The sequence below is a fragment of the Gymnoscopelus microlampas genome (genome assembly GCF_963454915.1).
Source record: "Gymnoscopelus microlampas genome assembly, chromosome: 10".
Classification (NCBI taxonomy): domain Eukaryota; kingdom Metazoa; phylum Chordata; class Actinopteri; order Myctophiformes; family Myctophidae; genus Gymnoscopelus; species Gymnoscopelus microlampas.
Window position 1 is genome coordinate 38,643,344 of NC_139947.1, and position 138,966 is coordinate 38,782,309.

Genomic DNA, 138,966 nt, shown 5'->3' on the forward strand with positions numbered 1-138,966 from the left:
TTCTTGCTACTGCTAGCATTGCCGTCTTGACTTATGCAAGCTATGAGTTGACTTGAGCAGAAGGTAGGGTTTCAGTAACTTTCAACATTGCTTAGGGCTAGCATTGTTGTCTCTTTCAACTACGTGTAGAGGGTTTACAAACAGCATCAATGTCTTTAGTGTATTAGTGAGCTAATGTCTTCTTTTCCATTTCTTTGCAAGCTTATAAATATTGTGGTAGAAGTACTATCAGCGTCGACTAAATGTATTGCTTGGGCTTACAACTAACATCAGTGCAAAGACCTACAGTATGTACCAAAGGGTACATACCAAAGGCAGTAATGTGAAATTACATTGGTAGGCTTACAGCAATGATGGGCTTAAGCCTGATTTATACTTAGTTCCATGCCGGTGTCGCACACTGTGACGCGCTTTGAGCTTGTAGATCTGCGATTTTCAGTGTGCGACACCGGTGCACAACTAGCCATTGCTTACATTATTAGCATTGATGGGCTTACATCTACAATACAGCATCAATGTCTTAACTACTGTACTGTATGTTATTCATATGTTGGTGGGTTTACGACCAATGTAATCACCTACTGTGTGTGTGTGTGTGTGTGTGTGTGTGTGTGTGTGTGTGTGTGTGTGTGTGTGTGTGTGTGTGTGTGTGTGTGTGTGTGTGTGTGTTTGTATTGGTAGTCTAGGAAAGCAAGTGTCACTTTACAACCTTACTTACAGCTACTGTATATCATCAGCATTACAAACGGAAGAAGAAGAATTCTTTCAACTCTTTTTTTGGCTCCCGTTTTTGTCTTAGAAATTCCCTCTTATCTGACCATGTCATAACTGTTTTACTGTCAGCGCATGTTGCACAGAATGGATTTGACCCTAACCCTCATTATATCAGGCCACTGCATAAGAATATCAGAAAAGTCCTGATAATATCTATACCAAGCAGAAGACAGAAACGCTTCTTGGCTCTCCAGCAGTCAGACAGCTCCTCTTCAGGGAACAACAAACAGGCTTTGAAGATAAACCTTGGCATGTAAAAGCAGTAGCACATGTCAGATTTATTGTGCAGTACAGCTTGACACTCCCTGGCACCCAGTGAACTTAATGAAGGCCTGCAAATTCAACATGTTAATGCTTTTGGGGGAGCCAATTTTAGTCTTTTCGTTTTTTGCCAGGACTTTTTATTTGCTTATTTTGTTGGCAGAATGTTGTGACTTTTTAAGACTTTACTTATTCAGGGAAGAATTGCTGCTCTTCCACAGTAAAACCCTGAAGCAGTATTACAACCAGTCTCCTACTGGTAGCTACTGGGCAGCTCTATGGGAAACTTTCTGGGTCGAATGGTTTGCTTAAGGGCAATTTGTGGTGATTTTGACGTTTGTAATTTACCATCAGGCATATTCGGGACTTGTTTTATTGGGATGTGCATACACTACATTTTGGAGTACCAATAGCTGATTCCAGAGTACAAAGCTGTATTTTCTTCTTAGAAGAGCTCACTCTGAAGACTGGCTTACACTGCCGTGATCCAGGAACAGTTAGTTGACCTTGTTTTTTCTTGCAGCGTTGCAAGTTTATATTGAATTTTGTTTGACCTCTGTCTTACGTGCCAAGACTTGACCACAAAGCCTGTTTGATGTGTGTAAATTTGTATGTAAGCTCAGACGGCTGTCATGAGACAAATGAATCCCGCATTTACTGTAATCTCTGCTCACCCTAAATATGTCAATTATCCTGAGAATCAATGCCCTGGAACTAATGCCCATACATTACATACATCACCAGAGAGAGAGAGAGAGAGAGAGAGAGAGAGAGAGGGAGAGAGAGAGAGAACAGACAGAGACCAGGCAGAGAAAGAGAAAGAGGGAGAGGATGAAGACAGAGAGGGGATGAAGTGAGAGAGAAGGGGGATGGGGTGGGGAGAGAGACAGACAGAAAAAAAGAGATTTAGAGGATGGAGAGGGAAAGAGAGTTAGAGAGAGCGACAAAGGAGAGTAGAGGAACAGATGCAACAGGAAGAGGAGAGGAAAAGAGAGAAGAGGAAGAGACCAGAAACAGGAAAAGAGAGAGAAGCCATAAGGGAGAGGATGAGAAAGATGGAGAGAAAAGGTAAAACACAGTGATATAGGATTGAATGAGAGAATGAAAGCACCAGAGAAGAGAGGGAGCAGAATATTCCCAGACACTCTCTGTCATGAGCAGATAATACCGTTCATTGAAAAGCATGAATACACTCTCAACTGTAATACCCGGAGTCACATGAGAGCACACACACACACACACACACACACACACACACACACACACACACACACACACACACACACACACACACACACACACACACACACACACACACACACACACACACACACACACACACACACACTCTAGAGACAAGAGGATATGCCACAACAGTGTGTGTAACAAACAGACAGACAGACAGACAGACAGACAGACAAAGAGAAGAGTGAGCATCCAAGAGGATGTTAACATGGATAGAAAGAGCAAAACAGAGTGAATGGATAAAGAGATAAAGAGAATTAGATGGAGGCACAAAGGAGGGGAGACGGAGAGGAAGAGATAGAGAGAGTATCTAAGGAAACTGAGTCAAGGAGAATGGATGGAGGAGAGAAGGAAATAAAAAAGAGGAGATGAGAAGACATTGAAAAACAACAAAAACGGAATGCAGAAAGAGGACAGGAATTGAGGGAGAGGGGGGAGAAGAAACATATTCTATAGAGCATAAAATAAGCAAATAATAATGTGTGAATGGGTGGATGGAGTGAAGGAGCATGAAACAGTATAAAATGCAAAAGAGGAGGAATAGAATGAGAGATGGATGGGAGCAGAGGAAAAGAATGGAGAGAAATGACAGAAATTGTGTGCAGGGATGGAGAAAGGGATGAAACGGGAAAGAGATTGAGGGATTGCAGGGAAAGACACGACAGGTGGATGGACTCAGACAAAATCATAGTCTGTAGTGGAGGAGGAGGGAAAGAAGGGAGGGAGATGGATGGAGGAATAGGGAGGAGAGGAAAAAGACAGATGAATAAAGGGAGGATAGAGTATAGCGGTTGGGTGGATGAGGAGGCAATCACAGATAAGAACTGGGGATGAATGTGACAGTTGATGCCCGCCCCTCTGTTGTTTCATTATGATCTCATAACCATCATGTCCTGGAGCAATAGAGGGAGAGACACAAAGACAAAGAGAGAGAGGGGGCGTGTACCTGGGAGAGCAGCATAATGGTAGACAGGTGGAAAGAGAGATGGAAAGAGGATGAGGGGAGTCGGAGTATGAGAGTGGTAGACAGACACGGATAGAGAGACTGGGGGTAGAAAGGAAGAGCAGAAGAAATGAAACCTGAGAAGAGACATACAGTGGGGAGAGAGACGGGAGAAAATAAGAATGCGAGGTACGGCAAAACCGAGGCCTTTGGTTATGGAAGTGACGGAGCAAGGAAGACAGAGATAAGGAGAGAGAGAGAGAGAGAGAGAGAGAGAGAGAGAGAGAGAGAGAGAGAGAGAGAGAGAGAGAGAGAGAGAGAGAGAGAGAGAGAGAGAGAGAGAGAGAGAGAGAGAGAGAGAGAGAGAGAGAGAGAGAGAGACACACACACAGAGAGACAGAGAGAGAGAGAGAGAGAGAGCGGCTGTTGAGTTAGAAGAGTTAGAAGGTGAGTTAGAAGAAAACATATCACACTGTCACACACACACCAAATCCCACAGAAATGAATATGCATAAAGCCATATATTATAATGTAGAATCATATAATTGACATAAAAGCAGCAGAAATAGGGCAACTGTACACGCACACGCACACACACACACACACACACACACACACACACACACACACACACACACACACACACACACAAGCTTGCTTTTTTCAATAAAAGCCCTTCTGACAGAGTACAAACCCAGTGTTAATGCACAGTGCTGCTAGCGCATCATAAGCACCATGACAAGGCCTTCAAAGCAACAATGCTCCCCTGACAACTCCCCCAACTACAATTCTATGGCTTTGATCGGTAAGTAACAGCCCACAGGACAGCTCAAGCTTTTTTTGTTGTTGTTTCACAGTATTTGTCTTGATCCACACAAAACTGAAAACCCCAGCAGAGAGTCACAAATAGTCATCAAATACAGGCTTGGGTTCCACTCCCAAAAGTCATTTGAGGTTTGTCCCACTGTGTAGCTCGGAAATTCCTAGAAGATTCCTTCTTCAGAAATGTTTAATATTTGGTCTGCAAGGTTCTTCAAAGAGCTAATGTCTTAAACAGCTTTTCTGCAATGAATTTCCCTTTCATGTCAGCCTAGAAATGCATAAGGTTAAGTGTCATTTTTTTCTTTTCTTTCAAAAGCAGATTTCAGAACTCATTCTGAGAACAAAATCTGTGCATATGTACTCTCTACACGTCTTCTCTCCCTCCAGCACTCTCTCTCCCACTTCCACCTGTTGTTCCACCTTACAAGTATACACACAGACTTCCTTCTCTGGTTCTCTCTCTCTCTACACCCTCAACTAACTCTATCTCTTTCACAGATTTAAACCTCTCACGCATTGTCCTGTACTCGTTTATTTCTCTGTCCTCCCTCCCTCCAACATTATCCCTCTCATCCATCATCTCTTACCTGTCACGGTGATCTGCATGGGGGCCACCAGGGCTCTGTTGTTATCCAGCTTGCGACTCAGCCTGATCTCACCACTGGTGTGGTTCAAGAGCAGCAGGTGAAGCTCATTGCCCCGATCAATGGTGTAGTACAGCCGGTCCGAAACGTCCGGGTCATGGGCGGGGACCCTACCGATGACGCTGCTGGGGAAGCTATTGGACCGATTGGAGACAAAGTTGTTGAAGATAATCTGGAAGTCCTGCAGGGTCGGCCGGTTGTCGTTCTGGTCAACCAGGCGGATGTGGATGGTGGCCCGACTGACCAGGGGAGCGGAGGTGGCCTGGACGACAATGATGTACTCATTGCGCGTCTCGTAGTCAAGGTCAATGAGCGATGTGAGCTCTCCAGAGAAGATGTCCATCTGAAAGATCTCTGGAATGTTCCCCTCCACGATCTGGTTTGGAGGAGAGGAGAGGAGAGGAAAGGAGAGGAGAGGAGAGGATAATAACTACTGTCAATAACTATCATATCATGTCTTTGTAACTTTAAACATGTTTGTTCTAGATAGAAACCTGTTGTAAATACTGTTGACAGAAACATCAGTTCCACAATAATCATTAGAAAATAAATTGAATAAAGTAGCAACAGACCTGGTACATTATCTGGGCATTGGCTCCCTCGTCAGGATCAGTGGCAGTAATCTGTGCAACTACAGTCCCCACTGCACTGTTCTCCTTTACCAGGACCTCAAACTCTTCATCTGGGAACACTGGGGCATTGTCGTTCACATCCAGGACTGTCACCTGATCAAAATAACATTCAGTAGAATTCAAAATACAATATTCTACAATGTACAGTATGTGTTCCAAGCATGACTGAAGTGGTTGATAGTTTCATAGCAATATGAAAAACGTGATTGAAACAGTTTGACAAGTGGCAGAATGGAAAACATGACAAGCAACTGTCGCACACAAAAGACAATGTGTGCCTACATTGTTGCATACGCATGGTATATTTCAATATGCAATGGCCGATTTAATATCACCAATCAAAGTTGAGTATTACCTGTATATGGACAGGGGTACGTTGAGGTGGAACCCCGCGGTCTACAGCGTAGGCTGTGAGCTCATAGAATGGCACACTCTCTCGGTCGAGGCGACGAAAGGTGCGGACGATACCAGACATGGGCTCAATGGTGAAATCCCCATCCCCATCCTCTCCATTCTGGAAAGTGTATTGGACACGTCCATTGGTGTGCGCATCGCGATCGGTGGCTGAGATCTGGAGGACACTGGTGTATGAGGGTGCATCCTCGCTCACTGTACCCTGGTACCTTGGGCTGAGGAACTGGGGGGCATTATCATTCACATCATTCACGTTCACCTCCACATAAGTGGTGTCAGCTTTCTGTGGGATACCGTTGTCTTTCGCTGTGATTGCTAGTGTGTATGTCATTTGGTCTTCATAGTCTAGCTCAGCCTGGAGGGTTATAGCCCCCGACACGGGGTCGATGCGGAACTGTGGGATGTTGTCCTCCAGGAAGTAGGTGATGCGGGCATTTTCTCCAACATCATCATCTGTGGCACTGATGACTACCACAGTGCTGCCAGGAGGCCGGTCCTCATTCACACTCACTGAGTAGTGGGCGCTCTGAAACACGGGTCGGTGTGTGTTGGCGTCTGTGATGTTCACATGCACTTGACAGGTGTCGTGGAGAGTACGGTCCGATGCAGTGACCGTTAGGACATAGCGGCGTTCTTGTTTGTAGTCCAACGGTAGCGCTAGGGTCAGTAACCCTGCCCCACTGGCTGTGCTGATGGCAAAGCGGTTCCTGGTGTTACCACCAGTGATCTGGTAGGTCACGGCGCTGTTGACGTCTCGGTCAACGGCAGTGACACTCACCACACTGGTGCCCACCGCCGCGTCCTCATTCAGACGGACATAGTACTCCTTCTGGAGGAACTCTGGCCGGTTGTCATTGACATCCATCACCGTTATGGTGACGCTCGCTGTTGCAGAGAGAGGCGGCATGCCATAATCTCTGGCCTCCACACCAAAGAAGTAGTGCTCCACTGACTCCCGGTCGAGTGCTGAGCTTACGGTCACCCAACCTGTGGCAGCGTTGATGAGAAAGGGCGTGTCAGGGCTGGTTCCCGTTAGCCTGTATTCTAGACGGGCATTGTCAGCAGAGTCTGTGTCTATGGCCTGGATGTGGAGGATTGAACTCCCGACAGGCGCACTCTCCAGCACAGACACCTGGAAAGGCGTGGAGACAAAAATGGGTGGGTTGTCATTGACATCCGTTATTTGGACGCTGACAATTCCGGTGTTGTTGGACAGCGGTGGACGTCCGTTGTCCTGCGCCCGCACACGCAGTGTGTACTCACGCTCCGCTTCATAGTCCAACGGCGCCACCACCTGGATCTCCCCAGTGACGCTGTCGATAGAGAACTGCCCACGGCTGTTCCCGCTAATGATGTTGTAGTGCACAGCAGCATTGCTGTCCTTGTCATGATCCGTGGCACTCACACGCAGTATCTCAGAGTGTGGACGCACATCCTCCCTCACTGCCACCACGTAACGCTTCTCACTGAACTGAGGGACATTGTCGTTCTCGTCCAGGACTGTGATGAAGACCTTGACATTAGCTGAGCGTGGCCCAGGCTCCTTTCCCTGGTCACTGGCTTCTACCTGGAGCGTGTAGTGCTCATTGGTCTCACGGTCGACTGCACCGCGCGTCGTGATGAGACCAGAACGGGGATCGATCTCAAATGCAGCTCGTGCCATGCCAGCTGTGTCACCCACAAACCTGTAGCGGATGTTGGCGTTGGACGGTGAGTCGAGATCTGTGGCTCTGAGCTGCAAGATGGGGTACCCCTCCTCCACGTTCTCCCTGATGGTCTCCCTGTACTCTGTCTGCTCAAATATGGGGGAGTGATCATTACGGTCTGAAACCGTAATCGCAACCATCGTAGTACCAGAGAGTCGGGGGCTGCCATAATCAGTCGCTGTGACACGGAAGTAATGCAAGTCCATGTGTTCTCTGTCTAGTATCTGAGTGGTGGAGATGAGGCCTGAGTCTGCGTTGATATGGAAGTAATCTGTTGACCGACTGTTCATTAGGGGGGCCATGGAGTAGCTAACCCTGCCAGCATCTCCTGTGTCCGCGTCAGAAGCAGACATGGCCATGACAGAGGAACCTGGGGGCTGGTTCTCGGGTATCTGGACCTGGAAGTTATACTGGGAAAAGTGGGGGTGCCTGTTAGCGGCCCGTCGAGAGCGAGGCCACGGCATCAACACCTCCCTCTCCCTCTCTTCCAGCCACGTTTCATCATCTGCAACTATTATCAGCCGCTCCAGGCTCCTCTCTCCCCTTGAACTATGCTTCTCCCCCCCCTCCTCCCCTGCTCCCTCTTCCATCTCACCCCCCTCTCGGCTTTCATCAGCCTGCTGCTCTTTCTTCTCTCCTCCTTTCTGGGCCGGTGTGAAGCGCATGATGCTACTACCCCTCACCTGACCCTTCTTTCTCTCCCTCTCTCTTCTCTTCTGCATTTCTCCCTCTCTCAGCCCATCTACACTCACATCTGTTTGGCTGCTCTCTCTCTTTGTTGTCCCATCGTTTCTCTCCCTTTTCACCTCCATCTCCTCCTCTCCCCCTAGTTCTTTCTCTCTCTGCCGCGCCTCTCGGATCTCCCCCTCCCCCATCTGCAATGTTCCTCCCCCAACAGCAGCGGCAGACCCCTCCTCACCCTCTCCCTCCCTCTCCACCTCTCCCCCGGCCCCCATCTGCCGCCTCTCCAACTGACTGACACCTTCAGGCTCTAATGGCACCCGCTTACCGGATTTTAATTGCAAACGCGTGGCCCCCTGGTCGCTGGCTAAGCTGTCGGTAGAGGGGCTGTCAGTGCACGCAGTGTGAACAAACTCTCCCGGTGCACTGGCACCCCGCTGTTGCTGTGTGTGTGAACATGGCATTCCGTCCATATCTTCCAACGACACCTGTCCAATTTCTGAATTGCTATTATGTCCTTCGGTTTGACGAGTCTTTCCCTGTTTCTTGTCGCCAAGGCCATAATTGTTGTTGTTGTTGTTGTTGTTGTTGTTGTTGTTGTTGTTGTTGTTTCGGTTATAATAACTTCCAAAGTTGTTATCATTGTTGGCGTTAAGTTTACTCCACAAAACCACAATCAACGGCTGCTGATGTGGAACAGAGGTGAGGTGGAGGTGACGTGCAGGGTGGTTATAAGTACAGTTCGAGGACTCGCAGGAAGAGTTTGTAAAAAGTTTGGCAGGCGCTGTCCGCGGTGCTGAAAGCACATCGGAATGAGAGTTAACAGGTGAGAGTGAGTCATCGGGCCTCGTGGCCGGCTTGACTTCCGAGAAAAACGACTGGTGATTTGCAGTAATTCGATCAGGATGAGTAAGAAGACGAGACATAACTGCCCTGGCAGAGTGCTTCTTGGCTGATATAAGACCATGAGACTTATCGGGAAACGTAACAGGCATGACAAAAGCTGAGTCACTCGCAGACTCGGGGGCAGTAGTTTGCTCTTTAGTTGTGGATAAATTAAAAGCAATTGGTAATTGCTCACTTTGACGATATTCTGTCCGTATTCCAGTGGTTAAAGACAGCAGATGGTGTGGATGTTTTGATGCGTTTTCATAAGATTTAGCAGTTATGTTTTTGATTGACAGAAAACATTGCGCAAGCATCTCTGTGATACTGGTAGGGAGAAATTGGATGTCGACATTATTCACTGCTATGTGTCCCCCGGGACACATAAACTCGGCCAAATGTCCTTCCCCGTTCTCTATTCTCTCCAAATCTCCAAAACAACCCTGAGGTAACACCCTGCTCTCTCCCCGGGTTTGGGTGCTCTGACCTTGGCTTGCCGGTGTTGACTCCCCCCGCCGAACATCATTATCAGGCCAGTGCAGGAGCGTCGCAGTCGGAAACGCCAAATCATTATCCAGATAATTAGTTAAATTAACCTGTTTGTTACCTTGCTTCACCCCTCCTCCTCCTCCTCTTTCATTTTTTCCTCTTCCTCGCTCCTCCCCTCTCTTTCCCCTCCTCACTATCATGGTGTTGGCATGGTGATGTTTAGATCTGGTGCTGCTCGCCCCTCCTTTATCTCCACAACAACCTGGGCATGGCGACATGGAACCGGGGATTATCCCGGACGGAGCGGAACATCTGGCCGCTCTGCACGCTGGTACCTCCGTGGCGAGATACGAGCAAGAGCAGGGAGGGGACGGTTGGCAGGGGGGCTGGCGCTCCTCTTCTCCGCTCCATATGCTCCCAGTCAAACAGCCATCATCTCCCCCCTCTCCGTCTCTGCTGCTAGGATCGATAACATTGTGCCTGTCCAAATGAGAACAATTACGAGCCCGGCCGTGCTGGCCGACCGCATCTAAAGCGTCGTCCCTGCAGCCTGAATTGGTTTCAAAGTAATCGATCAGACCGGCTTTGTATAGTTTCTTAAAATTGCAGTTTAAAGGGGAGTTAATATATTGTGGGCAGCCCGAATGTGACACCTGTAAGTATGGGGAATTGAAGTTTGAGGGCTTTTTAATATCACAGGAGTCGTTGTAACTGTGTGCCTGAACGCTGTTTGAATCGTAGCCAGAGTATATGTGAATGCAGCAAGTGCAGCCAAATGGCATGGAGCCAGGTGAGAGGTCCTTGGTCGTGGAGCGGTCCCGTTTGATGGGGTGTGATCCTGGGAAAGGCCGCGGACGCGGCGAGCAGCGTACACAAGGCCCTCTAACCCGGCGTGTCTCAAAGTGGGGTACAGGGACCCTCGTGGTTCCTTGAAGGGGTTCCAAATGGCCCCTTGCGGGTGTGTAACTCAGAGAGTGTACAAATGGAACCAAATGGACCCGTAAGGGTCCATTTGGTTCCATTTGTACAGTCTCAGAGTTATGGGGGTCCTTAAAATCAAAATGTCTGAGAACCACTGCTTTAACCCCCAGGGCTCTCTCCCACACACCCCCACCGGGTCCCCGGTGTAGGCCGGCAGCGCGCACAAAGGCTGTGGCAGCTCCTCGTTGGGCGAGGTGTGGTCTCAAGACCGGCGACCGTAGCGCGCACGCTCTACTTCTTTGTACAGAGCGTTTTTTGCCGCTTAGAACCGGCGTAGAGGAGAAAACAGGTGAAAAAACGCCCTTCCTCCTCCTCCTTTTCCCCTGCCCTACCTCTCCTCCTCCTCCTCCGATAGGGCTCACCCCGTTCCTAATACCTGGGCAGGGAGGAGGAGGAGGAGGAGGAGGATGGCCGTCTGCGCTCCAAAACGGCCGTGCTCCCTTCAGTCTCCTTCCTGCACACTCTCTCTCTCCATCTCGGTAATAATATCCACTCTGCGTCCCGTACCTCCAGCTACAAACTCCTCCAATCACCGGCGGACATCCCCCACTCCGTATCCCCCCTGTAGTCCACCTGCTTGGGCGTAGATCCCCGGTGCTTCTCGCCGCCGACCCCCCCGCCGGTGGTTCCGCGTGGTTCAGTTGACCGGCGTCTCGGTGGTAGCAGCGGCCCGGGGTCCAAGACCACCGGTACGTCGCCCCTCCTGGCGCTACCGTCCCCGGGATAATAACGACAAACAAAGAGCTGAGGAGAAGCAGGTGGAGACGCAGAGGCGAGAGCAGGAACGGGGTGACACCCGGTAGCGTTGCAGCCATTTAGTCTGCTCCTTTCTCTCTGTCTGTCTCTCCCCTCCTTTCTCCCTCTGACTTCCACCCTTCCTCCTCTCTCTCTTATCTCTCTTCCTCTGGTGTGCGTCTTTCCTTTTAATCCTTCTGCCTTCTTTCTTTCTTTCGCCGGCTGCTAGGTAGCCGGTTCCAGCAGGACCGCCGGCACCGCCCGACACCTTTCCCCGAGCTCCCCCGTCTCTCCCTCGGCCTGAGGAGTTGGCATCTACCCGCTGTGGTCTCTAGGGCTGGAGGGTTGGAGCGTTAGGAGGAGCGGAGCGGCAGCAGCATCTCTCCCGTTCATTCACAACCAACATGGCTCTCACACACACTCACGCACTGACTGACTGGCTCACACACTATTCTTTTAGTCCTTCTCTCTCCCCCTCTCTCTCTCTTGTTGAGCGGTGCAGCTCGATGGTGCTATCTATCCATCCACAAACACACACAAGCCACGCTCCTATCTTGGCTTTCACTCTCTCTCCGCCCCTCCCCCTGGCTTGCTTGCACCCTCGTCTCTCTCTCTCTCTCTCTCTCTCTCTCTCTCTCTCTCTCTCTCTCTCTCTCTCTCTCGAAATGGTTTGCTCCGGTGCGCAGGGCTGTTACACACCACCCGAGGCAGCCATATCCACAACTGGAGAGCGTGGATAGCCCCTGTCTTACACAACCACATTGTCAACAATTTGTCTTCCGCTTATTATCTGAAGAAATATGAGCATAACAAATAACCCCTTTTTCTATTTAGCTTATTTGCTCAAAGCATATTTGCTTTGACAATTAATAGAAATAGCCTATTCTCTGCAAGGAGAAACACTCAATCATTGATATTTAAGGTAGCCAAATCCTGAAAGTGTGAAAATACGTAACATGTGTTATGTGTAGCCTTGGATCAAGACTATATACGGTATGTATTTTATCGAGTTTGACTTTTACTTTCATATAACCCCAGTGCGTCCTGCACTTTCACCAGTAAAGCCCGTACTTCTCCAAAAAAATATATAAGGAGCTTACCGGGTTGCCCCAAATGTTAACTCGCTCTTCGGAGTCTTTGTGCAATGTATTAGTCCATATGTTTCAATAAATATGTATTTTAATCCCGTCTGTGACCGAACGCCATTTGTTTTCCCTCGTGTACTTCCAGTTTACATTGAGTGTAATCCCAGATTTCACCGGATCCGCCCCGTCACTACCACCCATTGAGGAATAGAGGGAATTTCCCACTGAATCCGACACAGACGGGATTTAAAACACTAAAATATGGACTAATACATTAAACAAAGACTCCGAAGGATGAGTTAACATTTTGGGCAACCGGGTAAGCACCTTATATATATTATTTGTACATGTACGGAGAAGTACGGGCTTTACTGGTGAAAGTGCAGGACCCACTGGGGGGTGCTAGCCAAGACTTTTGTAGATGCAAAAGTAAAAGTCAGACTCAATAAAATACATATATGATAGTCTTGATCCAAGGCTAGAACATATGGTGACTTAATAAGACTAACAAATAGCCTAACAATCGTATTGATAGGTTATACGCTCGGTAAAATTCTCTACTGTTGTGAGGGTGACGTCATCCTCATCCCCTGTCTAAACACGGATGAGTAATTTCCTCTTTTCAGGCACTGTGGCTAGCGCGCACACGCACACACCAACACAGTCTAGTAGCCACGCACGGACATTAGGCTACAGAGTCAGACACAGAGTGTGTGTGTGTGTGTGTGTGTGTGTGTGTGTGTGTGTGTGTGTGTGTGTGTGTGTGTGTGTGTGTGTGTGTGTGTGTGTGTGTGTGTGTGTGTGTGTGTGTGCGCGCGTGCGTGCGTGTGACAGACAGACAGACAGACAGACAGACAGACAGACAGACAGAGAGAGAGAGAGAGAGAGAGAGAGACACGCGCACATAATCACAAATATGCAATCTTCCAAATTTAACACCAATTTTGCACACATGACTAAATGGGCAGATCCATTTCCTGATACTTGTTGAATAAATCGTATTATGCAAATATACTTTACCCCCCCCCTCCCCCCCGTCCGATTTATAGCTGCTGGCTGCCGTGGCTGGTGGTTGGTTGGAGTTCAGTTTCTAATGACACGGCTCAAATTGAATATGATTTGTTTCTGTACAGCAGAGAGGGGAAATGTGGTTGACGTTGACGGTCGGCATGTCAGCCAGGGACGAGGAGTGGCTCAGGAGCTGAGGGGAGAAAAGCAATCTGTGTTCTTCTTTGTAGCTACGTGATGGCTGGTGAGGTGTATGCGTGAGTGAGTGCATGAGAGAGACAGAGATTCTGTTCTGGATGCCCGACTTCCACAGCAGATTTGGAGGGGTGGAACAGAAATCTCTCTCTCTCTCTCTCTCTCTCTCTCTCTCTCTCTCTCTCTCTCTCTCTCATATATGAGAAAACACACGCACACGCGCACACGCACACGCACACATACACACACACACACACACACACACACACACACACACACACACACACACACACACACACACACACACACACACACACACACACACACACACACACACACACACACACACACACGTCACCATCATCTTCCCTCATAGAATATGCAACGTCAAGACAGAGAGCAGGTGCATGCCAGGTCAGAGGCATCCACCCAGCTCTCACGCTTCCCATTTCCCATTTTGGTGGAAAGTAACTAAGTACATTTACTCAAGTACTGTAGGCTACTTAAGTACTATTTTAAGGATTTTTTTTGTCGAATTGTCAGTATACAGTACTTTTACTTCTACTCAGGGGAGTAGAAGGGGGAGGCAAATATTTTGATTATTATTAAAAAAACATGCATTAACCACTTCAGCCCTATATACATTTAGGCAATTTGAAAATAGCCGATCTAAGCTCACAATGCATTGCCATGCAATGCAAAGCATTGTGAGCTTGTAGAGCTGCTATTTTCAAAAGATTTGTATACATTTGAAAACGTGTGAAATGGGGACATTCTGCATAATGAGTAGGCTACTTTCTACTTTTGGTACTTAAAGTACATTTTGATTCCAATACTTTTGTACTTTTACTCAAGTACATTTAGAATTACGGACTTCTACTTGTAACCGAGTATTTCTACATTGCAGTATTGATACTTTCACTTAAGAAAAAATGTGAATACTTTTTACACCACTGTGGATGAGATTCCAACCCCCCCGCGCGCATTTTGGCGTGATTGACACGGAATGTGGGTTTATGGTGGCGCGACGCTGGCACCGTTAACACGATTATAGCAGGATGGATGCACGCAGAGTCTAGACGAGCATGACTAGACAGCACTCCAACACGCATTACACAAAAAAAAAAATGATTTGAACAAATCTGCCAAGCATAATTGGCAACAGAACACATTCACATTATTAAACATATTCTCAACCCACGTTAAGGAACACGAGCTTGAATACCACATTTCAATTTTCAGAGCTAAAAATGGTCATATAGCCTATTAAGGTGAGTGCATATTTGACGGTGTCAAATTCATGCCAGATGCCCATAGTGAAATGAAGCAACTTGGATTTCTATTCTGATAGACTGGTAGTTAACTGGGTTAATAGAGGACGTGAAAAGAATTGTGATGAATTCCCGCAAGGCCTGTATATGCTGAAACTTGTTGGGATAGGCAATAAATAGCTAGCACTGACTGTCAACGCAAATATTTCAAATTACCACATATCCTGACATAAATAGGCCTACACAACACATTGTTGGACATAAGCTGTCATCAGTCTTAAATAAAATGACTGTGATTCATGATTTTATATATATACATACATACACACACACACACACACACACACACACACACACACACACACACACACACACACACACACACACACACACACACACACACACACACACACACACACACACACACACACACACACACACACACACACACACACAGCCTATAGGCTATAACGCATTGGTATATTCTGAATCAAATTCTGACCAGATTAATTACCCTGAATGGGGAGTGTAATGGGTTGGCTGTTGAGTGATGGGGAAGAGGGAATGCTGTGCCACTTGAAGCTATTTACAATGGATCAAAGAGGCCGCTGAAGGGACCTTAACACTAAATGAAAGCGACTGACGCACAGTCACAACCGCGCCTTTCTGGGACTCTGTCACCCAGGGAGAGGGATGGAGTGATGAGGACCTGCAGACAGAGAAGGAGGGAAGAGTGGAGGAAGACAGAAAGAGGAGGGAACTTAGGGAACGAGAAAAATGGAAGAGAAAAGGGGGGACAAAGGTTGAGTGAAAGGCAGGAAGATATGAAGGGGGGCAGAGAGAGAGAAAGAGAGAGAGATAGAGAGAGAGAGAGATAGAGAGAGAGAGAGAGAGAGAGAGATAGAGAGAGAGAAAGATAATACACAGTGAAAGGAGAGGGGAAGGCGGAGGATACATGGTGCATGTGAGAGAAGGGAGAGGGTATGTATGTCAATTTATCTGAAACCAATGCTATTAAACACAGATGTGGAATTTGTCATACTGCAGTTCACAGTCAATTCTGCAACAACATACCGTAGGCTAATCAAGGCATCAACAAGCATCACAAACAAGGAGAGCAATTTGCTGCTTTCTAATTAAATCTAATCTCAATAAATCCAATTATCGCTGTTAAATTTTCATTTATGTTTTGCGAAACTTGACAGGAATATAGCCACGCCACGCACACATAAACCACAATCGTTACGTAAGCAAGGGAGGATTTTGTAGGTTTATTTCAGTGCACTACTGGCCTATAAAGTGATAAAGTGGGTCAGTAGCTTGCAACACAAACTGCACTGTTTTAGATAGATATCATATCTTGATCTGTCCCACAGGAGCACCAGGTTAACATAAAATGAACTGCCATAAAAGCAACAATTTACAGATATTTTTCAATGTGAATAAGTGATATAAGTCAGTTGTTAACAGGATTAGCTGGTAGCCTTGCATGTTCAGAACCATGGACAGCTACTCAATGCTGCTTCTATAGGCTCCGACAGGCCAGCGGCTCTGCTAACTTTCAGTTCATGATTTATACACACTGAAGAAATGTGATTTTTTAAAACTTTTTTGTCTATTTATACATGAAAAAGTAAAATTCCTTGCAGGTTTTCCAGACAGCATTTGCAGATCAGATCAGTGCACAAACAGCTAAAGGTCAGGCTAGACTCCATTGTTTTAGATATCAATAACTCATAAAACAATGAATCATTGATCATGCTGGATCAGTCTAACATTTTATTTTAGCAGGTACCATCTAAATAGCTATACTGAAAAAACAAACTCATGTAATCAACATCACAGCTTTTATCAATTCAGAGAATCTCATTTTAAACAGACCATGATCAACAAATGCCATATAGATGGAAGTTAGAACACCGCTGTTATAGGCACATATTCGGTTGAGTGGGTCCAAATATCTGGGTTTCCTTCTCTGCTTGGCTCACCTCCACAATCTGCAGGATCAATAACCAACGGACTCCTCGCGGGAAACCTCCTCCTCGGTGCCTCGAGCCGCCAGGCAGGCAGGCATGGGCCCCACGTGCTTTTCACCGCTGTGAGTTTCCATGGGAACAGCGAGAAGTGGGGGTACTCGGCTGTAGTCTATAATACTCCCCTCCCCGCTGAAATTGTGTGTTTGTGTACGTGTATGTGTGTTTGTTAGTGTGTGAGTGTGTGTGTGTGTGTGTGTGTGTGTGTGTTCGCGCGCGCGTGCGTGTGTGTGCGCATGCGACTGTACGCGCAATTAGAAAGAGAATGAATAAAATAAACCAGAGACTAACAAAAATGAAAACTCAAGAAAGAGAAGCCAACAAAACAAAACAAAAACAAAAAACAAAGAGAAATAGACAGAAATAGACAGAAATAATGTAATGAAAGATCTTTCCACAGTGTGGTCTCTATTCTCAAGCCTCCTCCTCAATTTCCCCCTTTTAATTGCCTGCTGCCCTCGGCCCCCTTTTGCCTTTCAGTTTCTCCATACATTGGAGTATACCCCCCGGGGGGGCTGGCCCACAAGCTATCCCTAACACAGCGTCCCCTTCCCCCCACCCGCAGAGAGACTGAGCGGTGGGCCGGCAGGTGGCTGCTGGCCTGGTGCTCATCTGTCCAGTTTGGAAATGAAGCGACAGTAATGCATATTCAACAAGGCTGATGGAGGGGAGAATGTGTGTGTGTGTGTGTGTGTGTGTGTGTGTGTGTGTGTGTGTGTGTGTGTGTGTGTGTGTGTGTGTGTGTGTGTGTGTGTGTGTGTGTGTGTGTGTGTGTGTGTGTGTGTGTGTTGCCAACCAGATCGCCTGTTGTTGTCATAGGCATCTACGATTTATGAGGAGGGGAGGGGGATAAATAGAGAGAGAGGGGGGGGGGGGGGGGCAACACCCTTGTGCCACTCAGACAGACAGTCAATGGGGGAAGATCCACTTGCCGGAAAGCCCCTGGCTGTGCGTGGTGCGTGTACATACAGACCCCCCCCCGCGCCACACACACACACACACACACACACACACACACACACACACACACACACAGATGATGGCATATGGTGGCTGCTGCCGGGCGCGTGTCGTGACTCGTGGTTGTATGTGTGTGTGTGTGTGTGTGTGTGTGTGTGTGTGTGTGTGTGTGTGTGTGTGTGTGTGTGTGTGTGTGTGTGTGTGTGTGTGTGTGTGTGTGTGTGTAGTGTGCACGCGTGTGCGTGCATGCATGCGTGTTTGTGCACACATGTGCGCATAACAGAATCAGTGTGGTGTGCACATGAATAATGAACCTCGCCTCTCTGTGGGGACACGCCTATTCGTAAAAGATGAAAGAAAAGAAAGAAAGGATGATAAAAAAGAAGAAGCAAACCTCCTGTAGCTCTGTTGCTTCCTCTGTGATCTCTAACTGTTGACTTAACAGCAAGCTGCTCGGTTTATCATTGTACTCCAATTCCAGCTCTCCCTCTCATTCTCACTCTGTCATTGTATGTTTTTCAGTTTATTTCACATCAAAGAATTAACAATCCTGCCATGGCATTTTACTCCCCCAATCTCTCAAACTTTCTTTATTGTCTCTCTGTTTATCTTCCTTCTCTGTCTTTGCTTCCTATATGCAAAGTACAAATCCTCAGTATTAATTTATCCATTTGTACAAATAACGAAACGATGGAGCTTGCACTAAAACAAATTTCGCCCATTGATTTACACAATAAAACTGATTCTGATGTTACGAAATGGATCCTTAGGGGTCCATTTGGTTACATTTGTCCACTCCCAGAGTTAGATTAACACTCCGGATTTGACAGTGTTACCCAATATCTCTCTCTCAATATCCTTCTGTCAATCACTGTCCATGTCCCCTGAGTTCTTTCTATCAATTTCTTTCTCTTTCCGCTGTCTAGTTCCTCTGTGTTTTCTCTTCATAACCTCTTCTCGCTGCCTAGGCTAACTCAATTTGTTTGCCTTTCTGATTCTCTCTTTCTCATCTTTCTTCTTGTTCTCCTTCTTTCTGACACTCTCTGTGCCCTGTCTCCCTGTCTGCTCTCTCTCTCTCTCTCTCTCTCTCTCTCTCTCTCTCTCTCTCTCTCTCTCTCTCTCTCTCTCTCTCTCTCTCTCTCTCTCTCTCTCTCTCTCTCTCTCTCTCTCCCCCTTTGTCTCTCTCTGCCTCCCTTCCTCTGGCCTCCCATTGGCCAGGGCGGAGGTAAAGTAAAAAAAAGGATGTCATTAATTATTTGGGGAGAGATTATGTGATTAGGCCTGTGTGCGTGTGTGTGTGTGTGTGTGTGTGTGTGTGTGTGTGTGTGTGTGTGTGTGTGTGTGTGTGTGTGTGTGTGTGTGTGTGTACAAGTCTTTATGTGGGTTTCTGATACTGTATGGTCTGTCTGTCTGTCTGTCTGTCAGACGGCGTCCGTCCGTCCGTGCGTGCGTGCGTGCGTATTGTAGCAATCTTCCTGAAGACCCTGGGTCCCTCACACAGGAAGACAACGCGGATAGACCATTAAAATACCAAACCGCCTAACAAAAGGCTGTTGGGAGTTTCCCACCATCTCTCTCTCTAATCCTGCTAAGATAACGAAGATGACATCAAAGATGAGAGGAGGCCTTAGAGAAAGCAGGCCTCAAAGATCGCTCAAGCGAACAGGATGCCATTCCGGCTGTCCCTGCACCCCAGCCCTGGCACCCCTGCCAGTCCACCCCGGGTGGTGCAAAAGTTCAGACCAACCCCAGTGTGACCTCACTGAGCCTATACACACACACACACACACACCCACACGCACGCACACAGACACACAGAGACATTCCCCCCCCTCTCTCTCTCTCTCTCTTTCTCAATTTCTCTTTATTCTTTTTACGCATTAGGAACTGCTTGTGCCACAACAGACATTGTGCACGTAGTTCCATGAAGAAGACATATGGACTATGAACAATAATATACAAATGTATTAACTATGTTGTATTACCAAATGTGTACCTGGTGTTTAGATTGGTCAGGCACCATAAAATATGGGCTTTCCTATGTCCTGAGTTTGACACCAGCACCACCAGATAAGGAATTAGCATAGTAATGACTTCTGACCACATGAAAGTGACCTGCATGAGAGGGCCCAGGCTGACCTAGGCCAGAAGTGCAACTGAGGGCTTTCCCCCCCCCCCCCGCTATGCCAGAGTAAGCAAGCCTGGCCCATCAAGATAAGAAACTAACTTTAAAATGACTTCAAAGAGATTTTGGGCTATAACTATCCCATTCAGCCACCACTCTTTGCTCATCCTATACTGAACCACCGACAAGGAAGGTCCAGACGGGACCTCCGGTTGGCCCTGCCGCCAACAAGGGAAGACCATTCCCCTCTTCAAGGCTCTGGTACCCAACCAACCAACCCACCTGAAGTAGAGGATTCCACCTCCTTCAGGACTCTACCTCGGCAGACGCGGACACGCTGCCCCGCAGCACCAGGAGGCCTTCTGCGGCCTCTCTCTCTCCAGCCGCCGTCTTCCCCCCGGATCGCGCAGTGACCAACCAGAGGGTCATTGCGTCCTGTTTGATCGAGGACAGCCGCCGCGATCACTACCTCAGTCTGCCCTTACACTGAGCTACAGTCCTCTTTCGAACATTTTGTCGAATATTAGTATAAAGAGCCACGCCTGGCTCAAAGAACTTTCCACGGACCTTTTTCCTGAAACCGAGCCTCATCGCGTTCTCAAGGTGTGTGGTTCATCATGTGATTTGTGCATAACTTTTAAGGCGACATTACTATGTGTAACAGTGAATATATACATGCCATAGTTGGAGCATAACTCCTAAAAGTATTGTAATGATATATTCTAAATGCGTAGCTTTCTTTTCCTCTCTCATGATCTTTTCTTTTCCCTGTTTTCTTCCTTCCCTCACATTCAAAATGCATACATAACATAAATTTCTCCTTCACAAAACTCTACTTGACGCTCCGTCCTAGTCGTAGTTGATGTGATGTCAATCTTTATGTCGTGTTTAGGAAATAGAGTTGTGACTGCTTTAAGAGAAAAGTTGCTGAGACCTCTTCACAAATGGTGAGGAGTCTTACAGTAACCGATCTCTCCCGTTAGGGTAGTTAAATTGACATGTGTGATTCACGGCCGTGGGTCATACTGCCAATTTAATAAAAGCAACTAAACGGTAACTCAGCGCCCCTTCTAATGAGGGGGTGTTCGACTTAACTGTCTCTATTCATAGGAATCATACCTTGATAAATCCTTGTAATTGTGAAGCCTGAATAAACCCTTTTATTATAACCTAAAACCCCTGATATTTGATGTCTCTTTGTCTAACCAGTTATAGAGTGTATTTCTTTGTTGAATGACATTTAATTTTACGCAGCCAAGAACTCACGTTACACAACCGTGACGTAGTTCAATATAACAGTGCAGATATACCCATATGTGGACTGTTATATTTGTAATTGTTTCATAAGTTGTATTTATATGATTTATGAAATAATTACGTTCTCGGTGATGAATACGCTGTGATATTATCACCGTATCTGTTACAGTATCTATCTATGTTTCTCTCTCTGTTTCTTCTTGCATGCCTGCATACACACCTCTGTATGTCTGCATGCATGTGCTTCTGTGTAATCATGCACCCATGTGCAACACACGTGTGTGTGCTGTGTGTGTGTTATCTGGCAGTCAGCTCATTAGATTGAGATTCATATGAGAGCGGAGAGCTTGCATGCATGGCCAATTTGAGAGTTAAATTGCTGATCTGCTTGGCACTTCTCTAACAAACACAAACCACCCAAAAAATCTCCATGTTGGAAAAAACAAAGCTAGCAGGTAGATGATAAAAATATAAATAAATACAAAAAAGTAATGAGTTGATATGCACACACACACACACACACACACACACACACACACACACACACACACACACACACACACACACACACACACACACACACACACACACACACATCCCATAGTTACATTCAGGTCAGAGAGTTTTGTTTATGCAAAGAGTGATGAGAGAGACAGCATGGGAAGATAAAGGGAGAGGCAGAGATTAAAAGAGAAGGATATGGAAGGAGAAAGAGAAGGATAGAGCAGAGGGAGTAGAAGAGAGCAGGAGACAAAGCAATAAAAAGGATAGAGAAAATAGTTATGATGAGAGATAAATTAAGAGTAAGTGAGATTGAGAGAGAAGATGAAAAGAAACATGAGGGAAAGAGAAATAGAAAGAATGAACAAGGTAGAGAGATAGAAAGTACAAGAGGAAGAGGAAGAAAGAGACACTGAGAGACACAGGAAGTAAGCGAGAGTGAGAGAGAGAGAGAGGGAACGTCCAGTGAAATGTGACAGAGCAGAATAAACAAACATATTTCAGGACGCTGTTGCTTCATGGCAGGACCAGATTGTGAGTTAGTGTGTGTGTGTGTGTGTGTGTGTGTGTGTGTGTGTGTGTGTGTGTGTGTGTGTGTGTGTGTGTGTGTGTGTGTGTGTGTGTGTGTGTGTGTGTGTGTGTGTGTGTGTGTGTGTGTGTGCGCGCGCGCAGGCCTATGTGTGTGGGCATTTTAGCATTAGGGCTTAGGTTTAGGGTGTACCTACAGTACCAGTATATACCTGATGAAGCCTCCCTAAACCAGGAGGTTCACCAAGGTTAGGAGTAAGAGAATGAAAATAGATCAGCTGAATATACAGTATATAAATACAAATGGTGTGTGTGGGGGGGGGGATGTTTACAGGCCAGCTGTGTGTAGTCCTTTAGTCAGGCAGTGACCCAAATCACTGAATAGAGAGAGAGAGAGAGAGAGAGAGAGAGAGAGAGAAGAGAGAGAGAGAGAGAGAGAGAGAGAGAGAGAGAGAGAGAGAGAGAGTGAGAGAGAGTGAGAGGGGGGGGGGGGGGGGGGGGGGGGGTGGGGGGGGGGGGGGGGGGGGGGGGGGGGGGGGGGGGGGATAGAGAGAGTAAAAGTGAAAGAGAGGAAGAATAGTGATATGGAGAGACATGGGTTGGGGGGAGGAGAAGACATGGATGAGAGGGGGCAGGAGAAAAGAAAATATAGAAAGACTAGCGTATAGAGAACAGTAGAGGCAGAAGAGTAGAGAGGGGGAGAGAGAAAGAGACAGAAAGTAGAGGGGGGTGAATGAAGAAGGAAAAGGAGAACAAATAAGGGTAAGGAATAATGACATTACAATGAGAGCAGAATCACAGATGGGAGGAAGGAAGGAGTAGAACAGAGAGATAAGGAAAGAAAGATAAAAAAAGTGAAGGAGAGTAATGCCTAATTTATGCTTCATGATACGATGGCGTCATGTGCCGAAAATAGCCAATCTACAATGCATCGGCGACGAAACGCCTGTAGATCTGCTGTCGTACAACATAGTAGGGTTTTAGAGTCACAGAGACAGAGAAGTCATATTTCCGAAGCTGAATTTATGCAGCGCTATCTATGCTTTTTTCTGTCCCCCGCTAACATTTCCAGAAGAAAAAAACACTCTTAACCATAATTCTCTGATATTACTCACAGTATGCACACACACACACGCACACACACCACACACACACCACACACACACACACACACACACACACACACACACACACACACACACACACACACACACACACACACACACACACACACACACACACACACACACACACAACACACACACACACACACACACACACACACACACACACACACACACACATTAAGACGCATACTATCCCCCCCAAAGCATGATCCTGCTTTAAAACTATTCATTAAGAGTAGCAGTTGGAACCACAGACTGCAGAGTCACACCACAACATATACATATAGGCCTAATTAAAAATAAATGAGCCAAGTCATATAAACTTCACGCACATACTGTATGTAGACCAACAATTAATTGTATTTAACACCATGAGTGCCACTGACACAAAATTCTAATCATGTATGACTATGCAATGAATAAAGAGGAAAACTAATTCCTTAATAATAATAATAATAATCCAAAAGCTGAAATGCGAAAAACAGAGAGATAAAATGAATATTATCATGCAGAAATAATTACATTTGTATCAGTGTACACTGTACAGCACACTAAGGATCATTGGCAAACCATTATTATTGTCTTTAGCAGGGCGTTTGATGGTCAGCAGGAGTTCTGTGGGTCAATTTAAGATAAATAAATAAATAATAAATATGACTTTTAACTTGTTCCAGTACAATTTTGAGAGTTATAACGAAGCCTGGAAATTGCCACCAAATTAGTTTGTTTGAATCCCCTGGGTTCAGAACGTTTGATGTTAATCATCTATTGGGCAAGAATGGTTACGTTTATTTGACCTTTATTTGTCCAGACAAACGTGACTATTTGTTTAAAGCAACATATTGCTTCAAACTCAGGCAATTACAGCACCTTCACACCAGGGAGCCTGTCCATTATAATCACACTTCTACTGCTGGTTACTAACCAGCTCCACCACAGCAGTTAGGGGTTAAGTGGCTTGTTGAAGGTCACCTCTACAGGCACTTTTCAACTCTACATCAGGGCAGAGAATATCCTTCACACGTTTCATAATCCAGATTTAACCAGACTGTTGAGGGATTATAATCAGCAACCTTCTGGTAAAGGTCCACAACCTACAGGTTACCAACCTTAAAATGGAAGGTTGGAAGTCTGAAACGTCTAACACACACACAAAACTAATGCTGCACCCTCTAGCTTCCCAGCAACTACTGTATACCCGAGGTGCCTTTGTGCAAGGCTGTATGTTCCATCACCGGCCTTTATTCTTTATTCTTTATTCGGATCCCCATTAGCTTCCACTGCTGCGGTCACTATAGTCTTCCTGGGGTCCACATAAAACATCACAACATAAAACAACATACAATATTCACACAAACAAGTCAGTCTGAACCTAAGATACACTATTAAATGCCAATGACAATTAGATAATATAGGAACATAGGTTAAACATCGTACAAAAACATATTGATCATTCCAATTGTGTGGTCTCTCTCATTAATATTTGTTTGAGAGATTTTTGTATTTGCTTCTGATTTGTTTAATATGTTCAGATAATGAAAATATTAAACTGCTTTATGTGAAAGTCAAAGTGCCTTTGAGTCTTATTTTTGAAGGCCTCAGGATATTCAGCAGCTTGGGGTGAAATGGTTCATATGAACAATCAAATATCAGAGACATAATAGTCTCATGCCCCATATATATGTTCATAGCTTACGGGCAACAGCCATAATTATATAACCTTGCGTGGCTGACTTCTGCTGCTGTTGGCCAAATTTCCAGTTGAGGAGCTAGGCTGGGAGGGGTATTAGTGATTCTGGGGTCCCAAACTGTAGAGTGTAGAGGCTCAGAATTCAGGACTCTTCCTTTTGACCTGTATTTCCAGACCACAGTCCTCTATCGGGACCATTGGCACTACTTGTTTTCCATCCTACCAGGTCAAAACTGATTTGACAGCTAGAATTATAGGGATACCAGGTGAATGTCCTGGCAGGGCGTTCCCTTAGACACTTATTTCTATGATAGAAAGTAAATAGCATTTGTTTATTATTATTAATGTAAGTGTTAATTTTGGTGACACTACAGACTACAATACACTTGCAGGTAGTTTAACAGAACAGCACCAAGACACCAGTTACGTTCTACGTCAAATAACCTTTTATCAAGGCCATCAACCCACAAAGGACGTAATAAGGGTACAGCATTTTCACACAGCATGGCAAGATATCCATACTGTAGCACATTGCACATGTAAATGGAACCGGAGAGTGTGTGTGTGTGTGTGTGTGTGTGTGTTGTGTGTGTGTGTGTGTGTGTGTGTGTGTGTGTGTGTGTGTGTTCTCCCTCTTTCTCTGTCTTGCTCCCTCTCCCTCTTCATCACATTTTTAATCAGTACTGCATCCAAATTGAATGTGGATTCAGTTCACATTGAAGCTATTAACTCACACTGAAAGTCTCATGTAGATACTAATGAACGGCAGAGGAATTGAATATTTTTAACCAGAGCTAATTTAAATATTGTAAAATATTCTTAGCATCAATTGAGATCCCATTTGTTTGAATCGAGCGTGGACTGATGAACTGGAGCTCAGATGGAAATCACACTATACTGGCCCAGCATTGAATGTAGTTGGAGTTGTCTCATGACAGAAAGTACGGCTGGGCAATTGATGTAAAATATATCAAAACCGATATTTACATCCAATACCGACTTAATCTTGCTCATGTAGGGTAATTGATTAATCAGGTTTTTAATTTTTTTAATATAATGTATCAACAAATCAACATGAAAAATGTCTTATAGATTTTTTATAATTGAATAAATCGATAGATTATACTTCATTGTACAATAATTATGAAAATAGCCAGTCGGCTATTTTCAGTATTTTCTTTTTTTATAATCGTTCATTAATCGCAATCGGGGCAAAAGTTTTATGATATTGATTTGAAGTCTTATCGCCCAGCCCAAACAAAAAGCACCTGGACTCAGAGCTACATATTCACATATTTATTTAAATGTGTAATTCTGAATACATTTAAATCGAATACACATTGCAAAATACCCTCATTGTCGAGTGTGATCCTATTCTGTGAGTGGTCACACCACCTGGCCGAATCCAGCGTGGATTCATTTAAATCTGGATCCGTTTCAATCTGAATCCGAGTCAAGATCAGGGCCAGGGGCCTAGCTGATGTCTTGCTCATGTTCTGTGTTCTACAGAGCTACTCCCGGCTTCCTGGAGCTCAGATAGTCACTCTGGAGCCAGCTGGGAAACACACCAAATTGAATTGGAGCGCCATTGAACAATGCTGGCTGTGCCGGCTCAAACAGGGAGGTGTGGGTTGGGTATAGATTATAGATTATAAAATGCAGGAATTTCATCATTGCTAGTTTGGGAGGGATTTTTTTTATTTATTTCACTGGGTTCCGGAATGGATGGCTGTGTCTTACTACAGAATGGAGAATTTTATGGAGAAGAGAAGGAGAAGGCAACAAGCAAAATTGGCTTCAAAACACCAACACATGATACACACAAACACCCACACAACACCCACAACACCCACACATACACAAAACACCCACACAACGTTGTGACTGGGTCTCTATGTGCAGTGTCATCATGGTCATACGGAAATCTGCACTACTTCAAATCCTTGGTATGACTTATATTTTGTTACTTAATGTCAAGTATATTGACTGTCATTTTTGTTTTTACAAATAAAGGTTGACAGAGAGAGAGAGGATGGAACTAGATAATCAAACCCGAACAGCAGCACCAAACAGCACAGCTATATAAACAAAACTCCCATAGCTCAAACAATGCATAATGTAGCATGCTGTATAGGGTTGTACCAGCCCTATAGAGATGTTCTATAATGGGAGAAGAATTACCCTTTTTCAAGTTGATCACTGAATCAGCAGTACATCTTAAGGGTTGGAAGAGCAGAACAGAGAATTATTCAGTAGAACAGAGGAGGGGGCTGATTAGGTATTCCTTAGGTACGATCCAGACTCCAGGGTACCGTTTTACATTTTCATGGCAACATTTACATTTTTAGCCCCATTTAGGCACACACCCCAGGCACTTATCATAAGTGCATTCAACTGAAGCAGGTGAGGTTATGTTCGATTATGATAAAGTATTTCGAGTAGTTCGATTATTGTAAAGTATTTCTAGTGAGATGATGGGGGTCAGAGGGTGCAGAGATGAGTCTTCCTTAAGACAGGTACAGAGTGGGGTGGGTTCTAACGCACTACCATTTGCTGTATAGGACATAATCTGTGCAGCAATCACTGTCACCATTATGTGAGGAAGGCACTTTCTGGAAGGCTGTATCTGTCATCAATATGTCAATCAATTCAACTAAGTGTTTTTCTTTCTTTCTTTTTTTCATTCTGTGCAGTTAAATGACCTCTACAGCGCTGCTTTTCTTAAAAGACTACCCTGTGCGCAAGGACAAAAACAGACATTTATGAAATCACTCACATGCGCACAGCACATGCGTGTGCCACAGCTTACTGCTTACTGCTTGCAGGTCTTAACGGCTAATGAAGCTATTTTAGGAGCACTCTCCACCCCATGTATCTGTTAAAAAATATAATTTTGACATTGAGAAAAGCTTGACCTGTAAAAGGCATGCATCCTATTTGCTGTTCTGGTGTAAATGCAGTTCTAAATTAATGTATGTGAACTGCCAGGCGTGTAATCACGTCTCCACCAGCTCCCAATCTAGGTGAGGAAATTAACTTCTATTAAAAAATTCAGCTGGATGAGATGGCCGGTAATAGAGGCTAATAGAGCAAGGCGTTATTAAGCAATGAAGGATGTATAGTATGTTTGTGTGTGTGTGTGTGTGTGTGTGTGTGTGTGTGTGTGTGTGTGTGTGTGTGTGTGTGTGTGTGTGTGTGTGTGTGTGTGTGTGTGTGTGTGTGTGTGTGTGTGTGTGTGTGTGTGTGTGTGTGTGTGTGTGTGTGTGTGTGTGTGTGTGTGCGTGTATGTGTGTGTATGAGCGTTGTATCTCTTTGAGGTGTGTATATGCCAGTGTTTTAGCCCTGAAGCCAAATCTATCCAGACCTCCTCAAAAACCCAGAGGGCTTTAGACCTGGTGGGGGGGATCAGAGCTCCCCCATCCCTGCTGCTGGGGCCTTATCACTAATGCTGTATGAGCAATTTTGTTTGTGTGTGTGCACGCGCGTGTTTGTGTGTGTGTGTAGTGTTTGTGTGTAAGAGAGAGAATACAGAGAGTGAGACAGACAAAGAGTGAGACAGAGGGTGGGAGGTGCAGAATGAAACCAAGAGAGATACATTAGCATATTTGTATGCCAGCGTTGTTGCATCTGTATGTGTGCGTACATGTGTCCGTGTGTGTACGCTCACAAAGTAACTGTGTATGCGTGTTAGCTTGTGGGTATGCTGTGCAGGGTGTGTGTATGTGTATGTGTGCGTGTTCCTGCGCCTGCAGGCATGTGTGTGTGTGTGCGTGCCTGCAGGCGCGCACCGGCGCGTGCGTGCGTGCGTGCGTCCGTGTGCGTGCGTGCGTGTGTGTGTGTGTGTGCGTGCGCGCCTGTAGGCATGTGTGTATTTGTGCACACATTGGCAGTGGGCCAACTTGGGAATTCTGACAGATGTAAAAGCAGAGAGGACATAAACTGATGTTCAGTGGATGCTCACAGAATCTGCCCACCGAACCCCATCTACTGATAAGGGTAGATGCACTTTCCTTAGCCAGATGTAATGCAATTGCAGAGTAAATGTACTTTCAAAGTGAATTTGTAGTGTGGGTTTTAAATTTCATTCCACATCACTGCCAAAGCTATGACATGGAAAAGGCTGCTGGATGAGCTGAACTGTATTTATTTAAAAAGGGTCGAAAAAATAAGAGGCTTTAATAGAAATTAGATCCTTTCCTCACTTGCATTCGTACAGCCACTTAAACCCTGTAGACTTAGTAAACTGGACCTGAGTTGGCTCTGTACTTGGGAATGCCATTTCCCTCTACACCAAATCTCTTCACCAAAAGTATAGCTGATCTAGTTCAAGCTCACAACGCATGGTATTGTGAGCTTGTAGATCTACCCCCCCCCCCCCCCCAATGAATGAACGAATGAAAAGACTGATACACTATAGCAGCATTATCAGTGTTGTAAAATGAATTAAGCTTGACCCACATCCCGGCCAGCATCTTAATCTAATCTCATAACTATAATGAATAACTCTTAAGCATTGTAAGCATATCGACATGTGTAAGCATGTCGATATCAGCTATGACTCACATACTATGTGTTTCTCACGTCATGTTCTCTCCTTTATCAAAATACTGCAGTTCCCAAGTATACTGGATGTCATTGTTGAAGTACAACTGTCATCTGATTGCTAGAACATTATGTTTTCAATCTATTCCTATTCAAATATGGCTCTATATATATATCTCGGTGTGTTTAATGAACTTCAGAACATGTGTGCTATCTTGTTCTCCAAGCTTGTGCTCGGCTAATTCAATCAAATGAAAAGTCACCACCTCTGACTAGAGGAGAGCAATCAGGATCGCACCAGCGTTTTAAATCACAGCAATCAGCATCCTGTGTTGGTGGGCCGGGTGTTCTAAAAATCCACTTGGGACCCAAAAGAGAAAGAACAGGCTCATTAAAATATACTTCTATCCTCGTCATGCAAGAGGCCTACCACAAGTAGACCTCAGGGCCTAGTTGCAAAACCAGCTCATAATTTAAGAACTGCTGATTATGGAAGATATAGCTTCCATCACAGTAAAATCCAGAGTGTTAATCTAACTCAGAGTGTAAAAATGTACCTGGCTGTAAGGATCACAATTTACTGCATAGGCTTAGCTTTCCTACATGTAGTGGTTGAGTTAGGGCTCTCTACTCTACTCCAGTTTCATACAATGGCTGGAGGAAGTCAGAAACCCGACACCTGCATTAAGCCTCAAGTCCGACTAATACGCCATCATTTATTTTAGGTCATGACAGTCAATATGTAGCACAAGGTGAACATTTGGGGTTCAGGTATGATATAGGCAATGATAAACAATACAGAAAATACTTTATACACACTTGTGTATTATGTATGCTGTCATTTCTAAATTAGCTTTATTTTAACATAGAAATAAATGCACAGAGCAGACCTTTCCATTCATAACAACACTGTGCTAAGATTCCATGTCAAACTCGGAAGAGGACATAATGAATCCCTGGGGGTCTCTGTTTGTTCGATAGGAACATGCATTGGTATCCATAGCAATAAAGAATCATCAGATCCGAGGTCACGGTGGCGCAATCATACCGCTGTCGCCTCACAGCTAGAAGGTACTTGGTTCGATTCCCGCAGTGGGCGCTGGGGGGGGCGTGTCTTCTCCTCCGCGTCATCAGCACCTATACCCTAGGTGGGGTTGGCGAAAGGGCCTGCTCTGTGTGGAGTTTGCATGAGAGACAGGGGGAGACCCCTGTCTCTCAGGGTAGTTAATACCCTCACAAAAACATGTAGTAATCCTGGTCGCTATACCGCCTCCCCCATGACAGCCGGGGCGCCTGATGGAGGGGAAGGGAACTGGTTGGAATAACGTGTTCCTTCCACGCGCTACGTCCAACCAGGGAAACTCGCCCCTGTCAGGTGACAAGAAGGTCAGTTGGCTCTCATGCATTGAAGGAGGCGTGAGCTCGGCCCTGGCCTCCGTAGGCTGGTGAGGGGATTGTAGCGGCCAGGATCACTTAGAAAATTGGCACCGGGTGAAAAATAAGGGTTACAAAATCGCGGGATAAAAAAAAGAAAAGAAAAAAAGCATCATCAGGTCCAACAGCAAAGCAGGACCTGAAGGATCTGAGAACACAGAAGTAGGGCATTAATGACTTATCTATACATTTATAGCTATGATTTCTATATTGTAAATGTGTGAGCCCACAAACTAAGACAGGTACTGATAATTGTGACTGTTGGTAATAAAAGGTTTGCAAGAGTGAAAACTGAGGCTTGCTGAGCACATCAGTGGACTTCCCTCCATTCAAGACATATACGATGAACGCTGTGTCAGCAAAGCTCGTAGAATCGTCACAGATTGTAAGTCACCCCAACCACGGACTGTTTCACATGGAAAGTGGCTCTGCAGCTGTAAAGCCACTGGCTGTAGATTGCTAAAGAGCTTCTTCCCCCAGGCCATGTGGCACATGAACGAGCCGGCCCGGCCAAAGTAAAGAAATATAAGCTTGGGAGACGCTATTCCCCCTCACCCCCAATAACTGCTGTCCTCACAGCGCGCGCGTGTGCGTGTAAGAGAGACAGACAGACAGAGAGAGCATATGAATGGCAGGGTACACGTATCTTTTTATAATCAGTACACACACACACACACACACACACACACACACACACACACACACACACACACACACACACACACACACACACACACACACACACACACACACACACACACACACACACACACACACACACACACACACACACACACACACACACACACACATGCTAATATGTGAGGATCAGCTAGAGAGAAGAGAGAGAAAGCAATTACATAGTGATACAGACAAAGGAAGAGAGAGAGAGAGGATAGATAGATGAGGAAAGAGATGAGCAGGGAAGAAAAGATACAGCAAGTGAAAGAAAGGGCAGAGAAATATGGACAGATGGATGAGAGCGATGAGCCACTGGCCAAGACACACACTCTCTCTCTCTCTCTCTCTCTCTCTCTCTCTCTCTCTCTCTCTCTCTCTCTCTCTCTCTCTCTCTCTCTCTCTCTCTCTCTCTCTCTCTCTCTCTCTCTCTCTCTCTCTCTCTCTCTCTCTCTCTCTCTCTCTCTCTCTCTCTCTCTCTCTCTCTCTCTCTCTCTCTCTCTCTCTCTCTCTCTCTCTCTCTCTCTCTGTGTAAATCTGAATCAACCGGACAAGGTTCTATGCATATCCCTGTACATTCAGATCCAACCTGTTGTTGGAGAGAGAGAGGGAGGGAGAGAGAGAAAGAGGGAGGGAGGGAGGGAGGGAGGGAGGGAGGGAGGGAGATAAAGGTGATATTATCAGACGCAGACAGACAGATAGATATCAGAGAAAGGGCACAGTGATGTCAGAGAGACAGACACAGACAGGCTCACGTGGACAAACATACCACCACAGACAGACAGACAGACAGACAGACAGACAGACAGACAGACAGACAGAGCGAGACAGACAGATTAACTGACAGATACAGACATACAGAGATATACAGACAGACACACAGGCAGAGAGCAGGCAGGTCGATGCGTTCGGAGACGCCCAGGGTCTGGGCGACAGCTGTTGCATTGGGACTTTATCAGATTAAAATCTGTCCATCTCCGCTCTGGGAGGGAGGGACTCAGTTAACTGCTGACCTCAGACCAACAAAAGCCCTGCTAGTACACGGCTTACATTTTATGCCTTGTATGTTTTTTGTGATATTTATTCCATCACCTACCTCTCTTTCAAATGACAATTATTCTGCAGTCTATAAGCTCATTCTGGTTTATAGATGCCCACCAGCCCTCCAGTCACCTGCTACAGTACTGCCGCTCCTCTGACCCTGATCGACCCCCTATTAGCTGCCTACAAGCTACTGTTGCAGCAAATCCCATATGGAGGGGAGTTAGGCAGGTTGAAATCTGGCCATCCGCCAGACCTAGTTACAGATGTCACCAATACACAAGTCCTACTTTTCACTACATGGCTAACGGCAGTGTTTCTCAGATAGGGGTACTTTGTTCTAAAAGAAAAACAATTTATTCCACGTTCATAAAATCAATTACATCTTGAAACTGTCAAACATATTTAAAACAATCTTAATATGCCATATATTTTCAATGCAACCAATCACCAATATCAGTCAGAGCCAGAGGTACACTGGCTAGGAGTTTGAAAACCACTACCTTACAGGAAGTAAATGTACCCGGCTACACTGTGCTGCTGTGCTGCCTTCTTACGGCATGGCCCTGTAGGAGGCTCTGTAGGATTCTCCTCCTATTGGCCACTTCTTCCATAGTGTCCAGGGTGGTACCGAAGACAGAACCAGCATTCCTGAGAAGCTTGTTCAGCCTCTTGCTGTCACCTTCCTTGACGCTGCTCCCCCAATGCACAGTAGTACCACCGCATAGCAACTGACTGAAAAACAATATCTGAATTGCAATTGTATTTTACTGTTGTGCGAATGTGCAATGAATGCTATTTCTGTTTTGTGTTGTAACATAACCTATTCCATTTCTATTTAACATCATTCGGGAGCAGGCTGTAGGGGCCACTGTAGAATTTATACAGGACAGATGGAGGATTGAACCATGATGAATACAATGGCTACATCTAGAACTATGGCCCTGCCTCCCTCCCCAACACCAGAGCCTCCAACAGCCCTGCAACAACCATACACAACTCATTACCAATATTAGCTCATGCCTGGAGCCATACCTTATCCCATTTCATTTCATCTAATTTTCAATTGGTTAATTTATTTTTTTGTTTAAGTCTACTCATGCCTTTCCTCCAGTACCCAACCCCCAACACTTTCCTATTACGGTCCCTAACTCAACACTGTTTCTTCTGTTAAAGATTATAATTCAAATCATTATTTATTTATTTTTATTTATTTAGATATTCAAGTGCTACTAATAAAGTAAAGTTGCAAGGGACTCAATTCTGATCCTTCTCCATTAGACATGATATACCACACAGACTGATCAAACAGACTTGTTACATTTATAATTGTTTAAAAACATATTTAAGGACTACTATTAAAATCAAACCAAAAGCAGTAAGAGAGGGAGCAATTTACATTTTCTTAAACAAATCTATCATTCATCTAGATTTGTACTGCTACAATACAAATCATGTATTAACGTAAATTATGTATGCCAAAGGCTTCCTCCTTCACTCTCACTCATGACTGAAAAGAGAACAGACAATTTGTAACCCAATTCTTCTTGAGGGCAGAACAGCAGCCCTTCACCACTTCACTGTGTGAATAAAAAAAAGGGGGCCGCAGCTCCGCCCAACCCCCATCTCAACCTCTCTGCCACTGCCGGAGGCAAACCAACACACTTTACAACCATTAGCATATTCCCTGACTTACAAATTACACTATTTCATTTCATTTAACTCAATTCACAATGGGAATGACTCAGGCCCTGTAACATACATGGCCCAACGCCCAGCCACCCCATATCGTAAGGCAAATCCAGTCCTTACTACATCCTATGCTAGTGTTTTGATTGATTGATTGATTGATTGATTGATGTACGTTATTTAGTAAGACATGAGAACAACAGTACATGGAAGTACAAATTCACAATACAAGGTCTACTAAACTGGAAGACTCATAAAGCACCGAGCTTGTTTAAAATGAGATCCCCATGCACACAAATCATCATGACATATAAGAGACAGACAGATATACACACTACTATACAGAATGTCATACAATCAGTTTACAGGTTACTGTTGTGAAGAGTGAAAAATATGTACAAGAGAAGAAAAAAAAACGGTGAGGGGGGGGGGTGGGGGAGGTTAAGACTTAGACAGGGGCCATTTTCGAATTGCAGCCTCCTGAAGGTGTATCTTCAGGTCAGTTTTGAAAGTAAGTAGGGTTTTACACTCCTTTACTCCTTTTGGTAGGGCATTCCACATTTTTGTTGAATAGCATGAGAAGGAGTTCATCCCCTTTGTTGAGCCAAATCTGGGTTGAACATGATTCGTGGAGCTGCCTCTGGTGTTATGATCGTGGACTTCATTAACGTTTTGGAAGTATTTTGACAATATGTGTCAAAATAAAAAGTGTAGCACCACTCTAGCTTACCTAGTCACTATACCTTTGTTAGTTCACAATGATATAAATAGAAACACTACTACTAACTACTAAAAACACAAAGGAGCTCATAAAAAGGTCTCACCTCAAAGCAGAGGAAAATAATGAATTGCAGGGACATGCCATTGCTTAAGAGACATTGGGGAATTGAGTTATATATTTCATAATATAGTACTTACATCAAAACTAAACAGGGTGCTATGCATTTGCTAAGGAGATGTTGCTATTATTAATATTCTATATTCTATAGCTGCAGCCATTGATATGACAGTAACCTTGACACGAAAGACAAGACACCACACCACAAAGTTTGCTGGTTTAAATCAATCACTGGGAAAATCTGTATGGGAAAAGTGAATAAGAAATGCTCTCCCCTGGCTCAGTGACCTCTAACAAGGTATGTTGAGCAAGGCAAACTCCCAAAAGCCTCTCAGTGACTTACAGTAGGAGTGTGTAGTTGTACTGGTACGTGCATATATGAGTACTACTTGTGTGAATGTGACACAGAGCAGCATCTCTGTCAACATTTCCTGAATAAATAACGGTTTTAAAAATGTACCATCTGCAGAGCCAGTCTTCCACCAGGGCTGTAGTGCATCACAAAAAAATCCGGTGGGGGCACAAGTTCTAAAAAAAAACATGCACACAATACAAATCAATAGACACCACAGCTAGCAGAACTAAATAAAGGATAAGGGTTGCTAGCTTAGAGATAGCAGTGTAAAACAGGGTAAGCACAGAGTGGGTGATCTCAGGTGTATTGGTAATGGGTAGGTGGAGGGTGGGGAAGATGTAATCGGTCTCCATTTCTTTAAAAATGACTTGACTGGGTGGGGTGGAGTTATAAGCCCATTACTTGCTCCATACTGTAGATTGAATTATTTGTATTTAACACTACTTATTCACTAGTTCAGGATCAACTTTGACTGCAGTTAACTACTGATCCATGACATCAGTGCATCAACACCTGCTCATTAAGCCTCCATGCACTCAGACACAAAACAGACACAGATGAGGATGAAAAAGAATAATGCATTTGAATCAACTCTGCTCTCTCTGCACTCCCACATTGACTCTCAATGAATCAAGAAGATTAAGAATACCCATGATGGATTTATTCAGTGATTCACAATTCAAACTAGAATTAAACGAACATAATAAAATAAAGGCTGTGCCTCTCACGTGCTCTTCCTCACACAAATGCATTTCTCCCGCTTCCACTCCTTCTGTTTGGGGGGAACGGACGGACGGACGGACGGACGCACGCACGCACGCACGCACGCACGCACGCACGCACGCACGCACGGTCGCACGCACGCACGGTCGCACGCACGCACGCACTCATTCTATAGATAAAGCCTGTATGCTGGTTAAATGTGATTAAATCATACTTAATTCATCTAATCACTGCCTAATCTCCTGTTTCACCTGTCTCCAATGAAAATATAGCCTACAGGTGCATTTAACTGGTGCTGTTTACTAAAAAAAGACCAAGACAACGTCATAAAATAAACTAAATAAAGTTTGTTTTGGTGTCTCAAGCAGTTATAGGCAAACAATATAAATACAGACCTAGTCACATAATCATGGGCTGAATGCAGCTGTGCACCTGCATTTCATTCATGTATGTTCTTTTCTACCCCTTCTTACCGGCCTCACTCCATATCGCAACTATCTAAAGAAAGCAGCAATACCCCAAAAAGTGAGCTAAGTAGGGCATCCAAACTAGAATACATTCACTCCCATAGACTCAACACATATCTTAAATAAGTAGGCCAGCCAAATGGGAGTTCATTAAACTTATACCTCGGAGTTTGCTGTGTAAAACCCTCTTCCATCGTTCCCCACCGGAAAGATGTTTTTCTGCCATCCTGCTGAGTCAATAAAGAATATTCTCGTTTGAGGGGGATAAAACAAAGAAACGGAAAACACCCCGACTCAAAGCAGTGACTTGGCTCGTCGGGAGTCGAGCTACAGGATGAGTCATAGTCGTATTTTCATTAAATCGGCTGGTATAGTATGTATGTTTCAGAAGCCTAGATGAAACAGAAGCCGCAAAAACAAGTGATAGGGGAGTCTGCTAGCAGAGAGAGGGGAGATATATACACTTCCTGTCGCCTTGTGAATTAAAGCTGTGGGTATAAATGTTTTAAAGCACTGACACACACTTATTATAATTTATTATATTTTTCTATCGTTTTTAGCTGCTCTCGTTCGCTCTCATTTTCTCCGTCCCTCGCCACTCTCACATTCTGGTCTGCTCATGCTCGCACTTTCACATGGCAAGGCAAACACGTACTGTACATTTGGTGTCTCTCTCTTTCTCTCAGTCACACACAGTGTAATGCACTTCTTCTCAAAGTTGGGGGCCCAGGGGTCCTTGAGGTGGTTCAAGGGGGTTCCCAGAAAAATGAGTTTAAGCATTTAAGCTCCATTTAGTTTTCGTCTATTCGAAATATCGACATTCTACATTATATCTGCTATTTCGAAAAAAAATGGTCCTGGCACAAAAGATCTTTTTAAATGGGAGTCTGCAGCCAAATACATAACAATTTGGGGGTCCTTGACATGATTTGTTTTTAAGAACCACTGGTGTAACAACATACACAAACCCCATCATACATACATACACACATAAAAAAAAAAACGCTTTTTCTACACATACTGTACAATAGGCCTACATCAAATATAAATGCATCAACTACATGATCTCCCTCCTACACTCACATACAGTGTATTTAGTCAGCGTATATGCAACATATATACTGTAATTGCAGTTAATGTATGCACATTTGCATTACGCTTGCTTACACACACACACACGCAAAAACGTAGACGGGCACAGACATCTCTCACTCACATACACACATGTGCGCAACAGTGTGCATTCATGTACACTGAATTAGTCAGAGGCAGGAAATAAAATGAGCTGGAATCCTATCAGAGCATCTGAGGTACACTTGTCATCATTTGGCTGTGTTCCCTCCTTGGCAGCCAGCTAGAGAGGGGGGGGGCAGAGAAAAAGGAGTGAGAGAGAGGGGAGGGTGTGTGTGTGTGTGTGTGTGTGTGTGTGTGTGTGTGTGTGAGAGACACGCACACACACATGCATGTGAGTGTAAGTTTTTCTAGCTTGGATAAGCTCAGCCTCAGCTGGACAAGGTACTTTAATTAACATGAATATCTATAACTCTCTCTCTCACTCACTCACTCACTCACACACACACTCACACTCACACACACACACACACACACACACACACACACACACACACACACACACACACACACACACACACACACACACACACACACACACACACACACACACACACACACACACACACCCTCCCCTCTCTCTCCCCCTCACATTTCTCTACTCATCCACTGTTCTTTCTCCTCCCCCCTTCTCTCTTCACATAATTTTACTCTCCTGATCTACTGTTTCACTTTCCATTCCTCCGCATCCATCCATCCATCCATCCATCCATCCATCCATCCATCCCACCTTCTGTCTTTCTTTCAATCCATCTCCTCATTCTTTTGTTCCTCTTTTTCCCATCTATCCTGTTTCCTCTCACTTTCTATCTCCAATGTCTTCACTTCCTTCTGATCTATCTATCTCTCTCTCTCTCTCTCTCTCTCTCTCTCTCTTGTCTACCTCATGCACATGCTTGGTTTCCTCTTGTCTAGTCATCTCTCTCTCTCTCTCTCTCTCTCATGCTCTGTCGCCCATACATGCACACGTTCTTCGATTCCACTCTTCCCTGTATTTTTCTACCTCTCTCTATCTTTTTCATTCTGTGCCTGCTTCTCTTGCTAGTCCTTTTACTCCCGTTTCTGTCAATCCGCCTTCCTTCAGCCCTCACTCACTCACTCATTCACTCAATCTCTGTCTGTCAGTCTGTCCATCTCTCTCTCACATTTCTTCACCTTCCTCTCTGGCACCTTCCATCCCACACATCTACTGTATAGCCCATCCTCTCCCTCCTTTACTCCCTCTCTCTCACCCTCTCTCCCTCCTTCCTCCCCCCCTTACACTCTCTCCTTTCGTTATCCTCTCTCTCTCTGTCTATTCTCGGGGGATTCCCTGACCCCATTCATTCATCCCTGTTCATGACAGTGAATTTGTTCTCAGCGATTACTCTGCACTCCTCTCGCTCACTCTTCTAATGTCCCATCCCTTCATCTCTCCACCACTTTCATATCAACATCCAGCACTACACTCTCCCCCTCACCTCTGTTGCCTCACCTGTCAGGCCGAGTGGTGCCCTGGAGGGGAGTGATTGACAAGTGAGCCTGGGGTCTTACAGGGGAATTTTGATTGGTGGGTGAGATAAAAGAGGAAAGTGGTGCAGGGGCTTGACAGTGATGCAAAAAAGGACTTTCATAATAGAGTCACACCTAGAGGGCATGCCAATATGGGCATAACAGTCAGATCGGCAGTTCTGGACAACCATACCTCCATATGCCTATATACGATATGGCCGTATTGGTCTGATTGCCGGTTCTGGACATCCGCCTATCCGACCCGACTCGACGGCGGGCACGACACTCCTTCGGGTCGTCGGCGTCGCATGCGCCGAGTTTGAAGTCGGTCGGACGGGCGTTCTCGAGAAACGTGAACTACAGATGGAGGGACATATTTATTTGTTTGTTTATTCATTTATTTGACATTTTGGCTGGATACGACAACTGGGGTGCAACTTTACTTGACATGTTTAAAAACCAGGATATAATTAATGCTCTCATGAACAGATGTTCCTGCAGCTAAAAAAAACTGGATTAATCCCTCACCTTGAGAGATTGCTATTTTTTTCCCTCTTGTTTTAAAACAAAATGGTTTTTTTTCTTTTCTTTTAATGATTGTGGTGGCATGCCACTCATATGTATTTCAGTTTAATGTGATATTAACTGTTTAACCACTTTTCTAGAACTCTAGCATCCCTATTCTGGGGGTAAAATTTGCCGAAAATAGCTGATCTACAAGCTCACAACGTTGTGAGCTATTTTTGTAAACTAAGTTTTAGTTTATGAAGTATTAGAAGACAATTGGTTAAAAAGATTAGAGGGAATCACTGCAGCCAGAGTCAGACACACTGGAGAGATTTGAATTGAGTCTTAACTACTCTGACATGCACATAAATGAATAAGATCTTAACTTAAGGTAGGGTAAGTGATAGTTTTTTTTGTTATTATTGGTAATTATTTGGTTAAATTGCTTTATATTCTGATAGTACTCATTGGTAAAAAGTGTTCGGTAACAGGGGTCTCCCTTTCCCTCCAGCTCTTGATTAAACAGAAAATACATTTTCAGGCCGGGATACCAATTTTATCCAATCAGGAGACAGAACTCACACAGGACAGGACACAGGATAAACAAGTGAATTTGTAAGTCATGAAACAAATAAATGAGCAGTACTCTCTCCTGATTGGTTGAAGATTGACCAACCACCTGAAAATGTATTTTCTTTTTATTAAAGACCTGTAGAGACACAGAAACTGCTACTGAACAAACACTCTATAGCAATGATTACCATCACAATATAGTGCTTGAACCTTTTAACTTTTTGTTTTTGTTTTAACCAAAAAATATCACTTACCCTACAAGTAATTCCACAGTATATAAAATGTGTGGCATTTTTCATAGTGTGTTCAACAGGCTTGAGTGAGACAGACAGTAGTGTCTGGTGGCTGAAAACCTGTCAGAACATCGCCACCCTGTGGTGGTGCTGGTGTAGACATTACATCTGAGTTGTGATGGATGTGTTGTCAGTTTGACTGGTGTTTCATCTCATCATGAGTTGTGAGGTTGTGGGATATCTCAGATGGAGAGAAGAGCAGTGAGAGACACATTCTACTAAAGGTTGGGAGAACATTGCACCAAACCACATTGCATGCCTGTCGAGGAGTGCCTTGCCAAAAATGATCCACTACTTAGTTAGTAGGAGTAGAAAAAAAGTCTGCACACGTCACACACCCTGCAGCTCAGATATTCCTCACTTTGCACAGAGATATTATTATTACACATCTCAGAGAGCGGTGCTGACAGTATGAACAGCAATCAGACACTGACACATGCTGTACACGTCGGCTTGCGTGCATAAGAAGAAGAAAATAGATAGTTTCAGCCCTGCTGTATTTTAAATACACAGTTAAAGGTATGCGCAGAGGTCCACTAACCTGACGCTGCCAAATCGAAAAAGCTTGTTTCACATTTGTTTACCGCCCCCATCTGGCAGTCAGGTTAGAGGTCCAAACCAACTGGACATACATTTGTACACTCTCAGTTACAAATGAATAAATTAATTACTTTAAACCATATCTACTTAGTTAACGCGCACATGCACACACACACACACCAACATGTACGCACGTGTGCACACAGTCACACACACACACACACACACACACACACGCACCTTTCTTTTTTTCAAAAAGAAAGGCAAGACACAATTTACAATTTAAACCATATCTACTTAGTTAACGCGCGCACACACACACACACACACACACATGCGCGCACGCGTGCACACACAGTCACACACACACACACACACACACACACACACACACACACACACACACACATGCACACACACACACACACACGCACACACACACACACACACGCACCTTCCTTTTTTTCAAAAAGAAAGGCAAGACACTACAATTTGAGAACATTTCTGTGCAGCCCGGTTTCATAATGGCATATTCCAAATGAATGTGTCAAACTTTAAATAGCCCAAACACAGCCAGAACAGTGAATTTTAAGCTTTCAAACAGCTGTGTTCAGTCTCACAGTACAACACAACAGTCCCTTGGAGCCCAAACAGATGACTCTAAATGAGAAAATCTAACAGTGACCTCACTATAACCCTACACACAGACATCTGTGCCCAGTGCACACACTACACATCCTCACAAACACACTGACTCTCTACACAATTTTCACTCGCATACATGGAAACATGCACACACACACACACACACACACACACACACACACACACACACACACACACACACACACACACACACACACACACACACACACACACACACACACACACACACACACACACACACACACACACACACACACACACACACACACACACACACACACACACACCTTATAATACCATCCCTTTGAGACACAAACCCACCTGTCTCTGACTGCAAGAGACAGATAACGACGTGTTTGTGTGTGTGTGTGTGTGTGTGTGGGAGAAGTGATGAGCAGAGAATTATGACACAGCAGCAAGTGTCTATATTCACCTATAAGTGCACAGGCGGTAGTATGCAAAACTGGCTTTTGTACATGCACGCTGTATTTATTTGATAAGGACAATTACCTTTACGTATTCCATGGAGACAATTGATGTCAGATGTTCCAAAGCGCTTTACTTTAGGTCAAAAGGTCAGGGACAAGGACGGGGGGAGGGGACATGACATCACTAGCTGTATTCACACATAGATCATGTTTGACCCCTCTTGACATGTACGACCCAATTAGGGAGTCCAGGGTCGTATACTGTATGTGTAAAGGTGTTTGGTTTTTAACAGGCTGTGCTGACAGTACCACAGCGTGACTGAGTGGGTTTGGAGTTGGCTCAACTCTCACACACAGAGGGACAGGAAACCTGCCCACGCAAAATCTTACTCTAAAAAAACACCACAAAAGTGGGCATAAATAAAAGAAAGATAAAAAATGCAAGACTAGTTCAGATGCACTTTTCAAAAATTCTTACTCTGCTACATCTGCCACTTATTTTCCATTTTTGGTCATGGCTTTTATTATACTAAGCGACGACTGTAGCTAAGCACCCACAATAAAGGAGCCAATCAGAGGAAGAACACTTCCTCTAGACTACATTTTGGACAGAAACTCGTGTGTAATCAATTTTCTGTTTCTCTCTAACAACTTGACTCAAATAACTAAAAATAACTAAAGATACAGACTGAGATACATGACAAAATATGCAACAACAATAGTGTTCAGTCAGAAGTAAGCCAGCATGACACACTTATAGCCTGCAGATTCAAGTACACAGTTTCTCCTTAGATTAACTTTTTGTTTTCAAATACTGCTTTGTATGGTTCTGTTTTAATGAAGATGCACCATTATCAATCCTCATGAGGGGATTATTAAGGCTAGGCAATTTTCAATCTCATGGCGGTTATTTGCAGGAATACATTATTTTCCCTCTATAGGCACAAGCTCCTGTTGCATTCTCCCAACAGCTCTGAAGACATCCTGAATGTTGACCTTATCCCCAGTGGTGGATAGTAACTAAGTACAGTTTACAAGTTGATGTATTTTTACTATTCTTTTTTAACATCGAAAATCCAATTTTCGATGTTACTTCTACCCCACTACATCTCAGAGGCAAATATTGTACTTTTACTCAACTATAATTATTTGAAAACTTAGTTACAAGTTACTTTGTAGATTTTGATTATTATTACAAAACAAACATTATCCGCTTCAACCTTATATGGCTGATACTTTGGCCGATCTACAAGCTCACATGTCGCTTTTTTTGAATACCGAACTTGTACTTTAACAGACTATTTCTACAATAGGGTATTGATACTTTTACTTAAGTGTAAAATGTGAGTACTTCTTCCTTCACTGCCTTTCACCCTAAAGTACATTCCGTTTAATTAGTGTGGTTGCCCTAACAGGGCAACCAGACTATAGTACTCTATACACTTTATTCCACTTCAAGATAAACTTTATTTCAAACCGCATCTCCTCCCACAGTTTTTATCCCCTAATGTTGTGCCATATATCAAAATGACCGTCTAAATCGGGAATCGTGTGCTTGTATTTTGCTAAGAGATTGGTTGAATATTTTAATTGATATTCATTTATTAGTGCATTAAATTGCCCCATCCACTTTAATGTAAAAGTGAAAAAACTCAAATTCAAGTATTTTTTTCTCAGAAACCTTAAGAGCTAGAGTTATCAGATTTGGAGGGAAAATTCATAATTAGGTCCGAAATTACTTACAAAAATATCACACCATTCGGCCTCATGGTGGCGCTATAACAGCCCCCTTTACGTTTTGGCCCGTAACTCTTGAACCGTAGGTCCTAAAATCAAAATTTCTTTTCACCTGGATTCCTTGGGTCACGACACATCTCCCCATATAGGCCACGCCCATTTGCGTCAGGATAGATTTTTTGATATTGATTTATTAGTGCATTAAATTTCCCCATCCACTTTAATGGGAATTGCAAAAACTCCCATTCAAGTATTTTTTTCTCGGAAACCGTAAAGGCTACAGTTAAAAAACTTGGAGGGGAGGTTAATAATTTTTTGAAAAATTATTTAAAAAATAATCACACCAGTCGGCCACATGGTGGCGCTATAACAGCCCCCTTTACCTTTTGGCCTATAACTCTTGAACCGTAGGTCGTAAAATCAAAATTTCTTTTTCCCTGGATTCCTTGGCTCACGACGCATCTTCCCATATAGGCCACGCCCATTTGCGTCAGGATAGATTTTCCGCCATTTTGAATTTTCTTCAAAACACACTTTTTGCTCCTTTTCCTTCAATTTTTTTCCAAATCTCACACAAATTGGTACACGTGAACTATGGACCCATGCGATAAACCTATCCAAGCGGAATTTTGCTAGTCCATACCTTTCGTCCGTAAATGGCTTCCAAAGTTAGCGGGAGGGGCCGTTTGACAAAAAATGCCAAAAATCACGAACGAAACGTCCGGTCAATCCCAAATTTGAATCACATGTCAAGGGTGGTATACTACACCAATCCCCAAAAGGATTTCCACTTTGATCCATAGGGGGCGCCACGAATGCTCCAAATGTAACCGTTTGATGCAATAACATGATTTTTGGGGGATCAATCCTCTCAAAATGAAACGCAGGCGATCTCAGGAGTGACGTGAAAATGTAATTGGCGCAGTCTCCGACGGTATTCCTCCCAGCGTATTGCTCGAGTCCCGACCGGCGTCGGCGCAACCACACTTTGCAATTGCAAATTGCGACGCGTCTAGTTGAAAATGTTGCTCAACTCAAAAGTCTTCAGAGTATGACGGGTGCCCCCACAAAAGGCACAAAAATAGCTAAATAAGTATGTAAAACTTTTAATAACGAACAGCAACAGAAGGAAACAGCAACAGAAGGAAACAGGCCCTAGAACTTCCTGCAGTGTTTCTGTGACATAATGGGTGTGAAATCTGGTTTTAGGACATGCATGTCATATCCAAAAGTGTGAACTTGCTATAGGTTCTTTTCTTTTCTTTTTTGTTAAGTCTAACCAGTTAAAATTCTTAGGGATTATCAATTAATTGTTTCCATATTTTGTATCTGATTCAGAGCAACATGCTTGAGCAACATGCTTGAATAATGTAAACAGTAAAACCTGTTAATTTATCCATTTGTAACTACATGTAGCAATCTGATGTGAACATGTTGGCTAAGGGGACTCAACCCTGTGACGTTTTGGTAGACAGTACCAAGGCAGTAACATGCTGAACTATTTGCCAGTTGAGGCAGAGCAGAGACATAATAAATGTGGGTAGCCCAAGAGGTTCAAATGGGCCATATGAACTTCTTGGGCTACCATATATTATGATATATATAATATATATATATAATAAGATAATAAGATAATATAATGTGCTCACATGTTGTAGAATTATATAGGCCTACTATAACAAACGAATGAGTGGAACTCGGTACAGAGAAAGATTGAGACAGACAGGCAGACAGACAGACAGACAGACAGACAGACAGACAGACAGACAGACAGAGCAAATAAGGGGCTCGTGTCAATAAACTGTTATATAATGGTGGCACTTACTTTATTCATAGACAACGTCCATGTACCTATCCCTCTGAACAAAGATGTCATGTCAATATCCTTATTGTATAAGTCCTCATTGTCAATTCTCTCCTTTTCAATGTAAATAAGAGCCCAGGAGGAAAGCCTGTTCTGTTACAGCTGTAATTAATTGTCAATCAAAGACGACCATTCCGTGTCAGATAAACAGCTCTTTTAACCCAATGTCCGTGACTACCGCCATGTGGTAAAAGAACATTCAAAAAGGCGCACCGTAGAGGCACAAGGGGAGTGGTTTCACCTGCCATCACGAAAAGGTGTTTTATACTTTTAAAATAACTATTCTGACTAGTTTTACCTAAGTATGTGTAAGCCTGAGACAAATTCTGAATATTGTTTTTAAATGATTAAATAAAATAAAAAATAAAATAAAATATTCTCATCTGACCGCACACCACTCAAGAAAGCCACCTAAAATATAATATTATACCAAATAAATTAAATCAAACAATATCTTATCTCTGTGCCCAACTGATTGAAAGGCTGGTCAGCACACTGTTTCTCAATGTCGGTCCGACTCCGGCCGTCCACCAGAGGTCCAAATGGACCTATAGACCCCTTAACAGACGACGTCACACTGGTTGCAAGCGATAAGAACCATGCGTGCGCAGGTCCAGCACCGACTGGGGTGCGTTCGGAAATTGCGCACCGGAGCACACTCGCCTATTAGTTTGCATAGACCAATTATTTGTTTACCAAAATTGAGCCTGGATGCACATGTGATTGTTTCACGCAATACATTCTCAACCTGTTGTTTTGGGTCACTGTTCCTCTCATAATGAATTGTCAATATGTCAATTGTCATTTTTGTGTGGACTGTTAACCACTTTCAACCTGGTGTCCCTATTTTGGGCATTATAGGCAACCAATATTTTGAAATCGGGATTAACCACTGAAACCACATACTCATCTATGGCTTTGTACTGTATGGCATACAGTATAGAGCCATAGGTGAGTATGTAAAAGTAAAATAATTTCCAAAGTATTAGGTATCTATGGCACAACAGATACGTAATACGCATCTCATTTAACATTTAACACAAGCTGTACAGTCAGGCATAGTGAATATGTATTTACATAGCAAAGCAAGGGCTGCACAGTCAAATCCTCATTGTTAATGTATCCATTTGTAACTCTAATAATGTACACATTTAACCAAATCTGGACCATTCTCTCAGGGTAAACACAGAGGATTTTACCGTGTAAAATTATAGAATGTAATCGTGTGGGACTGTTGACTTGGTCCGTCGACCCAATGGTATGTACTGTATAGAAGTGTATAGTTCAGGGCAGAGTAGTACACATTATATGGTAGACTAGAGAACAGTATTGGCTGATGTTACTGGTTGTTCATTCAATGTCACATAAAACCACATTAAAAGGTCCAGCTGCAAGTATTATTTGAAACTAGGAAATCAAACTACGGTATAGTGACATCATTTACACATTACCATTTGTGAGACGATGTGTAGGGCATGCAGAATGGAAACACTCACAGAAAACACTGTCTGTACAGTAGAGCATACATACTGTATCAGTATTTGCGCAAGAAAGCTGATGACCCCCATTAATAATTAACACACTTTGACTTCTTTGACTGAATTCAGAAGATGAGGGTCACATTCACATTAAACTGTATATTTATCCACATTTCAGCCAAGCATTTTTTCAAATCAACTGTGTGTTTATGTGTGTGCGCATGCATGAATGAGGGGGGGGGGGGGTTGAGAAGTGGAGAAGTGGAGGAGAAGAAGAGAGAAAAAAGAGGAGAAACGAGGACCTTGAAGGACATGATGGAGGGATGAGCTAAGAATAGTAGAGCGAAAAGAGAGCTTGTATGACTATTAAGGTATACGCAGTGTACACAAACAGTGGAGGAGGGGAATGACGAAGAGAGCATGAAAGAAGATGACAACATCAAGAACAAACAAGGGAGAGGGGGATGAGAGGAGGGAAGAGAAAAACTAAGCAGGAAATACAAACGGACAATCATATTCTAGGGCTTTATCCACAGTGACACATCAGTGTTCACAGCATATGCAGTATGTCCATGTAGTGTGAGGTGATAGTGCCCTCAGGGTAGTGTGTGGTACTGGAGCGTAATGGTGACTCATCTATAGAATATCAGCAGTGATGCCTACAGTACATCAGTGGTATGAGGGTAGATGGAGGGACCATACGCTGCACACCGAAGACAGGGTTTGACAGGGTCACCTCGACATTCAAGACACAAGAGTGACAGATGCTGTGTACAAGAGGCATAATTTATGTACTACGTAGTGACAGAGTTTGGCAAAGTTATTTATATTCTGAGGGCAGAGAGGGTACAGTCAAATGGAGAAACATTACACAGAGAGAGTTCTGCAAAGTTATACACAATTTGGGAGATGCTCCCAGTCAGAATAGTTTCTAGACAGAGTCGGACAGCACTAGAGGGATTTTTTCTTGACATTATGTTATGAGATATACTGTATATCACATGAAGTATTAGAGATTTGGTGCCAACAAAGTTTTGAATTCTAAAAGCAGGATCGTATATTTTGAGAGAAGAAGGATGAGAGAGCCGCAGAGGAGGGATAAAAAAAAGAAGGGTGAGAGAGTGAAGAATAAAGCATTAGAGATGGAAGGAAGCGCTTGAAAAAGAGGACAGGAGAAATGGAGGGAGAGACGGAGGGAGAAAGGGGGGAATGGGGTCAGAATGCCATAGACATCCATGTTACTGTATGTGCTGACAACATGGCTGCCAGTGACGCACTTCTCCAGTCTGTAGGTCACGGCTTATTCGTGGACTGTATATATTCATGGACTGTATACGTGTACAGTGCATACGCTACGTATATAGCATATTGTATGTGTACTATACATATACACACCCCCACACATACACACGTATATAAATACACATACTGTATATTGTATATACAAGTGTATTCAAATGTATAGTGGTAGCTATCACAGAAGTCATATTGCATCTATCCTGGATCTAATATCCATTAGCACTAAGGTAACATTATCAACAGTTTATTAACTGACAAACCAAAAATCACCAACAAAATGGAATTTTAATATTCCTTGCACGGTTTCGACAGCTGAAATGAGAAGACAATTTCAACTAAGAATAGATTTGATTTGAACTATTCCTCTCAAGTGTGTGACAAGTGACATTTAAACTTTTACTCAATGACAACGCAGTCAAAAAGAGCAATTTAAAAAGTGTCTCCCTCTCTGTATGTGGTTCATCTCCTCCTGTTAGCCTAGTGCCGTTTCATGCATTTCCAAGCAACATGACAACCTGCCCTAAAGACTGCTCATTATCACTGACAGATTTATTTATGAATACCTGTGTGTTAAGGAGGAGGGTACTTGTCTCTGTTTATGACATTTAGGGCATTGTGCAAAAAAACGTGTGGAAGATAAAAGGTCTCACACAGTCTTACAAAACGTACAACATTTTAATGAGACAGTGTTTTGGTCTTATTGCCTTCCTCGGGTATCTTATATGAAAAAGGACACAAGAGCACATAGCTGAACGTCTCATTAAAATGTTTTATTTGCATGTCCGTACACAGGCGTAGTGGAAACAGGTGTGCCCCGGCTGATCTGGGTACATATTCTGACAAAGCCTTCCCCGCCCCAGACTGCCGACATTGCTTTAGTGCAAGGTCCCACATACGTGTCTGAAGGAGAATAGCCAAGGCATGCTGAGGCACTGAACGAGTTGTCTTGCAGTTTGTGGGCAGTGCCAGAAGTGACGCGCGTGGGAACCAACTTATGTTGGAGTGGTTGGCTCACTGGAAGAAAACTACAAGCTTAAAGCTCACCAATTGGAGTCAGGCAGCCACGTGCTTCTATCCTATTAGTTGACGCGTGGTCCAAGTTCCCCGCTCCACGCTATGAGCGTAGAAGTGAACGGGATGCATCCGTTTCAGGCATGTATGTGTGACCATGCCTTTAAGTAAAAAAACAAAAACAACGCTCTGAAGCCTGCATGCTTTTTACTTCCTTTTAAAACACAAAACACACGTCCCCAAAATTCCCATGAGTGCAAAGAACTCTATAATTCTGATTATCTGCCATTTGATTATTTGCAGAGAGCGAACACCCATTTCTCTTTTAGCAACAAATGCAAAGTGGCAAAACTGACATAGAGACTGAGCGAGTCTGTACAATACTCCTTTTATCCAACAATAAATATATTATATGCCATTGTCAATTATAAGGTGCACAACACAGAGGAAATGGGCTCATTAAAAACTACTATTTGACCCTCAGGCAGTGACAGTAATACGTTGTGAGAGACTACTAGTGACATTCAGGGAAATGATTAAGACAATAATCAGTCAATTTGAAAATAATTATAAATACTGTACTGGTGGCATTAGGATTTGCAGAACCACTGGGGAATCAGTTAGTTATAAGGTTCGGATAGTGATGGGGTTTTGGCACTGTTAACATTTAGTTTGGAAATGTAGATTTAGTAAAAGTTTGGGGTTATGTGATGCAGACTTGGGGTTGTATAGGATATTAGCGCAGCAACACAAGGATGTATAGACAAAGGATGAGATTAAAGGCTAATTCTTTTTAAGCGTTTCCAGTAAAACTCCTCAGTGTTACCCCGGACTTGGATGTAAAGGTCCATTTGAGTCACCTTTTACACTCTCAATAGCAAAAACGAACACTGAGGACTTTACTGTGCATGGGTTAAGCATTTTTTTTGGGGGGGGGGGGGCAACATTGTGCATGGGTTAAGCATTTTTTTGGGGGGGGCAACATGTATAGCTGCCAAATGGAGCAGGGGCACGTTCAAATCACCTTGAAGCATTACAGTCATAGCCACATAATGGCAAGATTAAACATGTTATATGTGAGGGCTATAGTTGCTAAATAGGGGGCATGTGAAGACAGTGGGGGCTATACTGTTGTTGTAGGATGGGGGACAGGTTTAAGTGTGTGAACCTGCTACAGTTGCCAAATAGCAGCATGTGCAGACAGTGGGGGCTATACTGTGGTTGTCTGATAGGGGCAAGTGATGCGGCTAGATTTGCCAATAGCAGTGTGTGAAGACAGTGGGGGCTATAGTTGCCTGATGGGGGGCAGGTTAAGCGTTTCCAGAGCGCTGTGGTAGAGTTCTCTCAATGCTCTTAACAGGTAGAGACGACAAAACATCTGATTGAAGAGGTGAGGCAATGGCTCCTACAGTGAGAGAGAGAGAGGGAGGAACAGAAATAGAAAAGGAGAGTATAGGGAAAGAGAAAGCGTGAGTGAGAGATAGGGAGAAAAGGAGAGAGAGAGAGAGAAATACAACATCAATGTAGCTGAACTCATAGTGAACTGGTGTTTTTCATGATGGCTAATCACATTGTGTCAGTAATAACAAGTCACCAGACTGGTCAATGGGCTATTAACACAGTCCGTACCATATGGTAGAGAACATTAGAGAAACACACACAAGAGCAGTAACATATGTTTGTGTGTGCATGCGTGCGTGCGTGTCCTCACCCCCAGTACATGGACTCTGTTGTAGTAAGAGCTGAAGTCTTTACTGAGAGACACCAAGAATTTACAAATCTGCAATACAGACACATACAGTATAGTAATATGTATTACATAGCTACACAGACGCCTACACATATTTTGTAATATAGAATCAAGTCACATTTATATTACATAGAAGACACCAAACATTTTGTCACAACCATTTTCCTGTTGCAATGTCCCTTGTTTTTAATGTTTATTGTTCATTTTAGAAGACAAACACTTGCTAATTTTATAGGACTTTATTTAAGATGTGGAGGGATTACAATTTAATTACAATTACAATACTTCTGTTACTTTATAACACAGTTGAACTAGAATTCTCCATTGTATAATCATGACCCACTGCTACACAGCAAGCTTTTGTTTAGAAACCATGTTTTGGGACAAAAATGTGGGTGAATCTTGTTGCTAATCTCTGGCAACCATGTTCTAAAATCAATATTACACAAGCCACTATGACATGATATACCGTGATTATGTAGTACAAGTGTTCAAGGTCAAGAGTGTTAACAACACAGCTAGCCGTGGTATCACAATATGGCACAGCCTCTCATGTAGCAATGCTTAAAAATCATACTTAATGATTGATATGTATGTGTCTTCTGACCTGTTCAGACTTAATGTTGAGCCTGGCTCCTCCCCCCTCACAGTCGAGGGCCTGCCCTGATTGGTCCAGAAGCTCAGAGAATGGAATGAGGTAATTGAAGAGGAGAAGCCACTCCCCCTGTCAAGTAAAAAAAACAACACATGTACAGATTAACTTATAGAAGATCAATGCAAATCGGTTTTATTAGTCTAGGCTTCATTTTAAGGGAGAGGAGAGGACTTTACCTCTTCTTTGAGAGAAGAGAAGTCTAGCTGAGTTTCTTCAGGTATCTCTGGGTACAGTCCTATGGAAACACAAAACATCATTTTGAAATAATATTTTTTTGTAACATTTGACTTAAACACACACTTCAGACTTGCAGTTTGCTCATTTCTTTTGTCGTTTTGAACTCACCTTTCTCCACTCCTCTCTCATAGCTGTCAAACAGAGTGTGTAGTCTGGCACAGTTATACATTACAAACACCCCGCCCCTTGGGCCTTTGGTGGACACACCTCCTTCTTTGTGAACATCCAATGTAACCTGAGGAGACAGCTGTCAATCATTCTGACTCATCTAATCACATCACTCAGGACATTGAGTTGCAACGCAAACTATATTACAACTGTAACATAATCACTTCAGTACATGTATGTGACACTTACACATACACAGTGTGTACCCGTATTTTCCGCACTATAAGGCGCATCTGAGTATAAGGCGCACCTTCAATAAATGTATTATTTTCATACGTATATAGGGCGCACCGCATTATAAGGCGCATCCGCACTATAAGGCGCACTGACGGCGCGCCTTATAGTGCGGAAACCAAGGGAACCAATATTGATACATATATAAGGCGCATCGGATTATAAGGCGCATCCGCACTATAAGGCGCACTGACGGTGTGCCTTATAGTGCGGAGAATACGGTATGTGTGTACTACATGTAAGAAATAACATATGATCATACAACTGAGCATTTCTGAGTGTAAACCCACATATGTACAACCATTGCACACACGCACGCACAGGGCTATAGGGGAACTCACAGGGCTGGTGTGAACTGTTGATAATAGCTCGAATCTGACAGTGGAAGAGGTCATGACCTTGATGATTTCATCCCATGTCTGACCTGAGGTAACAGATGACATTTCACATCAGTTGCTGTCACATCACACACAGAAAGTGATAAACGCTCTTTGAACATGTTTTCTCGCATTTCACAGCGTCATTAATTGCAGTACATCACCACCTGATTTTACTTTCTTCAAATTATGTCCTTTTTTGTTTTTATTCTTTTGCTTTATTCTAGCATTCCATTGCAAAAGATCGTTACTTTCTTTACTTACTGCAGACACTTAGTACGTACACACACACACACACACACACACACACACACACACACACACACACACACACACACACACACACACACACACACACACACACACACACACACACACACACACACACACACACACCTTCCACTTGATCTCCATATTTCATCTCTGAGGCTTCCTTCATTTGAACTCTTCTCAACCTGGAAAACAGAGTCAATACTGAGACAATAACGACGTAGTATTTTCCATCAATTTGACATGGCTTAAAACATCAGAATGCAGCAGGAATTCATATAAATCAAGCATAGCGTTAGTTCATGCAGGGCACGGAAGTCTTGCATGCCTCAGCTGTAATCGGCTGTCAGTCAGCTGACAACATCAGCCTAGTCTCCTATTGCCTAATCTGAGTTCCCAGAAGTTTTCGCCGGCTCGGCGAGGAACTTCTGGGCCAAACCCCCTGTATTTGTGGGCGGGATGTACGTCACGCTCTGAATCTGAGCGGACACGCCTCTTACCGGTTGCAACTCGTCTAAAAAGTCCGACGAGAGGCAAACAGCAGTACACAACAATGGCGGTCGAAATTTCTCAAGGGGAAATATTTTCCCGTCGATCCTATTTAGATGCAACACCCACTGCATGTGGATCCCGCCCCCTATTCTTCATTGGCTGTTGATTTGAATCACAACGCAGTGGCCGCGCCCCCGCTGTCCAAACTCCGAGGCAATGCCTCCCAGACTACCTATTGCCCATTCACAGCTCTGCTGGTCATTACGTCACACATTCATACTCCAATCAGAGCTCACAACTTAACAAGGAGGTCCCTTTCAATACAGCTTTGCATTCACTAGGTCTCTGCTTGTCTTGCTGCCTGCTTCACTGCTGCTTAGCTGCCTCCTCCACCTTTTGATCAGAGTCTGGCACAGTCTGGGCTCAAATACTTGTGATATTATATGTGCTAATTCACACTAATATGTCAATGTATTGCTTATTGAAGTGTGTTTGATGTCTAGATTGTCTACTGGGAGAATTAGAGATGTGAAATGCAATGACTTACAGCATATGTCATATTCAAACTGTATGGGAAAACTGGTGAGAAGAGAAGAGAAGAGAAGAGAAGAGAAGAGAAGAGAAGAGAAGAGAAGAGAAGAGAAGAGAAGAGAAGAGAAGAGAAGAGAAGAGAAGAGAAGAGAAGAGAAGAGAAGAGAAGAGAAGAGAAGAGAAGAGAAGAGAAGAGAAGAGAACTTACTGGAGATACTGGGCTGCAGTGAGGTGCGAACCAGGAGTCTTCACTGGCCCACATACCAGATGTCTCTGGAGAGAAATATTTTGTTAAAGCAAATGAGTTAACTGTTTGAGTTTGCCTCTCGCACCAAACAGACCAGAAAAATGAGGAAGTGACCTCAACATCATTTGTCTTTTATTTGATGTCTTTTACGAGCGAGGGGAGACCGACCGATAAAATAGAAAATGCAATAAATTAATTTCATTGGCTTGCACCATTCCCAATTTTATGTAATCAAAATATTAGCTAATTAGATTAGCCTGATTACCCTTTTTTGGGATGTAATAACACCTTTAAAGCTCGAACAAATATTCGTTATTTGTAAATACTAATAAATTATTGTCTGAAATTAACATTTTTTACAGCATGTATTAAAAATAAAATCATCCTTAACCCTTAAGTTCAATTCATTATTTCCGTGTGTTGTTCACACATCTACCGCCTTTTTTCAAAAGGTCAGAAAATGAGCTCATAATGTGAATATGCCACAACAAAAAAGTCTCAAATGATTTAGCTACAATAGACAAGCCTCATTGGTGGATGATTACAAACCAAAAAATAACTGAATGTTGAACTACTAGACTGACATTGAATACTATTTTGTACAGTGAGTAACAAGCATTAATATGGCCCTGTGGAAAATGAACAGAAACTACTTTGTGATTTGTGCCAAGCAGTTTGTTTACATTGTCTCAATATGTGAAAAACACAGATAACAGACCAGAACAGGAATTCCATGGCCACCATGCCCTCACACTGTGAGGGCATGGTGGTCTATTAATTGGTGGTCTATTGGTGGTTTATAAATTAAAATCATCCTTAATTAGGCCTTGCGTTAGATCACATATTTTAATTGTTCTGTCACTATGAACGTCAGATCTAAAAAAATATATTAAAAAAAAGCTATTAAAATATGTGATCTAACGCAAGGCCTATCCGCGCACGTTTTAAGCTGTGGCGGACCCGGGATGGAGTTATGAAATTTTTCTACTGTACCATTCATCCTAAGATATCATAACATCATAGAAAAGGTAAGAAAACCTTAGTCCAAAATTATCCTTTAAGTGCAAGAAGCTAACGCATGCCTCTACACAGGCCCCACCGCTTGCTGTTAAGTGCAAGAAGCTAACGCATGCCTCTACACAGAGTGCCTCTACACAGGCCCCACCGCTTGCTGTAACTGTTAAGTGCAAGAAGCTAATATGTGCCTCTACACAGGCCCCACCGCTTGCATTTCCTACCCGAATGTGTGACTTCCTGTTACAGTACCTGTGTGTGTGTAGCACCACTAGCTCTCCACAGCATGGCTATCTGCTGCTGACGGAACTCATCTTGACAGGATGTCACATGCACTGTTGTTACCGCGGATACCTGAAGAAGAGAAGTAGAGGGTAAATTAAACGTTCTTTTGCTGGTGTGTGTGTGTGTGTGTGTGTGTGTGTGTGTGTGTGTGTGTGTGTGTGTGTGTGTGTGTGTGTGTGTGTGTGTGTGTGTGTGTGTGTGTGTGTGTGTGTGTGTGTGTGTGTGTGTGTGTGTGTCTTACCATGCAGTTGGCTGTAGCTCTGTCCAGTTGCGCCAGGTGGGACACGCTGTCTCTGTGCACTGTAAGAGACATCAATAGGTGTATAAGCCAGTAGTAAGGATGTAGAGGAAAGACAAAAGGAATTAAGAAAGGAACACATGAAAGACAAATGACTCGTGTGACACACAAGCGTGACTGACTTATTTGTCAAATGATACTGACAGCTCAAGTACACACTGTCACTGCAGTCAGTGGGATCAACTGTAGTTGATTCTCTAAACTGACATTTTGATGTTCACAACTTAATTTAGTCCTACTCACTATACAAACTGCGAACAGCCTTTTTGCATGTAGTTGGGAAGCCTCGCCCCGAAGGCACTATTGGGCGGGCGCGTGGGCGGGGACTTCTTTCCTCTACATTAGAAGAGTTAGGACGTCACATTCTAATACAGCCCGAATACCCAATCTCAGCACCGGCCTCAGTGGCGCACCTCGCTATTCACTAGACTCTAAAAACATTACCACTGGGAGTCTGGGTTCGACTCCCGCTTGGGACAATACTTTTTCAAACAACCGCGGACTACTTTTTTTCGCCGATAAAGTATAGTTTCGGACCATGACGGAGGCGCGCCGACTCAGCAGACCTTAAGGCCGAGGAGTCGCGCCCTCCAGGCGCGAGTGCCCGCAACGACCGGCCGATGGTCTGCTAGTCGACTAAGTGCCGTCCGAGTTATGTACCGATAGGCACAGAATCGTAAATGATGTTGTGGGGACTGCGTTTGCCACAACTGCCACTCAGTGCACTAACATAGCTTGCGTCGTCAGGCTCTCTCCCCACCCGCCCCCTTGCGCTTCAACTGTTGTTCGCATACAAACTAGAGGACCTTCTTCCTCCAAACCTATACCCTGTCCACTAACTTTATACCCTATGCCCAAAACCTATACTGTGTCCCCCAAACCTACACCCTATCCACCAACTCTACACCCTATTTCCCAAACCTACACCCTGCCTCAACTCACCTGTACAGGTTCCAAGGCTGGGGTCGTACCCTAGCAAACCCTCCTCCTGGAACACTTGTTTCAGGTTGACTCTGAGCGCTGCCTCATTCTCTCCTTCCTTCTCCTCCTCCTCCTCTCTTTTCCTTCCTCCGCCACTTGTTCTCCTGCCTCTGTCCGTTTCCCTCTCACGGTACGATGACTTCTCCAACGCATCCTGCATCTTTTCCTCCCTGTCCTCATTGGTCCAGTTGGCGGGGACAGTCGGCCAATCGATGCCGAGCGTCTGGAGGAAGCCGACGATGTCGCTGTGTTCAGGGAGCACTGGGCAGTAGGACACTGTGAAACTGTGACAGATAAGCACTGATTAGTGTGTGTGTGTGTGTGTGTGTGTGTGTGTGTGTGTGTGTGTGTGTGTGTGTGTGTGTGTGTGTACCTGCATAAACTGGCACTGAGCATTTGCTTTTCTGTGTATTTATGTATTCATAAGCTTCGATTGGTCAGGTCATATTTTGACTTGCCTTACATTCGCTACTGTGGTTATAGACTGTTATTACTAGGCCCTTTTTGACACTCACCCCTGTCTTCTCAGCAGTGCCCCCATGTGGTCAGCAAGCAGAACAGTTCTAAGCTGGCCTAGGGTCAGCGTCTCAGGGTTGGGCACATTTGGTTTGGGATGCAGCGCGGGGCAGTTGAGCACCACACTACCCTGCCGCTGGCACGAGGGCTTCAGGTATTCTGTAGCTCCACCTGCCAGGATGGCCCTGAAGGACGCAGGCCTGTCCACCCTCACCATCAGCCCCTCGCCCTTCACCTCCCCCCCGGCCACAGGGAGAACCCCACTGCCTCGGAGAGAGAGGACCTTGGACATCACTGCTGGAGGGACCTGGGTGGACAAAAAAATGAAGAGACATAGGTTGGCTAAGACGGTGTTTCTTAAACATTTTCATGTCAAGGACTACCAAATTGTTACGCATAAGGGATATGCCCACGGACCCCATTTTGAAAATATTTGGTGACAGGGACCCCTATAAGAGAAGATCTTTGTTGGGAGATAACGGTGGAGAGTGAAACCTGTGATCCGAATAGTTATTCTTATACATTCTTGTTATGTTTAAGAGCTACACTCACTGCCAGACCCAAAACGTAGGCTCCACTTCGCTGCACGGCCTTCCCACGAAAGCCTTGTCTTGACTCTCCCTCTAAAGAATACATTGGGGTAATGGGCTATCTGTCATATAACAATACATAAATGTACACATGAAAAAAGGACACAGAGATAAAAACGTGCAGTACATAGGTAGAGAGGCCTGTGAGGGATGAAAATGAAATATCATCCTAACAGCATGCAGGCTGAAATTCTATATTCATATTTTTTTGTTTACAAATCATGTTCTATTAATGTTGTTATACATAGGAAGAGGCCTCGTATAAGCCCTTTGGGCTTCTTTTTTTAAATATTTTGTGTACTGTTTTTTGTATTTTTATATTTTGTGAAAATAAATAAAGATATATTTGCTTAATTATTTAAAATTTGCTTTAGGTTTTCATGACATGGCCGTCTCTAGAAAATCACATCTGCAAAAAAAGTATTTGTTCTAATTTAAATGCACCATAGTAGCGTCATAACACAGTTGTGTCTCTCCAGGCTTGCAGCTGTGTATGTATGTGTGTGAGTGTGACTGTGACCCATATTGCATCTGGCAGTCAGGGCTTCCTTAATTGCTGCCGCAGGCTTTCACTGTGTGATCATTCATGATGGGGTCATTTGAACGATCCACCCGACCACAAAGTCATGCAGGGATATTTAAAGGCTACTCCGGGTATTTACTCAATTTAATAATTTCATTCACCAAGTAGACTTGTTTGTTCATTCGTGAATTCTGATGTTATAATTAGTTCTGGTCCCACAGTTCAACCTGTCAGTGGTGTAAAGTAACATTACTTAAAGTACATTTACTCAAGTACTGTACTTAAGTAAAATTTTGAGGTATTTTTACTTTCTTCAGCATTTCCAATTTTCAATACTTTTACTTCTACTCTACTACACCTCAGAGGAAAATATTGTACTGTTTACTCTACTACAATTATTTGACAGCTTTAGTTACTAGTTACTTTGCAGATTTAGATTATTATCACATAACATACATTAAGCACTTCATTCCTATATATATTTTGGCCATTTGAAGCCGATCTACAAGCTCACAATGTGTCACGATGCAACGCAAGAGCTTGTAGATCTGCTATTTTCAAAAGATTTTTATATATTTTTGAACTTGTAAAATGGGACATTCTTAAGCCCATACATTCTGCACAAAAATGAGTAGTACTTTTACTTTTGGTACTTTAAGTATATTTTGATGCCAATACTTTTGTACTTTTACACAAGTACATTTTGATTACAGGACTTTTACTTGTAACAGAGTATTTCTACACTGCAGTATTGATACTTTTACTTAAGTAAAGAAATTGAGTATTTATTCCATCACTGCAACCTTTCAAATGAAGAAGAGACGCTGTCAAACCCTGTTTGTTTTTTCCTGCTTTTCCTGGTACTAATCTGTGCATTCATTCAACTGGGAGCAATTCTAGCACAAAATAAATGTAAATAAATATAAAACACAGCAACAAATCAGATGATTCCATTTGCTAAGTCAAAGCCTAGGCCTGTCACAAGTATTACATAATCGCAATTATTTTGCATAATCGTTTCCATGTTGAAAAATGTTCAAACATTTTCCAAAAATAGCAGAAATAGCTGATCTACAAGCTTTCAACGGTAATGAAGTGCTATTTCTGTTATTTTTAATTGTATCTTTCTGCAGGGGTCTTCAACGTTTTCAGGCCAAGGACCCCCTAGCTGAGAGAGAGATGAAGCAGGGACCCCCTCTATATTGTATAAAAATGGTGTTTCAGATTTTTGTTGACTTGGTCTGCTCTTTTTTCCCTCTACACCAAAAAATAGCCGATCTACAAGCTCACAACGCCTCGCTGCCAGGTGTTGTGATCTTGTAGATCTTCTATTTTTTGGCTAAAGTTCTCCTCAGAAATGGGATGCTAGGGTTCAAATGGTTAAGGTAAAAAAAAATCCTATCACACAAAGATTTGGCGGACCCCCTGTAGTAACTCTGAGGACCCCAAAGGGGTCCCGGACACCCTGTTGAAGACCCCTGTTCTAAAGTATAACATTATTAAATGTGTCAGTACTGTCTTTGTATATTTCAGTTATTTGTCATATCTGCTAATGTGTGCAACTTTTGATTACAAAGCCTAAAAAGGCAAGCAGAAATTACGTTTTTATTCATATTATGTTCCATAATGTTCAATGCCCCAAAACACAATTAAATCGTTAATCGCGATTATTTGGGTGACACTTAACCATCAACCTCAAAACTGTGTCATTTTAGATTTGAGGTAAAAAGCATCATTTTATACTTTGGCTATTCAAAAATAGCAGATATACAAGCTCAAAGCGCTGCAGTCGAGCTAGCTCCGACGGAACCTCTCCCTCCGCTGTATAGCTCCGAGATGAGGTTCCTCGTTAGTTACTGCCGTCTGTTTTCGAAATGGTCGCACGTCGCCACTTTACATGTTTCTTACCCCTTTCTGCACATCGTATCCAAAAAGTAAAGCATTTCCGCCACTCTCTCACATGTTTGAAGTTTTAACGCGCCATAAAAGCCATCCAACGGGTTGAAGAAAGTATTTAATTTGCCTCGGTTTTCATCCGGTTACATGGTTTTTAAGACATTGCGCAAGAGTTGCGCCCGTAGAGATAACATTACTATTTACCCTACTGGTCAAATGTTGAATTGCATCTTCTAATGCAAAATATTATGGAACCGGATGAAAACCGAGGCAAATTAAATACTTTCTTCAACCCGTTGGATAGCTTTTATGGCGCGTTAAAACTTCAAACATCTGAGAGAGTGGCGGAAATGCTTTACTTTTTGGATACGATGTGCAGAAAGGGGTAAGAAACATGTAAAGTGGACGACGTGCGACCATTTCGAAAACAGACGGCAGTAACTAACGAGGGACCTCATCTCGGAGCTATACAGCGTACAGCGGAGGGAGAGGTTCCGTAGGGGCTACAGTCGAGCTTGTAGATGGGCTATTTTTGAAAAATCGTGACAATTTGTGCAAATCCTTGAATATATATACATTCTTTCTGTAATCGTGACAGCCCTACGGTATCAAAGCCAACCAACCTGGCCATCCGCATAGAGCGTGTTCAGCATGGTGGTCGGCGACAAGAAGTCCCTGTTGCGGAGGTTCTTGGCGCTGCTCTCCTTGAACCAGAGCTTCTCCTGTACCGGCTCGCCGGACACCCTGTCGCCGCCGTCTGGACCCTCGGCGTCGGACACATCCTCTCGCTTTCCTCGGAGCGCGGAGCTGAGCGCCCGGACGGTCGGAGTGATCCGAAAACAAGGCGACGGCTCCTCGATTTTGTCCATCATCGCACCACCACCACCACCAGCAGCACTAACCCCACACGTTTGCTTGCTAACACAGGCTATATTATGGACAAATTCAACGACGTGGTCGTGGTCATGCCTTCACACATAGCAGTAATTTCCGTAATGACAGCTATGTTCTTTTTCAAAAACGCCTCGATCATTCGTCCTGTCCTGTGCATAGGTCCTGTGACAGTTGGGGCTGCCTACCGATCGATTCCGTGTATTGAGGTTAAAAACACTGCATTGGGTTGATTTCTGTGCGGAACTATAGAATGCAAATGTTTGTTTTTCACGAGGTCTATTTCCTTGTGGACCACAAGGAAGCTTATTTAAGGAAGGGCCACCGACGTCATTTTCTCTAGCCAGCAATTCCAGCCGGCAGATTCGTCGCACTCTTTAGATGCCTCAATAAAATTATGTACTGTGCACATCGAAAAGCAAGTGATTAGAAAACAACCTGTGATATGTCTTCTTTTATATTCCTGAACCGATTATATGACAAAGGTCGCAATCGTTAAGAAATAATGTTTGTTCACAAGCTGGTCCGGCCTGCTCCATTCACTGCCATGTATTTCATCAAACTCCCGGTGCAATGTTTGTCACCCATGAGCGTCATGGCGCATCCCCGGCGTCTAGCGCGGCCCTTCCTTAAATAAGGTTCCTTGGTGGACCACAGTTTAAATTAAAGGTGCTGTAAAGCAGTGGTTCTCAAACCTTTTCATTTCAAGGACCCCCATAACTGAGAGGGTCCATTTGGTTCCATTTGTACTCTCTCAGAGTTAGCCTACAGACCTGTAAGGGTCCATTTGGAACCCCCTCAAGGAACTCAGATGGTCACTTTGAGAACCACTGTTGTAAAGAGTAAAGTGATTTTTTATTTTGTTAAAACAAAAAGTTTATGTTAAGATATAGCTCTATATTCTGATAGTAGTACTCATGACTATGTATGGTATTCTATGACTATGTGTTTGTTCAGTAACAGGGGTCTCTTTAATTTGCCTCTCCAGCTCTTTAGTAAACAGAAAATACATTTTATAGGGTTCCAAATGTATTTTTGTCTGCACTTTATTTGTCTAATCACTTCCAATTTAACTCCAGTTTACCCTGTATCCTGTATGAGTTCTCCCTCCTAATGTGATGAAATTGGTATCCCAACCTGAAAATGTTTTTTTAAGCTTTGCTAAAGAGCTGTAGAGACAGGGAGACCAATGTTATACTGAACAAACACTCTATATATAGGCTAGCAATGATTACTATCTAATATAGAGCTATTTAACACTTAATTTAACCAAAATATATTTACAAATAAACGGTGCATTTATATAGCACCTTTATCCTTTACATTCACCCACTCAGCAGAGGAAACCATGCAAGGCAGCAATGGGAGCAGTTAAGTGTCTTGCTCAAGGACACTTCGACACTAACACAGTTGGAGTCGGGGATCGAACTGGGAACCTTCTGATTCCACTGCAGCCCACACAACTATATATCACTTACACCCTCTTTATAAAATGAGATATGATTGAATGTATGAGACTGTAATCTAAGACAGACAGCCACTTAAAGAATGAGTTGTACCTAGTTGCATGCAGGTGTCGCACACCAAAAATAGCCAATCTACAGTGTTTGCAACAAGAATAAATCAAGCTTTAGTCGTTCATGTAGGCCTACTGTACATCAGTGATCAAGTGATGGATAAACAGGAAACAGGACCAGTTAGTAGGTTCAAAATTATTATATTTATTATAAACATAAAACATTTACAAGAGCTGTTTTATTTATTTGTATTTTTTGTCACTTGTCTATCTATTAGTTATTGCATTTAAAGGCTTGAAAACAAAAAATCCCCTTTGTGAAAATACAGTCTTGAAGGTGTTCTTGAAAAACCATGTCATCACAAGGCCCCTAAAAGTAACCGAGCAAGCATTCAGAATATAGCTGTGCATATTTCAGACACATACATAAACATTTATTATTATGATTTCTTATTCCGTTTTTTTATGATTTTCTTTTCTATATCTTCCATGATGTCAGCTGTCAGTCAGTGTCATTCTTGTCTGACACGAAATTCCCGGTTGCCTTTTGTTGTGACTAGCAATCCGGGAGAAAACGTGTCATTGAAGAACAACACCTCGTATCTCTGCATTGGATACAGTGGGGAAGAAATCATGACTGCTATATTCAATAGGTGATGTTACTTCAAAGAGCTTTCAAAAACATCAACCTGCAGGTGTTTATAATGTCCTGTGCGACATGGGGTGGAAACGGACCCCACAACCAGCTGGTGATGAAATCACAGCTGCATTATGGGTTCCGTTACAACCCCATGCACCAACCAGTCATTAGGCTACTACACGCCAATGGGAATTTATAGCAGCAGTAAGATACAAAAACCATAAAACAACGTCAAAAGATCTACTGCTTTTGCCTTCTACTTTCATACAGGTGCATAACCAACAATCCAGGCTCTATCAGAAAACACAGATTGTATTAGTGAAGTATCATGTTGTTGGCTTACAATTATGTTACATATAAATGGCTAGGGCAAGTGTATCAAATCTGCTTTGGAACACATACGGTGGCTATGGATGATGTTTGAAAATGTTGTTGGATATGTGCATTGTTTGAGATGTAGGCTAGACAGCACTGTCAGGAATATTCAGTCAAATAAATGAAGCCTTTACCTTGATAACATCAGGTTTCTGTGCACCTATTCCTAATGTTATCAAAGATTCTTAAAATAATTAATTAAACCAACCATAAGAGTATTCAAACAAGTGGACAAAATAGCTACCCTTTGTTCTAATTATGTGAGAGTTTAATACCTCTTCTGTGGCTGACGAAGTGTCTGACTGCTGCCCTATAGACTGCATTCTACACCACTCACCACAAGCTGCAGGTATGAAGAGTGAGATATCCAGTAACTAGAGACAGGCAGACAGGCAGACAGACAGGCAGACAGGCAGGCAGGCAGGCAGGCAGGCAGGCAGGCAGGCAGGCAGACCAAATTAAAAGTATTCATAGTTACTTATAGTTACGTTTTTTTGGCTCATAACATGTACAGAATACAGATTGGAACCTCCATATTTGAATCACATTGAATTACAAATAGAAAATGTGTGACATTAAAACAATATGTAATATGTTGTAACAGGCCAAAGTATCCCAAATGATAATGTCATTGCTAAGCAACTGAGAGCTCTCAATTTGATTTGGTTCATGGCATACGTTTCTATTCTTATTCTAAATTCAGGATGCCCAAATCAGTATCTCGCCTGTTACACATTGGACATAAACGTCTGGCCTCATATGTCATTATAGACATCTTGAAAAACCAGTTGTGTATCTATCGAAAGAATGAAACTGAGAAAGGGTGAGGAGAGAGAGAGAGAGAGAGAGAGAGAGAGAGAGAGAGAGAGAGAGAGAGAGAGAGAGAGAGAATTGAAGCTCATATACAGAGAGATATACAGAGAGGAAGAGAGTGACGAGGAGAGAGAGAGAGAGAGAGAGAGAGAGGGAGAGAGAGGGGAGGGAGGGAGGACTGGAGGTTAGCATGTAAGAGGAGGTGCAGATGGTGAAAAAAGATTTAAGGAAGGACACAGTATGGTACAGATTTAACTCGATACACAGGACAAATAACTTCAGAAGTTTATGTCATTGACAGCATGTCCTCAAAACTTCCAAATATGCCCAGAAAATAAAAGCAACTGAAAGACAAAATAATGGACAATGAGAGTGACAGATCTCTGTGCATATACGAGGAGAGGATAAAGTAAGGAATGAGAATTGAGGCGAAGGAAGGAGAAAGGGGAAGAGTGGGGACAGACAAAAATGGAACGAATTTAAAAACATGAGGGAAAACAAAGTGAAAGTAAATCAAGACAGAGCCTGTCAGAGAAACAAAACAAAAAAAGAAATAAAAGAAAAAAGAAAACAGAATGAATAACACTGAGAGGACAGTGACATGACTATATAACAAGGTCAGGTTTCCCACTCTTACCGCTTTAAAGCCAGCAGGTCCCTCTCTGTAGCTCTGGTCTCTGTATGACAACAGCTTGTTGAGTCCAAACTTCCTCTTAAATACTCCAGACCATTTATTTCACTTTCACTTCTCCTAGTGACCTCAAAACTCCTCCTTTCACCCTCCCTCCTTTTCTCCCTGCTCTGTTAGAGAAATACAATGGTTGGTATTTCTACTGCCTCCAAATGAATTAGTATGTCACAGATATTATATTGAAGTGTATTAATGTTACTTAGGCCTACTGTATACACTGCATATTACTTGCATTGCATATCTTGATTCCTGCTCTGATAAACAAACACTAAAATATTCCCAGGGCTGGAGAGAGTACTGGAATATCCTATGCATCCTAATAGAAGTAGGCCACTGTTACTTTTAAAAATGACTCAAGAGGAAATAAGACTACTTATGTTGAACATGTACATGTATGTGATTATTTACCTTATTGCTGCTCAAGTAAAAAAGTAACACTTTTGAAGACTACTCTGATACTGTATGATTACTGTGAAAGGACCAATGTGGTGTTGGTATTAAAGTACATTTTTGACTTAAGTAAAAGTATCGATACTACCATGTCGAAATATTCTGTTACAAGTAAAAGTCCGGAATTCAAAATTTACTTGAGTAAAAGTACAAAAGTATTGGTATCAAAATGTACTTAATAGGGATGCACCGATATATCGGCCACATATTGGTATCGGCTGATATCGGTCAATATCGGTATCAGCAAATAAAGCTGACAATAACCGATGGCAGTAGCCAATAATTATCTGTTGTTAAGCATTCATTTCGCGCTGGCTATGTTGGTGTGTTGGTTATCTGCAACCTACCAAGCTGTAGATTCTGAACAGCTATTTCTTATAATGAAGATGTATTTGTTACCCTGGCACAAATGGGGTAAATACTAACACCAAAAACTAAATATAGGTAAATAAACAAATATAGGTATCAGTATTGGCTATCGGCTAAATTGTTATTTTAAACATCGGTATCGGCCAATAATTTCCATATCGGTGCATCCCTAGTACTTAAAGTACCAAAAGCACAAAGTACTCATTATGCAGAATGTCCCATTTCATAAGTTTTCAAATGTTTAAAATGTATACAAATCTTTTGAAAATATGTGAGCTTGTAGATCATAGTGTATGTTTTGTAATAATGACCAAATCTACAAAGTAGCCTAACTAGTAACTCAAGTTTTCAAATAATTGTAGTGGAGTAAAAGTATAATATTTGCCTCTGACATGTAGTGGGGTAGAAGAAAAAGTATTGCAAATTGTAAATACTGAAGAAAGTAAAAAATACATCAAAATTGTACTTAAGTACAGTACTTGAGTACATGCACTTACTGCATGTTACTTTACACCACTGTAATTCAGTGATGCTGTTTGAATGTTTCAGTGATATATATATGTGTGTGTGTGTGTGTGTGTGTGTGTGTGTGTGTGTGTGTGTGTGTGTGTGTGTGTGTGTGTGTGTGTGTGTGTGTGTGTGTGTGTGTGTGTGTGTGTGTGTGTGTGTGTGTGTGTGTGTGTGTGTGTGTGTGTGTGTGTGTGTGTGTACTGAAAGCTTTGGCTTTCAGCACAAGGGGAAATTGATTCAAACTTAAATGGAATATGCTCCTGATTGTATAAGTCTTTGTAATACCTGCCTTTCCAAAGTTAGTTAGTTGAGCACAATACTTCATAAAACATCATTCATAAATCATCATTTATGAATGATGTTTCATTTCAGAAATGAAAGTATAAATACAACATTATTTTAAGTTATTATTCTGAATATCATCAAGAACGCAGAAGACTTAAGTTTGTAGGGGAAAACAGAAAATCGAATTAACACACATAAAACACACATGGCAAAAGAAAACATGAGCCTTGTAAAATGACACCTTGTGTTCTTGATAGTGTTAATCAAAACCACCTGTGTTTATGAAATGATAGATGCTGAAAGACAGGTGTGTGTTCAACAGAGCGTGACTGGGGTGGGAGCTGTCCATCCTTCTGTCATTATGTCTGTCTTCCTGACTCTGTGGAAAGTCCGGTGGATTTGGTGAGGTATACCAGGTTCCCTTGTGGGATCATCAGACTGGAGCCCTGAAGACTACGCCCAGTGGCCCCACAGTGGTGCAACAGATGAACAGATATGTCCCTTGTGTAAAAGAAATGTTTTCTCTCATGACCAACTAAACTGAGTCTGAAAATGGTTCCCATGAACTGCTATTATGTGTCTAACCTTCAGAATACAGACGGTAGAGATAATTCAGATAAATTGGTGGTTTTCAAACGTTTTCATGTCAGGATACCCAAATTAATATGTATTTGGCCCACAGACCACCATATTTGGATGGATCTCCATGCAAGATTTGTGTTGTTAAAATATTCAAAATGTTTCAAATTTTCAAGATTGTTTGAAAATAGCAGATCTACAAGCTCACGTCACGACACATTGTGAGCTTGTATTTTCATAATAGCCAATGTATATAGGGTTAAAGTGGTTAAACTCATCTTGATGCTATTATTAAATCATTTTGCTGTGGAACCCATGGAACCCCCCTAAGGACCCATGGGGGTCACCTGACCATACTTTGAGAACCATTGACTTATATAAAATGATATAAGTCTCCTCACTATACATAGAATAAAGTCTAAATCAGCTTATGGCGTAATTATGATAAAAAAAAAAAAAAATCATTATTATTACTATTATTGACTTTAAATAATTATATATATATTTTTTTTGTTTTGTTTTTTCCTTTGCCTATTTCTTGTTGGTTTTTATTTTGAAGCACATACACCAGTTAAGTAAGTCATGAAATGTGTCATAATAAACTTGACTTGACTTGGCTCTGTTGATACTAGAATGTATATTAAATTAGATACACAGAGTAGGACAATTTATTTTGTATGCTGCCAAGCCTCCATCTCCATATCACAAGCTGATGGGTGAACAGTGTCATTGAATTGGTGGATGTTTGTTCATAGATACTGTAGGCCATTGCAACTGGACAAAACTGTGACTTATCCTCGTTCAATTGTTTTCAACAATATTAGTTGTCTTGCTGAGAAGTAACTTCTTAACTTATGTGGCAATTTCATTTAAATTGTTTATTATAGTATGTTTACATAAACAATATTATTTTGCTTAATTCTTTTCATTTTATTGCATTTTGATTATACTTAACCAACAAATCATGCTGGTTAAAAACACTCAAGGATAAAACACAATAAAGTCCTCACACAATCAAACACAACGTGAGTCATACCATAGCTATAATAAATAAAACCGATTTAAATAACAAAAAATGACAATGACATTGTAAAACAAAAAAGGAAGGAAAGAAACCAGCTTATCCAACAGCCCAGTTCTTATTTGATTTTTAAACTTTCTCAAATTATAAGTTCATTTAAATGCTACTGTATATCCAAACCGTTCCATTGAGAAGCACCTGTCAAAATTATGGCTGGCCGTATCAAGCCTTTTGGAGGTCATCCAGCACCATACCACGCAAATTACTTTTGTCAATCTCTTTCCTTATTTGTTCAATTAAATACAGTAAACAAGTGTCTGTAGAATACTACTTATAAAACCACCTTAGAAATGGCAAATTGTTTTGAAACTTGTCTGTCGTTGCCTTGATCATTCTTGTTCCCTTTTTTTAATAAAGGGGAATAACCTTGGCCCTTTTCAGGTCTTTTGGAAATATTCCCAAATCAAGAGAAGTTAAAAAAGTGGGTCATTTGAGACGTGATGCCTTTAAAAAAAGACAATATATCCCATCCAGGCCAATACCAATAGTTTTAGAGCATTTGAAAGCCTCTTAACTACTGCATTCACTGTCATTGAGACACCTAAATTATCATAACATGTATTGATTGACTTGATCAATCCCAAATGACCCAGGGAAGGACGAAAGGATTGAGAAACAACATTTTTTTTAGCTATAGATGGGAAGTCGTTTTTAAAATGATTGGCCTCTGTGTTTTGTAAAATAGAAAAAAAGCCCCCAAATCCTTTAAGGATTTCTGTAATTTCTTTGGCTTCTTTTTTACTATCTACGGTTTGATTTTGTAATAGTATTTTTTTGTGTTGTTAATAAGCCCTATGTTTTACCCCTCAGTCATATTTGAACAACATAGAATCTTCCTGAGCTTAAACCCATCAGTTGAATAATTAGTGAGATCTATTTCAGGCATTTTTCTCCTTCATGAAAAGGTGGGCAGCCTGCTATACACGGTCAGTGTGGTTCACATACAGTACATACTGTGCAGTATTCGGCATCTTGGGATGTCCAGTGTGTTTGAGTTCATTGTTCATTGCAGATTTTAGATTCAGATTCAGAACTTTTGATTTATTAAGATTGAGGTTTTATAACCTAACCGGGGACAGACATTCCAAGACCTTTGGTCTCCACTGTTTTCCACAATGAAACTACTAATTGATATGGCTAGTGACGGTAGGTGGACAGATTTACTGCCCACAATTGGTCTGCTATTTTAGCACAAAATGTGTATGATGTGTGCTGTTCATTTGTTGATGATGATGTTGTTGTCATTGTTGTTATTATTTATTGTTGTTTATTTATTAGTTTATTAGTTTTTTATGAGATGAGAAAAAATGTCAAGTAAAATCCTCAGTAGCCGATTGTACAAATGGAACAGTTCTACTTATACACTCTTTGAGTTAAATTAACAATATGGATCTCTGTGTACATGACGACCAAAGCTCAAAAGCATTGAAATGTCAGCTATACCCGAGGTGGTACATGCTGAAACAAGCCTATGAACTACGTTATGTTTTAGTGCAGGTAATATGAGAATGTGACGCTCTTCGGACATTTAATGGATCGTCTCTTAAGCTGCATGACGAGTGTTTCAGACCCAGGGTTTAAGATATCGTTACTGTCAGGTGGAAACCTTGTATGTCCTCCATAGTGAACATAATCTACAAGCTCAGAGCTCGTAAATCTGCTAGTTTCACTACTTTTGTGCGACATAGGGTTAAAGTGGTTAAACAAATGTTGATGCTATTATTAAGTAATTTAGCTGTGGACCATTAATTGACGAGAAATACATAAACATAGAAAGTTGAAATATGGAGATACAAGGTGTCTGCCCGACGGCAACGATATGGTAAAGATATTTAAAGATGAATTAAACTGACACATCAACAAGAGTGATGTTCACTTCCGACTATAGTCAGAGCAGTTAGCTCTGTGCAGAGTATACATGTGTGTAAAGTACATTAGTCAAAGTGGAAAAGCTTCCAAAAATCACAAGTTCTGACTTTTGAGGGGAAAAAACTGCATGTGCAAAATGCTCTAACCATTTTTTTAAGCTCAGATCATTTTAAAAGCTAGTCGTGAGACAAAAACAATTCCCTCAAAACAATTACAAAAAGTGGCAGTGGATTCCAAAGGGCTCTAAACTAGGCTCTGTTCTATTTACGCTCTAAAGTAAATATATTCGATGAAAAGAGCGGCTCTACAAGCTCACTATGTTCTGAGTTGAGAGCTTGTAGATCTGCTATTTTCACCAAATGGTCTTCAGCTCACCATAAATGACACAAACAATGGCTTTTGGAAAAAAAATAGTTTTTTATTTTATTTGACGACTTAAGTTTTCAACTTTCATCGGACATGTCAGTACATTGTGAATATTTTCTTTCACCGCAACATGGAAGGCATCAGATGACATCAAAACGCACACACACATGCACACACTCTGACAGGTAAATGCTTAGCTCTCTCTCACACATGCAAACACACACAAAGGACACCACACACGAAATGCATAACAACAGACAGGAAGACTGGTGGATCCTGGTTAGAGTGTATCAGTATGTATGTACTGTATGTGCGTTACACACACATACTGTGTGTAGGGAGCATATGTGCAGAAGAGGGCATGTCAGGTACACTCTCTCTCTCTGTGTGTGTGTGTGTGTGTGTGTGTGTGTGTGTGTGTGTGTGTGTGTGTGTGTGTGTGTGTGTGTGTGTGTGTGTGTGTGTGTGTGTGTGTGTGTGTGTGTGTGTGTGTGTGTGTCTCTTTGCATAGTGTGTTTCCTTAAAGAAGTTTCCATCTCCAGGCCACTATGGTGGTTACTACTCCTCAAAACAGACGCTTCTCATAACTATGGGAGGAGAGAGACAGAGAGAGAGAGAGAGAGAGAGAGAGAGAGAGAGAGAGAGAGAGAGAGAGAGAGAGAGAGAGAGAGAGAGAGAGAGAGAGAGAGACAGAGACAGAGAGAGACACAGACAGAAGGTAATAAGGGAACATTTTGAGTAAAGCAGAAAGAATGAAAGAAGAAAGTGAGACGAAAAAGAAAGAAATAAAGGAAGGAGGGAAGTAGAAAGACAGAAATAAGGAGAAAGGGAGGGAAAACAAGGTTTAGCTTGATCAGTAGATCACATGACCATCTCCAAGACTTCCTGTGCAGAAGCAGTGGACAAAATGCTAGAGGAAAAAGGGGAACTTGATATGTATGTGTGTGTGTGTGTGTGTGTGTGTGTGTGTGTGTGTGTGTGTGTGTGTGTGTGTGTGTGTGTGTGTGTGTGTGTGTGTGTGTGTGTGTGTGTGTGTGTGTGTGTGTGTGTGTGGGGGGGGGGGTATATTGTGAAACTAATATAAGAGCTATACAGGGCATCTTCACATAAGAAACAAGATTCCATATTGTATATTATAGTGTGTGTGCGTGCGTGCGTGTGTGCAAGCATGTGCGTGCGTGTGCTCGTGATTCATTTTAGTTCAATTCAAAATCAATGATGTAATAGTATAGGCAGCGAGTAAGCAGGTTGTGTGTTTATACACATGCATGGGCGAGTAAGGACTACTTGCTACTACGAGTAGACCTCTAGACCTACTGCACATATAAACAGAGCTGCTACCTTTAAACACATTTTAAATCTGAGGCTTTTTTTGTATACAATTTAAATAGTTTTGAGAAGAAAAGCTGCTAATTGTCCCAAAGTGACTGCAAAAGATTGCTGCTATTTGTTTCAAAAAGCTTTACAGCCTGTATATATAACGACGCAATGTGATATAGCTCTATTTAACACAATACTATACCCCCTCCAACTGTATATACTTTCCCCATTTTCTTAAACCGTTATTATTATATTTTGACACTTGCTTTGGCAATGTTAACGTATGTTTTCTCATGCCAATAAAACTCATTTGAATTTGAAGTGTGTGTGTGTGTGTGTGTGTGTGTGTGTACCTGTGCAGGCTGTGAACGCCTCCCTCCATCTGAGCTGACGTTGTTCTCCTTTCAAACTTCAGATCTCCAGAGTACATCATGGCTCTGATGGAGGGGGAAGGTAAACACTGTTACACCCATCAGCAGTCACAGTAAAACTTATATTGGAAGGAATACCATGTTACAGCGATAGACACTACGTTTGGCTTTGAACAGAGGCAATATAAAAATATAAAGTATTCAAATAAAGTAAGTAACATATGTGTGTAGATACATTTTGAGTGAGTGTCTCAATGTCATGGAACACAACAACGTTACTGGTTCATGTAAGTAAAACCTGAACCAGCAGTTTAGTTTAGTTTAGTTTAGAGAGAGTGAGTGAGAGAAAGAGACAGACAGAAAGGGAGTGAGAGAAAAAGAGAGACAGGGAGTGAGACAGAAAAAGCAGGTATCAACAACTAAGTTTTATGTCTCCCGACAAAGAGAGGTAATTGCAACTGTAACACCCGGGATTCGACCAGGTCTCCCACGAGGGAAATATCTACCACCCTTCCAAGAGTGGTAAACAACACTTAACCTCCACTACACCCTACTACCCGTTTGGCCATCACCTGGTCCTGTAAACGCCCAATATGCTGACAGTGGTCTGACCATTACAGTGTAGTTTACTATTGGTTCTCAAAGTGGGATCCGGGGACCCCCAGGGTTACTTGAGGGGGTTCCAGGGGGTCCCCAGCTAAATGATGGATAGGAACCAAATGGACCCTTATGGGTCTGTAAAGTTAACATTGATTTTACAACATGAATTGGGGTCCCAGAGATAGAAATGCCATTAAATGGGGGTCCGTAGCCCTAATGCATGTCAAACTGGGGGTCCTTAAAATGTATCTTTTGAAATGGGGGTCCGCAGGCTAATAAGTGTCCATTTGGGGTCCTTGACATGAAAAAGTTTGAGAACCACTGGTTTACTATACCCAATGTACTAAATTTGTCACATTAATTTGTTTGTGGAGAAAATAAATGCACAAACTAAATCCCACGGAAGCAAAGAGATAGATAGATAGATAGATAGATAGATAGATAGATAGATAGATAGATAGATAGATAGATAGATAGATAGATAGATAGATAGATAGATAGATAGATAGATAGATAGATAGATAGATAGATAGATAGATAGATATATGAGTTAGTCTTACCGTAGCTGTGTGAGACTCTTGGAACCTATGTCCTGACAGGAGTGCTGAATGCCAGCCAGCAGGTAGGGAATAAACTTGTGTATGGAGCCTTTGTCCTGAACCGCTCCAGATACGCCCTGGGCCACCTTAATCTTATCACACTCACTATGGACAGGGACGATATTGAACAAAACACTACTTTAAAAGTCCTGTTTACATTGCCGTGAATTGCACTGTGGTATGCATCTCAGCCAGGTTATGGCTTATGTGTGTGTGTGTGTGTGTGTGTGTGTGTACTGTTTGTGTACCTGAAGTATCTTGTCTGCGAGCCCAGGTTCTTGTCCATGGCGTCCAATGAGCCCATACCGCGGTACTTCTTCAGTCTGATGCCGTCAGAAAAGAAATATTCTCCAGGAGCCTCACTGGTAGCAGCCAGCAATGAACCCATCATTACTAGACAAAGCGAGCGGGGGAGAGAGAGAGTGATATAAAGTGAATGTAATACTAAGTAATAGAAAGAGGAGAAGATTGGACCACTAAGCTTAAGTTATAAGCCCCACTGTGTTGCTTGCCAAAAAGAAGTGATTTTCAAGCCAACATTGCACCACAAGCGACACTGCCATGCGATAGAGTATCATTCATGTGCATATTACACTATCTGTCATGCCATTGCTTATTTATTACACTGTTAAATATGTCATGAAATTGCTTTATTGATAACTTATCTGCTAAGCTTTTTTCACACAGTATAATGCAGTTATGTTACACATGCCTAACAACGAACCAAGGTAATATGGTGCCAACTCATGAAGTTAAAAGCAATTTTTACACAATTATGGCTTCAAATTGCAGTCTTCTTCTTAGAGAATCAATTGTAATTATGACTCAAATAAAGGGATTTAATACATTTTCCAATGGAATTTCATTAACTGACAAAAACAAATCTTATGCCTTATGACGTTACCATGCCTGAACTGTCAAACTCACACACTACAAGTTTTTAAAGCAAATACTCCCTCTAGTGGTTGAGCTTTATATATCATGATGACCATTCATCATAGCATCTTAACCACTTTCAATCTGGCATCCCTATTTTGGGCATGTCATTACAGGTAGAATTTTTTTTTTTATTATTATTATTTTTAAAACTAAAATATGTTAAGTGTAACACACTTCCAAAGCAAAAAAAAAAGTCTTCTAAAACTTAACAGTTAAAAAAAACAAAACGTATGTTGCTTTGTTTTTCATTTTTCATGTCAAGGACCACCAAAATGTATTTGTCCACTGACCCCCCCCCCCCCCACACCCCCATCTCAAAATATTTTGTTCCAGGGCCCCCCAGAAGCAAAGATCTGAGTAAAAAATTTATATATATATATATATATATTCAAAGATAAAAAAAAAAAAAAGATTAAAAAAAAATAGCAGATCTACAAGCTCTTGTATATCTGGTATTTTTTGAATAGCCAAAGAAATCTTAAAATGACACAGATGTGTTCCCGGTCTTAATGGGTTAATCAATGCAGACACTTTCCTTTCCTCTCAAGTCTCCGTACCTGTGGACGCCCCCAGGGCCAGGGCTTTGGCGATGTGTCCAACTGTCTGGATGCCTCCATCAGCGATGACCGGCACGCCGAAACGCCTGGCGTACTCTGACACCTTATAGACAGCTGTGGCTTGGGGTCTGCCACACGCCAACACTGGATAGACGGAGAGTACAAAGCATCAAACAACAGTGAAACGCATGAATACATTCAGTTTTTGCCAAACAAAGCCAATGTATAGTCTTGTTTTCACAAAATGGAGGACGGAAGTGGGGAAGTTAATAAATAACATGAATATAATAAACAATAGTAATGTTTAGGGCAGCATCTACAGCAAAATCAATGACTTCTTCACCAGTGCCATTCCAATATGTTATAACCTAGACTGAGATTACATATAGCCAATCTTGAGGAGTATACATGCTTTAAAACTGATGCAGACACTTTGAAAACATGAAAATACAGGGATGGATTTTTGTTTTGTGTGGAGTCAAATACTTTCTAACATGAAACATTTAGTTGTTATAATGGCTTAAAGTAGTATAGTATATTATCGACTAGAGACAGCAACCAAATAATAGTGCTATTCGTGTCACTGTCTATATCTCTGTACAAAAAGAATTACATTACAAAATTCTTTATTGAAGCACATTGTGTTTCCTCGTGTAAAAAATGTGCACGATAAATAAAGTGGGACTTGACTAAGTTCTATTTACTGGAGAGGAACTCTGACTGTCCCTCAAACACTCCCATTCATTAAAAACAACAATTCATTTAAAAGAAGTAACAATTACATTAGTCAAGTATTTCAGCTATGTCTCAGTTACGGCGCACCATTTTGATGCTTTGGATGAATAGCTCCCATTAATACCAACACATTACACAATAGCTTAACATCAAAGGCATGTCAGATGACAGAAGATTCAATAAAAAAAGTCAACCAATGTTTTTAAAATTACGTCATAAAAAGAATAATGTTGATGGACGTGCAAAAGGAAAATGTTTGTTATTGACTTATGGGCTGTTAAAGAATGTGAATGGGGAAGTTAAACCAACCACATCAGTAGAACAATTACTGTAAATATTGTAATATCAGTGCCAAGTCTCCCATCCGTTCCCACAGAACATCCGGTGATTCTATTATGTAACATACAGTCAATTTGTACCAATAACAAATTAAAACCTATTTACCAAGCCAAACAAACAAACAAGCCAAACATCTCTAAATTGTTGGTGTCTAATGTGAGATAATGATATGGCCAATAGCAAGTACACATTTGTCAGCATTCATTCTGCCCAACTTGCCAAAAAATGTGGCTTTTAGAAGAAGCATTTTCTGCATAACTGGCCGCTGTGGCACTGCATGCATGTATGATGCACCGTCGGCAAAAAGGCAACTCCCTTCCTGTGCCAGACCAACCCCTGATCCTCAATGCAGAATGTGCAGTCTGGTGATTCACCACAAGCACAGAGGACACAACACATAGAGCACAGTAAAATCCTCAGTTATTGAACCATTTGTACTCTCAGAGTGTACAAATGTAACTAACTGGACATGTAAGGGTCCATTTGCTTACTCTCAAAGAGTTAAAGTTGCAATCCGTAACTTTGTTTTGTGAACAAAACATTATTTTAACCAATATGTACAACAATACTAACACAACAGCAGTGGTTGGAGGTGAAATGTATCTCCTGTGGTTGGAATGGCCTCTACTAGTTGACAAGATGTATCGGATGATGCTCGGCAGAAAATGTGGCTCTCGTGAAGGAGACCCGACTTCAAATCCCGGGTAGGATAATTCTTACGGATTGCTTAACTTAACACTTGATTTGACGATCGGGGCCAATCGTGTTCATCCAAATGCCGTCAGACAGCACGTCTCATTTAGATGATGCCACAAGTCAAGACACAGAGATACAAGGGTGGTAAGGTAGGTAGGTGGGTGGGGAACTGAAAGATTGACTCAACATGACTGACAGATTAGTGAACGACAAGAGACAAGCATCCAAAACCCCAAAACACCCAAGGCCAGCTTTCACAGTGAAAACCACCATTACAGTTATTACTGGTACCACTACTACAACTACTGATGCAGAGCCGTTAACCAACCAATGCAGCAGGCTGTGAAGTGGAGGGGGGGGCGGGCACAGTGTGGTAGTGGAGCCAATGGGAGCCCAGTGCAGGCTGAGAGGGGAGGGACTTACTGCAGTACCCCGTAACAGTGTCTGGGGTTTTGGGGCTGTGGAGCTTTATTGCTGGTGGAATGGAAGGGAGTGCTAGGGAGACCCACGCACACACGCACGCAAACACACACACACACACACACACACACACACACACACACACACACACACACGCAGTCACACACGCACCCACGTATGCACATACATACAATGTACACACAAACGTGTACGCAACATATACATTCAGCATACACACATATGTATGCGCATACATACAATATACAGTATACACACACACACACACACACACAGGGGGAATGCAGAAATAAAAAATAGAGGAAGTGAGAGAGGGAGAGACAAAAGGACAAGATGAAGACGGAAGAAGATGGAGAGAGCAATCAGCGATAAGAAGACAGAAATGGTCAGTGGTCACCAGAGCACAAAGCGACAGAAGAGGCATGAAAGAGGGAGGACAGCCAGAGAGGAATCATGGACAAGATGGATGGACAGAAACAGACACAAAGTAAAACATCAAACAGAGTAAGCACGGCAACGAACAGAAATTATGTTTTCGCCTTATTTCCAAACCATGAAGCAGCATCCAACACAGCAGAATTTAAACCTGTTATCGGTTTACATTTAGGCTCTGACATCTATTTCTAACAGTTACTTTTCCACTGTAAAGTTCCATCCAGTTCATAATATGCTATTTGCTTTATGTAGTGAAAAACACAAAAAATAAACTCTGATTCCACTGTTTTGACAAACAACTTCCTGAACACCACATTTTAAACAGCAAACAAAAAAGAACCCTCATATACTTGAGTATACTTGGTCAGTATAGTATACGACCAATTTCAAACACTCCTCCCAACCCACCCCAATTTCCTTCCAAGTACTTCATCTTGTGGGAATTCAAAGTTTCCCCCTTTATCCCTAAAACATTTAGTCATGTAACCATCTTTTAAGATGCCGGATTGGCTGAGATCTGTGTGGGTGAGAGCAGTAACTGCACAGACAAACATTTGCAAACATAAATGTACGTACACATACAGTCTATATACATGTAAATAGACATATAAACACATTCCACATACATATATGGATAATATTTACAAGTATGCACACAGTACCTCAAAGTGTGCTATGACATACTTTGCTATTTTTCCTTTTTGTTGCTATTCTTTTTCTTTTAATTGTTATTGCTTCAACAATGTTGAGGAACCAAAACCAAATACTTTCCCCTTGTGCACTCATATATATACAATTTAACAACAAAAGATCTTGAATCTTGAGCAGGGATGTTTATGTATATTGGTGGGGTTGACTGTCCGTCCACTCACCTTCCTGTGTGATGCAGATTGAGCCACTGCCCATGCCCACTCGCAGCGCGTCAGCTCCTGCATCTATCAGGTTCTTAGCCTGAGCCGCAGTTACCACTGGAGGAAGACACGGAGAGATTTCTTGTTGAGCACTGTATGCCTGTATTACTGAACTCCTTTATTAACTCATTGACCGCCAATGATGAGATTCTCGTCATGTGGTGTTTTCAGTGGTTTCAGCGATATAAAGGGCGCTCTTCCGCAACCTGTAAATGATCCCAGGATCACCCAAGAAGAGTACACCCAGAAATCACATGATCACAACAAAATGAAGCTGGTTTCTTTTAGTATTATAGGATTTATAAAAATCAATTTTCTCTGCTTTTTGGTGAAAACAAGCCACATGGAACTGCCCATAACTATGGAACGGATTATCGCGACAGCACGCTTTCCCCCCCCCCGATTCTCAGAGACCCCCCCCTGCGTCTTTTGAGGCGATTGCCGGGTGGATCGAATTATATTCTATAAATCGCTCTAAATCGCTGGCAAGGGCAGCTATAGACAATGTTTTAACTCTGGCAGTTAAAGGGTTAAGGAAAGTACATTGCACATGGGCATCATTGACCATTGTCATATGCAGGGACAGATTAAGCAGATTGTTCTGCTTACTTTTCCAAAATTTAAGCTGTTAAATTGTATTGCTGCTAATGGGATCTGTAGTCAATGTCACAGTCCAATAGCTCAGACAGACGGCCATGCCGTGGTTTTACTGGTTGTTGTTTCGTTTGTCACAGACACATCACGACCAATCAGTACAAGGGGTCATTTAAATAGTTACTTGGTGGCTATGGTCTTCGCAGACGGCAGAGCAAACTGTAATGAAATTAGGTGAGAATGTACGTATTTGAAAGGTTACAGGCATTGTGATGAGGGAAAGACTCAGTATTAGCTTTGAGAAATATAAGTTGAGTTGTGCCACGCACATCCCCAGAAGTCTGCACATAGTTGGCCAAAACGCATCCCTTCCCAAGGAGGGATGCATTTTTCAGCTGTATCTCCAATGCCAACATGTAGTGCTATAAATGGATTCCACTGGCACCAAAGGCCATTTTTGACAAATAAGTTCAATTTATTTTTAAGTTCAACATTTTAAGCTCCTCTTGAAATGGTATTTGGCTGAAGATAATGCATGATTAACCTGATTCTAGGACGATGGTCAGTCACTCACAGTCACAATGATCTCAATGGGGAAAATAATAAATCTCAGGTATGAAAATGGACGATCCACACAAACCTGCATTACAGTAAGTATAATGAAATTCATGGCGAGTTTGTGTAAATCTGTGTTGGATACAGCCATGCTAGCCCATTACTTAAAAATACTATTGGTGCGCTTTAGACAGGCTTCTCTATGCATCCAAAACAGACACAATAGTGATGTGAAGACGTGTTGATGGTCTCTCTTGCTAGCAACATGTTTGACTTGCGAGTTGTCTGCGGCACTGGGTCCATTGCTAGACAGGTGTTGAATGACCTCCCATGCACGGACAGGTGTAATTTTGCCAGTTTGATAATTCAAGATAATCTACGATCTGGGACTGAGAAATAACATGCATTCACTGCATTGATATAATGAAGGCATGCTGAGACATGATGCAGATCTTAAGACAGTTTGGATAGACATTTCTTGTACTCCCGGAGCACCCCGGAGGATTCAAACCCCTAGTCTCCGTGGAGATGGGCATGAACTTTACCCCTGCGCCACTCAAGTACCCCTCTGTTTTCAATTATGCACTTAGTAAAATTTTCATTTCTATTCCTGTAACCGGTTTGGAGCCCTGGTTGAGAGTGACTCATGTCCTCACCATTGCCTGCAATGACCTGTAGCTGAGGGTACTTCTCCTTGATGTATTTAATCATGTTGATCTGGAAGATGGAGTTACCCTGGGAGGAATCCTGGAGAAAGAAGACAGGCAAAGTTAACCTGGGCTTCGGCAAAACAAAATACACGTTTTCATCATCATCAAAATCAATATTGATATGCTGTCCAGTACAGATTACTGCCCTGTAATATGACAAAATTACATTCGATTTCACCTACAGTATATAACTTCATTATTCCAGTATGATGTTACTCCCATGCCAGGTTAACCCAGTCTAAAGCCAGTCCAAAACTATGTATGTCACCCATACTAACTATGACTACAACTGACACCAAAAGGTCTAGTATGAATTAGAATACATTAACTAGTCTTCCGCCAACACCAATTTATTAACAGATTCTGTTCCAGCAATGCCAGTCTAAAAGTAGAATAAAAACCATACCAATGCCATTACATCCATTCTGCACCAGCCGGTCCACTAAGTAGTAGTAATACAAGCAGAAACATAGATAGGCAACTGTTCCAGTAAAAGCAGTGTAAAAAACCCAGTCCATACCAATACTACTACATCCACCCCGCTCTGCACCAGTAGGTCGAGTCGGTACTTGTCGTCATTGTGTGTGCCGATGGCGGCCCCACACAACAGCTGTTTGCGGGTGTCTTTGGAGGCCAGAGGGAAGTCCCTGTTCTTCTTCAGGTCTGTACGAGCAATGATGGATACCAGGTTACCCTCCTCATTCACTATGGGCAGCTTACCTGGAGGGATGGATAGAAGACAGGAGAGGAGGTCAGGTTCCTGTTTTGGCAGGTGCCAATTGACAACATGACGCATATTCAACTGCAGAATTTCACATTCATTTAACAGTTCTAACATCCTAGATCCTAGGATCCTTACCTTTCTTACTCCTCTGGAGAATCTCATTGGCCTCTTTGAGAGTCACTCCGGCTGGGGCCACCACCAGATCCTCTCGCTTTGTCATTACCTAGGAAAAGGGCAGGAGACCGACAAACCACCAGTTAATCACTTTTACATTACTGAACATGATAAACACAACTTTTAGCGACAGTCTCTAAGGATGTCTATAGCCCCGTTTAGACGATTAAGCGGTCTCTAAAGAAGACGGCAAAATCAAATATCAGATCCTTCCATTTAGAGGGCAACAGCCTTTTCGGGGGTTGAAAACGCAAAAAAGTCGCATCTCCATGTAAACCGCAAAATGTGTGACGTCATGGCTCATGTTAACTCACGCCTCATATGCTATTACATTGGTGTAAACAAACAGCTGCGATAGGATGTACAGCGGAAGTGGTTCTACTCATGCGTGACTGGTATATCTGGCAGTGTGTCACACCGCCACCTAGGCACCTAGCATGTACACTACTGGTGCGTCTCTGTGTAAACGCAGAATAAAAGTGAGAATGCACAAATCCACGACTATTTCACGCCATTTTTCTACATTCACCATGACATTATCTGTATCCAATTCCTAACTACTGCAACAACTCCTTTAATCTCCTGACAGAAAGGGGGGTGGGGGTTAGTGAACTTAATCTGAAAACATACTTTCCAAACGGCACATTGTGCTTACTGCTGGTTCACTTCCCCTCTCTAATCTCCGCCCACCTGGCTGAGTGGCAGGCTGTGCTCCTCCTCCTTCAGGAAGTCGATGTCTCTGGAGGAAATGATGCCCACCAGTTTACCCCCCATGTGGCCGTTGTCTGTGATGGGGATGCCACAGAAGCCGTGGCGTGCCTTCGCCTGGAAGACGTCCAGTACGCTCTCATTAGGACTCATCACCACCGGGTCTGTGATGAAGCCCTGCTCATAGCGCTATGAGGAGGGAGGGGAGGGGGGGTTAAGGACAGGGGTTAAGTTTTTTTTTAAAAGAAGAAAGAAAAAGGAGGGATTGAACAAAATATTGGGATGAGGAAGAAAGATTAGGGAGGGAGAGAGGCAGTAATCAGAGAGAAATGATGGAGGGAGAGAGAGAGAGCAATGGGAAGTAAGATTAGGGGAGATGGGAATAAGATTGGGAAAGAAAGGGGAGAAAAACAGGAGGGTAAAATGAAAAATGAGGGGGAGGAGATGTGGGAAATGGGGTAGTAGATATTAATGGACATAATGGTTCATCTATTAGGCTCCAGGAAAAGCTTCTATCTGTTGAACTAAATAAAGCAGAGTAGAAACGTTGAGGTAAGGAAAGAGTGAGGTCCCCCCTACTGGGTTTACTCAGGCAAAAACAAACAGAGGCAACTATAGCATCGATGTAGAGAAAAAACACAGAAACACAGAAAATTAAAAAATGAATTGAAGAAAATACAAACAAAATGAAATGACAGAGAGGCTAAAGAATGTATTGAAATATGTTATGGGAGACTGACGTTAAGTATTCACAGAATAGAAACGTGTAGAAACATGTGGAAGTTTGATGTTAGACACCTCAAAACTCACAACAACATAATAAGAACGCACAAGGTGGAGAGGACAGTGAGGAACATACATGAGGGCAGTGACAGAGACTGATGACACTCTATGAGCCATAGCAGAAGAGCCAATTGGGAAGGAGAATGGGAAATTGATTGTTACCTTGACTTTGCGGACTTCGTTGGCCTGGAACTCTGGTGTGCAGTTATGATGGATGAAGCCAATGCCACCTGTTAACTGACACATGAGAGAATACATTACTGTGTGTGTGTGTGTGTGTGTGTGTGTGTGTGTGTGTGTGTGTGTGTGTGTGTGTGTGTGTGTGTGTGTGTGTGTGTGTGTGTGTGTGTGTGTGTGTGTGTGTGTGTGTGTGTGTATACTTACTGAAATAGTGATAGCTATATTGAACTTGACCTACAGTAAGTATCATCTATCGATATATAAATACATATGTGTGAGCGATACTGTATATGTATGTGAATTTAATGCCTGTTTCAGTCTCTATTGGAGAATAGTGTAAGACTAGCCATACTGATGTGTGTGTGTGTGTGTGTGTGTGTGTGTGTGTGTGTGTGTGTGTGTGTGTGTGTGTGTGTGTGTGTGTGCGCGCAATGCCTAATAGCCTTAAATAGCCGACCTACAACCTACGACCAACATGTTGTGAACTAGACTAGTAGGTCGGCTATTTTCGGCGTGTGACGAAGCATGAATGGAGGTTAACCTTACAGTCAGAATCAGAATCAGCTTTATTGTCACATCACAGGTTTACAGAAGTAAAAGAATGGGTGACATTTGTTTTCGTGAGTAGTTCCCAGTAGAAGAAGAAGAAGAAAGGGGGTGGGAGTGGAAAATGAGATCAAACAAGAGAGAAAAAAAAGTAATCCACATATTAACACAAGTACCTGAGATAGGATATAAAGGTGCGTGAGCATAGCAGCAGACGTATACTGTGCATGATATACTTATGGACGTTAATTAAGGTGCTAGAAAAAACAATAAAAAGACAAAAGTCAGGTGCAAAATGTCAGTGCGTGTCGACCGCATAATCCACATAAGGTAGACTGACATTGGTATAATCTGCAAGTAGGTCCATGAGGAAGAACAAAGAAAAAAAAGTGTGTTTGTGTGTGTCTCTGTGCATCACACTTACTGCCATAGCGATAGCCATGTTGGCCTCTGAGACAGTGTCCATGGGAGATGAGACGAAGGGAGTTTTCATGGTGATCTGCTTGGTGAGGGCTGAGGTCAGGTCCTGAAGAAAGGCAGCAAGAGTCACAACATAAAGGGCGGCTGCTTGGCCATTTGTCATAAGATAGACATATTTTATCAGCAAGTCATAGAGCATTAGGATTTCCCCCTCAAAGTTGATTATTACTCATAGTTGATTATTTGACAGCCCTATTGGGGTAATGGAAGAGACACACAAATGCCAATGTTGGCAAAGAATATTCCTGAGGATTATTATCATACCCCTTCTACTTACCACCTGGTCTGATGTGAAGTCAATGTAGCCAGGCAGGACGAGGAAATCACTGGAGACAGCGAGGTAGGGAGGAGGGAAGAGGAAATGGATTTGGTCAACTCCAACACAAGAGATCAATGCAATAGATTACATTTGATACATCTGCTAGCAGCTCCGAGAGTGAAATTACCTCACTGAAACTATCAGATGAGTCTGTTGAACTTTGAAGTCATTTTAAAATACTTTTACTCTCTTGCATATCTCAGTAATCATCTATTATTGTTCTATTACCTCTGAGGCAAAATTACTTGTGTAGGCTTATTTGTATGTGTGCAAGTATATCATGTACTGTATGCAGGATCTTATGGTGTGTTATATTTATATAGTTATTAAAGCGCATATAACTAAACTTAAAACTTCAACACACAGCCCTAAGAAATATGAAATATTTCACATATTCAAATAGAAACCTAGAGGTGTGCATTGTTGAGACATAACTCATTGCGGACCTTGACCACCAAATTGCACAATGTCAGATACTGAGTTTGAGATCTATGGCTTTGTACTGAGATCCAATATATGAAATGATAGTGTATTGATTTGACATACATACACAGAGAGCATCATAATAGTTTTGCATTTACTTAACGGCTCAACTAAACTAACTCAGCCTCTTTACATTGTGGGCTTTTTAATGCAATTTTAAGCTTGTGCTAGACTAAAATAATTGCATAAATGATTCACATTTAGTAGGAGAGAAATGCCTTTAAAACGTCTTTCTTTGTGCTTGTGAATAAAAGCGTACATTCACATTTACTAGTACGTGAAAACACATTCCAGCTAAAGGTTTTCTGTGTGTGAAATGTGTCTGCCTAGCACTTTTCTCGTTGCAAGCCTTGTCAATCCACGAGGTGTTTGAGTGTGTGTCTGTGTGCATGTGACATAAGACTTGATGACACCCATGCAACCAATAATCATGCTTCAAAACAAGATAACTATTGTAAGCCTTAGCCCACATTTCAGGACATTAAGAGAGCCATTCACAGAATCATGTGGGCAGTGGACTAAACTGGCATGATGTCTGGATCTCATCTGGCTGTTTTAGGGACAGAAAGTAAAACACAGAAAGGTTAAATGTATAAGCATTAAGCAAGGGGCTTTATGAATGAGTATCTTAAAATATACTGCATCTTCCTTATTTTGTTATATTGATAATGCTTGTGGCAATTGGAGAGTATAAAATGTGTTGAATTTTGTTAGTGTAGCTGTACTACCAAGCGTTCTAAATATAGCATAGTAGTCCATATCTTCTCTAGAATGACACATCAGATTAGATGCAGGCTGATTGATAACTTTGGCACATTATGTATTGTATGGTGATGTCATTGTCAGTGTCACCTGGTCGGCATCATAAAGCCAGGATAATACACCGACTGCACTCACTCAGTGGGTCAGTTTAATGAGAACACAAACAAGATGACAGAAGCCTGTTGCATATACACGTGCTTATCGTTAAGAAGTGATAGATCCTGGATGGATGCAGTCTGTAGCACATCTCCTGTAGTGGTTGGCAAGTGGCAACCACTGCAGATGTGCTAGTATAGATAAGATTAATGTAGCTATTGTAGCATACCCAGTGTTGCCATGTCCACTTATTATAAGCGACGTTGGGCTTGTTTTTCTGTGATGTCGCTTGTAATTATTGGTAGTTGCAGGTTGCGTTTTTTTTGGGGCTTGCTTCTAAAGTGTAGTTACTTATTTGGGCTGGTCTCCTGATGTTTTTAAACCAGTTGCTCTCAAACATTGTCATGTCAAGGACCCCCCATTTAATGTGTATTTGTCTGCGGACCCCCTTCTGAAAAGTTATGCATTACCAGGGACCCCATACAAGATTTGTGTTTCAAGAATATTCCACATTTTGCACTTTTTTGTTCAAGATTTCTTTGGTTGTTGAAAATATCAGATTTACAAGCTCACAAAGCGTCGCAATGTGAGCTTGTAGGTCGGCTATTTGCAAATCCGATGTGGTTTAAGTGTGACCCCACGGTCGCTTCTTTTGGGCTCGTTTTCAAAGACCTGGTTGCTTATTTCTCTCGCAGAATCTGGCAACACGGATCATACCCTCGAACATACAGATGGGTTAAAAAATACCGTTTTATTCATTCAAATAAGTTTCGAGTCACTCAGCTCACAACAAGCACCGAGTTTATAGAACCCAGGCACACACACACGTCTCCTGATCACCCGGTCTGGGGTGGGATCAATGAGGGAACATGAAGATCCTTTGGGATCAATGAGGGAACATGCAGATCCTTTACTTGTAGGTGAGGCCGTCTCCTCCGTTGAACAGTTGCGATCCGGTGAGACCGTCTTCAGGGACGTAGCCGGTCTGTCCGCTGATCAGGTAGTCCGCCATGGTGTCTCTAAAAATAACGCTGCTTAAAGTAAACGACCCAACAACACAAGCACCGAGAGACTAGAAAGGGAGACCACCAGTAAACTTTTATTTATGCGTCTCTCTGGCGGCCTGGTCCTTTCTGTGGTGAATGTTATGTGTCCTCCTCTTAGCAGTGGTCTGCTCTGCTGTCAACCTGTCTGTCTGTGTGCAACCTTTGTCGTTTGTTCTCCTCCGCTTTATTCTTTTCCAGATCGACCGGGAATCCGGGATCTGTTTGACCTTTGTAACAGTGGAACAATATATCTTAAATCAGTCAATGTGTTGTCTTTTTTCTTCGGCCTTGCTCGCCTGTTCTCTGTGCCCTTCTTCTTGGTGTTTTGTTCCCTTCTCCCTTCGCTCCCTCACCCTTGGCTGTGCTGTGCACTGCTGAACACGTGCGTTGTTGCTAACCTCGCGTCACCAGCCTTTCCACCGCGGAGGCAAGCCTGGTATCCGTTCCAAACTGGTCCGTGTGATCCGGTTTAAAAAAAAACTGTCGTGTTCCGGTGGTGGGTTTCGGTTGGTGTGGCATTGTTTTTGTTCCCCACATAATGCGAATCAATTAGTTTAGTCGTGCAACGAGTTAGAATAAAAGATGGACACAACGGATTATTATACCAAAATAAATGAAACAATTATACCAAACTAAACACATTTTAAACAAGGGGAATCATTTGAGGTGCACGGCGCTGGAGGTTCCGGTCATGTGTTCCGGCAGCCTGATGACGTAAAGTTATTTCCGCTCCGACCGGATCCCGCGCTACGTTGTTGCAGTTTTCCGCGACAGCACACGTGATTGACTGATTGATTGATTGATTGATGTACTTTATTTAGTAAGACATGAGAACAACAGTACATGGAAGTACAAATTCACAATACAAGGTCTACTAAACACGACAGCACACGTCACATCCGGCGGTTCGGAAACTCTGGAAACAGACTTGACTGAAACCTCTTTGGACTGTCAAAGGTTCTTCTGGGACCTCTTTGGTTCAGCGCTGAGATCCAGTCTATAGCCCGCCTACTGTATACGCGCGCGCGCACACACACACACACACACACACACACACACACACACACACACGAATAGATCTGAATCTACCCATTGGTAAAGTCAAACTGGAATGTCATCCTATCCATTCCAGTATTTCATAGCCTTTTTAGTACATTATATATAACATGTTTATTATAACCTTCTCTTTGATAATTTAACTTCAGATTGATTTAAGTATGCGTTTGAGTTAACATAGTTGCAACTTACACGCTACACTACTTGCCCTGCTCCAAAACAAACCCTAGATGGCGCATTATTCTAATTTATCAGTTTGTCAATGTTAAAGTAAGCTTGCTCTTAACAAGTGGTCAACTGTTAATATCCCTGGAATCACGATTTCATCTACTATTTAGGGCCCTTCCAGGCAAACTGACCCTCAAAGAGGCGAGCTGGAAGATGTAGGTAGGTTATGTAAGTGTGAGAGTCATGGTCTGCATGTTAGATTTCCCTCAGTTGCAATGCTCTGTGTACACATACTTTCTAGTCTCTTAATTGTACAAACATTGTTTTCATTGTATTATTCCACTTTGGCAATGTAAAAGTATTTTTTCTCATGCCAATAAAGCCCTTTTAATTGAATCGAGTCAACAATGGAGTGTATGGTGAGTGTGACCTACAATGACAGTATAATGAGCAAAGGTTCAACCCAAAAATGAAATTCAAGGATAAATCCTCAGTATCAACATCAGTTGCATGTTTTGTGTCCTATACCATTGTTTCTATTAATAGAATACCACTCCAATAATCAGTACAAATTAACTACTGTATATCACATTTGACACTGTTCAAGTTAATTTAGAGCCCACTGTACAAGTATCCGTCAATGATAACACAATTATCAGTAAATTGCAGCAGTACAGAAGTGCATCTCATGTCCTGGCAAAAGTATCATTGTCTACTATTATCTGAGTGGCTTTTGATGATTTCAGTTGATATTAACACTAAGCACTTCAGTTGGTGCACTCCATCATCCTACAGTAAAATCTTCATTCATTTGTCCATTTGTAACTGTGTAAGACAAAGAATCCTGCACAGTCTTCACTTAAACCAACTATTTAATACAGAAAATACATTGCGGTGACACCAACCTTCATCACATGATAACTTGGCATCAGGAGATACCTGATGATGGTCAGTGCGACTAAAATATATTTTCTGTATAAATAGTTGCTGTAAGTGAAGACAGTGTGCAGGACTTTTAATGCATTGGCTGACCACTCCTACGCACCCAGGGTGCACATTCATGGTTTTACATGGTACCATCCAAATGTGCACAGTATTGTGTTGTGTGTGTGTGTGTACTTATGTATGTAATAAACACACAAGAGGCAGAATACGGTTTTAAAAACTCTCTCTCAGTAACTATTTCTGTATTAATGTACAACCGTTGAAAATTACAGCAATTTTTTTTTCCTCTTTTCAGTTTTTTTTTAAACGATCTATCTATCAACAGCCATTTTCCAGGAGAAAAAAAGTGAACGCGAGCCAAAACATGAAGAAAATGAGAAACAAAAAGAGCGGAGGGGATGGATGGAAAGCGAAGGAATTGAATGGCTACAGATATGGGAAGAAGGGAAATTAAAAGTCAAACATTTATTTTCCATTGCGGAGTCATTTGAGTCAACATGTTAAATGCATTTTGTGTATGTGTGTGTGGGGTGCGCGTGCATGCTTACTTGGTGGGTAGTGATGTAGTGTGTATACTCATGTAAAAGGATATGTTTACACTTGTCGTTTCAATGAGAGTTTTACTTTTCACCACATGAACACTAGCGTCCCAGTTCTGGCCATGTCATAATAGGCGACCATTCTACGAAATATCTGATCTACAAGCTCACAATGCATTGTGAGCCATTTGACGTACAACAAAGTATATAGGGCGTAAATGGTTCAAGGTCCAGATGACACATCTGGGGGCACAAGAAATAAAATAAAAACAAATCAGGTTTTGCTCTCATTGCCATCAGATCTTTGAAACCAGACATGGAACTTCATGGGCTTTCAGACTAAATTGCTAGTTTGAAAGCCACTCCGCCACAATGCACAATCACAGGCAATGTAAAGCAACAAGAGAGAGAGAACTGATATTAACCACATTCAACAGAAGAGGCATATACTGTAGCAGGTGTTCATCAGGCCGAGTGTAGATGACACACAGTGAGGTGTTCTGATCAAAATCCAATCTATGTTGAGGTCTGAGAAATCACAGTGAAGCGACAGGTGTACTCCCTATCCGAGGTGACGATGAATGAAAGATGCAAGACGAGTAAACGACAAGAGGGAAGAAGGATAGGAGGTGACGAAGAGGAAAACATGGGGAGAGATGCAATCGTGCCATTCTGTGACTCTGCAGCAAACAAGAACGAAAGAAAAGGAGATGGTGGGGTGTTGAATGAGTGCACAAAGAGGAGTGTGTGTGTGTGTGTGTGGGTGGGGATGTGAAGGAGCTGTCAACTGAGGTGAGGGATGGAGATGAAAGGAGAGAAGAGCGGAAGGAAGGAATAAAAGGAGGGAGAGAGCGACAAAGAAGAGGACGAGGAGAAGAGGGAGATGCTGGTGCTTTGCAGTGGTGATGGAGCCTCAGGTATCGTGGAAGTCCTTCAGCAGTGTGCGTCTCCTCTGCTCTGCGATGTGCATTTGATTCTCCAGATCCTGATGAACAGACAAAAAAGGCAACCTTCATCACGATCAGAGGAAACGTTACAAACAAACCCATTGACACTTCTATGACTGGACGACTTGAATTCAAATCGGTTTTTGAGACTTAGTATTGAGCCGTCATGGTTGGGGAGCAAGGTTGGGGAGCAAGGCACCAACTCTTGTAGGTTTAGGGGCTCTATTCCCTGCCAATGGGTAGAGTACTCACACTGCCAGGGTTGGGGGTTCTATTTCCTGTGTATCTAAATGGGTGGAATACTAATACTGCCGTGGTTGGGGGATTTATTTTCTGTGCATCTCAAATGGGTGGAGTACTGACACTTTGGGGGGGTTCCATTTCCTGTGTATCTCAATGGGTGGAAAACTAATGCTGGCCAATGTTGGGGGCTCCTTCCCTGTGTAGCTCAAGGGTAGAGCAAGGCACCAACAACTCACCCCTCTGTCGTTGGCGCTCAGTTCTCCCTCTCCTCCTACCACCACTCCTCTCTCGTAGGTATCTGCTCGCTCCACCTTCCATGACAGGTTCTCTATCTCTGCCTCCAGCTGGGCCTGCTGGTACTCAAACTGGTACAAAAAAGAAAGAAAAAGAACAGTTCAATATGAAGTGTATCCGGTTCACAATTGTATTGAACCGAATATATTCAATAGGAATACGTGTATCGTTACACCCCAAATAAATAAATAATATACGAGTGCATTTACTTACACAGGTGCAAATTAGTTTAAAATGCGTACAATAAAATGACTTGTCATGATTGCATCCGTGTCGTTTGCAATGGATTGTCTGACTAGCGGGTTTTTCTCACCAGTTTCTTGCGTGGGCCTGACTCCATGTAATAGGCATATGGGTAGGTATACTGCAATGTGTAGCGACACTAAAGAGGAAGGAGAAGAAAACAGAAGAAAGAGGGAAGAAAAAACAAAAGTTAGAGAGAGAAGAGCTAAGAGGCATTCAGAATTAAGTCTACTTTGGTATTCACCATTTAAACTCCAGGCCCATTTATACTCCTGTTCTGAATGTATACTCATGTACGTATATGTTTAGAATGCAACTGAACTGGCATTAAACACAGTTGTCAATATTGCACCTTGCGGATACACAATTTTTGTATCTGTAAGCTTTTAGAAAACAACATTCACCCAAGGATGGAAATGAATACAGAGAATATTAAATATTATCGAGTATAGAGCACCGAAGTCCTGACGTCACTACCAGTAGAGGCCGCTTTTCGCAGGTTCGTGGCTTTAATTTTTGTGTTGATATCCTCATTGGGGAATCTTAGATCGCTTCATATAAGAACTGTGTTCCAAAAATAAACACGCTACCCCGGCGATTTTACTTTATATCCATACTTTATATGGATATAAAGCATCGACTGAAGGTGTAAATGTACACATTTACCCAAAGAGTAACACAATATAAACACTAGAAACGAGTCAAACAACCCAAAGACTACATTTCCCATGAACGCGGCTGCTGTAGGGACAGTGATATCAGACCCGGAAGTAGTAGTTCTTAAGACTTAAGGCAGAATTCATTCCATTTTTCACCAGAAACAGGCTGTATCAAATATGAATGAATATTCACGATTCAACGATGCAGAGCCACCCCCCTGACAAAAACGCCGGGGTGGTGTGTTTATGTTTGGTATACAGTTCTTATATGACGTGATCTAAGATTCCCAAATGGGGATTTCAACACAAAAAATAAAGCCACGAACCCATGAAACAGCGCCCTCTAGTGGCAGTGACATCAGACTTCAGTGCTCTATACACGAATCCACAGACGCGCTGCCTGTAGGCAGCCATTGCTGCAGTGTCAACGCTCCGCGGCCGCGACACCGCAGCAATGGCCGCCTACAGGCAGCGCATCTGTGGATTCGTCTATAAGGGGCCTTAAGAAGCTTTCAAGATAAAACAAATCTTTACTGCACTCACAGAAAATAGACGATCTAATAGCTCACAATAAGTCATGCTGAGCATGACACCCCCACCTCTAAAGCTAACCTCTACATGTCTAATCTAAACTCCCAACCTGAATCGTTTCCTAATTGTAAGCCATACCCTAAAATCTTTAACCAAAAAACAACCATTTCTCTTGTGAGGACCAGGAAAATGGTCCTCAGTGTCTATTTCTCAAATTCTATTATACTTGTGGGGACATTTGACCCTCACAATAGTACAACACACACATGTTCCAAACACTGTTTACATCTATTACATTAACACTGGTGTGTGTGCATGTTTAGATGTTAAAAGAGCAAGGAGTGCAGACACACCTTAGCCAGTAGCTTGGCAGCATTTTGCAGGTACTGCCAGTCAATCCAGGTTCCCAGGTTGTTCATTACCCTCTCTTGGATCTTCTCCTGGATCCTCTGATACGTCTGAGCCTCAAGCTGCAGAGACTTGTTATGGTTCTCCCACTGGTGAACAGAAACACACACAAACAGACTGGGTCAGGGAAGGTGTGCGTTTATGCGTTTTGGTCTGGGACTGCAGTGACGTGTGGTTCTCCCAATATTAAAGGAGCACATACTGTAAGTGACTGGGTGTGTGACAGAGAGAGAGAGAGAGAGAGAAAGAATGAGTGACAAAGAAAGAGCGGGACAGAGAGACACAGGACAAAGAAAGAGTGAGAAAGTTGTGGTTCTCTCACTAAAGAGTAAAAAGACAAGAATGAAAGAGGAAATCTTGGTTCTGTACATAAATTATACTGTATATTCTCGTAAATCTGTGCCTCCAGCAGCATGGAGTTGTTACGGCCCACTCCTACTGGTACAGGAGATGAATAAATAATACATTCATAAACAAGGAATGAGAACTGTGTGCGTGTTATGACAGGGTCTCTCAGGGAACACTTTTTTCATGAAAACCAATGGGAAAATACCGCCTTTAAAAAGGCACGAGTCAGGCATCTCTATAGCCGAGTGGTTACGGTGTGTGCCTGACAGCGGTTTCTAATGCCCAAAAACAGTTCCATTTGCTTCATGTCACTCTCCTGCTCCCATTGCAATATCAATCAAATAAAAGACTCAGAAAAGCCCGCAAAATGACTTGGACCGCTTTTTATCAGCTGACAGGTCACGATAGATTGTGTCTGCCGTGTGTGTATACAGTGTGTGTATGTATATGGTGATCCTCACCCTCTCGAAGTAGAAGAGGTATTTCTTGAGGGCCTCTCTAGCCTGGGCCTGTTGGCTCTGGTTGACGATGTCTGGGTTCTCTTTGTAGCGACTGCACTCGTAGTACTCACTGCCGTGCGTCTTCCAGTCTCCCAGACACATCCAGCAGAAGTCTGAGGGTGGCAGATACATATCCACAGGACGCGGCATCAACAGCAGTTACCAAGTCATCCAACAACTAATTGAATATATTCACACGACGTCAGCCATTTTGCTCTCACGTCATGATGCAAGAGCAAAGTAGTGTGTGAATATGGTCAACGGCTGCATCAGATATTCCTTAGAGAGAGCTTAAAATACAAATCGCCAGCATATGTTTTGACACCTACTGCGTCTTCAGAGTCAAACATTGTGAAGATGCAGTTCACCATGCTTTAAGATGTAATATAAAGATGATAGAATTTAATGTATTTGTATTTGTAACAAATACACTTATAAAGCATATATAGTATAAAGTAGATAGTAGTCTGTCTTGTTTGTTCAATATGTTAGCCAAAAGATGAGCTACCTACCGTGTTTGCACTTGGAACATTGCTGAAACAAGAGAAATAATTATTACGTTTTGTTCACTTTAAATGTGACACAATGCACAACAAAATCACACGAATACGTAACGAATTTCAGATTTTTCTGAACGTATCAGGTTTTCTTTCTATGAAGAGCAAACAATTTAAGATTGATTTGTATTTCTGACTTTTTAAAGAAAACAATTTTGGCTGAAAAGTTATTTCTCTGACTCACCATGTGATTGCATCCTCCATTCTTCTCAATGCAGATATTGCACTTGGGACACTGAGGAGAGAAGACAACAGGTCATTCAACATCGTACAGTAAAGTCTAGAACACTGTGCTATGTATGAATCAGTGTATGTTTTTGCATTGTGCAGTTTTGTGTGCATCTGTGTGTGTATGTATGTGCATACATCTTTAGTGTGTGCGCTGATGTAGTTGGCCGTCTCCGAGTCATCTGCGCATTTGGTCAGCCATTTACGGATCGTCCCACAGTCTGTAGGTGCGTGGTACATCTGACGACATTTGAAACTGTGGAAAGAGTGAAATGCATATATCAAATGTAATCCTTTTTTTGCCACCGTTAGAGTCAACAGTGTATCCATGAAGTTCCCAGACATTATGTTGGGAACTAATTCTGACAGTTGATTGGACAGGTAGACCAAGACACGTGGGGACATCTAATCCACTTGGTTCGCTGAACTGAATGATACTCAGTAAATATACGTCCCGAACGGGGTTTAAAAAAAAAAAAATTAATAGATGTGCATTGTCCTCAATGAGGTACATTTGTTTCCACAGCCAGACGGGGGCAGGACAAAGTGGAGGTGTAGTGGATGGACTGGGTTAAGTGACTGTTTAAACAGCTTGTGCAGGAGGGCTGTGATTTTGGGTGTTGGTAGGCCAATTAGAGTTTCACCCCTAATAACTAAATAGGTAATCATTAAATCCTTAGAATTGGTCACAGGCCCCATTTTGGTCACAGGGCCCATTTAGCTCTAAACCTGTGTGGGGGGAAAATTTCATAATCCAAAAATAAAGATCACTCATTCCTACTATAGTACATGCATACCCACACCCCCAACAGTCAAAAGTGACCTCCTGCGCAGTCAGAAAAGCGCTGGCTCACCAAATTTAACCAGCTGTGAGCATAGCCGTGGGCAAGCAGCAGTTTACTTGACTCATTGAACCCTCACTTTGGTACATCAAAATCTGAAGTGGCTGTTTAACAGTTTTCAGGAATGCATTATGTCCACAGCCATGTTCATAAATGTGCCAGTGCCACTCCATATTTATATACAGTCTGTGTGAGAGCCTGCGTGTGGTGATCAATTCATTTCACATAAATGTATTAATTTATGTGATTGTATGCAAGTGACTGTGTCCGTTTAAGTGATTGTGTGTGGTGTTTATTTGATTGCATTCAAGTATGCCAATGTCTGTGTTTAAGTCCTTGTATGTATGTATGCATGCATGCATGCATGCATGCATGCATGTATGCATGTGCATGTGTGTGTGTGTGTGTGTGTGTGTGTGTGTGTGTGTGTGTGTGTGTGTGTGTGTGTGTGTGTGTGTGTGTGTGTAAATATATATTGTATGTGCATCCTACCAGAAGACTTCCATGCAACGGCTACACTGCACCCTGCGCGCCCTGGGCTCTTGCACCTGGATGACTATGGGGCAGTCTGCACCGGGGCACAACTGCAACTGGAAGTGACTCTGCAGGAATAACAAGGAGAGAAGGATCTATGAATGGCGTGATCAGATATCTAGGAAGAGCAGATAAGTGAATGGATTGATCAGATATATCTAGAAAGAGCAGATAAGTGATTAATGCACACTGGAACTTCTAACACTAATAACTTTACAACTTTGTGCATGCACGCAAACACTAGGGCTGTCCTCGTCTAAGAGCTTCCTTAGTCAACTGAAAGGGTACATTTTCAATCAGGGGGTTGTGATGGCAGCGGGCATGGCCAAACTAGATAATAGATGGATATTAGGAATGGACGAGTCAACACTGGCGGCTGTTGAAAAAGAGTCCACATACATTATCAAGACAATGTAACTCCCCCTGCTGAAACTGGATGAAGGGATAGCTAAGACTCATTCAAACACCATTTATATTCCATTAATATACTTTTTGTATTTACAGAGCCATTACCGATTCCTTTTCATTCTTGCATTTTACCTGGATAAATGGCGATTCATTCACGCCCAATTACAACAGTGTGAGATACACAGTCGCAGTTTCAATACAGACACTCATAGATTGTTCATCTTTAATTCTGTTCTCAGCATAAACCAGATTTATAATTTGATCTGTACTGAACTAAAGGCCTGACGGGGGTCTGTGTATTAAAACGTTACGTGCATCAGGATACCCTGGCTACTGCCTTCAGCTGAGCTTGTGTGGACACTAGATACATGATGGTAGGTACATCTTTCTTTTCAGATTACTTTCTACATAATGTCTATGTACTAACTACTCTCACAGACAGACCCACAATTAAAAGAGCTGCTGTACCTCAACGTAGTCTCTGAAGAGGTAGCGTCTGTATTTGTCCTTTAACTCCTCTCCTGGCAGCAGTGGCAGGACAAAGTCCTCTGGCATCTGGAGTGAACAGTCCTGAGCCATGCATGAAATACCTGGACACACACAGGCTGCACTGATTAAAACTCTTGAGCCATACACAAAATACAGTTAGACCAACATGTCCACCCCAAACACACACAAGGCTGGACCTGTACGAACAGTCTTGAGCATTAATATCTAGACACAGAGTGACAAAACAAATACGGAATTCATACAGTCACACAGATATTCATATATTCACACAGATAAACCAAGTCATCTACAAAGTCACAAGTCACTGCTTGACCACAGACAGAGGTAAAAAAAAAGAAAAACATCAATACACAGACCAAAGGACATGGAATGAAAACCAATTCACACAGTCACACGCTCTAGGTCTCCCCCTCTCACGCACAAATACACACACCAACATTTTCACGCACATACAAACCAGGACAACTGTATTTTTAGCCATTACAAATCATATTAACAGATGACTGAATGTCCCTTTTGCTAAGTTAAGTCTGTAAACTCCAGTGGTCTGCAAACATGGTGCCAGCTCAAGCAAAGACTTCCTCTGCAGTGTTACCTTCAGGTTGGCGATGTATTACTGCTGTAGTATCTAAAGTGAGGAAAACCATTTGACTAGACATTGTAACATCACATTTATAATGACTAGCATTGTCAACTTATCATTTAGATGCCATCTATACTCTTCTCTGTATCACTTAAGGCAATGGTTGTTAACAGCCCGTGGAATATTGGCTTCCATGCCGCCAGAGGCGCATGGCATAATGGAATGCCATATTGTAGTGTTTTTTTTTTGTATTTGTTGCCACCGGCGAAGTTGCATTATTGGGTGGTGTCGGTCTCTGTCGGTGTGTGGTGTCGGTGGGAATCCATTTTAGCACATTCACTGCCAGGTATCATTTAATTAATTATTTTGCTGCTGCCAGCGTTTTTCATCTTGTTTTGACGATCTTTGGAGAGCCGCAGAAGCCACGACGTGCATGCAGATGTAAAAAAAAGTGTCCGGGGGTTGGGAGAGGGTCTGGTCTATCCACTGGAACAACATTTTTTTTACCACAACTTTCTCTTACAGGCAAAACACTCACCCACTCCCATGCCATCTTTGACAAGTACAGTGCAGTGCTGCTCCCAGCATGCTTTGCAGAAGGAGTGCTGGCAGGGCAGCGCCAGCAGGGCATCCCTCCGTACAATCTGTAGACACACTCCACACTGGAGGGACTGAGGGGCCTAGGAAACCAGTGTACACACATATTACTCGCACACATACACACACCACCTGGTGATTTCTAAATATAGACGGCCTCAGGAAACTTGGAAACCACACTAAAAGTAGTTGGAATTCATTTTGCGTTACAAGAGGTCTACTCTGCTCCATATAGAAGCACCCTGCATCCTTATCATTTTGACAAAGCATCCTTGTTATCTGACAAACCATATCTGACCTTTGCAGAGAGTCTGTCTGTAATTCACTGCTTAAGGATCAAATCAGAGGAACTGGGAGACCCGATTCCAGTATTAGATTGCCAAAAATATACTACCAATGTTATCAATGTAGCTGCTGAGTTTCAAAATACTTACTGCTGGCATGAATAATGTACATTTTCCTGTATGAAGGGTGTGAAATGAATGCATCTGTGAATATTTGCATTTTTCATGAAACATACATCTCACACACGGTACTCACAGTGACAGGTCTGCAGGTGCTGCTGGGCTGAACCGAGGCGTCCGACAACAGCAGAGAAGAGTTGGACTTCCATCTATTGAACCAGAGCACAGTAAAATGAGAAATGGTCTATTTATATAGCGTCTTTTTTCCAATGTGTTTTCCAATGTGCATTACACTCACATTCACACACAAACGGCAGAGGAAAGCATGCAAGGCACCAGCCTACTCATCCAGAGCAGTTAGGGGTTCAGTGTCTTGCTGAAGGACACTTCAACTAAGCCAAAAGGAGCCGGGGATCAAACCAGGAACCTTACGATTCCCATTTGGCCTCCCTCTCCCGTGTCAGGTTAGAAATTAAACGGTAGGCGCTCGGGTGGCGCAGTGCCTAAGTGCCTGCCCACCACCGCGGAGGTTGTGCGTTCGAATCAACTGTGGTGCATCCGGCTTTGTCGAGCGCCTATACGAATACAATTGGCCCTTGTTCTGGGGAGGGGAGGGTTATAATTGTCACTGCATGTAATCCGGGATGGCGGGATGAGTCAACACCTGTCAGCAGGGGGTGTTGGGCGGGAGGAGTAGAACGAAGGCTCTACGTCCTCCCGGTGGAGACTCCTCACTGGTAGGCGAGTCAGTAGGATACAACAGCAGTGACAACACAGAAATGTGTGTGGGGAGGAACTAATTGGCATAATGACTAAATTGGGGAGAAAAGCGTGTGAAAAAGGGAAAAAAAGCAGAACTGTGTGTGCATGTTTGTCTTTCTTTGTGTTTCAGTGTGGGAGTGCCACTTGTGTTTCCATGTGAGTCTACACTGCATGTGTATGAGTGACGGACAAGAAGGTCATACAAAACTGAAAGTTAGTCATTTTATTACCTGTCCAGTATTTGTGACACCTGCCAGTGAACGTGAACAAGGACCAGTTTGGCTACGGCTGGTAGAACCTGTAGTAGGGAGAAGGGATGGGAACAGAGACTGAAACACAAGTCCATGTGCTGCTTTATAATAACAGCGAAGTAGACTTTTGGGGGTTCCTGAACTGTGGCCCAATTTATACTTTGTTGAGCAGCGGTGTCGTGTGCCGTAAATGGCCGATCAACAAGCTTACAAAAGGTTTCTGCTGCAAGCTTGTAGATCTGCTATTTTAGGGGGATACAGCGTACATTAAGCATATTTTTCCATTTCCTTGTCTCCAAATCTCCAGTTTGCCTTATGCATTTACTCTAACTGGGCAAAGACACTGATATGGAGAAAATGCTATATGATCCTAATGCCAAACTTACAGAAAGATGCTACATGATATGTTACAGAGGTCTCCTGAGGGCATATACAGATAGGGTCTAATCACTTGTCAAGTCAAGATCATGAAATAAATCATAGGCTGTCCCCAAACATCTGCGTATTCGGATACTTGCTTAGCAGGAAATCACTAGTCTGTAAAACGAGGAAGTTGTATCGTAGTTGATAACTATGCGTGTAAAAGAAAAAAACATTTACACACCAATACTGAATGTTAACAAATGTTTCACTCTATTCATCACTTTCATTTTCATGTTGTAGAGACATGACATCAGTTCAGCATAGCTGATAAACTATGTGTATACATTTTTTTCTTTTCAGAAGATCTTACACCAAGTATTCCACCAAGGAATACATCACCCCCAAAATGACTTTGTCCTATCAATTACTCACAGTGATGGCTTTAACACCTCAACTAGAAAAGGACAAGTGTAGTAACGGGTTTGCAGAAGGTGGCACACCCATTTCTTGTTTATTTCCCCATTGCTTCATTTGACTGGCTCCGCAGCAGATTTGAACAGGTAACACACATAACGGTGTCATTTGCGTTTCCCGGTCAAATCTGCTGCCGAGCCAATCAAAAAAGCTATGGGCACTGAACTGGAACAGGAAACAGTATGCCACCTCCTGGAAACCTGCGACTATAGTTATGCACAGAGCTGATAGAATTGCAAAAGAATTGGAATAAAACAAACAGCGGTCCAGTATTAACAGCAGCAAAACTTGATCAAGAAATATGTTTATAAACTCCAAAACAAATCACATAGTATAATCCCATGTGCCCTATATACAGCCATATCCTCAGTCCTTCCAAAACATTGCATTTAAGAAATTCGCTTTTCGGGATAATCCAGCTAATGCACGAACAAGGAACACGCCTGGGCTTGCGGCCATGTGTGTGGGGTTCAGTTTGAGCAAAAGAGACATGTTTTGTAAATACTGAGGATATGGACTGGTTCAATGACACTTGTGATTACACTGTGAAAGTTGTTTTGGAGTTTATACAAATATGTTTTTATAACGTTTTTGAGTTTAAAAAACGTTTTTTTATCAAACTTAAGTCATTTTGAGGTGAATTATTCCTTTAAGCAGCATATTATGTATATATTATGTATTTATATACATGTAGATCACCATTTCCAGTCACCATTTGCGGTTTAGCGTAGCTTTGTCTCATGGTAGTTTACCATCTACAATACAACTTTCACAAATTGGGAATATCCTGGTTTTATTCAGAACAGGCCTCAGCTGTGGTTTCAAGGTAATAAAATCCAAAATAAAAACCTATACTACTGACAGTACTAAAGTGTCTAACTAACTCCAACTAGTAAGAGCTTGAAGATCTGACCTCCAGTGACTAATTATCTTCTACTGATTTGATTGACTGCTGCCAGCGATGCTGTTGGTGGGACCCAGAGGCAGTAATTAATCATATTACCACGTTACCTAGCATGCCGGCCATAGCCATACGCATTAAGCACTCCAGCCTATCCCAATCAAAGACCCTATGCTCTATCAAAGACACAGTGCTTCTTTGTGTATCTGATTGAGTCTACTGAGAACTCTCATTTGAAGAAGTACAAGGTTCAGTTTGAGCGAGCCTCATCTGTGGGTAGTGGTTAACCATGTGAATGAACGTTAACCTACATTTGTTGTGGGCGCACAGGTTAACCTATATTTGCTAGTGCATACAACCACAGACATGCATGTGAATAACTTCAGCCTATTTTAAGATTTTCCATTGTCTGTATTCAGTCCCTAACTAAGCCATAACTTACTGTCAGTTATACAAGCTAATCTTAGCAATAAAAGACCTAACGCTAATATCATTCTAAATAACTCAATATTTCCCCATCTGATCCCAAATCATATAAAAACCCCTCCATTTCATGCAGACTTCTTACAACTCGATCATAAAAGATTCAGCATGATAGTGAGGGGTTTTGATAATGCAGAATTGTTAATGCATTTGATGGTGGGTAGACAGACTTTAATGAGGATGAAAAAATGAAAAAAATAAAATTAAATCCAACAAGCTTTGAACTGAGCAGATTGGACCTTCCGTTCCAGAGATAAATGGCCAAAACATCTTTAAATCGTCCCGGCCCGACTAATTAGCATAGATTTTGGGCCCAGCCTGGCCCAAAAACGTCGGGTCGAGGTAGGGTCGAGTTCTGGCAGAATTTGAGAACTCTAGCCAGGAGTCCCTCGGCCTCTTATCAAGAAGAGTTTACATAACTAGGAAAGTAGCCAAGTATGAACAACTTTTTATTTTTATTTTATGTTAAGTACAATTCTTATTGGGTCCTTAATTTATTTTTTCTTTCTCCAATATATATGTGAGAGGGAGAGATTGAGAGAGAGACATCTTTATTACAGTACAGTGGGGTAAAAAAGACAGGACACACCTCCTTAGTATTAATGTATACATTTGTAAAATGTAACCAGATTTGTACACTGATGATTTTACTGTAAAGAGAAACGTTTGATGGTTAACACACACCCCCACCCTCTCACCTTGAGTGCAGCGGCTACGTTGTCAACCTCCTCCGTCAGAACCCGTTGGCTCTCCCTGTAGGTGAGGCAGGTGAACAGATACTCCTCGGGGTCGAAGGAATCCGCCCCCTGCTGCTCCACGTCACCTGCCACCCCATCATAGTAGTCAGCGATGTCTCCCTGGTCCTCCTCCTCCTCTCCATCATCATCATCATCTTCCTCAGAGTTCACCCCAAAGTCTTCCTCGTTACTGTCCGACGCCTGGCTGTTCATGTCCACAGACATCCGGACGACCTGATTGGTGGACTCCGGACAGGTAGGCGGGGCTCGTCTACCTGTCGGGACTCTGCCTGGTGGCGGAGCTCTGCAATTGGCTGAAGTGGCTTCTTGGGGTTCCGCCCTCTGCCTTCAAGCCACGTCTGCTCTGTGGGATGACTACGCCACCCAAAATCCCCCTCTCTTCCTGTCTGAGGCGCGTGCCGAGCGCACTCAGCAGCAGCGAAAAAAGCAGAAGAAGTCACACTCCCCGTCACTCATTTGGAAATCTAGCCACAGGGGGCGGGATCTAAGACAAGAGAAAAACAATAGACTGGAAAGAGAGAAGAGGAAGCGAGGAGGATCGATGACTGAGGAGAGAAAATAAAATAAAAAGGGAGAAAAGATGGAAAAGAGGGGGGAGAAATGGAACAAGACGGAGACATAGAAGGAATTAAGCTCAATTAATCAAAGGTGTTATAAAAGAAAACACAATTCCTTTACAAGATTTAGGCCACAACAATGCTGTATTTCTTGGATTGTTGGAGCATAGCTCCATCCTTGGGGGATTCCTTAACATGAAAACATTTGGGAAGACTCTTCAGTACAGAGAGCAGACATCTCATCTGATGACCAATGTTGAGTTCATCATAGTCACACAATGTTCTACTTAATTCTATTATTGTTATTATCCGCCATTATCACAACTATTATTTTGTTGGTGTGTTCAGTCTACAGCTAAATAGAGTGGAGAGAAATGTTGAAAAAAGTTACCATGACACAGAATTTCTCAGAATCTCAGATTGGTGAGGTGCTGTTTACACATAGTAAAATTATAAAACAAGGACAAACTGTCTCACACTCTAGCTCCACATGCATTTCACTTCATGCAGTTACATTTTGGCTACCTGGCAGAATCAGAACCAGATCTTCTTGAAGGTCTGATCTTGGTTGTGGATTACTTTTTCATTGGACACTGAATTATTCAGATTGATTAAGGTCCAGTTGCCTGTGCTCATGTCTACCAAAAGCAATGTTTCCAATACCCCAACTAAGTGTATTTGTTTTTTTTTAAATATACAGTATCCTGTAGCTGTCAGCCTGACTCAGCCACAGTGTTGAGTACATAATAAGTCTCCAGATTATACAGAATGCACACATCTTTCTCTAACAAGTTTCTTAGGAAAAGACAATACCATACCTGCAATAATTATTATTAATAATGAGGATCATAATAATTGGGCCCACGCTCCTTTGCTGTATTTACATTCGCATATACAGTGAAATGTGGCATCTACATTTAACCCATCCTAAGTATCAGGAGCAGTGAGAGCTACAGGGGCAGCGCCTCTGGGAGCAGTTAAGGGTTAGTGTCTTCTTGCTCAGAGACACGTAAGCCGGGGCGTGAACCGGGGACCTTTAGTTTCCCAGGCAGCCTCTCTACCCACTCAGCTACAGTTATTAAATAAATTATTAAGCAAAGACTTTAACAGATTATGCCGATTATACCGGGACAGACATAACATCTTATGACATTGTGATATATGCAGACTTTGACATGGTTACTTTTGTAGTTTTATCTTATTTGTGAAATTACCATTACGAAGATATTTTTGTATAGTTTCCCCAAACACCAATGTAGCCCAAATGTGCAGCTTTCTTTATTGGATGGGGAATGAGGATTATACTCAACAGAATCGTTTAGGATTAAATTTGGAGCAACCACCCTTCTGATAACTAAAGATTTCCAGTTAATCCCAGATTATCTCCATTAGTTACAATGAGTGCTTCAGACTCATGTAATTTACGTATGTATGCAACCTATCTAAGTCCAAACATTTTCTAACAGGGAGAGGATGCCCCCGGACACCCCCTACAGGGGCCAAGCCTCTCATCTGGTCAGTTGTGTTTATCTATTCTACCGGCTGTTTTGGCAGCTGTCATCAGCAGTTCCTGTTCTATTCTAAAAACCTAGTTGGCTCATAAAATATCTCTGCTGGCCACTTTGCCCTGTTCAATTCAAATTACATTTGGCTGGTAAAACAGTATAAAGTGGCTGATGATTTGGGGGATATACCAGACAGTACTGTGATCCATGAACAAAGTAAGGAGTTTCCTTTGCTGCATAGTAAGCCAGTTACCCTAGTTCTAGGGAACAGACCTTGGATCAAATCCAAGGTCCCTCCCTCCCTTGTAGGGCTGCACCGTTGATCAGTTCACAGCTACACCCACCCTGTTCAACATTTCTCTTACTGCTGCTCTCAGCTGTATACAATTCAAAAGGTCCCCCTCTCTCCTCTTTGAGTCTTCCCCCCCCCCCCCCCCCCCCCCAGTCAGTCGCTCTGTCCATCGGCCCACCGACACTGTATTCCTCATGCTGTCAATTTTCAATATCCCCCTATTGGTCATGTTCCTGTCTTTCGCTTGCTCAGTGTTCCCTTGAATGCGTCTCCAGCTTGAACTCCACATAACATGGCCTTTGCAAATCTGCACATACTTGTGTCTCCTTTACAGTATGTCGTCTACATGTAACGCCACATGGGTAACTCACACACACACATAAAATGCCACATGTAACTAGCGTGTGGCCCACAGGGCACGTGTAGAGGCTTAAGCTAATCCTAGTTTATACTGTATAAGACACTATGTCTCACAGCGTTGGCCAATATGGCCATTATTTTGTATTCAATACATTGGCTCACTGACAACAAGCACCCTGTGTCCATGGCTCACAGCCTCTTATATGTTCCATATTAAGTCCATGAGCCAAAAACAAATGTCCTCACAGTTGTCTATACACAGTATAAATTAGCCTATACCTTTTAAAGAATTAAGCGATTTTGCTGAGGGGTCAGACACAAAGTGACCTGCAGTCAGCTTCTTGCTTGGGGCAAGCTGGAGAGAGGTTAATGTAAACCAGTGGTTCTCAACCAGTAGTCCGGGGACCACCAGTGGTCCTTGAGGGGGTTCCATGTGGTGGTCCCCAGCTAAATGATGGGGAGTTAGTAACCAAATGTACCCTTACAGATCTTTAACTCTTGAGTGTAAAATGAAACCAAATGGACCAGTTTCATGTTACACTCTCAAGAGTTAAATTACTGTTAAACATTTGCATTACTTAATTAAATAATTGTTATTTTGATCAACGTTTGCCTGTTATCTCTCCTATGGTACCAACATCAATACAGCATGGAATTGTGGACAAAATCGTATCCAATGACAACAAAATATTCTAAGTTTTGGGTCTGGGAGTCTAAATCTAAACAAAAACAATGGTGGTCCGTGGCTCAAATGCCATATAAATAATGGACCTTGATATGAAAAGGGTTGAAAACCACAGTTGTAAACAACTGATATCTGCAAATAAAGCACACCAAAGAAGCCGTGGATGCAGACTTAAAAACACATGACCAGCAGCAGGTTGATTAAAAAATTAATAAAACAAAACACAAAAAAAACACTCATTCATTGCCTTTCCAAGTTAAGCGGCTTCTCTCGACCTCTGATCACGATGAATCTGTGAGGTCCTGAGCCCTAGATTAGATCAGTTGCCTGAGTGGTGTGTTCAATTATGACTTTGCAAATATCCACCTGGATACAATATATTCAGAAGCTATGGAGTCTGCCAGGCCACCAACAGACGTAATGCTTGCATTCCGGGCCGTGCTAAAAATAGTCGGTAAAAATCTAGTTGACATACATATTAACCCGGCTAATATGTCATATGGCGAGACAGCAAAGCGGTTGTTGGGTCACGCAGATATAATAACGGGCAGTTCGTTTTTGGAACGAGCTGAACCGGAGATTCAGACTTATTTTGCAGCTCACATTAAGTGCCACTGGCATTCATTCCCGGCTTCTGCCCAGAAACCGAAGGCAAGCAGTTTATTTTTCTTAGAATGGCTGGCTAACGTTAGCAGGTGTTCACCGAAATTGGTGACCTATCGAATACCATGACCCCCAAGAGCAGTGTTGCCAGATTTTGCGAAAGCAACAAGGTCTATGAAAACAAGCCCAAAAGAAGCGACCACATGAGCACTATTATAGGACTTCTATATCAACGTATAGATTTATTTCCTGATAAACTGACATTTCACCTGATTGTTTTAACACTGAGCCAACGTTGAGTGTCAAGAAGCATGCCTCTGCGGTCACACATTTCGGTGGGTAACCACCTTCGGTGTACCCCGGTTAGCTTCTTGGCAGGCTCTCTTATATTACCGTTATATTCAATAGCGAGAAAAGTGTAACGCAAATTCAAGAGTTCCGAGTAACTAGCTTCACGGCTAGGTACGTGGAGAACGGCCGTTTTATGGAGGAAAACAAACCACCCTCCATTGTTCCTCCCAACGAATTTTGCCTAACAAAACACCATCTAACCTAGCATTCCCACAGCTGTCCCTTCTTCCTCCGCCTCACATTCACTCTAGTCCCGGGGACTAAGATGTAAACAAGGCCCTTCTGGGGCTCCATAATAAACATTCTCACACGCAGTCATCGATAGCTGCGGCTCTAGGCGCATGAAGGTGCTGATATTTACCTTGTGAACCGTCTGAACAGTCTGTCAAAGCCGAGTGGGTTTCAGATCCTGAAGGGTTTACACTGAGTGGGCTCCGCTTTAGCTAGGCGGAAGGTGGATTGTTACTGGGGGTATTTATAAATGACGACACTTCCGCGTATGGATATTCACTGAACTTCTTGCAGCGCTTGTTATAAGCAGTGGTGTAAAGTAACTAAGTACATTTACTCTTATTTTTTAGGTATTTTTTTGTTTTACTTTAGAGGACTTTATTTCCAATTTTCAGTACTTTTACTTTGACTTCTACTCCACTATCTCAGAGACATATATTGTACTTTTTACTCCGCTATAATTATTTGAAAACTTAATAGTTACTAGTTTGTGGATTTTGATTATCAGTGTCATAAAACTTTGCTATTTAAAGTATATTTTGATACCAAAAACGTTGCTTAAGTTCATTTAGAATCCCGGACCTTTACTTACATTTATCAATTTCAGAATCAGATTAATTTTATTTCAATTGTATATAATTGTGTTCAAATAGGATTTTCTTTCAATTTATCAGCTTACTTTGTAGTTCTTTGCCTGGTGTTCCAGTGTTTTTAAATAATAATGTACTATGTGGCAGGGTAGAAAACTAACAGTGTTAAGAACCACATATTTTGTTTTACATATGGTCATGAAATGGAACATTTAGAAGCCAACCACAATATTTATATTCAATTCCCATGACACTTTGCAAGGTTTTTCAAATAACTTCTTAATGTTGCAAATACAGTATGCCTGACTTCTGTTTCCAATTACTGCAGAACAATAAAAAAATCTTCACAGCCTGTAGCTAAAGAGACACATTCTTCTACCCTTAGTGTGAATGATAAGTAATAATTAATTACAATTAACTTTAGTTAATAACCTTTCATAAATTGAATTAACTCAAAGTGCTTTACAAAAACTGAGAAGAATAAAAAACTGGTGGTTATCACAAGAGATCTGGTATACTGTATGTAGTAACAGCTGTGTCACAGCATCTTGTGTTTTCAGTACTACTGTCAATACTACTGCACTCTCTCTCTAGGCTGTGACTGAGAACACAGCTGCATCTGCATGTCTGTCCTTGAAACACTGCAGGAAAGCTCTGCACCACTACACCATCCATGTGCAGTCTGACCTTAAAATATATCATGTGAAAATCACAATGCATTTTTTTTAACTGTTGATTATTGAGAAGCTAAATTTTGCTCAGTATATATGCAAGAATAGTACAAAACAATACAATACAACAGAACAGTGTGCTTTTGTGTTGTTTTTAACTTTCATTTTGTTTCTTGGAAAAATAGTTTTGATACAAAAACAGATTCTACAAACATGAATTCACCTGTAATTTCCACATACATTCTAAAACTTATGTGAAGAGAGATGACAGAAAGAGACAAAGTGTGAGGCCGTGTGAAAGAGTATGTAGTAAGTGATGGAGATGAAATTGAATGAACAGAAAACAGAAAAAAATAAAAATAAAACGTTGAGGGAAGTAGCTGGAGTGACTAGAGTGTATGTGTGTTGGTAAGAAAGAGCGAGTCATAACATCTATGTGAGCAAGAGAAACAGAGTTGTAGTATGCAGTGTGCGTCGTCTTGAGATCGTGTTTGTCTGTGGGTTTAGTGGGACTGGGAGTACTGTATGCGACTATGCGTCCATCTGCTCTTTGGGTGTGTGGCCATACTCGGTTAGAACCACATACAGTGCAGTTCAGCAGGTTACAATACACAACAGTAGCATAGCATGCTTGTCCTCGTCTTCCAGGCTTCGTCTACATGGAGATTTCCCAGTGACCTACATCTGCTACTGACAGGAGCTGTAGTGCAGGGGTTTCCAAACTTTTTTCTTGTTACAGATCCTCAAATTTACTGTCATTCTCATATGAAGACATTGAATTCCGTTTTCAAAGAATAGAAATTGTCATAATTGTACATGTGAAATAGATTCAGTGATATTGAAACAGGTCTACTGCTAGAAAAGTCACTCATACATTATTTGCATTTAAATAGTTTCTAGTTAATTAAACAATTGAAGTTAAACGCCTAAAACTAAAACCACTGCTGTAGTGTACCCTCCGACATCATTATGATATCATTGGTGAAGTGGATAGAGATGTGTGAAAATGTTGCATGTTTGATCCTTACTCCATAGGTGCCCATCAAGCATAGTTACAGCAGCCTATGTATTGTTAACGGCTAATGGTATTGGCCTGCGAGTGAAAGCTCCTGGGTTCAATCAATCCCACATACAGTATTACAAATCTGTACAATAGAAAATACGTACAGGAGAAGTGACATTTCCCATCACCTCCATATGGACAAAATACAGCTGTGTTTCTAGCATGGGCTCAATCTTCAAACTTTATGCTTGCTATATGCAAGCATAAAGCTTGCATATAGCCCTGAGCAAAATTATTTCCAGTGTTTGAAGCACAAGAACAAGGCTTGATTAATTCCACCCTTAGGTAATGGACCAGCTTCCCAATGACATACAGGAATGTTTTAGCCAAATGGACTAATTGTTTTAGCATATGACAGGCATATGCAAAACACTGGTTTCACATGAAGCTGCTGCCTGCTGATTTCCCACATCACACTTTCTCAAAGGGGAAGAGGTGTTTCTGCTGCCCTTTCTTCTCTCGTTTGGTTGTTTTCTTTGTTGGCACATTTGCATTCATGTCCTCTTCTTCCTGTCTGTTCTGAGGCCAGGACATGGCCAGAGTCTCTGCTGCCGTCTTCATTCCAGGACCTCCACTTTCAACCTCCTCATCATCGTCTGATGACAGCCCATTTGCCCCGTCTCCGGCTGAGGTGTGAGTCTGACTCGAAGTTCCTGCTGCACCAGGTCCCTGATTTAACTTACCATATCTCCGTTTGAGTCTCTCTCTGATCAGAAGGCCTTTTACTAGGAGAGTCCAGTTAGAGATCACCCTCTTCTCTCGCTTCTGGAAAACACAATAAGAGGAACATTTCTAAAGAGAAAAACATTTACATTTACAGTATGATTGGTTGAAAAGAGCCAACCAACTGTCTGACTTGTTTTACTTGAACAATGTTTAACATACAAATCTGTAATAAAATGTGCAAATAAAAAATGAGGTTCGAACATAAAAGGACACCAACAAGTCAGAAATTAAATATAAACACAAAAAATAATACACATATATAAACACACACACACACACACACACACACACATCTATGCATATTATATGTTATATTAAAATTGGCTTAAGGGAAGACCGGCCGGCGGACGGACGGACCACGGCCACGTCACTCTGACTCAGACATAAGTAACCATAAACAAACTCGATGTGCCCATATATAGGCGTATATGGAGATCCGGTTATCCAGAGCCACAGATCCAACTGCAATGCCCATATATGGCCATGTGCATATATGAGACTTCAAACTTGGTGCACGCATCAGCAAGGACTCAAGGGAGTGTGGTGACCGCCGTCGAGTCGTTCGGATATGCGGTTGTCCCGAACCGCCAATCCAATCGATATGCCCATATATGGGCACGCCAATAGCATTTACTGATGACATCAGGAATCTCCACATATGGGCATAAAAGGGACAAGGACTGACAGATGCAGAGATCTCCATATATGGGCATAAAAGGGACACAGACAGACGGGTACCACGGGTACTCTGACAAAGCCCTCGACACTATGACTCAGGCATATCGATTGGATCGGTGGTGCGACGTAGGTGTGAGGGCCGCATATGGAGACCCGGCTATCCAGGGCCACAGATTCAACAGAGGGGCATGTATGTGTATGCATCACAGCAGCTGTGGGGTTCAGTGTCATTTTATTTGAAATAACAACCACACACACCTCTTTCTCCTTCTTTTTCTGGATCTCCTGATCCTCCAACCAGGCTGCTCTGAGGACCTCCTCGTGCTCCTCACAGACAACGTAGCCGTCAGTCCTGAAACATGCACACAAACACATGTAAATAAATATACACTGTAGACAAGAACAGCATTAATTTAATATTTGATCTCAGTGAAATACTTGTTTGAAATATATTAGAGAAGAGAAGGGATGTTGATTAGATAAGAAGCTTCCCTGACAGACTTCTGACAAAATATGATAAATGTGTTTATTGTCTCCGCCAGGAGACTATGTTTTCACTTTCCGCCCCCCCCCTCGGCCAAGCTAACATTGGTCAAGCCTCACGTGAGACGTGACAATACGTTGAAAGACTGTGCTCTGATTGGCTAGTGAGACGCATGACGTATATCGGCCTATAAATAGATGTGTCACTTCGGAGCGCTGCGGTGCGCGTTCCGAAGTGACATCAGTGCCATCAGCCAAGCTAAAATTCAGTGGTTACATGTCGCCTTTCCGACAGACGGATAGGACACTTACACAGACAGGACGGATAGGACACTTACACAGACAGGACGGATAGGACACTTACACAGACAGGACGGATAGGACACTTACACAGACAGGACGGATAGGACACTTACACAGACAGGACGGATAGGACACTTACACAGACAGGACGGATAGGACACTTACACAGACAGGACGGATAGGACACTTACACAGACAGGACGAATAGGACACTTACACAGACAGGACGGATAGGACACTTACACAGACAGGACGGATAGGACACTTACACAGACAGGACGGATAGGACACTTATACAGACAGGACGGATAGGACACTTATACAGACAGGACGGATAGGACACTTATACAGACAGTGTGTCATGTTACTATGACACATTAACATGTTCTATTTTTTGTAAGAATTAGAACATAAGAATTAGAACATTCCCAACATTCCCAACACAAGTCTGCTGGCGGAGACTTGTGCTCCGAGGAGCACATTTTTTAGTTAATAATTGACAACCATCTTACACAGCATGCGAGTATCCTCCATGGAAGTCGAAGCCTGTGATAGCTGGAGCAGCATCCATGTCCAGTTTTTTGGCGACACGCTGCAGGTTGGGCAGTCGGAGGTGAATGCAGCCCAAAGGTAACATGCATGGCTTAAACAGGTACACGTTACCAAAATCATTGCGAGGAACCTGGTAGAGGAGAAGAGACAGAGACGAAGTCTGCATGTAGTCATGTTGCTAGAAGTGGTAAAATCTTGAGGAACATTACTTTGTTCGATTATATGTAATCTGTACCTTACTTGGTTATGATTTAGTTTAGTCTACTTCTACTTAGGTACTCCACAACAATTTTAAAGAAAATGGTACTTTTTACTCCAATTCATACACCAGTGCCCCCGAACCGAGGATCAAAACGGGAACCTTGCAATTCCAAGACGGCTGCTCTACCTCCTGAGTCACTAACGTCTTGCTGAGCCCTTAGAATTATCACCATCGCTAAGAAGATAATCAATAGTTGCACTAAATGCCTGTTTTAAATTTTCTGTGTGACGTTTCTGTGCAATACTTTGCGCCTGTTGTGTGACGAAACAGCGGATTCTCACTATTACCCCTGCTGGGTTATCTATCTCTATTGTTAAGACTATATTGAGGGGGCAGCTGCCACCAACAGCAGGGCTTCAGAATGTCTGAAAGATACCATGTTTCAAAATTCACCTGAAATTTTGAATTACATAATATTTCCCTTACAGGGTTTCCATTGAAAGAAAGTAGTTGCTCCACTTGGGCGGAGGCTACTATGAAACTCTGCTCGGGTTGTGTCTCTGTGTGTCTGTGTGCAGTGCACTGCCTGGGTGCGGCCGTCAGAGTGCGCCAGAGTGCAGCTACAGTCAAAACACACACACACACACACACAAGTCCGTAAATACACAATATTTTCGAGCTGCGTTCGCTTCCAGCGTTCGCGCGTGTTACTTGTGTGCAAGCTCTTATCATTGCCAGCTTATTCAGCTTGGCCAGAACATCACTGCTACCAAAATAGATGGCAGCAGCATATGTAATGATCAACATCAATGGCCAATTGGCCATAAAAAAGATATGTTTGAATTCCGTGAAACTTGGGGAGATTATAAACGGCTGAAAGGCCTTCTTTGTCTGCCAACACACACAGATAGAGAGAAAGAGACCTACCTTCCCGTTTACAGCTATAGGAGGCTGGTACTCCTCAGTCTGCCATTCTCCAAACAGAGGCAGGTCCTTCTCCTCCTTCTGCTCTGACACAACCCTGGCCTTACGAGAACGATTAGAGAAACCCTTCACCATCTGATGAGAAGAGGGAGAGATAACATTATTCACATACAGTGACATTACATCAGCGCACATATCATTGGAAAGGGGATTGAAGGGCGAGAAAGAGAGAGTTGACTTTTTATATAAAGGAGGAGAGGAGAAAGAGAGTTGGGAGAGAGACAGATGGAGGTGCAGAAAATAACAAGGGAGACAGGATCAGGGAAAGACTGAGAGAGAAACATGCAAGCCAGACAGAGGGAGAGATCAGCAAGATGGTTGGGACTGAGAGAGAAAAGGAAGGGCAGAAACAATAAATAAGAAAAGAAAAAGAGTATGTTACCTTGAATGGCTCCTCTCCTAGTCTGACAGTGCGTGCCTCTTTCAGCCAGGTGTCTCTGGAATGCAGCGTATGCACACAGTCCCTGAAAACAAGTAGAATACACCTTTACAATAACATTTAGAGTAGACAGCCTGCGTTAACGTGCACTCACACCAGTACCGACTATTTCTCATACCCTGGTTTTACCCAGAAACCACTGGTTTCAACGTGAAACCAGTAGCTTCTAGGTGAAACGCCCTGAAAGAGATCTTAACCCATTAAAACCGGGAAACACCTTAGATTTTAGCGTTGGCTATTCAAAAATAGCAGATCTACAAGCTCACAGCGCGTGCCACGCCGCGAGCTTGTACATCTGCTATTTTTTAACATTTTTGAATAATCTTGTAAGTGTGAGAACTACTGATTTAGAAGGCATTTGTAGAATCTGCCTGTAGGGGGCGGCCATAGCTGAGTGGTTAGTGAGCCCACCTAGGGAGCCAGAGGCCCTGGTTGCCCCAGGTTCGATTCCAGACCAGGCCAGCATATGTGCCGATGAAATGAAATTTGTCCCTGAGCAAGACTCTTAACCCCTAATTGCTCACAGGTTCTCATTGGAAACAAGACCGCAAGGACTTTCATGAACGACCTGTTAAAAGGAATTATCCTTATCCTTATGCCTCAGGTCTTAATGGGTTAAGGTATAACAACATAATAAAGTAGGGAAGTAGGGATACTGAAATGTTGGCCTTATCTTATACTAAGTCCTCACATCTAGGAGTTTGGGCCGCTATGCAGCCCTCACACCTATGAGTTCGCTCCCATTAGCCAATTTTAATGCAGACTTGTAAAAAACAATGCATTCTTATTATCTGATTTATTAGGCCTAGTGATGCACTGATGCTACTTAACATTTTCGCAACTAACTTGTTGAAACACTGACTGAACCTGCAGCTTTCATCTTCACAAAAGGCTTTTTCACATTTTCCCATCCAAACAAAAATAAATAATTGATAAAATAACATATTGGCTAAAACCGGTACATTATTTTGATACCTATATCGCATTTTTAAAGGCTGATATTGCCAATGCTGATATGATGACTGATTAATCGTGCATCCCTAATAACCAATAAATGTTATCCTATGGGGAAAAGCCAAGAATGAGAATATCTCATTTCACAAGCAAGAGTCTGAGAGATGGTCTGTTGGTTTGTGTGTGTGTGTGTGTGTGTGTGTGTGTGTGTGTGTGTGTGTGTGTGTGTGTGTGTGTGTGTGTGTGTGTGTGTGTGTGTGTGTGTGTGTGTGTGTGTGTGTGTGTGTGTGTGTGTGTGTGTGTACACAGTATATGTATCTAGTTATTGTTTGAGCACCTAGTGCAGTACTCACCTAGAGTATACAGGCTCTCCCCTGCAATAGCCTAGTACAGCTGCTGAAGGGGGGTAGAGAGCCTCATACTTCAACATGTGCCTCTTTAAGTAATACAGGGGGTGGTTCTTAAACTCTGCAATGGATGTTGGAAGAGGCTTGTCTAGCATCTTGGCATTGAGCTGGAGATTATGAGAGAGAGCGCGAGATAGAGAGAGGAGACAGACAGACAGACAGACAGACAGACAGACAGACAGACAGACAGACAGGAATTTAACATAAATAAAAACAAGCATTGCTACAGCTTCAAAATTCACAGTAGAGATTTGAACAGGTGTACTATATGTCATAGAAGTTATAGAACAAAACATGAAACCTTTTTAGGGTTTCATTAACCACAGAGATCATAATTTCTTCATCAAAATCCCCATCGTAAAAAGCATGGGAAATTTGAAGAGGGAGCCCACTGCAATCTGTGCTACCCTTACGGTCCATTTGGTTACATTTGTTTTTGTACACTATCAGAGTTAAATCAAAACAGATTCTTTGGTTTCTCCAGTTTATCTATAATAATATCTGTCTGTCTGTCTCACCTCCTTGTCCTCCCGTCTGTCCCTTTCGTCCTCCGGTCCCAGGAATGGCCTCAATGTGTCCTCCCACCAATCCTCCTCTACCCGCCTCTTCTTGGAAGATGTCATCCAGGTTGGGTCATACTTCCTGCCCAGGTCCTTCAGGTGCCCGTTCCCGTCCACGGACACCACGTAGGTCATGGGCGCTGTTGCATTCTGGGAGCAAAGGTGTGGCCGGCCGAACCCCTGCTGCACATCCACGCAAACCCAGGAAGATGTTTTGGGTACATATACTTCCAGCCACTCGTCTGCACCTGGCCCACGTATCTTTCTCCCTCCGCTCTTTCTCCTCTCTCCTTTACTTGTCGCTCCTCCTCTCTCGTCGTCGTCGTCCTCCATTTCCTCCCACTTGTCATCCTCCTCTTTGTTCTTCACCTTCTTACTCCCACCTCCTCCACTCTTGCTTTGTGGCGTTGTGTTGTTGTTTGTCTTGGCTTTACTCTTTCCTTTCCCCTTCTTCCCTTTCTGGGATTTAGCCCCGCCTTCAGAATCCTCACTCTCCTCCGCACTGGTCACCTGAAACTCCTCCCCCTCACTAAGCCCGTCCTCCCTCCCTTCGCTCTCACTCTCCTCCTTGTAGCTAACCTTTGATGCAACACTGCGGCGTTTTGCGTTCTTGGGTTTCTGTCCGCCTATCGTCACACTCCTCTCTCCCTCCACCTCTTCTTCATCTTCCTCCTCTTTTATGTTTCTCCTCTTGGCTTTCTTTCCCCCGCTCTCTCCTTTGGTCTTCCCTCCCGTGGAAGCAGGTCTTTTGGTGCCAGGAGACACCCTGGGCTTAGAAATCGGGCTGTCTTTGGAGGTTTTCTGGTCAGGAGGGTTGCTCTGCCCTGGGGCACTGCTGGAGGATCTAGCTCCTTTGCCCTGCAGCAGCAGTGAGAAGAGGGGTGGAAAGCGGGTCGGTTTAATTCAAAATGTTATTCTGAACGTACTCTCTACATCTTAATAAAAGTGAACAAATTCAAAGCACAGGTGAACAAAAACAAAAGTTTGAACAACAGATTGTCGGTACTCGTTACCCTAGCAGGAGGAGGTTTGAGGGAAATCGGCTGCAGGGAGAGAACCAATCGGCAGAAGAGCTGCAGAGACCTCAGAACCAATAGGAAAAGCTGTAGGAACACAAAGCGTACGGTTCAAAGGGTAATCTAAAAAAAGACAACTATAACATTTGCTGGGTTATAAATTTGAACCAATTTCCGCTGTACTGCTGAATCTACTGTTGCATTTCCTTTATACTGTTGTATTCTATTTCATATATGTTACGGGACAGGTGCATAGGAGTAGGCAGTCAACGCATGAGAAAAGCAAAAATGAACCCCACACACTGTCTTCACACCTGCAACAATTTCATATAAATACAACATTAGGGTTGCTCTGACCTTCATCAGGTAGTATGAGTCAACCTGTAGACAGACACATATACATGTATAGTAGATCTCAGAGAGGCGAGGTAGTAGCAGAGGTACTATAAGTAGGTAGTACTGTACTAACATGTGTCATCTCCTGGTGGTCCCTGGCAGACAGGCTGGCCAGCCGTCTCTCCAGCAGACCCCTGGGGTCCGGATGCTCCTCATAGGTAAGACTAGGGTTCAGGGTGAACGTAGCAACAAACCTGGAGAGATGCAGACGGAGGGAAGATTGAGAAAGAGAAATAGATGCTTACAGCAGCAGATATGAGTGTGTGTGTGTGTGTGTGTGTGTGTGTGTGTGTGTGTGTGTGTTTGAGTGAATGAGTGAATGAGTGATTGAGTGATTGAGTGATCAAGAGAAGTTATCATGATTAACATATTTTAAGACATAAGTAGTAGGGGTGTGCCGATATATTGTCCCGTGATATATCGCGATACGTTTTTGTGGCGATATGTATCGTTTTGGGGGGAAAGAATATCGTTTTGCATGTTTTTTTCTTTTTTACCAATAATAATAATGCAAAAACAGAAGTATTTGTTTGCATTTGCTTCCCCCCCATGTATTTTCATAAGCTTCCCCCCCATATATTTTCATAATAAAAAAGTGCCGTATATCGTATCGATGTCGTGAGCCCAATATCGTATCGTATCGTTTTGTGAAATTAGTCGGCACACCCCTAATAAGTAGTAAAAGGAAGAGTGAATCAAGTGTTAATTTATTAACACAGAGTACAAATGTTACATTATTATACACTAAAGAGTTAAATGAAAACAGAGGATTTTACTGTCCAAACACGCACGCACACACACACACACACACACACACACACACACACACACACACACACACACACACACACACACACACACACACACACACACACACACACACACACACACACACACACACACACACACACACACACACACACACACACACACACACACACACGCACCATTTGAGTAGTCCAGAGAGGTAGAGGAGGTCTATGCGTTCCTTGGCTACGTTACTGAAGTGGACTGGCAGTAGAGACAGAGTGATGGCCAACAGATCTGGTTCGTTGCACAGGCGATTCCGGAACATCCCATTGGCTATCAGGCACATCAGGTGAACCTGAGAGACAATTCGAAGTCAGATACCACGCTATAAAAAGGCCAGTTAAAAGTCAAAAGAAAAATAAGTTTGCTTGGAAGGATCAATGCCTGAATGAATCATTATCTGCAATAAATATATATATAAAGAAAAGAAGAAGTCAGTAACCGTGTGTAACTGTGTGAGCAGTCCAGTCCAAAGTGTGTTTGTTAAACTTGTTTGGTGGTGTGTATCACATGCTCTGTGTGTGATAGTGTGTGTGTGTGTGTGTGTGTGTGTGTGTGTGTGTGTGTGTGTGTGTGTGTGTGTGTGTGTGTGTGTGTGTGTGTGTGTGTGTGTGTGTGTGTGTGTGTGTGTGTGTGTGTGAGTGTGAGTGAGTGTGTGAGTGTGAGTGTGTGAGTGTGTGTGTGTATGCACCTTGTGTGTGTCTATCAGCAGATCCTTGTTGAAGCGATTTACCATCCTTCTCAGGTACGTCTCCCACTCTTTCTTCCTCTTCTCCCTGACCAATCAGCAAAGGGATTTAATTAGTAGCTATCGTAGAGACAGGTTGATGGGTACTTCTACAGTGCAACATAGACGGTATATATAAGGTACAATGTAAAACATGTAAAAAATGATCAATACCTTACAGATTTTAATTCATGAGGCAAACAAACACATTAATGTGTGTACAGCCACACATACACAAACCTTCTCTTTCTCTTGTGAACAAGATCTGGAGTCTCAATCTCAATCTCGACTGGATGGGACGGCAGGACCAGCTCTGATGGCTCTACTGGGCCCAGAGGTCCATCCAGCTCTAAGAAGCGCGCGCACACACACACACACACACACACACACACACACACACACACACACACACACACACACACACACACACACACACACACACACACACACACACACACACACACATAAATCTCTTGCAGGAAGTATTCTTAAGTCTATGCAAGCTGAAAATTTCAACTGAAAAAGGTATCGAAACTTTGTCACAGAGCATTAATAAGCATTATTCAGACTTTATATCCTTCTCACCTTCGACCTCCTCCCAGTCATCTTCCTCACTCTCCTCATCGTCTTCGTTTGCGGACTTCATAGTGTCAGTTTCAAAAGCAGTGGTGGTTGCCATGGGGACCATATCAAAGTCATCTTCATCGTCATCATCGTTAGTCTTTGGTTGTGCCTTCAGAGGTGAACTGAAGTATTTGCTGGTGGTGGAGGTAGTAGTCTTGGAGGCAGAGGCCCTTGCTGGTTTGGAGGAGGAACGTGGCTTAGGTGTGTTCTTCCTCTTAATCGTGACTCCATTACCTGTGAGGACAGAGAGAGAGAAATAGAGAGGTATTTATGTTCAGCTGCTGTATGTGTGTTGTGAGCTAATATTTAGGTAACTCAGAAGACGGGATGAGAATAGCTGCAAGTGGCTCACTGCCTGGGTATATGTACGTATAGCAAGTAAGTCACACTCACAATATCTTCTATCTATATACAGACAGAAAAGTCTTCTTTGTATTGCTTTCACAAAATCCACTGTTGTCAAGTTATGAACAACCTTCTTCCTCTTTAGCTGTGTTTTACACGTGCATGTGCTCATTATAGGCAGCATGTGAGCTGAGTGCAAAGCAAGTTGTTTTGTGGAGCCAAGTGCTTGCTTTACATCATTCAACATCCTGCGCATCACCCGTTTCAAAATTGCACATTATGCAGGATGTTGAGTGATGTAAAATGAGCACTTCCCAAAACAATTAGCTTTGGACTCATTGGCTCACATGCTGGTGACAATGGGCATGCACAGGTAACACAGGTGTAAAGCACAGCAAAATAACAACAAATAAAAAACAAAATAAAACTTCAGTGATGCATGTTATTTATTGACATAAGAGGATAACCCAAGCTGTCAGTAAAGGTGCAATATTAGTGAGTTTATCGCCTTAAATACAATGAGATAGCTAGGACTTCCCTGCATGCAGCTAGGATGAGATAGACATATATTTTTTTAAAGATAAAAAATGCAAGACAGACAGATCCATAAAGAGGATGGACTGGTGGAGGTAAACAAGACATTGGCAATACAGAGTGAGAAAGAGATTTGTCTGTCTTTTTACCAGTCAGCTACTCAATTATAGCTTTTCACTTAAACAACACAGATTGTTGTTTAAGTGAAAAGCAGAGAGAACATAGGTTTTTTTCCTAAAACGAACACCATGAACACAATTAGTTAATCTTTTAACTTCAATAAACAGTGCTGAGCTCAGGGATTGTGCAAAGCACACTGTGCGCTTTCCTTTCAGCACTTCAATGTGTTGTAGGTTGATTATCTTCTGGCTCTGCATAGCCTTGGATCAAAACTATCATAGATGTATTTTATAGTTTGCATAGATACGAAAGCAAAAGTCAGACTCGATCAAATACATCTATGATTGATAGTCTTGATCCAAGGCTAGGCTCTGCATGATGCGCCTGCAGACTGGCTGTCAAATAAATCACACGTACCTCCATTTAACTCTTATAAATTGATTAATTTAATTAATTACTAATTCATGTGTAAGACTTCACCAACACGGTAGTTTTCATACCTGGGTCGTTCTTTGCTTTTGCTTCACGCGTCTTTCTTTTAGCCACTGGCTTTAGTTTCTTTGTACGAGTCTCCGCGGCTGTATCTGCAGATTCTTTGCGTTTAGCCATTCCGACGCCTTGTGCACAACAGAGATGAGACGGTGTTGATGCAAATTAATCTATGATGCCCCGATGAGAGGAAACTTCGCACATGGGCTTGAGAAAGAGCCTGTTATTCAACACATTATTCACACCGCAGGTTTGGGTTTCATAACACGGACCTTCACTCCCCCATCACTGTTTTGGAGGAGAGTTCTAAACGTTACACACTTCCGCCTCCTCTTCTTCTTCTTCGTAGATTTTTATTGACGGGTTACTTACGCATGTAAAGCCCATACCGCCACCCAGAGTTAAAAATAAGGCACCCATAGCCTTTGAAGTGAAAAGAGGTGGCGCGCGTGACGACATACAGTCTTGTCTGACCTCTATGACGCTGCCGCCACCTGCTGGAACAACAAATTAAAACGGCTATGCTTCTACCAAAAAATAATGTATTTCTTACATGTCGAATGAACAGTTCGTTCAATGTTCATTCGACATAGAAATAATAAAAGAGTGAACTCACTCTTGCCACTCTGAGTGCCACCCATTACTTTTATAAATGTTGTTGATCTAAGAGGATATTGCACCAGAGGAGTCAGTGGTAACAAAACGTTTATTTATCATATATTGATTGATTGATTGATTGATTGATTGATTATAATGTGGTAAATGGACCATAAAGGAACGGCGGAAATACGAGTCCATATCCGGGAGGCGGGGAATAAGTTCAGCGTTCAGAGACCAGAGCTTTTCTTTCTCAAGCAATTCCATTTTATTGTCAAGAGTTCTCGGCAAATCCATACATACAAGTCAATCGTCGTACAGCTCCCTTTGTTCATAGAAATCGGCTTCATTGAACGTGACGTCTGTGTGTACCCAAAACACAGAGTCCTGCTCACTCGTAATGCAAGTCATTATATAGCAAACAGGTCAACACAAATAGCCTGTCTTCAGTCTGTGACTGTCAATCACATGCTTGAGCCCGCCCCTGCTTGGTCAATACAATGCATTTAGGATCTGCCTTGATTTGTGCACATAAAAGTATTCTCTTAAACCTTATCTATAGAACGGTACTTTTCCATACACTCACGTTATAACATTATTATTCAACATTTTATTAGCTTTGAAATAAGTCTAAACAGTAACATGTCTGACGTGGTATAAATGATTTACATGATCAAAATGACTTAAAAGAAACGCATCATTAATCTCGGATTTAAGAGACAGAATGATCATGTTATCCCACTATAAAGGGTTTTTCCCTCGGCCCTATTTTACTAAAACTTAGTCCTATATTTATCTGTGAATTTAGAGAAGATTAGTAAGCATTTAAGTTTGTTCCACCCAAGTGGAGAGCAGTTGTCAGTCTATTGGCCCTATTGCCTAGTTTGGACTGCGCTTAGCTCAGCTTGATTCCACGTTTAGACTCACATCCAAGACACAGGACAGAACAGCTGAAGGTGTCACCTTGGCCAATTCAACAGCTTTTAGCCACTGCTAGAACATCCTCAAATAGCGACTAGTGACTTTTATGATCTTCACCTGTTTATGAGACACTCTACCGGTTTTGTGCTTACAATGTACTAATATCATAATAATTTCATATTCCACTGTATTAGCCTTGAAATACACCACAATTGATTGATGTACTTTATTTAGTAAGACATGAGAACAGTACATGACAGTACATAACAGTACATGGAAGTACAAATTCGCAATACAAGGTCTACTAAACTGGATAGCTCATTAAGCACTTAGCTTGTTTAAGATGAGATCCCCACGCACACAAATCATGATGACATATAAGAGACACAGACAGATATACACACTACTATACAGAATGTCATACAATCAGTTTACAGGTTACTGGTATGAAGGGTGAAAAAGGTATGAAGGGTGAAAAATATGGGGGGGGGGGGGGGGGGGCTAGGTTAGGTTAGGACATGGGGTAGGTTAGGACTTGCAGGGGCCATTTTTGAATTGCAGCCTCCTGAAGGTGTATCTTTAGGGCATTTTTGAAAGTGAGTAGGGTTTTACACTCCTTTACTCCTTTTGGTAGGGCATTCCACATTTTAGATGAATAGCATGAGAAAGAGTTCATTCCCTTTGTTGTGCCAAATCTGGGTTGAACATGGTTTGTGGAGCTGCCTCTGGTGTTATGATCATGGACTTGATTAACATTTTGGAAGTATTTTGACAAATACAGGGGGATCCCAATGTTGTGGTGTATCTTGAAGATCAGGCCCATAGCAAGTTGCTGTACTCTGTCCTCAACCCTAAGCCATCCAATCCTAGCAAAATGGGCATGGGTTAGATGGGTTTTGTAATTGAGGCCAAGAAGTAGCCTTACAAGTTTGTTTTGGGATGTTTGGAGCCTTGTTTTTAGGGCCTTGGAGGTGTTGTGATACCATGAAGTGCATGCATAATCAATAATCAATACATTTCTGCACAATTCAAGTATGGGGAATTGATTGGAAAGGTTATTTTACTTATTCAATACTTCCATATATGCTTGAAAGATTTTGCAAACAAATCGAATAATTTGAAAATAAGTCTTGTAAATATCCCCAACTTGTATATGCTGAAAACTAACATGTTCCTAATGTCTATAAAAAAAAAGGGACCTGATTATCACAGAGGCAGACTTGACTGACTCGGAAATAGAGGACTGAATTTGCTGTGCCTGGCCCCTGAGCGTGTCCCAGAACCCATGATCCTTCTCCCTGCCGTATCCCTCCCTTGGCCTTGTCATAACTCCTCCTTTGTATCTGTCTCTATATTTTTTGGAAAAGTAAAACGGAAATGTTCACCAATACAACAGCCTCCGCCTGCCTTCTGGGTCCCCACATTCCGTATACATTTCCACATAACTAACTCATCTTACTTGATCAACTGATCATTTGGTCCCTCTGTGTCATATGAAACAAACTCATTAGTTTTGACTTGACTGAGATGTATAAAAAGGTAAAACAAGCAAAAAAGACAAACAAACTAGAATGTGACCACCAAAACAACAAAGCATAAAAAACATTTTTTATGCCTGCTCTGTTCTTATTTATGAAGTGATACATATACTATAACATGTAAACAAAATGAAATAAGAATGTTGACTCTGGCTTTATCCAATGTTCCAATGTTGATTCTGGAAAGTTATACAAATTGCAAATATAATGTCTAATTTGCATAATTAAATATACAATTTCAGAAAACTCAAACTTGTAATACGATAAATCATTGTCTTCATGTAAGTAATCAACTGGAGAAGTTTCATGGTGATAACTATGTCTTTAATCTTTTCATCCTATTCACCTATCATGTATATAGGTGAGAATAACAAAATGTGTGATAAATATGAAAAAGCTGCTCCTGTGGAAAGGTTATCGTACATTAATTTACTTATATTGACCCTAAACAATTTAATATAGGTATGGTTTTGCCCACTCATTTGATAATGAAATCTTGTCTGGCTCATGGACTAAATCAGATTACACTAAGGGGCAGTGTTGAGCTTTTCTTGGGGCAGTGTTGAGCTTTTATTAAGGCCCTCATCAACTCACCAATAAGAGAAGATCAACAGTATTTTTCACTCCTGGCCATCACTGTAACATTGTTTCCGCTCAGCTCAGACTAAATGAACCACATATTAAAATAGCTACATTTGGAAGTACAAATTCGCAATACAAGGTCTACTAAACTGGATAGCTCATTAAGCACTTAGCTTGTTTAAGATGAGATCCCCACGCACACAAATCATGATGACATATAAGAGACACAGACAGATATACACACTACTATACAGAATGTCATACAATCAGTTTACAGGTTACTGGTATGAAGGGTGAAAAATATGGGGGGGGGGGGGGGGGGGCTAGGTTAGGTTAGGACATGGGGTAGGTTAGGACTTGCAGGGGCCATTTTTGAATTGCAGCCTCCTGAAGGCGTATCTTTAGGGCATTTTTGAAAGTGAGTAGGGTTTTACACTCCTTTACTCCTTTTGGTAGGGCATTCCACATTTTAGATGAATAGCATGAGAAAGAGTTCATTCCCTTTGTTGTGCCAAATCTGGGTTGAACATGGTTTGTGGAGCTGCCTCTGGTGTTATGATCATGGACTTGATTAACATTTTGGAAGTATTTTGACAAATACAGGGGGATCCCAATGTTGTGGTGTATCTTGAAGATCAGGCCCATAGCAAGTTGCTGTACTCTGTCCTCAACCCTAAGCCATCCAATCCTAGCAAAATGGGCATGGGTTAGATGGGTTTTGTAATTGAGGCCAAGAAGTAGCCTTACAAGTTTGTTTTGGGATGTTTGGAGCCTTGTTTTTAGGGCCTTGGAGGTGTTGTGATACCATGAAGTGCATGCATAATCAATATGCCACATCATAACATACATCAATATACCACACTATATCATACATCAATAATAAGCCACACCATAACAAAGCCAACATAGAGCCATGTGACATGGCTCAGGAACTGTTAGGTTCCAAGGCTACTTACTTTGACCTTTTACCATAAAGAACTCAACTTTAAAAAAAAACAATTAGGGAAGAATAAATTGCCTTACAAGACTGGGATGCAGCCAATGTGATGTTGATAGGGGTATCTATATAAAGAGCAAAAGGGATACTTAAACATGCATTGATTACACAACATGTGAAATGTCAAGAATCAATTAAAAGGTACTAAAAGGATTTCATTTCATATATCAAGCTTTATTTTAAATATCATATCTTCAATTCATATACATGCAATATTTCATTGTTCTTCAAACTATACTGTTGAGCTCACCTGCACCTGCACAGTGCGTGGTTGAGAGTAAATCTTTCTCACTCATGTCAATTATATATGATTAAGAATGAGAGGGAGAGAGAGGTGCATCAAATTAGTCCATGAGCCAGAGCCCCAAAATTGAGCCATGATTATCAAATGGGTGGGCAAATCCAGGTTTAATTTTTTGACTAGCTGTACATCTCTAGTTTACAGTTTGGCATGATAACCATTACAGACTAGCAGCTTAGTGGTAGTTATCATGCGTTGTCAGCGTTGAATATGTGGACCCCTATATTGTCACATGCAAATTGTATGAACAACTTTTGAACCTTATTTTGTGTAGAGACCTATGAACCCACTTTCCTGCATAATTCAAGTATGGGGAATTGATTGTGATGGTTATTTCACTTCTTCAAAACTTCCATATATGCTTAAATGGCCTTTTAATGCAAGATTTTGCACACAAATATAGTAATTATAAAATAAGGCTAGTAAATATCCCCATTTTGAAAGTGTGTGCTGAGAAACAACATGTTCGAAATGGCTATAGAAAACTGCTTACCATTGTAAGCTTTAATTTAAGTGGTAACATGTGCTTGTAACTCTAGAGAGTCAGCAGAAACACCATTATGTTAATGTAATAACATGAGCCAGGGTCCTAAAATTGAGCCATGGTTACGATTATCAAATGGGTGGGCAAAGCTATAGGTGTGATTTTTTTTTTTACTTGCTGTACAATACTTCCCAGTTTGGCATGATACCCATTGCAGACTAGTAGCTTTGTGGAAGTTATCATGCCATATGTGGATCCAATATGTGGGTCCCTATATTATCACACGCAAATAGTTACAACAAATATATGATCAACTTTTGAGCCATTATTGTGTAGAGAACTATGAGCACATTTTTCTGCACAATTCAAGTATGGGGAATTGATTGGAAAGGTTATTTTACTTATTCAATACTTCCATATATGCTTGAAAGATTTTGCAAACAAATCGAATAATTTGAAAATAAGTCTTGTAAATATCCCCAACTTGTATATGCTGAAAACTAACATGTTCCTAATGTCTATAAAAAAAAAGGGACCTGATTATCACAGAGGCAGACTTGACTGACTCGGAAATAGAGGACTGAATTTGCTGTGCCTGGCCCCTGAGCGTGTCCCAGAACCCATGATCCTTCTCCCTGCCGTATCCCTCCCTTGGCCTTGTCATAACTCCTCCTTTGTATCTGTCTCTATATTTTTTGGAAAAGTAAAACGGAAATGTTCACCAATACAACAGCCTCCGCCTGCCTTCTGGGTCCCCACATTCCGTATACATTTCCACATAACTAACTCATCTTACTTGATCAACTGATCATTTGGTCCCTCTGTGTCATATGAAACAAACTCATTAGTTTTGACTTGACTGAGATGTATAAAAAGGTAAAACAAGCAAAAAAGACAAACAAACTAGAATGTGACCACCAAAACAACAAAGCATAAAAAACATTTTTTATGCCTGCTCTGTTCTTATTTATGAAGTGATACATATACTATAACATGTAAACAAAATGAAATAAGAATGTTGACTCTGGCTTTATCCAATGTTCCAATGTTGATTCTGGAAAGTTATACAAATTGCAAATATAATGTCTAATTTGCATAATTAAATATACAATTTCAGAAAACTCAAACTTGTAATACGATAAATCATTGTCTTCATGTAAGTAATCAACTGGAGAAGTTTCATGGTGATAACTATGTCTTTAATCTTTTCATCCTATTCACCTATCATGTATATAGGTGAGAATAACAAAATGTGTGATAAATATGAAAAAGCTGCTCCTGTGGAAAGGTTATCGTACATTAATTTACTTATATTGACCCTAAACAATTTAATATAGGTATGGTTTTGCCCACTCATTTGATAATGAAATCTTGTCTGGCTCATGGACTAAATCAGATTACACTAAGGGGCAGTGTTGAGCTTTTCTTGGGGCAGTGTTGAGCTTTTATTAAGGCCCTCATCAACTCACCAATAAGAGAAGATCAACAGTATTTTTCACTCCTGGCCATCACTGTAACATTGTTTCCGCTCAGCTCAGACTAAATGAACCACATATTAAAATAGCTACATTTGGTTTCGAAAGTACCGATTTATGAAATCCAATCAGTAGTAGTAATTAAATGATATGAATGAAAAATTACATCCAAGAGATGCAAATTGAATCAATTATATATATATTATATATATACGTACATACATATTATATTTAGGATATTTTATATCTGAGGGAGCAGGTGCCATCCGATTGAATGACACTAAGTGGGTGTGCGTGCGTGTGTGCGTGCGTGCGTGTGTGAGTGCACACCTACTATAGTATACACCCATGCAGTGTGTGGCATGGGTGGCCATGTTAGAGGACTAACCCCAAAAGCACAAGTCAACTTTATCATTTCTTCTATGTGGACATTTTGTGATTTTGTTTTAGTGATTCCATTGCAGGCTATTCTAACCAGAATGTATATTCTGGTTGTATGTCTTCTGTACTCTGTATTCTATTCTATTCTGACAGTCTGTCGTTGTGTGTTGTGACTGCATAGCAGATGTGTTTGACTTGAGGGAGCCATCTATCAACTGGTACACACGGCTTCAGACTGACCCACTGCAGTGTGAACATAGGACCACCTTGGACAGGGGCAGACCATATGACTGTGCATGACTGTGTATGTGTGTGCGTGAGTGAGTGAGAGAAAGTGCATTTAAAGTTATGGTCATTTTTGCCATTTTGTGAAACTCTAAGAACTAGTCAGTAGTCAATCTTGACTTCAGTCGTTCTGGATCTGCTGCTTGTGTGTTATGTGTATGTTATATTTTGGGGGAATTATTACTTAGTTTAAAACCTGATTTTTTTATGGTCAACAAGAAGATGCTGATGGCATATTATGACCCTGTCTGGGACTCCGGTAATGAGAGAGGCAACAGTCGGCTGATCTGTATCGCAAGAAACATATGTATCCATACCAATGTGTATGGAAGCAAACAGTATGCACGTGTAACAACCTGGATGACGGTCTGCAGCGTGGGAAACCAAACATCTACTGCTCAGCTAAAGGGGAATACCTTGCTGGTATAACATAACGCGTGTGGAGGAACACACTGTGCCTCTAACCTGTAGGAGTAGCTAGAGCAACGACCGGATTCCCACCTGCAAAAACGGCCAATTGTTTTCGTTGGACTGCCCGGCCAAGACAGAGGCACTGTGGAGCAGTCTCTCCACGATGGTGGGCAGGTACTTTTCCCTGCACCACCCAGATGGCCCTACTACACTCAGACTTGAGACTGTGTGATGTTTGTGTGTGATTGTGTGCACAAGCAAAATACACATATAATACACATGCATGTGCATTATGTGCATGCATACATTCATAAGTGCACCTATTCAGAGTGTTATCAATGTTTCTCTCTTGTATGCATGGGTGTGCATGTTCATGCACATACATACAGTATGTGTATATATTATTCATTTATGTATCTATACATTCATGGAAGTATGTTTGCGTGCCTGGACTTAACCCCATACTCCGCTTGGCTATGTATGTATGTACAGTATGGGAAGGACTGTTAACAAGTGCATCCATGCATGTGTGTATGTGCGAGTGTGTGCGCACGCATGGATATGAGCTACACAGTTCATTCCTCCATGGTCCAGACTCCAGTGGGCTTTGCTCCCAGCGCGATGCATGGCTTCCATCCCTATATGAGCCCTCAACACACAGTCAGATAGGAATAAAAAGCCATACAGCGCACTGGGTGTGTTATACTGGGCGGACTGGGACACACTGGCAGAGTGATAGACAGATAGATAATAGGCTATATGAGTAGACAGACACCAAATAAAAGTCCTACATTGTACTGAGCACTGTGCACAGGAATGCCATGGTAACATGACAGACAGACAGACAGACAGACAGACAGACATTGAGTGTTGTATACAGAGATGTGAACAGAGATAGACATAGCCAGACAGATAAAGGCCACTCCATAGATGCCACAGATCTAGGCATGCCACTGGACTCACGTTTAAGCTGCAATCTGTATGGTGGAGTGTGGTATGCATTATAATAAATACATCTGCAGTGGTTGAAGGTGGTCTCCCTGATCTAACATTGATACATTTAGACCCTGGTGTTGGGTAGGACACCCACTGGTTGACAAGTAGTGCCTGGAGCCCATCCCCCTGACCAAGCGATTGCCTCTCAGCTGAGTGGCAGAAATGTTCTTCTCTCATGCAGGAGACCAGGCTTGAATCACAGGTAAGACATTTAAGTTGTGGATTGCAGCTTTAATTAAAGCATTTTTTTTAAAAGAAGAAGATGAGAGTAATAGATGGATGGGTGGGTGGATGGATGGATGGATGGATAGATGGACAGACAGACAAACAAATAGATAACCAGACAAACCAGAGAACAAACCCCAAACTGGGCATGCTCAGATGACAGGATATTGGTAGGCCATGAAAAACAAAAGAGGAAAAACAGACAGAATACGGACAATTTGATTGCATTCTTGGCCCATGGTTTTGGCCCACAGACAGACAAATCCACACACATAGGCCCACTCACATCTGATGAGCTAACGTTGAGGAAAAAGGGGGAAAATAGAAAAAAAGAGCCTGGCAGACAGAATGGGAATGGGTGGGGGCTGCAGCAACAGCCAGTGTAGCGATATATTGCCTCGTTGTCGTCACCTAGTGGTAACAAAAGGTAACACCAGGTGTGTAGGCTATACCCACTAACTATTACGATATTTAGGTAGATAGTCCGTAAGAGATGGGGATAACGCAGTTTAAACAAGAGAGTGTATGAAGTTTATGGTCAATGTTATCCTCCAGTAGGCTAAACTCTCTGCCTGGACTTAGTCATGTCCCCAATTTCATACCAAATGCACGAACGTGAGTTTACAGTTTACACAGACGTGGAATGTGTTACAGTCGTTTGCGTCACAGGCCTAGTTCTCCCCCAGGCTGTCTGTAATATGCTACATTTCATCCAGTTCCATCATTCTATAGAGTCTATCCCTGCAGCCCACACACACACCCATGAAAAAAGAAGTCTCCAGAGCTAACTAAATAATACAAATAAAAAAACAGATAGACCTAGATGGTCCACCTTGTCTGTCAAAACGAACCAGGCTGTCCAGTATCTGGAAAGCAGCATTTGCCAATGTAGCCAATCAACACTCGAATCTGCGCAGTTTAAAATACCTATACACTTTTTTTTCTTCTCCTTTTGTCGTGTAAACCAGTGGTCCTCAGCCTGTGGGTCAGTGATGTGATAATTTAAGGACATTTAAGACCTTTCTAATACCAAAAATAGAAAGAAAAGAAAAAGACCGTTACTGCATCAAAAGTAATCAACAAACTATAGAATACTATTAAAAACTGGTTAAACATTGGCCAAATTGTCAAATAATATGATAATAAAACAATTAAAAATAACAGATCTACAAGCTCACAACCCTTGCAGTGTGGCATTGTGAGCTTGTAGATTGGCTATTTTTTTTACAATATTTATCTGTAGAACCGAAAATGCAATGCCTCGACTCCTACATTCCAAGTGCTTATCAGGGTGGGGGGTCCCCAGTTAGAAAAGAAAAAGAAGAAGAAAACGAAGTATTTGGTGGGAGGGAGAACGTCTCCTCTGTTCCATAGATGTTGCGTATAAAACCCTGATGAGGCACCTGTTGTTGAACCCCAGCGTCTCGCTGTAGTTATTATAACTCCTACTGTTATCTGTCTAGCTCAGTGGTTTTCAACCCTTTTCATATCAAGGTCCATTATTTATTCGGCATTTGAGACACGGACCACCATTTGATGACCCAAAACTTTGAATATGTCTTCTACATTATCTAAGTGTGTAGACTTCTTGTAAATTAACGCAGATGTTTAACAATAATTGAACTCTTGGGAGCGTAAAATGGTATTAGCCTACGTCATGGCATTACGCGTACAATTTTACACCCTGACTCATTCTTTAAGGGTCCATTTGGTTACCAACTCTCCATCATTTAGCTGGGGACCACCGGGAACCCCCTCCAGGACTACTGGTGGTCCCCGGACCACTGGCTGAGAACCACTGGTCTAGTTGGTAAGAAGATATCATATCTTGAACTAGCTTACTGAAACCTGGCCTGTCCACTTTCATCCATTAAAAAGAGTGCGCATTAAGTGACAAGTGGTATATGGATTTATACATCCATATAAACTATTCCTCTTGTGTAGATATTTAGAGGCCTCAAAACTTCCAGGAACTGATATAAATAAATAAAATTACCAATCTGTCAATCACCCCATGTTAATTAGTATGATAGAGAGGAAAGACAACATGACACCAAAGCTGTAAACTATTAAGCGTGACTACAGAGGGAAGTAGGCTAGTCTAAAGCATTGATTCTCAAAGTGGGGTCCGGGGACCCCCAGGGGTCCTGGCGGGGTACCAGGGGGTCCCCAGCGAAATGAGTTAATAAAGCGTCACAATCATTTTAACCACCACCATATTTTATACCAATATTTTTATTTTTATTATATCAAAAATAGCAGATACAAGCTCATATACTATGAGCTTGTAGATCTGCTATTTTTGAAAAATCCCTCGCGCAAAATATTTTTGAGATGGGGGTCCGTATCCAAATACTTTTGGGGGTCCTTGACATGAAAAGGTTTGAGGACCACTGGTCTAAACAGCAAATTATAATCGTCATACAGCGCTAAAAATAGACCTAATACCGGTATCAGACGCATCACACAACCTCTAGACAGGCTGTTGCTATTTCCAGTGCGCGCCTCAGACAAATAACGGCTCGGTAAGCATGCGTCTGCTGCAGGCAACAGTCTGGAGTAAACTGCCTCCATCCATCCATCCATCCATCCATCCATCCAGTCGACACCGTGTCCCTCTGGTCAGTCTCATCCGAGCTGCCTGCGTCCTCCGCCGGCCAGCAGCCTACAGGATCCACCGGTAAACCATGGAGAGAGACAACCAGAACCAGGCAATCAACAAAGACAGAAAAAGGCTCCGAACCCTGGGATTAGGAAAGCACCCAACCAGCTGCCTTGAAGTTCAAACAGGTGGGTTTTTGGAGCAGATTTTTCTTCTCTTTTTTGTTTTTTTCGTTAAAAAAAATATAATAATAAAAATATATATATATATGTTTTTTTTTAATTAAAAAAATTAAACTCTAATTCTCTAGGTTCTTCTTTCGCCCTGTTGTCCCACTAAACGGACTGTGCGTCCACCGACTCGCTGCTGTTGCTGCTGCCACCGGCAACGGATGTCCGAAGTTTGAACGTGGCCGTACAGTAGGCTACTACACACATCTGTGTGCGTATTTCATTCACCCACCACCCGAAAGGCAGACAGACAAGAGAGGAGGAGAGAAGGGGGTGTAGTGGTGGAGGTTGGAAAGGGGAGGAGAGGAGAGGGAGGAGGAGGGGGAAAGGAGGGGGAAACAAGCCCCGGAGCAGCGGGGAGCCAATGGGCAATGAGAAATGAGGGATGTGATGTGAAAGAGGAAGAGGAGAGAGAGAGAGAGAGAGAGAGAGAGAGAGAGAGAGAGATGAGGGGGGAAAAACGGGGGACATCATACCTGAGCACAAGACCTCCCTCCGGGTGTGTGTGTGTGTGTGTGTGTGTGTGTGTGTGTGTGTGTGTGTGTGTGTGTGTGTGTGTGTGTGTGTGTGTGTGTGTGTGTGTGTGTGTGTGTGTGTGTGTGTGTGTGTGTGTGTGTGTGTGTGTGTGTGTGTGTGTGTGTGTGTGTGTGTGTGTGTGTGTGTGTGTGTGTGTGTGTGAGAGGGGAAAGAGAAAGGGTTTTGTGACGTGCAGTGTTTATAGAAGAGGGTTGAGGTGCTGACTGGGGTTCTATTCACTCATTCAAATACCAGAAAGCTCTCTCACTCTCCTGATCAAGTAGAGAGAGAGGCAGAGAGAGAAAGAGAGAGAGAGAGGGGGGGGAGAGAGAGAGAGAGAGAGAGAGAGAGAGAGAGAGAGAGAGAGAGAGAGAGGGGAGTAAAAGGTGGAATTGCTGTGTGTGTGTGTGTGTGTGTGTGTGTGTGTGTGTGTGTGTGTGTGTGTGTGTGTGTGTGTGTGTGTGTGTGTGTGTGTGTGTGTGTGTGCCTGCTAGAGAGAGGGAGGGAGGGAGAGAGAGAGTCGATCCATCTCTATGTTTGCTCTCTCTCTCGCTCTCTTTGCCCACACTCTTCACATTCTCTGTCGTTCACTCTCTCTCTGGCATTTACATTGAGAATGGACCGACAAACAGACAGACAACAGCAGACAGTCAATTAGATATAGATTGGAATACAGACAGACAGACAGACAGACAGACAGACAGACAGACAGACAGACAGACAGACAGACAGACAGACAGACAGACAGACAGATAAACAGTCAGAATAATGAGAAAAATAAATAATGTAAGACAGTTTGTCAGATAAACAGAACAGTGAGGCAGGCAGACAGTATCGACAGACAGTTTATCAGATAAACAGAACAGTGAGGCAGGCAGACAGTATCGACAGACAGACAGACAGTTTAGTGAGGCAGACAGTCAGAGGTTCCAGCCTTTGCCAGCCCAGTGTCGCCTGTTCCTTCTGGTTGTCGTAACAACAAGACACGACTCAGACAGACAGACAAAAGAAAAGGAACGCAAAATGTCTACTGAGAGAGCGAGAGAGACAGAAAGAGAGAGAGGGAGAGACAGGGAGAAAGGGAGAGGGAACAAGGGAGAAAGAGAGACAGAAAGAGAGAGAGGGAGAGAGAGAGAAAGAATGAAAGGGATGCATAGTGATACACAATAGATGGTGAGACACTGGGAGAGGTGAAGATAAGGTATAAGGAGAGAGAGAGAGAATGAGTCAGAAACAGAGAGAACAATAAAGAGAGAACCACAATAAGAGAGAGACAAAGATAGAAGTATGAGGGGATGAACCTGAAAAGTAGTCACACAGGGAGAGAGCAAAAGAGAGTGTAAAAGAAAGAGATGGAAACAGAGACATAGGGGAGAGAGAGAGAGAGAGAGAGAGAGCGAGAGAGAGAGAGAGAGAGAAAATTTGGGAAAAATGCTTGGAGGGATATTGTAGAATTAATTGCTTCAGTTCCCCATTTACCCTCTCCTCTCTCCTCCCATCCCTTCCTCCCCTCCTCCTCCCCTCCTCCCGGCAACTCGGCTGGAGTTGCATTCCAGCGCGTCGCTCTCAATCCCTGTTACTCCCGGCAACACGACTCCTTGATCTGTACCGCGTCATGCCAGGAGGAGAGAGAGAGAGAGAGATGGGGGGACAGGGGGACAGAAGAGAGGGGAAGAGGAGAGGAGGGAGGGAGTTATGGAGGGAGGTGTGGGCAGAAGCGAAACAGAGGGAGAGGGAATGAGCAAGTGGGAAGAAACATGGAAGAGAGGAGGAAGGATGGAATTACAGAGGGGAACAGAGGGTGGAACAGGGAGGAAGAGAGGGGACAACAGGAAAGGGAGGAAAGGAAGGAAGAGTTAAGGAGGCGTGAGAGTAGGGGAAGGATGAAGAAAGGGAAGGAATTAGAGAAGGGAGAAAAGAGAAAAGAGGAGGGGAGAAGGTGGGGGATGAAGGAGGAAAAAGAGGTGCGGAAAGATATACAGTAAGGGCGAAGAGAGAGAGAGAGAAGAGAGGAGAGGAGTTGAGAGAAGAGGAGAGGAGTTGAGAGAAGAGGAGAGGAGAGGAGAGGAGGTGGGGGGAACAGAAGACTAGAGTCATAACCCCTCACCCCCACTCACACACATCTCGTAGATTAAACAAAACTGGAATTATGATCATAAATCTAATCTAAATATGATTACATGTACGCACGCACGCACGCACACACGCACGCTCGCGCACACACACACACACACACACACACACACACACACACACACACACACACACACACACACACACACACACACACGCACACACACACACAGACACACACACACACACACACACACACACACACACACAGTTTCTCTCTCTCCCCTCTCTAGTTCACTTGTTCAGTCAATTCTCCACTTTTAAATTAGATTTCAAGAAAAGAAAGACAGAAAAAAACGAAGCATTGCTGTAGATGCCAACAGTTGTTTTGTCCACTGTCATTGGAAATCAAAGAAAATTGAAATGACAGGTGAGTGAAAAGCGGGGGGGGGGAAAATGAAAAATGACAGAACCAACATGCGTTTGCATGCACAGCAACAGGTAGATCTACAACCATTTGTTCAAAAAGGGTATTCATCACCACAGCTAGAGCAGAAAGGTCAGACAGTAAAACAAAAAAACATTCAACGGGAGAAAATACAGAACAAAATATTGTCTGATCCTTCTTTTTGATCTGCATCTTGAGTGTTTGATCTTCTGTGGGAAAAAAAAAAGTGGGGAATTAAGTTTTGATGTTTCTTTTTTATTTGTTTGGCAATTCTTGCTTCATTAGATAGTTGAGAATATAGAAACAGGAAACAGGGGTCAGAGAGAAAGGAGACATATGAGACATGATGGGAGTTGGGATTTGAAGTTGGGTCCTCGCTCACAAGGAGCATATGCTCCATGCATTAACTGGCTGAGCCACCAGGCACCCCGTTTTGATGTTTCTTGATGAACAGGAGAAGAGAAGAGAAGAGAAGAGAAGAGAAGAGAAGAGAAGAGAAGAGAAGAGAAGAGAAGAATGCAACACAACACAACGCTGCACACTACATAACACCGCACAACTCCACACAACCAAATCAGGATGCAATAGAGCATAATAAAAATAAATAAAAATGCATGAAATATGAATAGGCTCTTGATGAGCTTTCTCAGTCTGTCTGCTTGTCAGTGCGCTCTCCATTGATATTCAGGAGAGCTCTCGCCTTGTGGCGGGCTCATATCAAACGCCAATGTTATGATCAATAAATATGCCAAGGGAATCAAAAGCCTTTTTCTTTGATAGCATTGGTCATATGCCCAGAAAGTGCCCCTTGCCAGCTGAAGCCAACCTTGAAGACAGCCGAGAAATGATTCACTGAAGCCGCATTTACAAGGAAAAGAGAAAATCTGATTTTTGTGGTGCAGGCATCAGATTCCGAGATTTGTTGCTGTTAAACTGATATAAGGTTTAAAAGGCCTGTTGTAAAAAGAAAGTTATGATTATTTAAATTTGAAATACAGCTCAGTGAATCTTTGCTACATTGTTACCTTTTAATGTTAACTTTTTGGATCAGTTCAGTTGTGTGCAGCAGTTGTAAAACTACAAGACAATCGGGCCGAGTAGGTAACATCTAATGTACGCAGTGGGATATTTAACGAGGTACTGCTACAAAGGATAAACAAACAGAGCCATTGTGACTGAAATGTTGTATCAGAGTTTCAGAGGTCTCATGTGCCATGCTTCATAAAATGTTGTGTAAATATTCCTTTTCGGCATACAAGATGCTGGCTTTGTTTTACGTTGTGTTTCACTTGATCTTTGAGTTTTCTCCTAGTAATGAATAGAAGGATACATTTTTAAATAAAACAAGCTGGAGTGGTATTGTATATGCTGTTGCTGATGTATCATGTATTACATAGTACATACACAACACAGTGGTGAAATAATATATACACAGATAGGCCACACTCACACATAAAAGCTGGAACTTGCTTGAGTGCAATCTGCATTGCTGTGATATAGTCAGCCACCTGCTGCCTCTCCCATACCTGAAGCCCAAGGCAGGGATATAATAGTTCATCAGTCTTTTCACATTACTCATTAAACAGACTTAATCGTGGTGCTGTTCAATTGACCAAATCCAAACTAATGATAATGTCAATCTTAAGTGCACTAAACACCTGGCTAGTAAAACTCTATGCACAGTTTCTTAGTCTGTGGGTCAGAGCACAAGAACAGCTCCTAGGTCTGTTATTATATTATGTGTTATGAGTCGTAACTCATAAGTAGTAAGTAACTTTAATGGGTCTGGGAGGGGTCTGAGTGGATTTGGATCAGGCACAGAGAAAGTTTAGTCCTTGTGTTGTGCGTGAGTGTATGCGTGCGTGTGTGTGTGTGCGTGCAATAATCCAACTTCAAACTCTCTAACTGTCCCAGTCATGTTAAGCTGGCAATAATAGTTGTCTAATTACTCATCTATGTGCTTGTGAGTATACTGTGTGTATGAGTGTGTGTGCGTGTGTGTGTGTGTGTGTGTGTGTGTGTGTGTGTGTGTGTGTGTGTGTGTGTGTGTGTGTGTGTGTGTGTGTGTGAGTTCTAAAGCCAAACTCACCTGCTGTGTCATTCAGTGATACTTGACAAATTGCTTCATGTGTTTGCCTGTTTGATGTGTGTGTGTGTGTGTGTGTGTGTGTGTGTGTGTGTGTGTGTGTGTGTGTGTGTGTGTGTGTGTGTGTGTGTGTGTGTGTGTGTGTGTGTGTGCACACACACGCACATGTATACATGCATGCACTCACATGCACTTTATTCTCTCTGTTGGCTGGCTCTAGATTCAAACAGTACTAGAAAGCATCAATGGCGGAGATTGGAGATTGAACTGGAGGCCATGAGTGGGGAGGGATGGATAGATAGGATAGAGGGATGGATGACAGGGGTAGGCGGGGGGGAGGACTCTGCTAGAGACGACCGCCCGCTCTTTGTATTCCAAATCCGGGGGAATCCGCCAGGCATTGTGGCCCCCTGCTCGCCTGACAGACAGAAAGCTGAGAGAGGGGATTTCAACTGTGCACAGAGCCGATGACTCGTAGGGATTCTATTCTTCCATCTCTCTCTCTTTCTCTCTCTCTATTTTATCCTCTCTCTGTCTTCTCTTGCTGTCTCTCTCCATTGTTCTTCCACTCCACTATTGCTGGACACAGCACACAGTCAGACACAGCCAGCTATAGTAGCCATATGTAAGTGACCGAGGTCAGGGGCTC

General features: G+C 42.5%; 5 protein-coding genes across 7 annotated transcripts in view; all 5 read right to left on the reverse strand.

Moving 5' to 3' along the window:
• The window catches only part of celsr3 (cadherin, EGF LAG seven-pass G-type receptor 3), a gene marked incomplete at its 5' end in the record, with an annotated part of 113,634 nt that extends 105,048 nt beyond the window's left edge, over positions 1-8,586 (reverse strand). Inside the window, 4 exons of the mRNA XM_084070090.1 lie at positions 4,633-5,065; positions 5,262-5,414; positions 5,677-8,085; positions 8,194-8,586. Of these exons, the coding sequence (XP_083926216.1) occupies positions 4,633-5,065; positions 5,262-5,414; positions 5,677-8,085; positions 8,194-8,586 (3,388 nt within the window). The remainder of the gene's footprint in view (positions 1-4,632; positions 5,066-5,261; positions 5,415-5,676; positions 8,086-8,193) is intronic.
• A 40,929-nt stretch (positions 8,587-49,515) lies between these two features.
• Positions 49,516-61,992, reverse strand: dalrd3 (DALR anticodon binding domain containing 3). 2 transcript variants are annotated; one of them, XM_084069158.1, is made up of 13 exons: positions 61,465-61,992; positions 57,832-58,139; positions 57,278-57,600; positions 56,279-56,337; positions 56,005-56,106; positions 54,700-54,764; positions 53,595-53,653; positions 53,163-53,245; positions 52,528-52,654; positions 52,359-52,417; positions 52,135-52,251; positions 51,489-51,557; positions 49,516-51,182 (listed from the first exon to the last, which is right to left on the reverse strand). In XM_084069158.1, exons 1-13 carry the CDS (start codon positions 61,711-61,713, stop codon positions 51,063-51,065), a joined length of 1,740 nt encoding a protein of 579 aa, XP_083925284.1. In that variant the 5' UTR covers positions 61,714-61,992; the 3' UTR covers positions 49,516-51,062. The 2 variants fall into 2 exon arrangements, with proteins under 2 accessions (XP_083925284.1, XP_083925285.1); XM_084069159.1 differs by lacking the exon at positions 51,489-51,557.
• A 9,587-nt stretch (positions 61,993-71,579) lies between these two features.
• On the reverse strand, positions 71,580-87,763 carry impdh2 (IMP (inosine 5'-monophosphate) dehydrogenase 2). Of its 2 annotated transcripts, XM_084069189.1 has the most exons (15): positions 87,245-87,763; positions 84,948-84,996; positions 84,615-84,716; positions 83,627-83,701; positions 82,664-82,870; positions 81,935-82,022; positions 81,596-81,795; positions 81,022-81,112; positions 79,178-79,273; positions 77,856-77,927; positions 75,663-75,806; positions 74,415-74,559; positions 74,128-74,271; positions 72,950-73,033; positions 71,580-71,863 (listed from the first exon to the last, which is right to left on the reverse strand). In XM_084069189.1, exons 1-15 carry the CDS (start codon positions 87,340-87,342, stop codon positions 71,842-71,844), a joined length of 1,617 nt encoding a protein of 538 aa, XP_083925315.1. In that variant the 5' UTR covers positions 87,343-87,763; the 3' UTR covers positions 71,580-71,841. The 2 variants fall into 2 exon arrangements, with proteins under 2 accessions (XP_083925315.1, XP_083925316.1); XM_084069190.1 differs by lacking the exon at positions 77,856-77,927.
• Positions 87,764-89,753: 1,990 nt separating this feature from the next.
• On the reverse strand, positions 89,754-107,756 carry arih2 (ariadne homolog 2). The gene is made up of 15 exons (XM_084069103.1): positions 107,627-107,756; positions 102,853-103,457; positions 99,913-99,980; positions 99,057-99,129; positions 98,458-98,599; positions 97,295-97,416; positions 96,377-96,486; positions 95,181-95,298; positions 94,999-95,049; positions 94,770-94,791; positions 94,219-94,370; positions 93,355-93,498; positions 91,882-91,950; positions 91,511-91,639; positions 89,754-91,069 (listed from the first exon to the last, which is right to left on the reverse strand). The coding sequence occupies exons 2-15, from the start codon at positions 103,114-103,116 to the stop codon at positions 90,998-91,000; spliced, it is 1,536 nt and encodes a 511-aa protein (XP_083925229.1). The 5' UTR covers positions 103,117-103,457; positions 107,627-107,756; the 3' UTR covers positions 89,754-90,997.
• Positions 107,757-108,893: 1,137 nt separating this feature from the next.
• Positions 108,894-121,446, reverse strand: xpc (xeroderma pigmentosum, complementation group C). Its single transcript, XM_084069197.1, has 14 exons — positions 121,181-121,446; positions 119,643-119,915; positions 119,298-119,406; positions 119,022-119,106; positions 118,468-118,625; positions 117,594-117,714; positions 117,122-117,211; positions 116,067-116,966; positions 115,495-115,655; positions 114,131-114,212; positions 113,692-113,823; positions 112,523-112,692; positions 111,483-111,576; positions 108,894-110,585 (listed from the first exon to the last, which is right to left on the reverse strand). The coding sequence occupies exons 1-14, from the start codon at positions 121,287-121,289 to the stop codon at positions 110,232-110,234; spliced, it is 2,838 nt and encodes a 945-aa protein (XP_083925323.1). The 5' UTR covers positions 121,290-121,446; the 3' UTR covers positions 108,894-110,231.
• Positions 121,447-138,966: the final 17,520 nt, after the last annotated feature.

Excerpts from the sequence above, each read along its gene's own strand:
- dalrd3 (XM_084069158.1), bottom strand. The coding sequence starts at position 61,713 with ATGATGGACAAAATCGAGGAGCCGTCGCCTTGTTTTCGGATCACTCCG. Across the intron at positions 58,140-61,464 it reads CGCTCTATGCGGATGGCCAG|GTCCCTCCAGCAGTGATGTC; the intron begins GTTGGTTGGCTT and ends TTGTCCACCCAG. Across the intron at positions 56,107-56,278 it reads GAGCTACAGCCAACTGCATG|GTATCCGCGGTAACAACAGT; the intron begins GTAAGACACACA and ends TCTCTTCTTCAG.
- impdh2 (XM_084069189.1), bottom strand. The coding sequence starts at position 87,342 with ATGGCGGACTACCTGATCAGCGGACAGACCGGCTACGTCCCTGAAGAC. Across the intron at positions 84,717-84,947 it reads ACTTCACATCAGACCAGGTG|GACCTGACCTCAGCCCTCAC; the intron begins GTAAGTAGAAGG and ends GCCTTTCTTCAG. Across the intron at positions 71,864-72,949 it reads GGCGTTCACAGCCTGCACAG|TTATGAGAAGCGTCTGTTTT; the intron begins GTACACACACAC and ends CTCCTCCCATAG.
- arih2 (XM_084069103.1), bottom strand. The coding sequence starts at position 103,116 with ATGTCTGTGGACATGAACAGCCAGGCGTCGGACAGTAACGAGGAAGAC. Across the intron at positions 95,299-96,376 it reads CGTTGCATGGAAGTCTTCTG|TTTCAAATGTCGTCAGATGT; the intron begins GTAGGATGCACA and ends CTCTTTCCACAG. Across the intron at positions 91,640-91,881 it reads CAGGCCCACGCAAGAAACTG|TTTGAGTACCAGCAGGCCCA; the intron begins GTGAGAAAAACC and ends TTTTTGTACCAG.
- xpc (XM_084069197.1), bottom strand. The coding sequence starts at position 121,289 with ATGGCTAAACGCAAAGAATCTGCAGATACAGCCGCGGAGACTCGTACA. Across the intron at positions 112,693-113,691 it reads CTATAGCTGTAAACGGGAAG|GTTCCTCGCAATGATTTTGG; the intron begins GTAGGTCTCTTT and ends CTCCTCTACCAG. Across the intron at positions 110,586-111,482 it reads AGAAAAAGAAGGAGAAAGAG|AAGCGAGAGAAGAGGGTGAT; the intron begins GTGTGTGTGGTT and ends TGTGTTTTCCAG.